We start from the raw sequence: 114,285 nt of genomic DNA on the forward strand, positions 1-114,285 counted from the left end.
CAAACTCTTCCGTTTTTATGCCAACTTTCCCCACTTCTTTGTTCTTCCTCCCTTTCTCAGGATTTGCACAGTAACTGGCACGCTAGATGTAAGAGCAGCAAGCTTTTTTTTAATTTATTTAATTTTTTTTTTTGTTTGGTTGTGGTTTTTTTTAGTGGGCCCAGTATTTGCAATGGTTGGATGTTTTTAAAAAATATATCTATATGTATATACAAACCCTTGTGCTGTAGTCCTCCTGTACTATTTTGTTGTGCATTTAATGTGGCTTTATCGCTGCATTGATTTTGTGCAATCACAGGAAATCAGTGGTGGATCCAGAGAGGGCTGGAGGTTGGGATAGAAAGGAAATGTTGTCTGCCACTGGCTAGCTTTACACTATGCAGTCAGAATTCATTTTCTACTACAGTACTTGCTAAAGTAGCTGGTAGTTTAAAAAACAAAACAAAAAGAAAACACTTCTGCTGTTTCTTTTCAGGGTTACATCAGGATGTTACTAGTTATTCCTGATATTTTGGCACTTTGAGAGCTTTTTCATACAACAGAGAAAATGTGTATCCCTTAGAGGCAAAGGATAACAATAATTCATCTGTCACTGAGCACACTCATTTTAATTCATTGAATACGAGTTATAGGCAGCCCAATGCCATTGGTATTAATGCCTAATAGCATTATGAAAGCCCAGCCATTGTGTCTGGAGGAGAAATTATAGATCCTGCTGTGAATGATTGCTAGACATTCTAGATTGTATGGGATAGCTGAGCTCCCATAACTGCTAGCAATCCTACAAATACCTATCTAAAAAGTCATTCCAAGAGAGCACCAAAGTTTAGATTGGGTGACCCCGGGAGAATATATTTTTTTCCATTCCATTTTACAGTACAGATACTTACTCCAAGATTCAGGAACATGTAGTTGATTGTTAGGGAAATGGAGTGAGGTCCAGAGTACACACTATAACCTGGTTCCTTGCTATTTCTACATTTGATGCAGGAATTTATCAATGAGTTGTTAACTTGTTATTACTGAATATGAGCCAGAGTCAGTTTTTACTCAAGTCAGTTGTAAAAACTTCTGTTGACTTCAATGGAAGTAGGCTTTGACCTCTTAGTAGTGGTGGTGTTCTATAAAACTTGATTTCTTTTCCCATCTCCACATTGGCATTAGCAGAAAACCCTGCAGTGAGTCAAGATGAATTGCCCCTTTCCAATCTTCTCTTTGTGCTATCCCATCTAAGCTCCTTGTCTTGATTCCCCTTTCACTAATACCACCTTCCTGTACAAAATCCTGGAACCCCCACTGGTAAAAACACTGATGGTTCTTCAGCAAATGTGTTTCTTACTTGTTTTTGTGATGTACTTAATGTTGTATCTTTCTATATGTATATTTGTTTTGATTGTCATGTTTCTTTTACAAAAAAAGGTTCAAAATCAAAGTTGCACAAATGTTCATTATCCCATTTGATGGTTTTCCATTTTTCATTTAACTATCTCTGTCTATGCTGTCTCACCATGATCATGATAACCTTGAAAGTGCAATTTTTCTCTCCTCCCAAAGCCCTTACTTTAGTTGACAGATAATGGAATGCATTTGTTTAATCTACACTTGCATTATCTTGCTATTGTTGGGCACTCTTCTAGTACAGGATTTTTTTTGTGTTAACAAGACTTCAAAAAGAAACTTGAATATGTCCTTGGGTCAGAATGATTTTTCCTAAATTAGCTGGTGAGGCAACTTCTGTAAAAATTACCGGTACTTGCCATTTGAAACACATACCCTCCTATATGACTGGCATGGTTTGCATAAAATCATTATTGTTGTTTGTGATGTATGGTTAAACTTACTGTGCAGCAAGGAAAAGAGAGTTTGGGTCAGGCTACTGGAGTTCTGCTTTAGCCAAATACTGTATCCCTGAGATAATAATATCAACAGATTTTAAAGTGATTAGTAACAGTAATACTCTTGATACCTTTTATTTGAAAAATTTAAACTGCTTTACAAATAATTAAGCCTCACAAACCCCTGTAAGATAAGTAACCATAATTATACCCATTTTATAGATGGATAAATAAAACAATGAGATTAAGTGATTTCCCCAAGATGACATAGCAAGTCATTTAACCGAGTTGGGAAAAGAACCCAGAAATTCTGACTTCCACTTTCTTCCTTTCATCATCAGACTGTGCAGCTATCCTGTTAAGAGTTTCAATAGAAGATTGATTAGCAGTCTCCTTAAAAAACATAGAATTACTACAATTATCTGAGATTGATTTTATTTTAATTGGAGTTAATATTCATATTCTTCATTTAATACAATCTCTACAATCTACTAAATACTCGTATGCTTGAAAAAAATTACTAAGATTTAGAAGAACTTCTTTACTAATTGAAAATAGATTTTTAGACCCATTTTTCATTTCATTAAATCTTTTGTGAATCTTGCCCTTTGTTAGAGGAATACTATAATTGCATTTGACTGATCTCACTTGAGAGACAGTTTTGGAATAGTGCCATGGAATTTTAAAATACAGAGGATAACAATACTTCATTTCTGATGCTGACAGTATTTGCCATGTGCTCAGGGGCGGCTCTATGTTTTTTGTCGCCCCAAGCACGGCTGTCAGGCGGCTTTCAGTGGCATGCCTGCGGGCGGTCCGCTGGTCATGCAGATTCAGCGGCATGCCTGCAGGAGGTCCGCCAGTGCCGCGCCTTCAGCGTCCCCCCCCGCCGAATTGCCAACGAAGCTGCGGGACCGGCGGACCTCCTGCTGGCATGCCGCCGAACGCAGCCAGACTGCTGCCCTCACAGTGACCCCCCCGCGGCTTGCAGCCCCAGGCATGCGCTTGCTGCGCTGGTGCCTGGAGCCGCCCCTGCATGTGCTACAATGTCATCTTTGGTTCAAGGCCAGTTGATTTTTATCTTCAGAAGACTCATAAATTTCCACAGCAGCATTTATACAGAAAGGACACTTAAACAGTAGTTGAGGGCTTCACAGACAAAACTCTACTTGAACTCAGAGTGCTAGCATTCTGTTATAGACTTGTAATTGAAGCTGACAATATATGGATGTTTTCTCAGCAGTATTGAATAATCCATTCATTTTTAAACTATAAAATGGAATGAGGTTTAGAGATATGCATAAAACTATTGTTAAAATTGTTAACTTTTAGAATGGTGTTCTTTAAGAACATAAGAATGGCTATACTGAGTCAGACCAATTGTCCACCTAGCCCAGTATCCTGTCTTCCGACAGTAGCCAATGCCAGGTGCCCCAGAGGGAATGAATAGAAAAGGTAATCATCAAGTGATCCATCCCCTGTCGCCCATTCCCAGTTTCTGGAAAACAAAGGCTAGGGACTCTTCAGAGCATGGTTTTGCATCCCTGCCCATCCTGGCTAATAGTCATTGATGGACCTATCCTCCAGGAACTTATCTAGTGCTTTTTAAAATCCTGTTAGAGTCTTGACCTTCACAGCATCCTCACGCAAAGAGTTCCATGGGTTGAAAGCATTGTGTAAAGAAATACATCCTTTTGTTTGTTTTAAACCTGCTGCTTATTAATTTCATTTGATGACCCCTAGTTCTTGTGTTATGAGAAGGAGTAAATAACATTTACTTTACTCCTGATTTGCTTTCGCCACACCAGTCATGGTTTTATAGACCTCTAACACATTTCCCATTTAGTTGCCTCTTTTCCAAGCTGAAAAGTCCCAGCCTTATTAATCTCTCCTTATATGGAAGCTGTTCCATACCCCTAATGTTTTTGTTGCCCTTTCCTGAATCTTTTACAATTCCAGTATCTCATTTTTGAGATGGGGTGACCACATCTGCACACAGTATTCAAGATGTGGGCATATCATGGATTTATAGAGAGGCAATATGATATTTTCTGTGTTATTATCTATCCCTTTCCTAATGATTCACAACACTGTTAGCTTTTTTGACTGCCACTGCACCATGAGTGAATATTTTCAGGGAAGTATCCACAATGACTCCAAGATCTCTTTCTTGAGTGGTAACAGCTAATTTAGACCCCGTCATTTTTTATGTATAGCTGGGATTATGTTTTCCCATGTGCATTACTTTGTAGTTATCAAAACTGAATTTCATTTGCCATTTTGTTGCCCAGTTACCTAGTTTTGTGAAGTCCCTTTGTAACTCTTTGCAGTCTGCTTTGTTCTTAGCTACCTTGAGTAGTTTGGTATCATATGGAAATTTTGTCACCTCACTGTTTATCCCTTTTTCCAGATCATTTATTAATATGTTGAACAGTACTGGTCCCAGTACAGACCCCTGAGGGGACACCCTAGTCACCTTTTTCATTCTGAAAACTGACCATTTATTTCTACCCTTTGTTTCCTATCTTTTAACCAGTTACTGATCCATGAGAGAACCTTCCCTCTTATCCCACGACAGCTTACTTTGCTTAAGAGACTTTGGTGAGGGACCTTGTCAAAGGCTTTCTGAAAATCTAAGTACACTATATCCACTTCATCACCCTTGTCTACATGCTTGTTGACCCTCTCAAAGTATTCTAGTAGATTGGTGAGGCATGACTTCCTGTAAGAAGAGCGGACTCACCCCTGCGGCGCCTCCTACTGGTCGTCCAGGGAATTAGCTCACCAGCCTCTGGAGCGCCCTCTGCAGGCCGGTGTTCCGCCTTGTCCTCTTCTGGCACCCGTGTCCCTCCCAGGACCCGGTGCCCCTATTACTGGGATGCTGCCCCCTGGCAGTACCCCACAGATCTTGGTCTCCCCTCCCTGGGGAACCCCCACCCACTATCCCCACCTTGCCTCAGCACTAGGCCACTGCCAGTCACCAACTAGCCCCCGCTCCCTGGGGCAGACTGCTGTATAGACCACTCATCACTGGCAAAGGGGGTTTGGACCTGCTGCCTTGGCCTAGCCCTGGGCTGCCCTCTGCAACCCCCAGTACTCCTTAGCCTTCTCCTAGGCCGCAGCCTGGGGCTTTCCAGGCTGGAGCTTTCCTCAGCCTTTCCCCAGCCCTGCTCCATCCAGGTACTCTGTGTCTAGCTCCCTGCAGCCAGGCCCTTCTCTCTCTGAAGGCAGAGAGAGACTCTACTGAGTTCCTGGCTCCCAGCCTCTTATATAGGGCCAGCTGAGGCCTGATTGGGGCCTGGGCCCAGCTGCTGCCACTTCCCCCAGTCAGCCCAGTAGCTGCTTGCTCCCTGGGCTATCTCAGGCCCTTCCAGGCAGGAGCAGGTGTCCACCCTGCTACACTTCCCTTTACAAAAAGCATGTTGACTTTTCCCCAACAAATCATGTTTATCTATGTGTCTGATAATTCTGTTCTTTACTATAGTTTCAAACAATTTGCCTGGTATTGAAGTCAGGCTTACCGACCTGTAATTGCCGGGATCACTCTGGAGCCTTTTTAAATAATTGACATCACATTAGCTATCCTCCAGTCATTTGGTACAGAAGCTGATTTAAATGATAAGTTACATAACACAGTTAGTAGTTCTGCAATTTCACATTTGAGTTCCTTCAGAACTATTGGGTGAATTCCATCTGGTCCTGGTGACTTATTACTGTTTAATTTATCATTTTTTCCCCAAAACCACCTCTAATGACACCTCAATCTGGGACAGTTCCTCAGATTTTTCACCTAAAAAGAATGGCTCAGGTTTGGGAATCTCCCTCACATCCTCATCCATGAAGACCGATGCAAAGAATTCATTTAGTTTCTCCGCAATGGCCTAATCTTCCTTGAGTGCTCCTTTAGCATCGTGATCGTCCAGTGGCCCCACTAGTTGTTTAGCAGGCTTCCTGCTTCTGATGTACTTAAAAAAAATTGCTGTTACTTTTTGAGTTTTTGTCTAGCTGTTCTTCAAATTCTTTTTTGACCTTCCTAATTATAGTTTTACACTTCACTTGCGAGAGTTTATGCTCCATTCTGTTTTCCTCAATAAGATTTAACTTCCACTTTTTAAAAGATGCCTTTAAATACAAGTTGCAAAGTATCTAATATTATAATCTGCTGACATCTCTTAAATGGATATTGTAAGTTTGAAAATCAATTTTCAATCAATTCAAATCAAAATCAAACCAATTCAAAAACAAAATTTCTTATTGTGAATGACACCTAAATTATAAAAAGGACATTATTTTTTCTTTTCATGTTGTTAGGTGCTTTTTTAATTTCTCCTCAGTTGAACAATTGTAGTTAGTTTCTAGCCAATTTTATTGTTATATTCTTATATACAAGTACAGTGCTGGAATCTTTGGGGGAAAAACACTGCAGTGAAATGTTGATTAATAAAGTGTGGATTCAGTTAGATTCTTTTAATGTAATGGAATTATTTCTGTTTGTCTTAGCTCTTAAAAAGCTTATTTTTATAAAATCTAAATACAGGGGGAAATGTGACCTGACAGTTATCCCTTTAAAGATTAGCCTTTCACCAATTTGCATGCCTGGCACACATTCCATTTGATAACACAGATAGAATAAAACACAGAAGAGTTGTTAAAAACCAATAGTAGTACAAAATAGTTAAATAGGCCCCAGTCCTGCAAAAACATGTATTCTCTTAACTTTAAGCATGTTTTTAATTCAATTGAGCCGGATTCTCATTTACAGTAAGGTCCATTCACACCGCTTTAGCAGTTAACATTAAGCATGTGCTTAAATCTTTGCAGGACATTACCTCGTGTTAGTGGCAGTCACATACATCTTGAAATTAAATTCATATCAACAATATTTATAAGCTGCTGAAGCTGATATGTGAATGTTCTGAATTAGTGTATTTCCAGCTAGCGTTACTGCATCCTTTTGCTTGGGAGAGTTGCCTGCTTCAACCTCTGCTGTAGCAATCCTTTCCATCTTCACATCTCCCTAGCAGAGTTTCCACCTGTGAGGGCCCTGCACTTGGGTTTACACTAGTACAAGCAAAACTAGCTTGCTTGGGCTAGCAGAGGTAGTTGTGCATGGCTCAGTGAGGGGGAAAAGGTTACTTTATCTGGCTTGAGGTCTTGAATGATCCGTTTCCTATGAGATTTATTGTAACTGAGCGGCAATAAAGAGACAATGACAGACATATGGCACTGGTAACTCAGCGGAACAATTTCTGGATCTTTTAGTGGAAATAAATTAATTGGTGTTACTATGGCAGATCTTTGCTGTTTGACAGTTGTGCATTCGTCAAAATTGGGCCCTTGTGCCTTTTAGAATGGTAAATATTTTTTAATATATAATGGCCCACAAATCTGTTTAAATATTAATAGCAGTGGGGATTTCAAAATGGAGGCTAGGAAAGAATTAATGAATCGAGATTCAAACACTTTCAAGGAGATACATATGCTTGTTACATTCAATCTTATTTTTATTTTACTGCAGACGTTGCTTCTGTTTGTATACATCATAGAATCAGACTCGCAACTGCACACACTGTAGGCATAAAGCCATTCATGTGTGTAACCATACCATTTATGTGCAACATGGGCAATGGCAGCATTTTAACCAAATAGTTACATGTTTAAGCAAATGTACTATAGTATATACATCACATCAATTGAAGCTAACCTAAGCAGTGACTCACTTCCCTAAGTCATGCTATATGCAATACGTATATTTGTAAGTACACTATATGTATAAATGTTTGTGTGTGGAGGCATGAATTTGTGTATGTTACACCAAAAGTGGCTTGCTTCGATTTTAAGCAAAGAAATGGATCTGAATTCCAGATGTGTAACTTGTAGTCTCCAAAGAGACACCTCTCTATAGTCATTAAATAGTGTTTGTATCCTGAAAAAATGCTAATGGACCAGCATTTGTTTGTGAGTCAGATTATGGTCTATTTTTTTAATGCTAAGGATTTGTCATTATAAAAGAGATTCAGATATTTTATTGGTCAGAAGAATTTGATCTCTGTAATCAGTACAGGCATACTGCTTAAAACTGCTTGTGATTAACATTGAAACATATAAATAGTTTGTTTTTAAAAAGGAATCTATGGATCTGATCCACCACTGCCTTTGTTCCTTATGATAGGGGGCATACAACACTACCTTTCTGACTTGGTATAATTTTGTGTATGATTTGTACTCATTTTACACAGATGTAAATACATTTTTCCATGAGGTACTGTGAATGATCAGATCCAATATACTAGGAGGGAGGATAAAACTGAAATAACAAAACCTCAAAAGACAGTCTTTCATTATCTCAATGAAAACCCACTTATAGTAACTCAGCGGTTATGAAACCATCTCTATAGAGACATTGAATGAAAGAACCAAATGCTTTGCAGTGTGCAAATTGCAATTTCTTTTCAGCAAACTGATTCTTATAGTGAAGTTGATGTGTCAGGAAATGATTTCATTATAAAGGAATATTGCTATCATTTAATTCAAGGCTTTCCTGTCCCTCCCCACCTTCCCTGAATGTCTCCAAAAGCTGAGAAGGGGAAAAGAAAGAAAAGCAAAAGTGGAGAGGTATTGAGAGGGAGGTGAATGGTAGGAGAGGAAATAAAAATAAATATTTTCAGCCACTTTAAAGGACATTATCAAATGATTACATTTTTAAAGGCCTCCTCAACCATTCCTCTTACTTTGGACTTTCCCTCTCACCATGGTCAAAGTGATGCTGAAGTTTTTAATAGCACCAAACTTGTATCTAGTGTTATTTTTATGTATATTGTTAATATATATATATTTAATATTCAGTACACACACAACCACTTAAAAGTCAGGCATAGGACACTCAATATTGCCAGGTTATAAGCACTATGGTCTCGACCCAGCAAAGTTCATAGGCCTTGATTCAACCAAGCATATGCTTTTAAGTGCTTTGCTGAAATAGGGACTTAAGTATGTGCTCTATTTAAGCACATGAGTATTCCATTAAAATTAATGGCTGGAGTGCTTAGCACTTTGTGTTATCAAGTTCAATATGAATATTAATTGGTTCTGAGAAACTTTCTGAGTGAGAATGAAAGTGAGAAATGAAAGTGAGAAAACAGGGCAGATCAAGTGCTGTTCAAAGCTCCTGCCAAGCTTTGTACAGTAGTTTGTTTTAAAAAGCCACCATTTTTTCTTGTGACTATACTACTTTAACACTCTCACCTCACCTAGGCCCTAATTCAAGAAAGCATGCTGAAGTGTTCTTGTGCTTAAATATTTAAATATTTTCCTCAATTGAGGTCCTAATTTTGCTGCATCTACTGAATTTATTTTTCCTGTCACTTTTTATGCTCCCCCACACACACCTTTTCCAAGTGAAAGTGGTCAGCTAGCCACGTGGCAGAATTAAATTTCCTTTAGAAGAAAAGAAAATATTCACCTGGCAAACATTTTTTTTAAAATAGGGAGTGGGAGGGGCCTAAATAAAATACATGTGAAATATTTGCTCTATGAAAAAAAAGTTATATTGAAACAATCTTTAACTGTAAGAGTAACACAGATCAATTTTACTGGAATATTGAAATCTAAATGATTAATGCAGTTTTTTTTAACATTCCCATAATAGTCTTGATTTGTGTTCTTTGTTCATGCCAAACTGCCACTGAAGTCGGTGAAAGATTTGGATACTCAAGGAATGTGTAGTTAGGCTTTTTGTAGGCTTGATCCTGCAAACACTTATGTAGGATTAATTTTCCTTACATGTGTTATCCCCTTGAAGTCATTGAAGTCTCATTTACATGCATATGTTTTTGCAGGCTCAGGTTCCATAAGGGTAATTGAGATTCTGCAAGGTTCTTAGCATTCTGGCCCCTATCCAGCAAAGCACTTAAGCACATACTTAATATTAAAACATGAGGAATCCAATTGAGTTATAAAAATAAAATGCTCGATATTGCAGGATGCTGAACATTCTAAGTCCAGCAAAGTGTTTAAACATCTTGCAGAACTGAACCCATATATAGTACTGTTGATTTATATACTACTTGTGTGCACAGGATCCTCTTTTAGTCTTTTGTGTTTCGTTATTTAATTAGTTATAAGGATTTTCAATCTTGTACAGTTGAAAAGCTATATATCTGGTATAAATGTCCGACCCAGAGACAAATTGTGTTAAACATCATCTAGTACTTGATTCATTGTCAGGGAGAGGACTATGCAATTTTTTTTTCTTTTTGCCATTTCAGTGAGAATGCAGCAAGAACTAGGGGGAGGAAAAAAACATTTTAATTCTCCCTATGTTTGCCACATTTTTATGTATACCTGGTGATACTTGGTTTGATCACCAAATATTGTGTCTTGCTGGCCAACAGGGAAAAGAGTGAAATGATTTTATATACTTCTTTTAATGTTCACATTAGTTTTCAAAATGGTTTTGCTTCCTAACCCTACCATTATACTGAAGCCTCTCACTTTGAAAGTCACAGACTGCGGACTGGTAAGTCCATTGGCTATTTGTAATTGTAATCATTCATAATTTTTATGTACAGTAAACATCCAACCATATTCCTGTTTATACATTATATATATGCATATATATTGTCTCTCTAATTCAAGCACTTCCAGTCTGTGAGAAGTTTTATATTTTTGTTTAACTCTCATTATTTCTTTTATTCACCAACTGAAAAGGATAGTGTTCTTAATATCACATTGGATTTGGAAGTTCAGGTACCAGTCCAAAATGCCTCCTATTTTTAAGAAAACTTTCAGAATTAATATACTGTACTTTTTCAATTTACTTGCATTTTTGTCTTTTAGTTTCATGCCATCATCAAGTAACAAATGATTGCACATTAAAATCCTCTGTATTTAAACAAAAAAATTGTTTCCATTTTTGCCAAGACACCATTTGTCCCCAAACTATTTGTATAAATAACTATTTGTATAAAGCCCTAATAATGAAATCATTTGCCTTTAATACCCCAGTGTAGTTTTGCTTGCTATTATGTCTTCCCTCTGTGCCAATTTATCGAGCTTCCAGTTCAACTTTGTTAATCCCTGATCTTTCCTAGACCCACTAATGCTTCCCCTTTTCTCATTTAGACTTCCAGATTGACTCTCTGTACTGATAGGATTGTAGAGGTGCATTAATTGAATGGAGACCACGTTAGTGTACCATGATTTTCTTAAGCAATTCTGGAGATCTTTTAAAGCTCGAAACACCTGGATAACTGCTATCTACAGAAAAACTAGGCCATAGGGCCTAGTTCTGCAAAAGTCCTTAAGGACACGCTGAAGTCCAGCCCCATTCAGAAAAAACACTTAAGCGCATACTTAATGCTTTGGTTAACCAGAACTAAGGGAATTAGGTGCCTCGTATCCACTGGCTTTCAATGAGAATTGGTTGCCTAACTCTTTTAGACTCCTTTGAAAATCCCAGGTTAAGTGTTTTCTGAGAACATAAATGTCTATAAAGTTGTTGGCTTATTTTGCTTTAAAAATATATATATATTTGTATAGGTCTCTTTTCTGCAATACTTGATTAATTTTTCGGGCTTTTCAATATTTATCAGACATTGTAACAAAGTAAATCCAGTATTAACCTTTGTACATGATGCAGACTTCATGCCAACAAAAACAAAAGAAGAGTGTAAATGATGGATTTTTTCTAAAATGTTGCCAAGCCCATGCTGCCACATTGTATAGAGAGAAATTTGTGTTCTGAAATGTAAATGTTCTTTTCTTATGGAAGAGAAATAGCACCTATCTGCCAGCCTCATGCCATGCTTCAGATAGAATAGTGGCTATAAATTGCATTTTGTATGTTTGTTTGTTAATGGTGACTTCAGATTAAATATGGAGATTTGGTAAGAGGGAGTGGGGAGCTAGTTGACAGTCTGTGATAATTTGTCCCTCCATCTGGCTTTCCACAGGAGAAAAGGTAATGCAGGATGACGAATTCACCTGTGACCTCTTCCGCTTCCTCCAGTTGCTTTGTGAAGGACACAGTTCAGGTTTGTGGGCAGGCTGCCAGTCAGCTGAGCCAAGGTGATGGTAACCAGGGATAAAAGCTCATCAGTGCTGAAGGCTTGGCAAGTTTTAAGGAAATATTATGAAAGGTTCCTGAGTAGCTGAACTATACATGAAAGAAAAATATTTATGTGGAGTTAAAATGTCAAGTTTCCTTGTTCATTTAAACATTGGGAGAAAAAAATGGCTCACAAAATGATAACTCCTGGAGCAAGAACTGTGTGAAAGGTAAATTAAATAGAAAATGAAGTGTACTCTAGTTTTAGCTCCTGATCACTAAATGAGAGGAAAATCTCAAAGGAGGGCTTTGCAGTGAACATATTATACTTTGGCATGCACAGTATTTTTAGAGTTCTGGTTGTCACTGGAATGTCATTCCAGGAGCATATGGGAGATCTTCATTGAAGGAGGAACAATAATTTTTCATATATAAAAGCAAGAAATACTAGCCATTTCTTTTAAAGTATTTTTAATATTAGTTCACTTACTCATATACTCAGATTCCAGTTTATAGCTGTCAAATATTCATATCATTGTCAACAGTAATGGCATAAGATTTAATTCGGATCTCATTTAGACTAGTGTAAATTGGGAATAATTCCAGTGACATTAATGTAGCGACATCAGTGTAAAATTGATATAAGTGAGATCAAAGTCAGACTTATAATATGTTCACAGGAGAAATCAGATATTAGAACTTGTAAACTGTTACATGATCTCCTCAATAAGATGGTACCATTCAGGAAGAGGTAAACGGTTCATTGAATTAAAATATGGATTTAAACAGGAAAGTTACTTAAAAGATGTTTCAGGTCTTTAAAGTAGGTTTTGACCAATGGATTATACCAGAATTTATTTTAATAAATAATTCTGAAAATATTTGAGATTTAAATACATTTTAACTTGAACTCATGCTCTCATTTTTAGATTTTCAGAATTATTTGAGAACTCAAACTGGTAACAACACAACTGTCAATATTATCATCTCCACTGTGGATTACTTACTGAGAGTTCAGGTAAACCCATTTTACATACTAATTTCAAATAAATACAAGTAGCTGCCTTTTACTATTTCCATCTATACCTCATGTGCCTTAACACAGAGATGCTTTAGTTTGCTTTGATTATGAGTAAACTAAGCCTACATTACATTTACCAGTACATTACACATTCATCACAATACTGCTGCACTTGAATATCCCTCATACTCCATTTTTGGAGACACTGAAAGAGGGATCTGGAGCTGCTTCTTGGAGATAGTCTGATATCAATTCCAGCTTTGGGGCCTGGGTTTTCCGTTTGCTAAATCATTTCCTTGGGGAGCAGAAGATGGCAGAAAAAGACGTTATCACTGGGCATTTCGTGGGTTCCCAGCTAGGCCCTCTATCTTTCTATGGTGCACCGGATACACTGGTGAGAGCTGTGATGTCTGACATCACTCCCCACTGACATTCTGGCTTTCAGGAAGCTCAATCCAAGGTGCAAGATCTCCTTTCTGACAGCAAGAGATTATTAGCAAGGTTGGAAAAGCCGAAACAACAGAACTTCGATGGAAAGACCAGACTTACAGCCGAGCTAGAGAAGGAGGTTCATGGTCTGTTTCCAGAAGCAATTCCCTTCATCTGACTTCATTTATGCCTCCTTCGCCAGAAGTCGCAGCCACAGCAGCAACAGAAGAGACAGGCTAAAAGGAGACACTTAAACATTTTCCATATTGTTAAATGGGAGGCAGTTCTTGGCTAGATAGTATGGGGTCCTACTATGAAAAAACTGAGTACTACTACTTAATCCAAGAACAGGTTTTTCTGCTGCTCATATGTTCTCAGCACCTGCTCAGCCCTAACCTGTGGTTTTGCCCAATCACAGTATGCATTTTCTGTATTCTCTGTGGTGACCATTTGACCCATTTCCTTGCATCAAGATGTGGAATTACCACAGGTTACTGGATATCGGAGATTATCCATTTCAAGTACATAATCCTATTCTATTCCATATAGGTTTTATACTGTGTTCAGCGCCTTCCAGCAGTGTTTAGTGACATGAGTACACATCTGTCAACATATTGTTTGTTCTCTCATCTTGTATAGTGGGGAGCGTTTTTTTTATGTGTATATTCAGGCGCTTAGCAACGAGCGCATGTGTGTGTGTGAACACACACATTGCTATGCATATATATTAGAGAAGGCAAGATCAAAGAACTGCACCTTGCACTTGGAGCTAAATGTGGTGAGGTTTGTGATCATCTTTAGTTCCTGGGGGAGTTCATTCCACACACACAGACCAAGAAAGTTCTGTCTCCTTCAAATAAGCTTTACCTTTATTGTAGAGAGTTTCATTGTGCCAGAGGAGCATAGTTGTCAACCATGGTCTTCATCCTGGAGCTTTAAGGAATCTTTTAAATACTCTGGGCCCAGGCCATAGAGTGCCTTGAAGATAGGGACCAAGACCTTGAACTTGACTTGATGTTCTATCAGGAGCCAGTGTAGAGAGTGGAAGACAGATTTTATGTGTTCATCATAGTCCGTGTTGCTGAGGAGATGTGCTGCGATGTTCTGTACTATTAGGAGGCCTCAGTCTGATCTGGGGTTCCTATCCAAACCTCTGAACAATTGGAGCTAATTAGCTTTAGTTTAAAGAGATAATATCAAAATCCCATTTCTCTGGGAAAGCATCACATTGTCATAATCCATCCAAGGGTAATGCAGAACATCTAATTCTTTTTCTGAACCAAGTGCATGAAGCACATAGAAGATGTATTGCAGTAAACATATTCATCATTTTACCTATATGTCTCATCTGTCTGAAAATCCACATTACTGCACACCTCACTGTATCTTTTTTTTTAATTTAACCAATTAAATTTCCTTTTAGCATTTTTTGTTGTTGTTGTTTCTAAAAATTCCAGTATGTGGAAAATCAATCCGTTTCTAGTTGTTGTTGCTGTTGTCAGTATTACTGTGTGACCTTGAAAGTTCTTTAGAGGCTCGGTGGTAATAACAACAATAAACCCTTTTATGTTTTGTCGCTCATTTTGATGAAGTTTCAACTGGCATTCTTTAAAGAAGATGGAAAAAAGAATTCTGTGCACAAAGAATATTCAGTTCCTTGATTTAGCTAGCTGACAGGCAGAGAGTATAAAGACAGTATAAAGACACATAGTTCACATGAACAGCACACAGCACTATGTTAATGATTTATTCAGTTTAAGGACCCTTGTGTTTGTGTGAAGCTTGAAATAAACAAAAAGGCCAGGTAATCTAGACAAAAGTTAGATTTTGAAGGGATTTTTGGTTTTGTTTTGTTTTTCCCTGTGAGTTTCACTGGCAATGAGAGAGAAAATGCATTATGTTGATGATACCGAAAATCTCTGAGATTATTTTAAATCCATATGAATGAATGGAAAAAAATTTTTTGCTCACAACTAAGTTTGTTTTTTAAGTCTACTTTATGAAAATGCTGATGAACCAAGGAGTGGCGGTTTGAATATCTGACTTGTATATGTTGTTTCTTACATCTGTTTTATAGGAATCAATTAGTGATTTCTACTGGTATTATTCTGGGAAGGATGTTATTGATGAGCAAGGACAACGTAATTTCTCCAAAGCAATTCAAGTTGCAAAACAGGTCTTCAATACTCTCACAGAGTATATTCAGGTAACTGCTCACATTGTCATTTGCATGAAATTAGTAAGAAATAATGTTTTGAAATATGTGTAGTAGCCATTTGTTATTTTTTTGCAACCTAAGAATCTAGCAGATTCCCAGGTATCACTGAATTGTCTCCTCTTTTGCTAACCAAGACTGCTTGTGTCCCAGTATGTAGCCAGTTGTGTCCTTTTCTTTCCAACAGGAACCTTGCCATTATAATTTGTTTTTGCACCTCAAAATTGTATTACTGCAATGCATCCTAATGCATTCTTCACATTTACTTTATCTGAAAAGTAAAACTAACGTAGAATGTGGCTGTGTGCTTAGTAAGTGGAATATCATGTGGCATATTCAATTGGTGCTCTGGCGTCTTGTCAGTTTCTGGCTGGAGCGTAAGGTGCTAGGGCTGATTATAAAGCTCTAAATATACTGCTTGAAAAAACTCTCTCCCCATGACATATTGCCACGTTTCAGATCTGCAGAGACTTGCTTGACCTGGACCCTCTTTGCAATAAACAAGAAGAAACTGCTGGCAGGATGTAATGAGCACCATAGAAAAGTTCTAGAAGAAATTAATAATTCTGTACAGAGTTCAGGGCTTGGAAGGGGTGCAACAAATAAAATATGGAGCCACACATTGAAAGATAAGAAAAAAAACTGAATAGCTGTGTCATTCCATGAGAACCATTCATTCTGTGCACTGACTGAGGCAAGGGGACTCATAGACTTTAAGGCCAGAAGGGACCATCATGCTCATCTAGTCTGACCTTCTGCCTATTGCAGGCAACAGAACCTCACCCACCCACTCCTGTAAAAGACCCATAAACTCTGTGAGTTCCTGAATTCCTCAAATCTTGATTTAGAGACTTCAAGTTACAGAGACTCCACCATTTACGCTAGTTTAAACCTGCAAGTGACCCAGGCCCCATGCTGCAGAGGAAGAAAAAAAATCCCATGGTCTCTGCCAGGCTGACCTGTGGGAAAATTCCTTCCTGACCAAGGAAGTGGCGGTATGGTGATCAGTTAGACCCTGAGCATGTGGGCAAGATCTGCAGCCAGACATCTGGAAAATAATTTTCTGTAGTATCTCAGAACCCTTCCCATCTAGTGTTCCATCACCCACCGTTGGAGATCTTTGCTACTAGCAGTTGCAGATCGGCTTCATGCCATTGTAGGCAGTCTCATCATATCATCCACTCCATAAACTTATCAAGCTCAGTCTTGAAGTCAGTTAGGTTTTTTTGTCACCACTACTCCCTGGAAACTTGGTCCTATGGAAAAACTTGAATTCTGGCATTTCCTAACTTTTGAGTACTCGACTTTGAAATCTTCATTGTTTAATGTAGTTTTTCTTTTCTATGTAACTAGCTAGAATTTTTAAAGAATCAAATTCTCCTGTGTTTTAATTTTAAAGTACCTTTTATTGTTCTCTTAAAAAAGGAAGTGTGATAAATGTTAGGGGAAAGTGTTAAGCAGCCTTAACATGGTTCACTACCATTCATCCTATACTATATTGGATCCTCTATCCACGTACAGAACTTCTTTCCCCATAAGTAGACACTCTACTTGCAGATTGAGGTCCCATATAATTCATTTATTTCTTAGTGAATGTCACATACCAGTATGCTACAATATACTAGCCTTTTCCCATGTAAAATAATCAAGTGAAAAATGCTGCTTATGATAATATGAAGTGATTAAAAATCATGTGGGGCCTTTTTTCTGATTACACAATATTTTCATTATGGAAGTTGCGGTTCAACTGTCAGGAGATTATTCAAAACTCCACTATATGAAATAATGGCAATTATCAACAAAGGGTCCTGTGGCACCTTTAAGACTAATTGAGGCAGTATAGGCTGTGAACTAGTGGGAGAGAAACTTGGCCAAATGATTACAGAATGGCCTGCTACACCCAAACTGTTAGTCTTAAAGGTGCCACAGGACCCTCTGTTGCTTTTTACAGATTCAGACTAACACGGCTACCCCTCTGATAAATGGCAATTATGTTAATCAGCCAAAGGATAATTTTGATAAGCCAAAAAGTAGCTTTATCTGATAACTATTTTTGAGAAATTATCCCAAAAAAATAATGTTTAAAAAATAGGGCCAGATTCTGGAGTAACTCCACTGAAAGTAAATGGACTTACAGAGATATGAAACCTATACGAGTGAGGATTCAGACCTCTAATCATTGTAATTTCTCTTGGGAAGGATTTATTTAAAGACGGAGCATACAGACTGTACTTTTTTATTCACATTCAAATCCTCATTATGGAAATCTGTATTATTTTAGAGCTCATAGGAGTGAATTGTGAAAGTACTGGCTTGAATAAGTATTAGTAGAAGCTGGTGGTATGCAAATGTATGCACACAGCTCTAACAGATTTGGCCTGCTACACCCAAACTATTCTGTTCACAGTGTTAATAATTATCTTATTCATTGTCCTTTGAAATATCATCTGATGTTTGTAAAAATATGATACCATTGTAATACCAGACAGTGTTTTACAACAGGTGGAACTTGCTGAACAAAAAACAAGGGGCCTGATTCATCTCTTCTTAAAACAATTTTACCTCAACCTCATCATTGTTACTCCTGGTTTACACTTGCTTAAGTAGAGGAGAATTAGACTAAACATGTGTGCCCCTCATGAGATTCCAATTTAAAGGTGCAAACTGGTACTGTTCCATGAACATTGAGATCCATTTTTTGCGGCTCCCTCTTTATACAGAGCTTTGAAAATGTGGCCTTAGTTGCCTTAAAGCAAAGGAAGTGGTAGGGATATTCTATAGTAATTGTTAATGTGTTATCAAATGAAATTGTCATTCCATTTATGTTTCAGCTTTCCTTAACAGTTCCTAAAATTCTTGTGTAGCAGCTCTCAACTGGTCATATTTTAGGTACCGTGATTCTAATTTTATCCTAATGTTTAATGTAATTCTCTTGCATATAAACCCTGTTCTCCTTTTCTTGTCATCTGCATGGTAGGGTCCATGTACAGGGAACCAGCAGAGTCTGGCACACAGCAGGCTATGGGACGCAGTGGTTGGTTTTCTTCATGTGTTTGCCCACATGCAGATGAAACTATCTCAGGTATCATGCACTTTTTTTTCTTATTTTTTAGTTACTAATTTTTTACAATACATTAGCTGAATTGTTGCCCGAACAAATTATTTTCATATTAAGAGAGGGTGACCAGAACAACAATGCAAGGGAATACAGAAGAATTGAGGCAGTACAGGCTGTGAACTAGTGGGGGAGAAACTTGGCCAAATGATTACAGAATGACACTGCAACTCCTATGATCCAACCCTTTCTTTTGACACCAACTTCCTCTGTAACTTTGGGCACATCAAACATTCTGTGCCTCAATTTCTGCATCTGTAAAGCAGAGTCATATTTACCTTCTTACCTGTCTCAGGTGGGTGTGGTGGAGTATTTGAAAAATAATTTGATGTACTCAGATTACAGGTGCCAGACAAGTGGGAAATGCTTTTTTGATGTTATCATTATTTTTAATCTCTGTTGTTACTTTTATAATATTTAAAGTTATAGTTATAGAGTTATAGAGCTCTAAAGACGGAGATTTTTATAATTATTTTAGATTCTGATATGATTCAAGAATCCAGTCTTTGAATGTGCCACAGAGATGAAAGTTGGGATGTAGTGTGGAGTGAAGGTTGATATCTTGGTTCTGCTGAACTTCTTAGTGCTATAGACATTCTTTGTCTTCATGAACAGGCATTCTCACAGCAGGTAGCATTGTAGTGAATGCAGACTTTCTAAATGATGAAGGGGAGACGCATACAAAATAGAGGTGCACAAATAGCCTACACATATTGTCATGGTTACCAAAATATACTTATTTTAAGAATGAAAAAGTAGACTTGTTCAACAACATGTGGAAAGTCTGTGGCCAGGCCAGGAGTAAAATCCTCTTGGGTCCCAGTGTAGTGCTTTTAGTATGAGAAGACATGCTTTTCTCTTATTAAAAGTTTCTGCTTTATTCACTGTTCATCCTTTGCACTGAATGAGGCAGGAGTCCTATGGTAAAAAAAAAAAGGTGATCATGTTATGTCATAAAACCTTATGAGGGGACAGAATTAAATGTGTATGAGCAACCTTAATTCTGGCACTTCTTAACTTTTGGTTGCTTCATCTTGTATGATAGTTTTTTGTATGTAATTTCATAAATTATAAAAACATATACAAATCCACCACCACCAAATACTCCATCTTATGGAGCCATATTGACCCTCAGCATGAGTTATCAGCAGAGTTTGAATCTAGGACCTTTGGATCCACAGCACAGACCTCCACCACTTGAGTTAGAGGAGTGACAGATAGCAGTAATATCTTCTCATCCTGTATGTGGATCAGCTAGGAGAGAGGACTTGACACACACTTTGCCAACTGTTTGCTAGACAGTAGGGTAATGTTGGTGTTCAGGATTCCTGGATTCTGTTCCTGGCTTAGGAAGGAAATGGGGTCTAGTGGTTAGAGATAGTACACCTAAGTGCATAGATTTGGCACATTCATTATAAAAGGCAGAATGGCTATGGATGAGACTTGGGTTTGCGATGACAGGTTTGTATTCTCAGATCTATCTGAAGTGACCTTGCACAATGTTTTTCTTACTACATCTGTCAAATGAGAGACTATTTGCCTGCCTCCTAAGACAGCTATGAGGCTTTGCTCAATAATCGGGTGAGGGAAGTTCATAGGATTATTAATATTAGTTGCTAGATTAGACCTGATGGTTTCCTCCTAGTCTATGGGATAGTGCAATGTCTTTTTCCCATTTGGAGTTCAAGCTCTTGGGGCCTGGGAGCATGTTCAGTATCTCAGAATAGTTGACATATCGGGAGATCTTTGAGGCTTTGAATATGCCTAATGCAGATGGGATGCTCAGGTATTTTCATAGCAAACTTTTAATAAATTCATCTGAACAAGGTAAATACTGATTTTCAGAGTCTTTTCTGAATTGACTAAATCTGGGTGGATTTCAGTGGGGTTGGCAAATGACAGCTCTTTGGTGTACATCATAAAGGCTGGCACTAGAGCTCTTCCAAGAATGGTTGGAAATAGATTTGAAGCCACTGAACTTTTTATGGTGAAATTTTAAGAAAAATATGCCTGAGGCACAGAAGAAACATGGGGAAATTTCAGATTAAATAGTTAAAGATTGACAAAGTTCTACACAATTGAAGTTTAATAACTTTGGTTTACCTCGTATAAAACATTCCTAACTATGACTGATCTGTGACTTTTTGTCTTATTTGAGCTTTTTGTAATTCAATGCTATTGCTGTTATGACATTTTTCTTATGGCAGTGTGGGTGAGAACCTGATCATCACAATACTGTCCTCAGTTTAGCAGACATAAAGTATTATATAGGCATCATCTCTTCAACTCTGACACAGCTGCATACTATCAGAAAAGCTTTTCTTTTCTATGCTCTCTGTATGTGTGTATATATATCTCCTCAATATATGTTCCATTCTATATGCATCCGAAGAAGTGGGCTGTAGTCCACGAAAGCTTATGCTCTAATAAATTTGTTAGTCTCTAAGGTGCCACAAGTACTCCTGTTCTTTATTCTCCATAGTAGTTCAACTTGCACTATGGCTGTATTAAACTACTGTTTCTTCTAAACAAATAAGTGTGTGTGTGTGTGTGTGTTGCTACTGTCTGACAGTAAATAGTTGGATAAATGTGTTTTCATTTTATTTTCAGATCTGACATAAAGGGCCAAATACACTAATGGCCTCTCAGCTTCTCAGTCTGATTTTCCCTAGATGAAAATTAGGGGGGGAGGGAGGGATCGCTCAGTGGTTTGAGCATTGGCCTGCTAAACCCAGGGTTGTGAGTTCAATCCTTGAGGGGGCCACTTAGGGATCTGGGGCAAAATCAGTACTTGGGCCTGCTAGTGAAGACAGGGGGCTGGACTTGATGACCTTTCAAGGTCCCTTCCAGTTCTAGGAGATGGGATGTCTCCATTTATTTATTTATTTAAACCTACACGTGCAAACACAAACATTAATTCAAGTTGGCAGTTGTATGTGTAAAATACCTGTTTTACAAGTGCAAGTTCCTATTTGTGCAAAATATGTTCATGCAAGATCAGAGGCTCAGTTGAGGGTCATAGAAATATTGGCCCAAAATAGTCTTATTTACAATGTATTCATGTTTGCAGGATTCCAGTCAAATTGAATTACTGAAAGAGTTAATGGATCTTCAGAAGGATATGGTGGTCATGTTGCTCTCTATGCTGGAAGGTAATTTTAATTTATTTTAAAAGTTTATTTTGCAAGTATTATAACCGTGTCTTTTCCTCTGCACATTTTTTTCACAGCAAAACCAATGTCTCTTCCTTTTTTAGTATTTTAAAGTTAATTTGTTTATTATCAGAAGAGCTGTTGATCTTTAAAGGCTCATGGGAATTACTATAACTATAATTTGCATGGTGAGTGATAATGTAAGAATTAATTAAATCAATGTTAATTATGCACAGGCCAGCTCAGTTTGAATCATTACAAAGATTTACTTATTTCCATGTGTTTGGCTTCTATTTTGGTTCAAATGAGATGCTATTTGCTGGTGAAGCTAGAATCCAAGGTTCTTGCTACAGAAGGAAGCTTCACTATTTATCAGTTGTTTTATTTACTGTGTGTTAGCAACTTCAGTGTGCTGCATTTAACATCACACTTTTTTGTATTGACAATTACCTTAACCATGAAAGAATGAGCTTTGAATTCACCTGGGTAGGTCTACCATGGCTCTGGGGGATTGTCCTGTTTAACATTTGCAACAGCTACCGTTGCACCTCAGCTTCACCCAGTAGCAGGTGGCCATTGAAAAATATGGTTATTATTTATTGATTTGCAGTGGCCACTGGGACCTTCAGTCAAGGACCTGGACCACATTGTGCTAGGCATTGAATAAACAAAGATGGTCCCAAAGATACCTATTTTCTCCCTCAGAACCAGAAAGCCTAATCTCCACAGCATATCTAAGCTCCTCAGAGGAGTGGCTAGAAAAGTCTCAATGTCACTCCTAAATTCTATCTCCCATTCAGCACTCTATTAAATGTGAAAGAAATCTTAGATGTATACATACTGACATTTATCTCCTTCTTTCAAAAGCAGTGCTTATAATTACTTCTATTATTGCATCTTTATAGAATCATAGAAGTGTAGGACCTGAAGGGACCTTGAGTGGTCATCTAATCCAATCCCCTGCACTCAAGGCAGGGCTAAGTAATAACTAGACCATTCCTGAGAGGTGTTTGTCTAACCTGCTCTTAAAAACCTCCAGTGACGGAGATTCTACAACCTCCTTAGGCAATTTGTCCCAGTGCTTAACTTCCTTGACAGGAAGTTTTTCCTAATGTCCAACCTAAATCGGCCTTGCTTCAATTTAAACATATAGCCTCTGAGGACAGGAAAAGAAGCAAACAAGAAAAAAATCCCTCCCCCTTGTAACAACCTTTTAATCTGTCATTATGGCTCCCCTCAGTCGTCACTTCTTCAGACTAAACAAACCCAATTTTTTCAATCCTTCCTCATAGATCTTGATTTGGTATAGTATTTTTAAATGATAACCTGTATAATTATACACTGAAGACTTGCATGCAACCAGATCAGTTAGCAGTTTGTAAATCTTACCATGTGATGATTTCAGTAGTCATTATTAAATGCTTTTATTTGCCAAAATGTTCATTGTCACCAATGACTTGTTATTGCATGTCACCCCCTTTAGGTAATGTTGTGAATGGAACTATTGGCAAGCAGATGGTTGACATGCTAGTGGAGTCTTCCAACAACGTGGAAATGATTCTGAAGTTTTTTGATATGTTCTTAAAGTTGAAGGATTTAACTTCATCTGATGCATTCAAGGAATATGACCCTGATGGTAAGGGTATAATTTCAAAGAGGGACTTTCAGAAGGCCATGGAAAGCCATAAGCACTACACCCAGTCTGAAACTGAGTTTCTACTATCTTGTGCTGAGACAGATGAGAATGAGACTCTGGATTATGAGGAATTTGTGAAACGGTTCCATGAGCCTGCCAAAGACATTGGTTTCAATGTTGCTGTTCTTCTGACCAACCTTTCAGAGCACATGCGCCATGATACTCGGTTGCAGACTTTTCTTGAACTAGCAGAGAGCGTTCTGAATTATTTTCAGCCCTTCCTTGGACGCATAGAAATCATGGGTAGTGCAAAGCGCATTGAGCGAGTTTACTTTGAAATAAGTGAGTCAAGTCGGACTCAGTGGGAGAAACCTCAGGTTAAAGAGTCAAAGAGGCAGTTTATCTTTGATGTAGTAAACGAAGGAGGGGAGAAGGAAAAGATGGAACTTTTTGTTAATTTCTGTGAGGATACCATCTTTGAAATGCAGCTAGCTGCCCAGATCTCTGAGTCAGATTTGAATGAGAGGTCCACAAATAAAGAAGAGAATGAAAAAGATAAGCCTGAGGAACAGGACTCTAGCAGGGGCTTCTTCTCCCTTGTGACTGTCAAGGCAGCCTTGGTAGCCCTTAAATATAATATAATGACTCTTACAAAAGTGCTCAGCATGAAGAGTCTAAAGAAGCAGATGAAGAAAATGAAAAAAATGACCATGAAGGACATGTTCATGGCTTTATTTTCTTCCTACTGGAGCATCTTGATGGGCTTACTGCATTTCACCTGTAGTGTTTTCCGGGGCTTCTTTCGCATCATGTACAGTTTGCTACTCGGAGGAAGCCTGGTAGAAGGGGCTAAGAAGATCAAGGTAGCTGAACTTTTAGCCAATATGCCAGATCCCACTCAGGATGAGGTACGTGGTGAAGGGGAAGAGGGAGAAAGGAAACCCACAGAAGCTGCATTGCCAGCAGAAGATCTGACTGATCTGACAGCTTTATCAGATGATGGTGACCTACTCTCAGACATATTTGGCTTGGACTTGAAAAGAGAAGGAGGCCAGTATAAGCTGATTCCTCATAATCCAAATGCTGGTCTGAGTGATTTGTTGAGCACATCTTCCTTACTCCCATTACCTGAGATGCAGGAAAAAATTCAGGTAACAAACTATATTTTTATCCACCATGTTTCAGTCTGTTCTGTGTGGGCCAGAAATAAAACTTACAACTATGTTTGTATGATTTTAGTTTTTTTCTTAAGTGTGGCATGTTTTTGAAAGAATAACAGTGAATTACCAAAGTTTAATCTTTCTGGGATCATGAGGTTGAAGCTGCTCAGACTAGTCCTTGTTATTCGGTTTGCTTTTAAATTCAAAATTCAGTTTGTCTTTTGTAAATGCAAAGGGAAATGTCATTTTCCCTCAGTGTAGCGTTGGTTAATAAAAAATGCCTTGATGTTCAGCACTATGACTGTTGCCTTTTAGCCATGTTTTGAAGGCTGCATACCGTATAATACTGCTTAGACTTTTAGATGGGATTGCTTGTGTTGGTAAGTGGCAGATCTCAACAGCCCTGGGGCTCACTTCTGATTTGTCTTATGCAGGGTGGCTCCAAGGTTTTTGCTGCCCCAAGCAGCGTGTGGGGGGGGGAAAAAAAGCCGCGATCGGCGGCAGCTCCACCTCGCCGCTTTCTAATTCGGCGGCAGATCCTTCCCTCTGAGAGGGACAGGGACCCTCCGCCGAATTGCCGCCGAAGAGCCCGACGTGTAGCCCCTTCCCTTTGGCCACCCCAAGCACCTGCTTGCTCAGCTGGTGCCTGGAGCCGGCCCTGGTCTTATGTTTCTAAAGTTCATGCGTCAGGGTTTCATCCAGGTATCTTCAGGGGACAAGGTATTCTGGGAGGGGTTTTTTTTTAATCTCCTTCCTCTGAAGCATCAGGAATGGACACAGCTGGAGATGGGACTTTGGACATGGAGGGCACCGAGCATTCTCTTTATCAACGTGCAAGACTGGATGACTGGTTGGTTCTTGCTCATGTGCTCAGGGTCTCACTGATCAGTATACATGGAGTTGGGAAGGATTTGTTCCCCAGGTCATATTGGCAGTGTAGCGGGGTGGACACCTGCTCCTGCCCTGAAGGGCTTGAAATCAGCCCTGAAAGAGGGCTGCAGTGGTAAAAGCATCCCTGGAGAGGGCTGCAGCTCTAAAAGCTGGGCTGATTGGGGAAGCGGCCGCAGCTGGGCCACACCTCAATCAGGCCATAGCTGGCCTGTATAAAAAGGCAGGGAGCCAAGAGCTCAACGGTCTCTCTCCGCATTCAGTGAGAGACAGGCCTGGCTGCAGGGAGCTTAACCAAGTGCCTAGAGTGGATCAGGGCTGGGGAAAGGCCAAGAGAGCTGAGGAGCTCCAGCCTAGGAAAGCCCCAGGCTGCAGGTATAGGGTAAGGCAAAAGGGGCAGTTGGGTTGCAGGAGGCAGCCCATGGGTAGGCAGAGGCAGCAGGTCCGAACCCCTTTGCCTGTGATGAGTGGCTTATACTGCAGTCTGCCCCAGTGAATGGGGGCTAGATGGAGAGTAGGCAGTAGCCAAGACTGAGGCAAGTGGGGATAATGGGTGGGGGTTCCCCTGGGAGGGGGAGACCCAGAACTGTGGGGGTACTGCCAGGGGACAGCACCCAGTTAAAGGGGCACCGGGGTCTGGGAGGGACATGGGGGCCAAGCGGCAGTGGGACACCGGCCTGCAGAGGGTGCTCTGCAGGCTAGAGAGCTAATTCCCGAGATGACCAGCAGGAGGTGCCGCAGGGGTGAGTCCCGTGCAGTGACCTTGGGTTCTTTTCATCTTCTTCTGCAACCTGTGGATGTGGGTCACTTGCCAGGATTATCTGGGTATCACTTAATCATTTTCCTGCCATTGCAGGACTTGGATCACTGGTACATTTCAGCCCTTCCTATTCTCTGCCTTTTTCACCTAACAATTTAGTCTCATGTAGGTTGTAATACTTTGGTCTCACTTTAATTGTTGGCTTCAGTGTGTGGGTGATAGATGGTGTTGGTGGCCTGTGATATAGAGGAAGTCAGACTAGATGATCTAATGGTTCCTTCTGGCCTTAAACTCTATGACATTTTTTTATCTGACTCATTCAAGGAGCAGAAAGTGAATGACGATGAAAAGGAGGAGAAAGAAGAAACTAAATCGGAACTTGAAAAAGCAGAGTAGGTATAACCCAAGACCTTGCCCCTAAGAACTATAGTTTGTTTTTCTGAGAAATCAGTTTTGTTTACAGGTAGTCCCTTGCTCCTTCATTTCTGTGTCATAGAGACATCTCACATGTCTGAATATAGGTTCCCCATCACACATCATCCTCGCTGGCGAAGGAGCCCCTCACAGTCCCAGTGCAGTGAAACCAGCATAAAATTGATGCCATTATGGTGGTTTTATGCCTTCCTTTATTCCAGTCTATCCTTCCCAGTCCCGTTTCCAGCTGTGATCCCTGTATTTACATGACACCTGGGATAACAGTCAGCCTTCTCTATAGTGCTGCTCTATGATAAGTCTTCTGATGACTAGAATTTACACACTGTCTCACGCTATCTCCCTCCCTTCCCCAGGAGAGCTAAGAGTTGAGACATACTTTCACTGTATGTCCAGCCCGGGGCTGGGCTGCTTGAACAGACAGATTCCCAATATCACTTGGAACTGAGTTCCCCTGTGTCCAAGGCCCCATGTACTCCACATAAAACTGAACCTAATGTCTACTTCAACAACCCCAGCTTCTATAGCATGCTGGTGCAGAAAATGGAAAATTCCACAGGAGCATTTATCAGAGGGGTAGCTGTGTTAGTCTGTATCCACAAAAACAACGAGGAGTCTGGTGGTACCTTTTACCCACAAAAGCTTATGCCCAAATAAATCTGTTAGTCATTAAGGTGCCACCGAACTCCTAGTTACAGGAGCATTTGAATTTAAAACTAGAAGTCTAAATATGTAAGTAGCCCCTGCATGCATTTGTTTGTGATACTGAATGCAATTTATTTTATGCTGTCCCAAAGATTTCACTTTTCAATCTGCCACACACGTTATCGCGGACACACCAAGGGGAACCTGGAGGTTTTGGCAGCTGGGCAGAAAATAGTTAGGGCCTTTGGCATTTGAACAGGTTTGAGAGGCAGAGTGGGATTGTGGGACAAGAGCTTTAGCTGGAAGATTGTATTAAAATGACCGGCAGTACAAAAGCTAACATGTCTGATATTTAATAGTTATCTTTAAGGTTCAGAGTTAAAACCCCTTTAAGGGAAGAGGGAGTTTATCCCTCCTAGAACTATTGTTCCAGGCTGTCTGCTGACTAAAGATATGTCTACACTACCCGCCGGATCAGCGGGCAGTGATCGATCCAGCAGGGGTCGATTTATCACATCTAGTCTAGATGCGATAAATCGACCCCTGAGCATTCTCCCGTTGACTCCTGTACTCCACCGCCATGAGAGGCACAGGTGGAGTCGATGGGGAAGCGGCAGCAGTTGATTCACTGCAGTGAAGACACCACGGTGAGTAGGTCTAAGTACGTCGACTTCAGCTATGTTATTCATGTAGCTGAAGTTGCATAACTTAGATAAATCCCCCCCACTTAGGGTAGACCAGGCCTTAGGAAGAAAATGCTTTGATTTACATTCAGCTCTAGAGCTGTGCCGGAACCAGAATTTCTGTCCCATGAAAAATGTCACATTTCCAAATATTTTTTTTTTTACTTGGAATGAAAAGTTGAAAATTAAAATTTTCTATTGGATGTAAATTATGGCGCCAGGCAGCCCAACTGCCAGATGGGCACCCCAGGGAGCTGACTAGCCGGGTAGCGCTGGAAGCCGAGCAACTAAGGGAGCCATCACCAGGCAGGCTGCCCAGTATTCTGGGAGGCTGGGAACCCAAGCAGTCTGCATGCCTACCCTCCAGTCAGCTTGTAGGCAGGCTGAGAGGAATCCAGACGGGCTGGCCAATCTGCTTGCCTGCCTGGTTTCCATCAAAAGTTTTGACAGTCTAAATGTTCCCACAGCACATATTGATTCCATCAAATCAGAAGTTTCCAATGGAAAAAAAGGTTCCATCAGAAAATGTTTGACCAGCGTTATTTAGTCCATTTGTCTAAAGTGTCTAGAAGCATTTAACATAGACACAGACAAACACCACATAGGTTCCAGAGAACAATTTTATAGTAAGGTGTATGGTCTTTGGCAAAGTCTTCAGCTACAGGTTCACTGAATGCACTGTGTGTAGCTGCTAGGTATGTAAACCAGGGTGATTTTGATTTTACAAACCTCGTCAGTCCAATATTGTTTTGGCTTTAGCAAAATTCTGTGTGGGCATTGCTCACTGCAGGATGACAGTTCAGTGCTCTTAGATTTTTATGCAGCACAAATTTTAATGTCAGTTTTTTCAATGTGCAACTCAGCCTTTCTCTTTGTTTTTGATTTGTTTTTGGTTTTCTAAATTAATGCAACATTGTTTTAGGTCCCATATTAGTAATAGAATTATGGTCCGAGTTAAAAATCAAATAAATGTAATGGAATGCAAAATACAGTGTTTGGTTTTAACTGGTAAAATAGAGTGAAATTACATCCCATAGTTCAGGATTCCTTGTTTTCCTTTGTATAGCTGATACGTCACAAACACCTGAAAGTGCAACAATCAATTCTTGTAAGTGCTTGTGGTATCCACAACTGTTGGAGGGGAAATTCAGAATCCTGAACTCAAGACTTGGTTCCTAAATAGAGGAGGAAATGCTTTTTCAGTTATTCTGTTTCAAAACATAAATGTATTTTAAGTTTTAAGTCAACTATTTTCTGTTATGGCCAAATCCTGCTGCTTTCTCTGCATCCTGGAGCCCTCATCACAGCAGATGTGGTGTAGTCATGAGGCTGAAGGGGAGCTATCCGAAGTGCATTACAGAGCTTAGTTCTGTTGGTATTAACTACACAAATATGGAGTGGGGCTTGGGAATAGGAAGGGTGGAGCAGGTGGATCCATAATTACCTGGATTCACCAGTCAAATATCCTCATTTAAGAGAGGCTACTGCAATGCAGTGGCTGCAGTATCACCCACAGAACATTGTTGCCATTTCTTTGTGGCCTGAGAGGGAGGATTCCTCTTCATTTCACGTCTCTTCCCTGCACGAATCATGGCTATTGTGGCTTCATGAGGGGACAGGATTTTCCCCTTAATGTGGTGGGACTGTAAACAGGGGTCAGCAATGTGTCCATGGTAAAAATTTTGAGATCCATGGTAATTTTTCAAAACATTGAATGACTGAATGACACAATACCCCCAACCCCCAATGTCAGTCACTAAATATGGTAATTTTGTCAAGTGTCCGTCGCGCAATGTGGTGGTGTCGACCCCTGACTGTAAACATCCGGGTGGGAAAAAAGTTTACAATAGATCTTTAGGTTATCTTCAGTGACTCAGCACACATTATGGGTTCATTTGTTTTCTCAGGGGAGAAGATGGAGAAAAGGAAGAAAAAGCCAAAGAAGACAAAGGGAAACAGAAGCTGAGACAGCTTCATGCACACAGATATGGAGAACCAGAAGTCCAGGAATCAGCCTTTTGGAAGAAAATCATAGCATACCAGCAGAAACTTCTTGTAAGATGTTATCTACACTGTTATCTACATTGGACTCAGTACTTGAATGTTAGCCAGGAACTTGTTACAAAGGCCTACAGAAAGTGTCTGTGCATCTGAGAAAGCTGTAGCAACCTTCACTCATTCTCTGCCCTTAACCCACCCCCCAAAAAGGCATAAAAACAACATGACAGTGAAAATACCAATGTGCTAGGCAAAATAATCATTTAAAAAAACAAACAAACATGCTGCTTTTTATTTTGCACAAGTTGGTACTTGTACATGCAGTTACCCAATTTGTGAATGCAAATGTGGGGGTTTGTGGCTGGAATGGATGCATATGTATTTTGTATTTTTAAAGGGTGGAAGAATTATATGCATTCTTGAAAATAATTTGCCACGAATGTTCATAGCTGCATTGCGGCTGTGAAATCCTATTAGTAAGCAGCACGAACCTGCTGTGGGGGTAATTAACTATTGGAGCAGTTTACCAAGGATCGTGATGGCCTCTCCATCACTGGCAATTTCTAAATCAAGATGGATTTTTTTTTTTTTAAGATATGCTGACATTCAAAAGGAATTATTTTGGGGAAGTTCTGTGGCCGATGTTATCCAACAGGTCAGACTAGATGATCACACTGGTCTCTTCTGGCCTTGGAATCTATGAAGGGGAAAATTTAGAGTGGAGAGATCTCAGAACTGAGAGCAAAATTTGGTGAGTTCAGAAGCTCTCTCACCGGTAAATTACATTTGTCTCTCAGGCTGAGGCACCATTCAGAGGCTTTGCTCAATATCTGAAAGGCACAAGGCTGAAGAATGGAATCTTGGTCTCAGACCTGTGGTAGTGGCTACAGAGCCTCTCCATGACAACGACCACAAGTCAGGGCTCCTCTGCTCTCTCCCATGGATCCAAGCAACTCTCTAACCCATTGGCTCTGCACCAGCCTGCATGACAACTCCACCACACATATTCCTGTAAAAAGAGCTACCGCTAAGGCCATAGTGTTCAAGAGTCTGCAGGGTCACCTTTCACTGCTTCTCTGCTTTCTAGCCCCTAGAGCAGTGATAAATAATTTCCCTTGTATATGAGACCTTTCAGAGCAGCACAAATGGCATGTGACAAACCAATTTAAAGAATTTTTGAAAACCCAATATTAGTATAAAATTTCATATCTAGATATAAATCTGCATAAAACAGATGTCCTATATTTTGCATGAAATATTTACCTTTTTAAAAACTGTCTTGAAAGCCCATATCTATGGAAAATAAGACTAATTAAAGGAACATGTTTCTCAAATAATTCAATTTCCCTCCCCCCAGTTTAGATACATATTTATGCCAGCTTGTAAATTGTAATACATTCACAAAAGGGGGTGGAGAGTTACGGTTATGCATACAGCCTTATTTTCAACATTCTCTGACTTTTTGAGTGATTTTTTTTGAGTGATTCACTTTGCAACTTTAGTATTCTTTTATTGTAGTTTGTGTGTGTGTGTGTGTGTGTTTGTGTGCGTGTGTGTGTGTATATATGTAGAGAGAGATAAAAGCAGCAGCTGTGAATGTTTTAAAAATTAGCCATGGGAAATATCCAAAAGATTTAGTTAGGATACAAGTTTAGCTGCACATCTGAAACTTACCTGGACTGTTCAAACCACGTCCGGCTACAGACCTTAGGGGAACAGTATTTTCGTGGGATTTCCCATACTTCCACTTTCAATCCTGTTGTAGTTGGAACTTGAAAGTACAGTGGCCTAACAACATGAAAACTAATTTCAAGACCGAGTTATCCAAGCTTTTCACTCTTCACAAGGTCTAAGATTTGGTTCCAAATTCAGCTTCGTTTTATGATTCTCCCACTCTAACTGAAAACCTTGGTAAACATGGAAGCAATTTTTGGAGGAGATTGTGGGAAGAGGTGTTCTTGTGAGGGTTTTTAACAGTAAAACTCTACAAGCTTTCTAGATTTGGATACTTTGAATATTTTTTATAACATAAGATTCTTAGAAGTAATTTTTATGAGTTCATCAAAGTTGACTAAATCAATATATAAAATTATTTATAGATAAACTGTATTTTTTATTTTTATTTTCAGAACTATTTTGCTCGCAATTTTTATAACATGAGGATGTTGGCTTTGTTTGTTGCTTTTGCCATCAATTTCATCCTGCTCTTCTATAAGGTAAATTTGTTGTATTATTACTAATCAACCCTTGTATTGCATAATTGCATGAATTTGAAAAACATGGGAGACTCCGTAGCCAAATTAACACACACTAACTTCCAATTAAAACTAGCCAAAGACTGCATAGCCTAGTGTTTTAAGGATCTGCTTAATATTTAAAATGTATTGAGTGCTTATCTTGTAAAGTTATACCTCTATTAAAATGTCTATTAGTTATTTTTTCCATCAGTACAATTCTAAAAAAAAATAGAGAATCTTATGTAAAACATGCCACACATACCAAAAGCCTATATGCCTGACCTCTCTACACACAGTCATGGCAGGAAAGAGTTAACCATTTAAATAGTCAAATTCAATAAGGCACAATGCTAATTAGAGCCTGCTGGGCCTGCACACTGGGGGGTCTTCACCTTCCTCATTGCAGAAGACCATCTCAGAGCACAGCCCCTCTCCTCCCCCACACTAGACCCTGCCCCAGTTGGTCTGCATAGTTCAGAGACTGCACAAACAGAGGGAGTGTAATTTGTGGCGGGAGCACATAAATCAGTCCTGCAGAAGATAGTTAATGCTGCTCCAAGCTATATTCGCTTTTCCACTGATGACTCTCTCCTGTCCCTGGAAGCTTCCGTACCTAGACGAATCCCTGGCAGAGCTGTGCTATCAAGGAATCAGAGCAGGGTTGGTCAGAGCTGCAGTGTGTGTTACAAGGCCTCCACCACAGGATGACTATGAGCCGCCAATGTGATGTGGCTGTGAAAAAAGCTAATGTGGTCTTGGGATGCATCAGGCGAGGTATTTCCAGGAGAGATAAGGAGGTGTTAGTACTGTTATACAAGACACTGGTGAGACCTCATCTGGAATACTGTGTGTAATTCTGGTCTCCCATGTTTAAGAAGGATGAATTCAAGCTGGAACAGGTACAGAGAAGGGCTACTAGGATGATCCGAGGAATGGAAAACCTGTCTTATGAAAGGAGACTCAAAGAGCTTGGCCAAAAGAAGGCTGAGGGGAGATAAGATTGCTCTCTATAAATATATCAGAGGGAAAAATATCAGGGAGGGAGAAGAATTATTTAAGCTGAGTACCAGCATGGACACAAGAACAAATGGATATAAACTGGCCATCAGGAAGTTTAGACTTGAAATTAGACGAAGGTTTCTAACCATCAGAGGAGTGAAGTTGTGGAACAGCCTTCCAAGGGAAGCAGCGGGGGCAAAAGCCATATCTGGCTTCAAGACTAAGCTTGCTAAGTTTATGGAGGGGATGGTCTGATGGGATAGCCTAATTTTGGCAATTAATTGATCTTTGACTATTAGCGATAAACATGCCCAATGGCCTGTGATGGGATGTTAGATGGGATGGGATCTGAGCTACTGCAGAGAATTCTTTCCTAGATGTCTGGCTGGTGAGTCTTGCCCACATGCTCAGGGTTTAGCTGATCGCCATATTTGGAGTCGGGAAGGAATTTTCCTCCAGGGCAGATTGGTAGAGGCCCTGGGGATTTTTCGCCTTCCTCTGCAGCATGGGGCAGGGATCACTTGCTGGAGGATTCTTTGCACCTTGAAGTCTTTAAACCATGATTTGAGGACTTCAGCAGCTCAGACATCGGTTAGGGGTTTATTACAGGAGTGGGTGGGTGAGATTCTGTGGCCTGCGTTGTGCAGGAGGTCAGACTAGACAATTATAATGATCCTTTCTGACCTTAAAATCTATGACTCTATGGTCATGACCTTCCATGGATCCCCAGTGATCTGTCAAGTTCATGGTAGCTTTTCTATAGTGAGGGAATGGCAAAACCAGTCATCCCAGTGGAATAAAGTAGAGGGATCTCTGTGAGGTATTTCTAGTGGCGATTTCTTCACAAAAAAAGGTTCCCTTCCCCCCATTTACATTTTTGTTTGTCTCTGTGATTTATAGTACATAGCGTGTAGAAATGCAAAACTCCTGTCAAATTAAATAGTTTTCCCACTGAGTGTGAGTGATTTGAACAGGTCTCCACCTCTGCTGTGATAGAAGAAAAGGAAGTTCTTGTGGTAAATGCTGAGGAAGACTCCAAGTTAAACAGCCTGGAAAGCGGCTCCCATCGGATCATCGCTGTGCACTATGTCCTTGAAGAAAGCAGTGGCTATATGGAACCCACACTGCGGATTTTGGCCATCCTACACACAGTCATCTCCTTTTTCTGCATCATTGGATATTACTGTTTGAAAGTAAGAGGTCGAGGAATGTAGCACTGTTTGTTTTTGTAGACCCCTTTGCTCCTTTCCATTGAGTGATGTGCAGTGGAGCAAAATCACAGAAATTTTTCACAAACAGGGTGAGGACCCCCATGAAGAGCCACTATGTTGCTGGCTTCCCCTGTATATAAGTTATGCATGTGATGAACCTCACAAGAATTCAGAAAGGTGAGGCCTGTCATGTGAGGGAGGTGGAATCCCTCCATATGGCATGTTCTCATAGACTCAACACATGGCCATTTGCCATGTACATTAATGCAGCCCTGTTTTGGCTGAGGTGCCACCTGTGGCTTTCAAATACAAGTAGAGGGGGATACATGTGATCAGAGGAGGATAGATTACAATGGCAGCATTGCATGTCAGCTGGCTGTGCTGCACAAGAAGTGTATATTGCCAAGGGTGTATGGTAGTTGGACTAGAGTTTCTGACTGATCTCCCATGGGTGATATTCTGACAAGGCCTTCCTCTTGTCCCTTTTATACCTCCGTTAGTCTTGTTTTATCAGAAGTGGAATGCAACATATCAGCAGCTTGCTCAAAGGAGGCACATGAATAGCATTTCTCTTTGCACAGGTTTTTATGCAGTAGGAAATTATTTGGCTTCTAGTTATTTTTTCATCCTATCTTTAATTGGTTACCGTTTCTTTGCCACAGAGACAGGATCTGCTTTCCAAGTGAAGGCAAATGGTTACCAAGTGGCTGATTTCCTTATGCACTTTAAATACTTGCACAACACCAATAAATAGTGAAACACATTTTCCATGATTGGGTGTCAGGTGACATATGCAGTACCATCTCCAGGTCCTGGCTTTTGAGATACGGCTTTCTTTTTTCTGTGTGAGTTTTATGGAATGTCTCTCAAAAAATAACTTTTTATATTTATCCTCTTGGTAGACATGAATTAAACTATTGAAGTAACTGTTTGCCATAATGATTTCCCACAGTTTCTGATGCCCTGAGGAAGGCATTGTCCTTAAAAGGGACAGTTCTAGTCTCGACCTGTGGCCACTGTAGACACACGTTGCTTTAAAAAAAATCCATTTCAACTGTATTGCTTTTTATTTGTGTGCAAGATTTGTGTATGTAAATTACTGTTAAAATGGGAATGAGTAAAATCCACTAAAAACTTTTTATGAAGCTGTCTTCAAAAATATTTGAATTACAGTTTTTATATCAAGTGTAATATCCACCCTATTATCAAGTAATATAGTTTTAATTGTTATTGTTCCAATATAATGCTGTCCAGCTGTAGGCTGTGGTTCAGGTGCAGAGTCACTGATGTGGAGTGGATAAATAAAAGGTGAATCTGGGGAAATTCAGAAATAATGCTGGGAGCCTAACAGAATCACTTTTCAAAATAAAAGTCCAATAAAACAGCCCTCTGTATGTAATTAATGCTTTAGTGCAACCAAAATGTACTTTTCTGTCAGTAGCAGTTTTCTAAGGAAAGTCCATTCAAATGGAACTTGAAGATCTGCCAGCCGCATCCAGCCCCAATGGGAGGCACTTCTCTTGAATGTCAGTCACCCAGCTCATTATAGAGAGTTCTGTCCTAGGGAAGGCCTCCAGAGCCTTGCAGTCCAGATCCTCAGGGGCAGGCAAAGTGCACTGAGCACAACTCAAGGAGGCGGTGTGCAAAAGTACTTTAACGATGTCTTTTGCATTATTCTCATACCAGTGCAGCTGTTTCCCCTGCTGTGTCTTAAGAGCAGCCTCAGGACTACTTTAATTCATGCCAGTCTTTAACAGCCCCAGGTGCCTTAATGCAACCCTAGGGTTACCATATTTCAACACTGAAAAAAGAGGACAAATAACGGGAGCCCTGGCCTTGCCCCAACTCTGCCCCTTCCCCGCCCCAACCCCGCCCCCATTCCAACCCCTTCCCCAAAGTTCCTGCCCCAACTCTGCCCCCTCCTCTGAGCACCCCGCATTCCCCCTCCTCCCTCCCGCTCTGATCTTGGTTGGGGGTTGCTAAGTGCTTCCCTGCTCCCCACTCGCCCTGCAGCCTCTGCACCCCCCCTTGCCCTACAGCCTCTGTGACCACTGCTCCCCACTCACCCTGCAGCCTCTGCACCTGCCCTTGCCCTACAGTCTCTGTGACCCCTGCTCCCCACTCGCCCTGCAGCCTCTGCACGCCCCTTGCCCTGCAGCCTGTGACCCCTGCTCCCCACTCGCCCTGCAGTCTCTGCACGCCCCTTGCCCTGCAGCCTGTGACCCCTGCTCCCCACTCGCCCTGCAGCCTCTGCGCCCCCCGCCTGCCCTGCTCCCCTGCTCACCCGGCAGCCTCTGCCTGGCGGAGGCTTCGGACGCTCAGCGGCAACCGGGGCAGCGCGGGTTCCTGCAGCCCCGGCATACACCACACTCCCCGCCCCGCGCCGCAGCCTCCTTCCTGCCGCCACTGGAAACAGCTCCTGTGGCCCTGGGGCCGCAGGAAGGGTCACCCAGTGGCCGGGGGGTCCCCGCCTGCGAGGGAAGCCCGAGCCGCTGGCTGGGCCTGGCCTCCCCGTGTTCCTGCGGGCTCGGCTGGGGCGCGCAGTCCGCCCGGCCTGCGGGGGCAGCAGCGGCCCCTCCGCCACCTTCTGTGGCTGCGCCCTCCCCCTCCCCCTGCCCAAGCTCGCTACAATGTAGCCGGGGCGGCAGGGCTGGGCTGCACTGCGGACCCGGCGGGTCGTGCTGGGGCCGGGCGGCCCCTGGCTTATGCCTCTCTATTTCCCCGGACATGTCCAGCTTTTTGAAAATTCCCCCCGGACGGGGATTTGAGGACCAAAAAGCCGGACATGTCCGGGGAAATGCAGACGTATGGTAACCCTATGCAACCCCAGATGAGCCTGACATAGGAGCATGCCCAATGTGCTGCTCACTTTTTAGCCATGCCCCTTTTCACCCTGCTATGCTGACAGCAGGAAAGGTGTGTGGTCTACAAACCCTTATATTGGCTCTGTGTCACCGTAGGATCCTCCTGGCATTTGTCTGAGCCTTCTTGGGTTAATGGCCACAGTACTGAAACAGTGCAGTGCAAAGTCATTGTATGGCACTGAAGGATCTGGGCCTCATTCATCTATACATACCCAGGTTCCTGGCATTAGTCAAATACTTGACTGTTTGAAAGACTACTGTAGCTTATGTGTAGTATGCAATTTTTCCTTCTGATTGCTGGTTTAGCTTCATTCAATCTGTGCATTCAATTTTTATAAGCAGTTAGCTGTTCTTAAAAGATAGCAGCTCCCAGAGCTGTCACTGATTTTGAACTAATTTTTAATATGTTTATTTTTCTATTGCAGGTTCCACTGGTTATTTTTAAGCGTGAAAAGGAAGTTGCAAGGAAATTGGAATTTGATGGGCTGTACATTACAGAACAGCCTTCAGAAGATGATATTAAAGGGCAGTGGGACAGACTCGTCATCAACACACAGTGAGTGTTTTTACTTTAGCTTTTATAGCTGTGTACAGAATTTTCTGGAATACACACATTGTATATAGCTAGCTCTCAAGTTTCTCAGAAGTGGACGATGGCGATGGGGATTAGGCTTCCAGCAAAATAATCCAATAGACTGTAAGCATCTGTAGGAATTATTGTATATCATGATTGTTAGTCTGTGTTCTGAGGGCCTGAATCTGAAATGACTTGCCCTGCAAAAAAACCAAGGCACAATGAAGTTCACGTTGGTAAGTATGATATTTACTAACAAATGCGACTGCCACAGATACTGGGTGAACTGCACTTTGGAACCTTTTAGACCGCCTTGAGTGTGCCCCTCAGGTGACAGGCCCAGGTTCCTGCACCTCATTCTGGGCAGAACCACATGGTCCATCCACTCTGGATCTGGGTCTCTGGACGTCAATCCTAACTGTGTTGACACCCAACTCAATTTGGCACCTGTAGCCCTTTCGCTCTGGGGACCTGTGATCAGTCAAGTTGACTAAAGCAACTCAGAAACAATGCCTTCCAAACAAAGTATTATTTATTCATTCCCCCAAAGGCACAAAAGCATGCAGAGCAAAGTGTAGAAACAGTAAATGGCATGGGTATTACACAACAGTCTTTCCTTGCCAGATTTTTGTAAACTCCCTTCATCCCAGCTAATCCCCCACTCTTACTGGGAGAAAACAGACTGTCCTGCTCACAGCAGGCTTTCTCTGTCTTCCTGTGTTCCCTTGCCAGCCTGTCAGCTCTCGCTCACACTTCCAGGGCCGGCTTTAGCCACTCATTAACCTCCCAACCTTGTCTAGGCCACAGTGGCTTAGTGGGTTTTTTTGGACCTCTCTCTTCTTAACCTTGGCAAACGAGCTGTGTCATCAGGGGCTGAGGAGTCACCTCTTCACAGCTATAAAACTGGCTATTCTGAGTGCTCTATCATAGTTTTATCTTTCCCATCTGGTTGCTTTAACAACCTCTTTTTAGCTAATTCTATAACAAGTAACTCATCATAAACACAGACACAGAGGTATGTACCATAGTCATGAAACATAAAAGTTATTTCCCAGTTTATCACAGTTGCGCTAACACTGTACCATGACACACAACTGTAGAAAAATATTGGGCAAAAACATGCACACAAAATAAAGCTTCTTCGGGTTGGGAAAAAAACCCTTCAATTTGACACACACAATGAAGTTAGCTAACACCTGCCTTCAGACTGCAATGTACTGTGGTGCAGAGTAAAAAGAGTGAGAAATAGAAACAGATGTTGCTTTCTCAGAATACTTGATTTTCTCATTATGTTTTTTAAAAAGAGAATTAACTGGTTATAACAGGAACTTTATTTGCATTGTTCAACTGAATAAGAATAACACTTGAAGACATATACAGTATCTGGAAAACTCAGATATCTAATAATAAAATTGTTCAGATGTTATTAAAAAGCTATAGAGCTTCCTCTGGTGTGGCCTGCCTCTCTCCAGAACTGGAGAGTAGTTTCTGGCTCTTGGTAGGTTACAGACAGAGTGTTCAATAGTCTGGAGGTCAAGAATGAAAGGAAAGAAAATAAAACAAAGGAAGTGGTAGGAAGATACCAGAAAAGGGTAACATATATAAAAGCGGGGAAGAGTGAAGAGAAGAGGTGAGCAAAGGGAAAAATACATTTTAAAAGGGTCCAGAAAGAGGACGACGTGGGGGGAAAGAGAAGATAACAGGAGAAAGGAATTGAGGGATATGAAAATAGAAAGGTGAATGGTGGTAAACAGAAGGTTAGATACAGTGATGTATCTATTTGTAGTGTGCCAATCATCATGAAACATAGCCATCAATGGAAGAATTAAAATTCCCTTTATCATCCAAGTAGGACTCTCTTCTGTGTTCCTTTGTGGGTTTGTTGTGTTAATTGTTTTCAGAGAGAAAGAGAGAGCTTACATGTTAGTTTATTGCTACCTCTATTAAGGGGAAGGTCTTAGCAAAGAAAGGGCAGTTCTTGAGGTGGTTGGGCCCCTGGTTTCTTTAAGGGCTTTGAAAATGAGTGCCAAATACTTAAAATGCAATGGGACCCATGTGCAGCACACAGGGACTTGAAGTACAGTAATATATTCCTGTGTGTCTATCTCACTCAGAGAACAGGCATTTGAAAATAATACTTAGCCCTGCCTTGAGTGCAGGGGACTGGACTAGATCACCTCTCAAGGTCCCTTCCAGTTCTATGATTCTATGATTCTGCTATGTAGAACTCATTACAGTAATCCAGCAGGGAAGTAACACAGACATAGATCAATAACTGACAGTCTTCAGTCTTCTTGCTTGTGAGAGGTAGAAAAGTGTTTCTGTTCATGTCTGGATGAGGAAGACAATGGTAGTGAGTAGATGAAATTATTTCAAAGATCTAGCAGAGGCTCATGGCTGTGACAGCCCCTTCAGTTGAGAACACTAGTCCAAGTACTGTGGCGGAGATGCTCAGATGTTAAGGCACACTTAACCTAATTTTACACCATCGTATCCAAATTGATAAAGAGGCTGGGAACTTGTTTTTATACCACCAGGTAAGAAGAAAACTCAGCACACTCCTGGTTAACCTGATCACAGAGATCACCCCTTTGCTAATTCAAGGTTACAGTGCTGCAATACCTGTTTCCTAGAGCTGTTGGAAGCTGCATTGACATGGCAATTAGTCCAAAATACAGCTGTCTGTCTCCTAAGCATAAGAGTATCAGAGGGGTAGCCGTGTTAGTCTGAATCTGTAAAAAGCAATAAGAGTAACTGAGAACATGTCATGCTAGTGCTCTTCCTAATATGCTGGTTTCCCCATTGAGTATCAGGGCCAGTTCAAGTTCTTATTAATAAATTGTGAGGCCAGAAGTGATCATTGTGATCATCTAGTTTGACCTCCTGCATAACTCAGGCCAAGGACTTCCCTGAATTTATTTCTGTTTAATCTTGATTTAAAATTTGCAGTGGTGGAGGATCCACCACAACCCTCATGGTTTGTCCCAAAGGTTAATTAACCTTGTTTTTAAAAATCTGTGCTTTATTTTGAGTCTGAATTTGCCTAGCTTCGGTATCCAGCTATAAGATCTTTTTATATGTTTGTCTGCTAGATTGAAGAGTCTTCTATTATCAAATTTCTATTCCCCATGTAGGTGCTTATAAGATATGTCTACAGTCCAATGAAAGATCTGTGGCATGGCTGTGTCTGGCCTGGGTCAGCTGACTTGAGCTCACGGGGCTCAGACTCTGGGGCTATAAAATTGCAATGTAGACATTTGAACTTGAGCTGGAGCCTGGGCTCTGAGACCCTTCTCCCCTTGTGGGGTTTCAGCGCCTGGGCTCCAGCCTGAGCCCGAATGTCTACACTGAAGTTGTATAGCCTTACAGCCTGACCCTGTGAGCCCGAGTCAGCTGACCTGGGCTCTGAAACTCTGTGCGATCGATTTCCTTCTTTTTTTTATCACAAAGTAGACATACCCATAGACTGTGATGGAGTCACCTCAGAACCATCTCCTTGATAAACTAAATAGATTGATTTCTTATGGTCTTTCACTATAAGGCAATGTGTTCCAGACCTTTAATAATGTATGTGGCTTTTCACTGAACCCCCCTAATTTTTCAGCTATCTTCTTGAACTTTGAACACCAAAATTGGACGGTGTTCCAGTCGCAGTCACATCAGTGCCAAATGCAGAAGTAATCTATTCCTAATTAATATCCCCCATTTACACACCCAAGAGTTATATTAGCCCTTTTGGCCATATCATCACTCTAGGAGCTCAGGTTAAGCTGATTATCCACCATAAGCCTGAAGTCTTTTTCACAGTCGCTGCTTCCCAGGATAGAGTCCCCATCCTGTAAGTATAGCTTGCAGGCTTTGTTCCTAGAGGTATGACTTTACCTTTGACCATATTGAAATGCATATTGTTTATTTACACTCAGCTTACTTGACAATCCAGATTCTCTGTGTTAGGGACCTGTCTTCTTCATTATTTATGACTCCCCCAATTCTTGTGTCATTTTCAGACTTTATCAGTGATAATTTTATGTTTTCTTCCAGGTCACTGATAAAAATGTTAAATAGCACAGGGTCAAGAACCAGACCCATGTTGGACTGGCATTGATTCTATAACCCTCCTTCAATTCTTTACTAATCGAGTCTCATATCAGCCGTTCTATTATCTTGCCTGGAATTGATGTTAGATTGACAGGCCTATAATTACCTGCTTACCCTTTTTAAATATTGGCACAACATTAGCTTTCCTACAATCCTTTGGAACTTCCTCGGTGTACAAAGACTAATTGAAAATAACCATTAGCAGTGCAGAGAGCTCTTCCGCCAGTTCTTCTAAAGCTATTGGATGCAAGCTATCTGGTTCTGTTGCCTTAAATCATCTAACATTAGTAGTTGCTGTTTAATATCCTCCTGTGTTACCAATGGAATGGAAAGTATGTCATCATCTTCTTATGGTCTGAATACATAATCTGGCTTTTTCCCCAAACACAAATCAGAAATATGTATTCAATACTTCTGACTTTTTAAATAATTCAATCATTTCCATAGAGCAATGGATCAATATCATTGTTAGGCTCATTTTTGTTCTTAATATACTTAAACTTCTTATTTTTCTTGCTCTGAACATAAGAACAGCCATACTGTCAGACCAAAGGTCCATCTAGCCCAGTATCATCAAGCCCAGTGTCTTCCAACAGTGGCCAATGCCAGGTGCCCCAGAGGAAATGAACAGAACAGGTAAACATCAAGTGATCCATCCCCCATGACCTATTCCCAGCATCTGATGGTCAATTGATTTCTCTTTGTGTCTTTTTCCTTCCCTTATCAATTTTCTACAATTGCTAGCTTCTAATTTATATTCATTGCTATCAATTTACCCTTTTTCCCATTTGTTATATATTGTTTTATTTTCTTGTAGTTGCTTTTCTTAGTTCTCATCTTTAAAGTCTCTTGTGGAGCAGAGATCAACTGCCTAATGGATCACCTCTCCCTCTCCCATTCAACAAACATTGTGATCAACAGGTACACTGATATCCAAAACAAGGCTAATATGATCTAGAGACAAGTCATTTTCAGAGAAAAAGTCTAACTGTGGAACTTCCTACATAAGGTTGACCTTTCCTCCTCCAGAGCATTGCAGTCTCATCACTTAACCTAACTCTATCATGAACCAAAGTACTCTCCACTCCCAATAGAGTTCCACCCAAAAGAAAAGACATCACATGGCATACACATCAGCAGGTTAGGTGAGCATGCAGTCCTGCACAGTGAATGCTAAAGCTTAAATTCTTGTATTTGTCACCTAGATACTACAGTGGTTGACCCTCTAAATGCATGTATACATAGATAGACATAGAACTGAATTGAATATTAATCAAAGATTGCCCACTTTGACAAGGTGATGTGCTGAGGCCCTAGATTGAGGGGACAGTTATGATTTCTGCTAGATTTACAGAGTGCATTCCTCTTCTGACTTGTATCCCGAATTAGAAGTGATCCATGACATTTGTGGTTACAAAAATTTCTGTTCCAGATGAGGCAGATGCATTTAGTATAGCTGTGTTTCATTTACATATGAAGGATGTCTTTCACTCCTGTTCCCACAGAGCATCACTACCAGAAATCTTGTGACCATACTTACTTCCTCCATTACAAATTCATTCCTTCCTCTCAGTGCTGCCATCATCCTAGCTAAACAACTCTACTTCTCCAAATTAATTGAATTACATGTCCACAATCCCAGCCACCTTTTTGCTACCTGTGTCTCCTCAGACCCTCCCCTCCTCCACTGCTCTCTCTGCACCGGTTTCTTTCAAGATATCTTAGTGGATGTCTAGCCATGGACAACACCACCTGTCACCTTGCCTGTCACCCCAGCCCATAACCCGGGCTTAATCTTTGATTTGGACCTCTCTGTAGGTCCTCACATCCAGGATGTCTACATCTTGTTGATTCTTTCTGCATAACATATGTAAGATATGGCTTTTCTTATCCATTTACAGAACTGAAACTCTTGTCCAAGCTATCATCTCACATCTCAATAATTGCAACAGCCTTTTCTCTGGACTTGGCAAATGTAATCTTTCCCGTTTATATCCATTCAGAATGATTTAGCAAGGATCATTCTCTTGTGCTATTGCATTGGCCATGTCACCCTTCTCTTTGAATCCCTCTACTGGCTCTCCCCCTTCTCTATCACATCAAAGAGAAGCTCCTGGTCCTCACTTTTAAGACTCTTTACCATCAATCCCTTACATTCCTGTTATCTGTCATTCAATACTGAAATGTCAGTTCCCACTCTAATCATGCCTCTAATTCCCACTTGTTAAATTTTGAAACAAGCACCTTTGTCCTTTCTCCCATGCTGCCCCTCATGCTTAGGAGAAGCTCCTCCTGCCCCCATAAACATGTGCAAAGCTGTCTTTTTGTTCAGTGTTTGTACAGTGTCTGGGGTGCTATGGTAGTACAAATAATAGATAAAAATAATAATGATGATAAGTGAGCCCATAGCATATCACAGTGTTCTCTAATGGCTTAATGTGGATGTTGATGGAGAAAGATCAAGCCTTATAAACTCTGCACATTAGACAGGGCGAATACCACCATCATTTTTATGGCAACATTTTAATTTCCAGCTAGGTACGCTCTGTATTTGATTTAGTTAACCCTGCAGATATAGGAATTCTACATCACTTTCCAACAATGTTTCTGGAGCCCATACATAGGAGAACTTCACTGCCTTCAACAGGAATTGTCTGTCTATGGATTGCAAGACCAGACCATTGTATGTGCATTTTCTCATTCTTGTTATTTTTTTTTATACTACTCGGTACAACAATAATCCTCAAAGTATCTTTTCTCATCTATATTTTTCAGATCATTTCCTAACAACTATTGGGATAAGTTTGTTAAAAGAAAGGTAATGCTTTATATTGTTTTTCAATAGGCTTGATTATTTTTCAGGTTTTTTTAAGTTTATTGGAATTTTGTGCTGATTTTTGGTGTAATAGAAGATGGTACATTTCTCTAAAATATATATATGCTGTAGATTACTGTGTCTACCATTCTACACTATTTTAAATTCCTCACCTACTTTGTGCATGTAGTTACACATTTTTTGCATAGAAGTTGGGCAATTAATTTTGAAAATTTGTTCCACATAATTTAGAGATCATGATGGTCCCTTATGACCTTAAAGTCTATAAGTTTATAAGTCTATTTGCCTTTTTAAATAAAAATCAGAAATGTAAGATGCATGTGAAATTTTGTATGTGTGTATATTACATACACGCAACCGTATGTTTTTTGTGTGTGTGTACGTACATATCTACCTATTTATAGAAGATTATCCATCAACAGATAGATAACATTAAGGAGTTGTGATAGCTGCTTAAATATGAACATTGATGCTAGTTTCTTATAAATATTACTGTCAACTGCTTCTCCAGTTTCCACGAATAAAACCTGATCTTCGTGACAATTTTATAGATCTCAATATCATCCACAGGAAAAAAATATTTCTAAGGAGTTTGATAAAGATCAAAAAAGGAGTTTTAAAGTTGTTGGGTCAGTTTTTTGTCTGTCACACAGGCTTCATACCAGTGTGACTCCACTGATTTCAGAGAAATAATGTTTTTTATTGAAAATTTATCAGAAATTGACTTTTAAAATATTTCTCACTTTTTTGGCTTGTAATAATTATTACTTTGGCTAAAAAATTATGTTTTATTAGGCTTGCTGAGGAAGATGCCATTTGTATATTTGAAGGGGTTGTTGGGAGATAGATAGATAGATAGCGAAAGTCTGCACTAAAGTTGTCTAGGAAGGCTAATCAGGGGCTCATAAATGAAAATTTATTAAAAAGTAGCCAATGGAAAGCTGAGGGGAAAAAGAAAGGATTATGTTTTCAATCAGACTGTAGAATGCCTGGTTTAGTATGCTGGGGTAGAGAAATACTCTGAACAGACGTGAGTGTCTTAGAAGCAAAATGCAGTGTTTTAAGGAAGGGTTCTTTGTTTTACACACTTTTTCTGCTCCCCAGGGTACTGCCTAAGTCACAATAATGCAGAGATGTTTTTATGCATATACCAAAAAAAAAAAGGCCTCAAAATGTACAAAAAATATCCACCAAAGTCTAAACCACAAATTATTAGGCGACTATACAATACTATTTCTTATTCAGTTATGTGCCTGTAATCTGTAATGTTTTCCTTTGGGTATATTTTTGCAAAGGTTAAAAATAAGTAAATCTTGTGGGATAAGAGTGAGTAATGAAGTATTCGGAAGTGATAGGGGACTGGTTACATCCTGTAATTGTTTATGTCCAGCTATTTTAATGTTTGCAGATATTTTGTGAAAGGGGCAGAATATATGGAAGCATAGATATAATATTTTTGGGTGTTAGCTGGAATTCACTGAAACTCACTTTCAACTGTTAGTCCTGTTAACGAGGTTTTTTTTAACCAGATATATTAAGCATATTTCGAGTAACTTATTTTAAGATGGAAACAATTATATCTTATTTAATCAGATGTAAAAGAATAATCAGAGTAATGAAAACATGACCATTCTCCCACCTGACTGATTGTGTTAAACATTCCTCTGATCTTTAGGTTATGGATAAATACGGGGAGTTCTATGGCCGGGACCGAATCAGTGAGTTACTAGGAATGGACAAGGCTGCTCTGGATTTTAGCGATGCCCGAGAAAAAAAGAAACCGAAGAAAGATAGCTCCTTATCTGCGGTGTAAGTACTTCCCTCTGGTTTTGTGTATAAATTAAAACCAAGCATTTGACATTTGTTATCTAGCTTTGAATGTTGTGGCCGTGCTTCGGAGGCGCTGATTCCATGGGTGCTATAGGGCTGGAGCACCCAGGGGAAAAAATAGCAGGTGCTCAGCATCCACCAGCTACAGCTGTTTAGCGGCACCCCCAATCAGCTGTTTGGCAGCTCGGGGAGAACGGCAGGTTAGCGGGGGCCTCAAGGGGTGGGGGCGGAGCGAGAGTCAGATCTGGGGGGCGGAGTGAGGGCAGGGCCCTTGGGGGCGAGGCCTCAGGCGGAGCAGGGGTGGAGCAGCCCCGTGAGGCAACAGAAGTCTGCGCCTTGCTGTGCTTATTCTGTACATGATAAATGTTCTTGATTTTATGATGTAGTGAATGTCCTGGACAAACAGAAGTTAGAGAGCTACAGTAGACAGAGAAGTCATAGAACAGCAAATTATGTTATGGCTGTGGATTTATTTTGTTATATTAATGTTTGAATGCATAATATGGCCATTGTTTTAATAAGGCCTAATGATAGCAGTGCTGGAAATTTTATTATCTTCATTTGATGGTTCATGCAATACTAATCAGCCAGAAAAAAATGGACAGTGTGGTACATCATACATTCCAATTTTAAAAACAAGTGAAAAGAAATGACATGTTGTTAATAGACAATGCCATGAATGCTGTATAATCTAGAAAATTAGATGTGTGGTCTTGGAAACTTTGCTTAATTGGCTTTATGCAGTGTAGTTGTAGCTGCGTCAGTCCCAGGATATTAAAGAGACAAGGTGGGTAAGGTAATATCTTTTATTGGACCAACTTCTGTTGATGAGAGAGACAAGTTTTTGAGCCACACAGAGCTCTTCTTCAGGTCTGGGAAAGGAACTCCCAGCATATCAGAAAAATGCAAGGTGGAACAGATTGTTTAGCAGAAGTAGTTAGCGCATATTGTAAGGGACCATTCAAGGTAGAGAGGCCTGTTAACACCTCTGCCATCATAGGACAAAGAGGGGATTAGTGAGGTTACAGATTGTTGTCCTGGTCTGTGGGGATCTTGCTTCTGATGGTGAACTTGGAGAGGGTGGGGGGTTGTTTGAAGGCCAGAAATGGGGGGAGGGGTTAGGAAAAATTTCTTTCAGGATGGGGTTGCCATCAAATATAGGTTGTAGTTGTTTGATGATACCACTAGTAACATGCTCACTTTACCATTTGTCTATCAAAGTCACCTTCTTAGTAGCCATCACATTGGCGAGACGGGTGGGGTGAGCTGGTGGCCCTTATGGCTGACCCACAGCTGTATTCCATCAGGATAGTTTCATTGTGACTATAACCTAAGTTCATCCCCAGAGTAGTCTCTGACTTCCACATAAATCAGACTGTACACTTACCTGCATTTTTTCCTGAACCTCATATTATCAATAAGGACCAAAGATTCCATTCTCTGGATGTATGTTGAGGTTTGCTGTTCTGCCTTCAGAGAACAAAACCCTTTAGGAAACACCTAGACTGTTCATGGCCCTAGCAGAGCAAAGGCTATCAATGTGGATTTGAGGCTGTATCTTGCTGTATCTTGTTACCACTTATATAATCAGAGAAATATAAGATTGGAAGGGACCTCGATAAGTCATCTAGTCCAGTCCCTTTCCAGTGAGGCAGGACTAATATTATCTACACCATCCCTGGCAGGTGTTTGTCTAACCCAGTGGTGCCGGAAGGTGGGGGCAGAGGTGGAACAGGCCCTGGCCCCCTTCCCCTCCTCTTTTACCTGTGGCCTTGCCCCCCAGGCAGGCTATAAGGTAAGTGCCCCGGGTGGTGGAGAAATGGCCTGGGAGCTGCTCTCGGGCCCCCCAGCCAAGGCAGGTGAAGGGTCTGGGGCTCTCCACAGTGGCCCAGGTAGCTGTTACCCCGGCCAGGCTCCAGCTTCTGGCCTGGCCAGAGGGTGGGGCCTCAGAGCAGCAGCCAGGCCAAGGTAAGAGCAGCCCAGGGGGCCTGGAACAGTGTGGGGAGTCCCAGACCCTCCACCTGCCCTGAGTGGTGCATCCCGGGGCGGGGGGGAACATGGGCCGGGGGCTGCTCTTGGGCTCCCTGCCCAGGTCGTGTGGAGGGTCCGGGGCTCCCCACAGTAGCCCGGGCCCCCTCGGTGGCTCTTACCTTACCCGGCTTCTGGACTGATCAGCGGGTAGAGCCATGGGGTATAGGTGGGGCCAAAGAAGCGGTGGGGCCTCATGGGCCCTCCACTTTTATGAAGGATCCGGCACCCCAATCTAACGTGTTTTTATAAATCTGCAATTGGTGCTTCCCTGTAGGTGCTTTGAACAGTTTTTATAGATGCACATTAAGATGTTTCAGGCAGAAAAGTTCAGAGTTCTAATTCCAGTTAACATTACAGCATCAGTAGACTTCCTGAGGAGGAAAACAAATGTAGTATTTGGAAAAGAAAAACCTTTTGCTTGTAGTAGCTGAATGAAGTGGACCTTTAAAGAAACTGTGACTATATTGGTGCTTTTGAAGATGGTGGACTAATAGCACAGGCGGTTGCCAAACATAGTGCAGGCAGGTTCTGTACAACTGCTAGGGCACTACTCTGCCAGTTCATCAGTACTATGACCTGTGACATCCCCACAATTGCAGACTTGGCTCTCTTGATGCCATAGTGTTTTTGTGTTCCATAGTGTTTAGGCAAATGTTCCCTTGAAACTAAGGTGAAAGCGCCAGACTTAACTGTTTTCTTAATGGAGTTGTAGATTTGTGCATTTGTTCAGTTATATATTGTGTCTTGGAAATCCTGCAACTATTTTGAAGCAGTTAATTGTTCACGTGGTATTTGCATACTAGCCACCAATCTAAGCATTCTGAAAATTTTTAAAATTACCATCACAACCAGTCCTAGTTTCTACTTTTCTGCATTTGAGGGGATTTTAGAACTATTTTTTCCATCATTTCATAATGCCATTTCACTCTCTAACTAAGGAAATTATTAGCTAATGTGGTGACAATGATTCTTAGAAAAACAAAGTATCAGGGGGTAGTCGTGTTAGTCTGTATCTACAAAAACAACAAGGAGTCTGGTGGCACCTTAAAGACTAACAGATTTATTTGGGCATAAGCTTTCGTGAGTTAAAACCTCACTTCTTCGGATGCATAGCATCCGAAGGTTTTAACTCACGAAAGCTTAAGCCCAAATAAATCTGTTAGTCTTTAAGGTGCCACCAGACTCCTTGTTGTTTTTGTTAGAAAAACAAAGTTGTGGAGAAGAATTAGCTCTTAATCTGTTTTATAAAATGTAAGGTGTTTTAATTGTTACCACATCAAAAGTGTAGAAGTACAGGAATGAAAAGACTGTGAGCAACCAAATGTGTTCTCAAATATACATACAACCATCAAGCACAAATAGGTCACCCCTAATACAAGCCAAAAAGAGTAACCACCTTAATCCAGAACCCAAAAAGCTCTAATGACTTTCCAAGTCGGTAGCGGACATAAAGATCTTACTTGGTCTCCACTTTGTCTGTCTCCCATACACCTCAAGAAAGTGACTGAGTTCTCTTCTCCTCATGAAAAGTCTCTAGTATCTGTTAATCCAATGATACATCCAAGGCAGGAAGAGCAGAGGGACACAAGACTTGAAGCAATTGAAGTTTTTACTGCCATTACTTTCCTTATCCTCTAAAACTGGGTCGTCTTAAAATACCAGATCCTCCAGGATTAAAGAGAATGCCTCTTGACCTGCCAAGGCCCAAATGTGGGGTGCAGTTTGTAAAAAAGACCCAAAATGAGGGAAACCAAATTATTCACTCAGTAAACTAAAATGCTGTAGGATTCATTCATGTAATGTAAATAATGCTTTTGTAACCTCTATTTCTTGATTCTTTACTTCTGATGTAAAAAAAATGTCAACGTGAAAAGTGAGAGGACACCAAATTTTTCTGAAATGAAGGTAACTTTGGGACTAAAATAAGGGGCATTTTGAGAGGTGTACTCACTAAGTTATCAGAAGCATCCAGTTCTGAATGGTGCTTCTAGGGTCTGCATAATCCCCTCCTTTAGGACTGGTTCAGTGCTTCCAACCTTTAGGATTCACACAGTAGGTATCCTATGTTCTAACTGGGCAACAGCCCCTTTTAGTTAAGTGTTCCTTATCTGAAGAGCCTCAAGTTTTACCTTGGCCTCAGGAGTGAGGTGCATGCCCTCTGTGGGTGCATGCCCATGCAGAAAAGTAAGGGGGGGGATGTAAGGAGCTGCTTACTCCCTTGTTCAGGCTACCCACCCAGGGCCGGCTCCAGGATTTTGGCCACCCCAAGCAGCTAAAACAAACAAACAAACAAACAAAAAAGCCGCGATCGCGATCTGCGGCGGCAATTCGGCGGGAGGTCCTTCACTCCCAGGCGGAGTGAGGGACCGTCTGCCGAATTGCCGCCGAATACCTGGACGTGCCGCCCCTCTCCAGAGCGGCCGCCCCAAGCACCTGCTTGAGAAGCTGGTGCCTGGAGCCGGCCCTGTACCCACCTTGCCATTAGACTGCTACTTCCACTCCTGCAGAGTTTGACAGGGAGTGGGCGGGGCTATGTACAGCTGAACTGATGCAGAGTGGAATGGAGTGAAAAGTGGAATGGGACAGCTTACTCCACCCCATGCCACCTCCTGCCCCAAGCAAGAGAAAAGCAGGGAATGATTAGGCATTTGAATGTCAGTCTGGTTTGTGCCCTGCTTCTGCTCAACTACATGCTGCTCCTTAATTGAGCTGGATTGTAAGGTTAAAATCCAACCCAAAGTGTCTGGAATTGAAAACAGTTTATCATAGCGAGCTCCTGGTACGCCCTTATTTTGACATCTGTATCATCAGAGCTTGTTTGCCTCAAAGAATAATCCATGTCCTTCACATACTTGGTTTCTATTCAGGAAATTAGATATCAGGATAAACAACATAAGTGTTAACTTTTCTGGGAGCAATTATAGACTCTAAAGTGAATTCTGCTTTCCTTCAGCAAGATAACTTGAGAGCTTAAGAAAAGCCATTGTTAAGTCAATAGGTCAACTAGTAGGAATAGTCAGATCTTAAATAACAGTATGTGTTCTGATGGCCTTCCTGTATCATTGTCACCCCTTTTGTGAAGCTAATAATGCAGCTCCTACAGGTATACCTACCTCTCAGTGAAGAGAGTTATTCGTAAATACATTGTCCTCAGATGGTGGTGGTACCTTTTGGTTCTACTGTTCCTATTTCTTCATCCAGTTTAGGGTTGGAGTGTCACCTTGCAGTTTATGGTCTGGAAACTACAAGAGACCAGGCTGTATATCAGTTGAACAGCTTTGAACCATAATATTGGCTCTTAGATTTTATATTTCAACTGTGAAAGGAAAACAGATCACATCCCAACAGACAAACTGCAATATGTTATTTTGATCAGTCAAGATAGGGCCCAGCTCTTCTCCTCTGCAGGGGTCAAGTCTTGTAGTTTTGAAGGATATGTTCAAAACAATGGCACAGATTTAATGGAGTTGCTCAGAATTTCACCAGGGTAAATGGCAGCAGAATCTAGACTAATACCCTTCCATTGTTGCCTCACTGTAATAAGGCGCAGAGTACTCTCAGGCAGTCATCTGAATTGGAGGACTCAAGACCCAAAATAACTAGTCCACAGAGGAATCTATTTTTTCCCTCCAGGTAGAGTCGTCTAAAGCTGTCTGCTTCTAGGCCAGTGTCAGAAGTACTGTTCAAGGATGCTCTCGTACCCATAGGAGTGCAACAATTGCTTATTCTTTTTGAATGTTTGAGACAACGAATGTGCATTCAAGTATGACAGACACTTGAGATCTCATTAAGCAGTTTGGAGGTGGTCAGATACAAAGACACCATAATTTGCTTGTCCTGGGGAGAAAAAGTTACATTATACAAAACGTTTCTAGCCAAGAAGGCTATTGAACACAATGTGAACTTAGCCAATAGTATTCCAAGGGGAACTGATAACCATACAAGTTTTCCCTTTTGATTTGCATCTGCAATAGCATGCCCTGTGTAAATTTTATATTATAACATTCTATTAATTTTGTCAACTGTATCAAGTAATGTGCAAACTTGAAATAAATAGGGTAAAGAGATGATATGGAAAACAAATTGCTATGGGTATGAAGATAAGTAATAACACAGTCTTTAAAAAAATTAATAACATTTGTATTTTGCTTAAAAACATTAATTTTCACATGATTTCGAGTACTGTGAACTGGATATGTAGTATGCAAATGGGGAAACTGAATCACAGAGAGGTCAATGAACTTGCTTAAGACCACACACCAAATCAGTAGTAAAACTGGGGTTAGGACTCAAATACTCTTAGTCCCCATGTGTGGCCTACTAGGCCATGCTTCTCTCTGTGTTAAAACTATTTCTATTTCTGTCAGCAGAGATTGTTTATTAAAAACCCAATGGTGCCACTTCTCACAGTGAGCAGTCCTATGGAAATCAATGGGTGTTTGCGTGTGGCAAGATACTAAATGAGTGTTAATACAGTATATGATTTACTGTATCATCTAAACCATTTCTGTGGTAGAGTGAAATTTATATAGTGAAAAATATGTATTATAATAGTAGTGTGAGAATGAGTGCAAAGGACAAATTTTCCACTAATCCAGACAACCACCAACTTTACAATTCTTCTGTGTTAAGTAACTGGCATTTTTATAAGTAAAATCAACGTAATCACAATTAAAATACGTTGTAAGGTCCTTTGGACAGAGACTGTTGTCCTAATTCTGATCACACTTAACACAGGTTTCATATCCTTGTTACTTCATTGACTTCTGTGGAATAATTACTGATTTATACCAGTGCACGTAAGATAGAACTGTCTTCTGCCTTTTTATTGACCTGTAAATCTCCTTGTAGACTTATGGTTCTATATAAATAATAATACTTCTAATGGAAGTTCAACTGATTTGATGGCAAAATCTTCTCTGAATGGTAAACATTTAAACAAAGCAGAGAGATTTTTTTATTTTTGGTGAATTGTTCTGTCCATGAAATTGAGAATCTAACAAAACCTACTCTAACCTTGGGAGACCTGAGTTTAAGCCCCGAATAGATTACATTATGTTAGTGGCCTTAGGTAAACTCTCATAAGCAGCCATCAGAGAACCACTGCACAATTTGAGATGACAAGGGCACTACACCTGTCTACACTATACCTAACACTAATCATTGTTATTTGCTCTTTATTTGAAGGAGCATTTAATTCACTCACAATTGCATGGGGAAGGTGGATAATATTTTAATATAATTATCTAATTATAATTGTTCACAAAGTCCCCAATCAGAATAGGGTCTATTTCTGCTAAACACTTCACAGACAGCTCAAATAGTTTCCACTCCATATCTCAACATGTAACAGGGCTTAATGTCCAAGTAAGCAGCCATGGTGACGACTCGTGATAGTTCCTTGTCTCTCCTATTTACAAAAAATGGTTTATTTGTATTATGAAAAATGTAGCTTTAAGTTTTGGGGTCTTTTGGGGTGAAGAAGTATCAGGGTTGAGAGGAAGAGATTGTTGGAGTAAGAAGTAAGAATCAATCTGAGGGGGAAGAAAGAGAAAGCATAGTGGTCACGGGTAAGTGATGCTGGGCCACTGAAGGGGTTGAATGGTAGAAGGACAGCATGAGAGGGGATGGATCACTTGATGATTACCTCTGCTGTTTATTCCCTCTGAAGCACCTGGCAGTATGGCCATTCTTATGAAAGCAGCCAGCAACTGGTAGCAATACAGCAAATGAGTAAATACTGCAGAGTGTGTATACAATAATTTTTACTGGTAATAGAATGCTAATTGTAATTGAAAATTCCTTGGAAATAATTTTACTAAAATACTAACAGGTGTAGATTTCTGAAAGAATATTTCATTTTTATCTATGAATATCCCTAATTTTAAATCTCTCGTGTGTGTGTGTCTGTTTTAACACAATCATTACTATTTAGATTGCAATAGAACCCAAGGTGTGCTGGGAGCTCTCCAAACACAGAAGACCTAGTCCCTGTTTTATGGAGTGTTAAGACTAAACTTTGAGTAAAATAGACCAAGACAGACAATGAGTTGGGGGAATGGGATGCAACATACAAGTATAGACTAGATTCTGACTTAGCCTTTAATGGGTGTGTAGTGGTAAAGAAGGAGGTAAAGAATTTTCTTTGCTCTTCTCATGATTGGACAGAATGACAACCCTGGCACTCAAATCAATGAAGGAACTGTTGCCTAATTCCTTCCCTCATAGCTTCAGTTGCCTTAAGAGGCCAGAGAGTGGAGAGTAATGGGAAGCTGAGCTGACCAGTGGAACTGGCTGGCCTGATAGAGAAGCTACATGCTGTAGCCCTTAAAATGGTGTGTAACAGTTTGCGTGATGCCCCTGTGTACTGGGGAACTCTGAGAGGCATTGTGCCTCTCTGAGATAGTTTCTGTTAGGCTTCTCTGGCAGGCATGGAGCTCCACACTGCCCCCAATGCAGGGCTATGCCAGAATGGCACAATCTAATCCATAGAGAGTTGACGTTCATTTTGTTGCTGCTGCTGTTGTTAAACATACTAAATTTGCTCTCCTCCATGATTAAACCCTCTCATCTCCCTCCCTCACCAATTTCCCAGCTTCATTTCTCGTATCTTTATAACCCTTTCTTTCAATAGCCCTCATCCCTGGTTTCAGTAGGACAAAGACACATGAGATTTGTTTATCTAAACATTTTTCTGCTTCTGTTTCAGATAGGAACATCCCACAATAACAGCATGTTCTCTATATGAATTCTACTATTCCTTTCAACTTTAGGAGAAACAGGACAATTGTAGCTTATTATACCTACAGGATAATGCACTTATGGTAGAATGGATGCTGTGTGATTTCTCACTCAGCTTTTATATACATCTACTTTTTTTGCAGGCTAAATTCCATTGACGTAAAGTATCAGATGTGGAAATTAGGAGTTGTTTTCACTGATAATGTAAGTTCATTTTACTACATCTTTAGTAAAATAAAACAGAGCTCTAAGCATGAGGAACTGGTTGAAATGTATGAGGTCTGATTACTTCTGTGTGCTACTGATAACAATTTACTAATCTGATACGGGAGGTAATATTGCTTTTTAATCCTGACCTGTGACCTTGGACAGGAAGCCAAACTCCCTTCTCAGTTAAACAGGTAAAAATCTGCAGAAACTTCCTTGACTTGAATAGATAGATTTCAGTTGGGTCTTTCTCTGATTTGTTTTTGTGTACCTCTGTTGTGCACAGAAACTTGCAAAAATTTGTGTGTGATATTTTGTGAAAATAAGAAAAGAGTGAATCTGAATTATTTTAGTGTGGGTATCAACTTTAATCACAATTTCTCATGCCAGGCTTAGATCCATTTCCATTTTATATGTGTAGCCACTGAGAATTACTAGAACAAGTACAGATAGCAATAGTTGATTTCAGTGGAGTTACTCTGGATTTACACTAGTATATCTGGAAGTAGGATTTGGCACAGAATATGATTTATTAACTCTACTCCTCTTCATTTCCATGTTAAAATAATACCCAACCTTTCAGTATACCAGACCTTCAAATTATATCCTGTCACAGGGTGAGTTTGACCTTTGAGGGTTAGGGATCAGCCTCCCCCATCCCAGGCCTAGTGACCTCCCCAGATGAAGGGAATGAATGCAAAGGATGGGGAACTGGTGACTCAGAAATAGGCCTGCTGGGTCTGGGTTTGGGTTGGGAGCTTACTGGGAAAGGGCAGGTGACAGTTTCTCCTGCGGTCCCAGGCTTAGGAACCTGCAGGGAACAAGAGACCACTGATGTAAGAGGGGTGCATAGGACTGTGAACCTGAAGGGAGAACTATAAGCAAGAGGAAGCGCTGATTAAGGACTGGAAAGACTTTTGAGTCTAGAGGGAGGGTTATATGGATGCTAAAGTCCATCATAAATTGAAAGAACTAAATGAGCCCAGAGAAGAGGGCTGGAAGGTTTGGAGTGTTATTTTATGGTAATAAACCACACTTAGAAGGGGAGCAGTACTGTGAAAAAAACAGATGTGGTGGTTTGTTTGATGTGAAATTGAAGATAAAACAAAGTAGTGGCATGACCAGTGCTGGATTGAAGGTAAGCCCGCCTACGCGTCCATTTTCTTGTATATTTCTCATACTTTTTCTTACCTCTTTTGCCAACTATGAAAAATATTTCTTCCCTCAGATTCCATCTATTTCTCTTGCTGAATGCTAAAGTGAAATTATAATCCTGACCATTTCAGAGCAAAATGCTATGATCTCATACATAGTTGGGTTGTGGAATTACAAGCTCTTATTCCCTCATAAATATCTGCAACAACAGCATTCAGAATAAAAATTAAAACCCTGACAAAACTATACTTATTTTATAAATATCCACGTGTTTTCAAGCCTGTTCTAAGGTTAGTCCTTCTTTAAACATCCAAACATTAAAGCTTTGTGGGAAGTGATTTTCCTGTCCCATAACAATTCTCAGGTTACTGAAAAAATTTCCTGTCCCAAATTGGGATGAAAAGTAAAAAATCTCAAAATTTTTGCAAACTGAAAATCCATAAATAAATAAATGGTTCAGGTCAATCAAAACTTTTTGTTTTGATAATTTCAAAATATTTCATTTCTGTTTCAACCATTTTAAATTTTTCTATATTTTCTTTACTATATTTTGCTTACATTTCTGAACGAAAAGTAATTTGGAATCAGAAGAACAATTTTTTTTTTTGATTGCAGAAGGTTGAAACTAAATGTTAGGAGAATTTTGAAATTCACTTCTTCCAAAAAATTTCAAGTTGAAAAATTTGGCAAAACTTACTCTTTCCTGTGAATAGGTTTGAGTTTTGACAAATTGCCATTTTCGACAAAAAACATTTTGTCGGCAAACTCCTAACCAGCTCTAGCAAGCGTCGCTGTAGTAAACCACCATACCTGAATACCCAACAGAAAGGCAAGTTTGAGCTCTAATATAGTTCTCTCTTTTACTTTGTGACTAAGGTAAGACTGGTTATTACTCAAAGGCTGTAGATTTCATTTCCTGTTTTCCTAATGCAATTCTCTCTCTTTTTTTCCTAATAGTCTTTTCTTTACCTAGCCTGGTATATGACTATGTCAATCCTTGGCCATTACAACAACTTTTTCTTTGCTGCTCATCTCCTTGACATTGCAATGGGATTCAAGACACTACGAACTATTCTGTCGTCAGTAACCCACAATGGCAAACAGGTATCAAGCTTCAACTCCCTTTCCCTTTTTTGCTAAAGGAAGGTTCATCCCATGCCTGAATTCAAACTGACTGGAGGAAACTTTTCTCAAAGATGGAAAGGAGAAATGTTCTTTAATTGCAAAGTTTAGTCTTGTATTGATGAGGAAGCTGGGCTGGAGGATAATCATGATATCCAAAGTTATATTTCAGACATATATTGAAGAAAATAACCAAGTTTTACTGTCAATTTAGTTCTGTTATAGCAGCACTCCTATGCTTCAAGGTTGAAAGTCTAACCAGTGCAAAAGGCCCACACAAGCATTTAGTTCAGGGCAAATACAGGCCGTCCTCTGGGTGCAGACACCATCCTAGCAGAACTGCATCAGCTGAGTTGCTACACAAGGAGGGATAGGATAGGATTTGGAAGCTTGCTCTGCAGTGTCACCCTGTGTACCACCACGCTAGGGGTGAAGCAGAGAGAGGGCCAGAGGATCTGCTGCTACATGGATCCTTCCATTATGCCTCCCTGTGCAGAGGGTGTGTTAGAACTCCAATGGCTACTACAGTCTGAGCTGTATTAATAGCCATAGAATGGTAATGTATTTACTCAGTAGCCTTCTTTTCCTCCCCAGCCATGGATATATCCAGCTCCAAGCTAAATTAAACAGGTTCGGGGGCTGGGCTGAAATTTTGTACCTTAATGCAGAGTTTAAGCATGGCTTATTCTTTACATATGGTCCTTTGAGCTTGGGTTAATTTCACCTACAATGCACATTAGGATTAAAGATTCTGATAAATTAGTCACTGTTTTTTGTTGTTGACAAAAAACAACACTGTTCAAGTTGACTACATGTGATTTGGACCACAGCAATGTAAACCACAAAAAAACAGCATTCCATGATTTTGCTGTTAGTAACTCATCAGCTGGCAGACTGCAGTTTGCATCACAAAAATTTCAATTTAAACTACATCTGTCTGGCTCCAATTTTATTGTTGAGTGATTTGTAGAAATGGACTACTATGCTTTATTTTAAGCAAATTCATGCAATCGGAATGTAAGTCTTTAGCAAGCTCTTCATCTGTGTGAATGAGTGTGATGTGAGTAGCTATTAGATGCAAGGTGAATCCTGCCCTCAGCTATGTTGTCCATATCACCAATTTTACAGGCACTGCTTATAGTCTAAATTATGCAGTGAGGCACACCCCCCCCCACACCCCCATATTTAAGGGCAGGAGAGAGTCCTGCTTATTTGCACACATTGACAAGCTATTAATCAGGTTTCTTACCTAAAAAAGGGATTTTCAAACTCTACTCTATGGAGCTCACCAAGTCTGTCTGCAGAACTAAATATTTGAGAGTGAAGCAATAGGGTTCTTGGGATGTTGGGATGGGAGGTTCGTCAACAGAATTAGAAGGTTGGAGAACACTGACGTGGAAAAGCTGCAGGGCCTAAAAAATTGTTTTTTTTTAAAGGTTGGAAACAATGATAATTTATATGCTAGAAAAGCAAACCGTGCTCTGGTTTCAACTTGACAATTACAAACCAGTGCTAAGTTTTTTCATTCACTATGACTCATATTTACCAAGGAAAGAACAATATCTATTTGTTTGCCCATTACAATGACAACTAACGATACAGAAAAAGTATGATCTTTTACTTGCCTGTCCAAAAAAAAAAAAAATAGTTGTCCTTGACCAATGGGCAGGTAGAATTTTGCAAGGCTGATGCATGCATGTTTGGAGAGACTTTCAAAGCTGAGTTATGTGCACTTTAGGTTGGTCAAATTTTAGCCTTCCAGACGCAAGTCCTTTTAAATGTCCAGATATGATTCAGCAGATCTGTAGCTTTTACATGAAGCCTCTACAAATTAAGTACATGGAATGTAAAGTGATATAGTACTTCATAAGTTAGGTAGTTATGAAAATTATTTGTTAAAATATTCATTTTTTTCGAATATTTGCTGCAGGAAATTGTAATTCACTTCTAACTACTTTTCATCTGGCTCAAGGCAATATTTTAATGCGGTAGCAATTGAGGACTTGGGGGGATTTATTGCCACTTATGAGAGGAGATATTATACTAATATTAATGTGCTGTTTTTTCTAGGATCCCCCAGGTATAACTGAAACTGTCTCACTATAAAATTATCATTAAGCTAGATAGCAAACTTTTTAAATGTCACTTTTCTACATGAACTCCAAGATGCACCAAATTTTGCAAGTTGGGTCTGTACAATTTGCTTCTGAAGTGTAGTTTTGCATCAAAGTTGAAGTGCATGGAGATGAAGTAACACTTTCAAATAGTGGCATTGATTTACAGATTGATCAAAGCATACGCTTAAATCGAATTGGTCAGTAAATCTAAAGCTGGTTTTAACTTCTAGACTCCAGAAAATTTTGTCTTCCATGCATTAAAAATTTGCTCATTTAAAATTTCAAAAACAAAAGCAAAGATCTCATATTTTCTACTCTTCCACATATTTATTAAAAGCCAAGGAAATTAGGCGGGGGGGAGCTCAATGGTTTGAGCATTGGCCTGCTAAACCCGGGGTTGTGAGGGGGGCCACTTAGGGATCTGGGGCAAAAATCAGTACTTGGTCCTGCTAGTGAAGGCAGGGGGCTGGACTCGACCTTTCGAGGTCCCTTCCAGTTCTATGAGATAGGTATGTATATATATAGATAGATAGATAGAAGATTCTAGAGGCTTTTTCTTATTTTGCAGCATACTTGCTTTGTGACCTTGGGCAAGTCACTTAAGCTTTCTCTATCTCAGCTTCCCATTCTATGTAATGGGAATAATAATTAAAATCCATGGTAGATAGGTTTAAAGCTTACATCATCGTTGTTCATAAAGTACTTTGAGATCCTTGAATAGAAGCTCAAAGTGAGTACCTGACAAACTCAAAACCTGCTGTATGTACACAGAATTGACTTACAACCATTTTAATTTCCCAGACATTGGGTATTTAATTTAATAATTGTATTGGAATGTACTTGTGACCTGCACTGATATTATAACTAGGAAACAGGAATGTATTTTTTAAGCTTACAGAATAGAAATATCTTCTTTTCTGTTTGTTTGTAAACACATATCGATATGGATATGAATTTACATTTTTGCTAATTTATATATTTTTTTCTTTTGTGTCAAAGTTCTAGGAACATTTTAACATTCATGAGCCAATTTAAATGCTCTAACATTGCATAAAATACACCAATATTTTACTCAAATAAAACAAAAATTGCTTTTAAAATGCCAGATTCAGGAGGGGGAAGAGATGGGGGTGAATAAAGTGAGTTTAATCTTCGCCAATAAATGTAGTTTGTTATTTCTTTCTTTTCCCCATCATATAAGAAAATTGCACTGCATGTTTCCATGATGTTAATACATACATCATATAATTCTCTCTTCTAGCTTGTGTTAACAGTGGGATTACTGGCAGTGGTAGTCTACTTGTACACAGTAGTGGCATTCAATTTTTTCCGTAAATTCTACAACAAGAGTGAAGATGGAGATATGCCAGATATGAAATGTGATGATATGCTAACAGTAAGTCTGTTTGCTTTTTGCTCATCTTTACTTAAGTTATTATTGTATTTCCTGTTCCCCCTCTCCTATTCATGCAACTGTTCCTGAATAATACCTATAGCCAGAAGGATGGCTGCTCACAACAGGCAGATTATCAGTGAAGCGTGAAGGAATAAAAAATGTAATACAAACCTGCAGGAGTTAGAGAACGTGGCCACAAATGAGATGAAATAATGTGACATTAGTCTGTGCTATGATTTATCTGAGACTAAAAAAGTCAAACAAAGTCAGAAAGTTGTTTCACTGCATGAGGCTTTCGCAAAAGTTGCGTGAAAGTACTTCTGAATGCTGCAGTTTTACAGGCCATACAGAGAGTTGTGTGGTTATTGTAAACTGTTACCAATATTTTCAAAAATAGGAGCCTAAAGTTAGGGTTCTAAAATCTGCCTGTTTTTCAAAAGTGCTGAATATCCAATGTTTCCCACTAACCTCAATTGATTGATTAGATGTCTTCCGTTGACATCTCTGTCACTGGAAACTTTTTGGTGCTTGGTAGCCTGACAATTATTTATCCAATTGTTTTAAATTGCCATTTGAAAGAGTCTGCTAGTGTCACATTTTGCTGATTCAGAAGACGTTACCTAGATCATTACAAAATCTCAGGAGCATAGTGACTTTCTGATGTATTTTTTACATATTATTTACCTCATTTCCTAACCACCAATACCACATATTTTAAAAATCCTAACTATCAGACAAATTGTAAAAGAAAATAACATTACTAAAAACCCTTATAAAAATGCTATGGTGTTTTCCACAGGAGTTCACTTTCCTTTTTGGCCTTGGCTTTGTAAGTCTCAAATTGCTATGCTGTGAACTATTTGTGAACAAAATATTTATAAGATCATTCCTGTTACCGTATACCGCATTATGGCTCTTGCATTTATTATGCCTTTTCTTAGCAACTAGCTATTGGTGTTGGTGCATACGACAGGTATTTTATTAAGATGAAGTAGCCTTATACTCTCCACAGAATACTTCTTAAAAATCAATTTCTGTGGAAATATTGCAGAGTTACACCAGTGCAAACCAGAGCAGAATTTGACTAGCTGTACAGCAATGACATACAGGGCCAGATTCTTCTATGTTATGCCAGTGTAATCCCACTGATTTCCATGGAGCTACTACTGATTTACAAGAGTGCAAGATCAGAATTTGGTCGACAGTACCTGTCAGCTTTCTCTGTGCTTTAAAGTCCATTTGATGTGAAATACATTAGGAATACTCATTAGGAAATGGAAGGGCTTTCTTTTTGGCTTTAGCATGTTTGTAAATTAGTCAGTAGAGAACATCCACTTGCAAGTATAATCACCATAACTGACAGTACAATATCTCCTTGGCACTTTTGTAGCTTGACATAATTAATTCTTTTTTGAATTTCCAACTGATTTCAGAGCAAAATGAAGCGATTGCATTTCAGAATCCTCTGATCCAGTCAAGAGTGGAGGTTGTAGGGATGGGAGGAAGGCAAGGCAAGATGCAATGAATGGACACGTTCTGTATAAAGATAAATCAAAGGAATAAAGATAAACTACTAATGGGATAGATTGTGGCCTGTACTACAGGGCCACACTGGGATTCAAGGGCGAGTAAGAAACTGCTTGGCCTTCCCAGAACTTGGGTCTAGATATATAGCAGTAAACAGGCACTGTGGACTTGATGCTCCCATGACCATGTAAGTGTGTGGGGAAAGGTGGGAAATGGCTGGAACTTTGACTCCACCTCTCCTAATGCACCGGTCAATGCAACTAAACTGGAAGTGCTATGGGATTGTCATCTGCAAGTGGAAAGTGCCAAAGGAGAAAGCAGGGATGACGGAAGGAAACATGACTTTCTCAGGCCTGATGTCTTTACTGCACTGGTCTTTTTTCAGCACCGTATGCACCACTTATACAGGGAAGTCTGCAAAAACACAATCTGGTTCCTCAAGTAGCAGTCCATCACAAAAATAAAAAAACATTCCACCCCTATCCTGCCAAAAAAAAAAACAACAACATAATTCTGGACCTAATTTAGTTTATAAGGAGGCAGGGTTTGTTGCTCTTCTACAATAGTATGTCCAAGTTACAAATGTGGCTTCAGATTGGGAAAGCCCTAATGTTCAACAGTGTTCCATTTGTCTGAAATACTGTGCAGCTGTGCAGTTTGCAGAAAGGCTCCTAGTTAATTGGATCAAATTAAGAATGTTTTTTAAGATGTGTGTTGAGGTTACATTTCTAATTATAGTAACATGGAGATTTGATGTGATCCTATTCTGATCATAGTACAAGAGGAGGGGAAAGTGTAAAATAATCCAAAAAATGAAAAATTCAAAGAGTGAAAAAACTCTGATTTGGAACAATTTGTCTAAGATAGCATGACACATGTAAGCCTATAATTCAGCTTCAGAAGAGAGTAATGACTCAATAAACGCCCCCAAACCAAAAAGCTATCAAAACCCTACCCTGCACATACAATTTCCTCCCTGCAGGGAGGATGAGAAAGAAATGGAACCACATGTGACAGATGTTACTGACATTGTTTAATGCACGACTGGAAGGCGCTCAGATACTAAAGTGACAAAGGTGGTATATGAACCTGAACAGAATAGATTTCTTTCTGCCCATCCCTTGCAGACTACTCCCTTATCAAAGTCTGAAGAAAATATCAAAAGTCATCTAGTAGGGAATTTATATCTCTTTATGAATTAATAGAAATCCCCACATTAATACACATTAATAGAAAGACAACAAAGCTTTCTGGTTCTGAAGAGGTGTGAAAAAAATTACAGTAATTGCAGCTTCTTCCACTGCCCTTAATCAGAAAGGGTCAGATTCTGCTACCCTTATAGAATCATAGAATGTCAGGGTTGGAAGGGACCTCAGGAGGTCATCTAGTCCAACCCCCTGCTCAAAACAGGACCAATCCCCAGACAGATTTTTGCCCCAAATGGCCCCTGTAAGGATTGAACTCACAACCCTGGATTTACAGGCCAACACTCAAATCACTGAGCTATCCTTCCCCCATGTATGTTGAGTAGGAACTTAGTCTGCATATAACCTCCCGATCTAACTGTGACTACTCCTGAAGTAAAATAATACTCAGTCAGAGCAATGGTCACAGAATCAGGCATGAAATCACTCTGCTGGAACTTTTGCACACAGGTAGCTATGTTCTTTACCTGCCCATGTGCATTTGGGGCTGCACAGTGCACAATTCCATATACTTTTTCTACCTCCTCTCATTGTTGCCCCTTCCTCCGGACCAAAATGAGTTAATATCAGTGTGTTCCATCCTGACTTGCTTTTCAAAGATGCAGTATTTTAATCCAGATTTCTCATTCTTAAAATTTCATTTTGTTCTCTTAAAGTGTGATTTGTACTCTAAAAATTCTTATGTAAATAGCACTTTTGGGGTTCCGTATTTATTACGTATCACTGATTTGATATCCCATTTACTCAGTTTACAAGTAAAAATTACCACTCCCTCTAGAACTCAACCTGGACTCCGAAAAGACAAGCTTTCTCTTTCTAACACAGCCTTATCAGCAGCAATAACGATCCTGCAGGTGACACAGTGCCTTCAGTACTACCTGTACAGGCCTCTAGAAGGTCTTGTGCAAGTATAACTGAGAACATCATTTGCACTGTAGAATCATCATGACTTGTGAAGTTGTGGAAAGGAAAAGAGCCCAGCTTGATCCTAAGATCCCAGAGTGTGTCTGTAGGGTTGGGAGTCAGAAAAAAAGATTTTAACTCTTAAACTGAGCAGATTTGGTATGAGATCATTGTGATGCAATAAACAAGGAGCCCCACATTGCTATTACTAGTCACTCTTCAGAATGGAAGTGCACTTTAATTATCTCATGCATCTCTAACATGTCCTCTGAAGAAGGATTCTCAAGAGCTGTTTTTCCTTTGAGGTACTGAAGATGGGGAAAGAATAAAGAAATATAATTTCTTGCCTTTTAAATAAAATTGTAATAATAGTAATAATTATCACTTTACATTTCAGAGAACTTTGCAAATAGTAACACCCTTTTGATATAGGTATTATCATCTCCACTTTATATCTGCAGACACAGAGTCAGATTCTTCAGTATCAAAGGTGGACACAGCAATTCGGTTGCAGAGCCAGAATTAGAATATAGCAGTGCCTGCACTGTCACCTCATGCTTACTTCACCAGGCCATGCTAAGCAACAATAAGAGCATATAACTTACAAGCAGTTAGCAGTAAGATAAAATTGTTGTAATGCCCTTTCCTTTTTGTTTTATGCTGCAATTGGAAACATGAAATTTTGAGAGCATATAACTTACAAGCAGTTAGCAGTAAGATAAAATCGTTGTAATACCCTTTCCTTTTTGTTTTATGCTGCAATTGGAAACATGAAATTTTGCCACTTGAATCTCAGCAGCATTTCCAATCTTGCTGTAAAATTACACCCCCCTCAAAAAAAGGGGGGGGCGGGGGGGAAGAGATCCAGCATGGTCTAGTAGATAAGGCACTGGATTGAGAATCAGGAAACCTCATTTCTATTCCTAGCTCTGCCATTGACTTGCTGTGCCACCTTGGGTAATTTCATTTCACCCCCTGTGCCTCTGTTTCCTCTCCTCTAAATAAGTAAGAATGTCAAATTTGCCTTTTCTCTGCCTTGCTTATTTAGACTGAAAGCTTTTCAATTCGGGAACAGTCTCTCTGTTTCTGCAGTACCTCCCAGTGGGATGCCATTCTGAGTTGGGGCTTTTAGGTATTACTGTCATACAAATATGTAATAATAAGTAGCCAAAGTCTTGGAGAATGGGTTTTTTAAATGGTTATGTGTTCTTTCCTTTTCTCGCTTTTCCAGTGCTACATGTTTCATATGTATGTCGGTGTGCGGGCGGGCGGAGGCATTGGTGATGAAATTGAGGATCCAGCAGGAGATGAATATGAGATCTACCGGATCATCTTTGACATTACTTTCTTCTTCTTTGTAATTGTCATTCTGCTAGCCATCATACAAGGTATGTGTTCATACTCTATGGCCACAGGGAAGCGATATTTGAAACCACTGGAATATTAGTGCCACAGTCATCCCTCCACATACATGATGTTAATGGGAACTAGAAAACCAAAATTTCACCAAAGAGGGGTGATAATAGCTAGGTAGGATGTTTCCCCCAATTCCACATAACCCTAGGAGTGAGGACAGAGCAAGGAGAGGGGGATTCAGAGGGAAAACAGTTTGATGCGTGTGACAACCTGGGGTACAACCTGGAATTGTGGGACCGCTGTGCCCACTTAAATCTCCAGCCTGGCCTGTCTCTCATGATGCTTTGCTAGTGACAAGCAGCAAACCCCTCCAGGTGCTGTAATCACTCAGTCAACAACATGCAGGGACATACCCAGCTAAATTGCATGAATACTCTTTAAGCCACTCATGAACCATATACAGGGAAACACCAGAAAATACCCCACACTTCCCAGCCTTGCATCCTAGAAACATAACGTCTTACACTGCTCAAGATCTTCTCTTGAACAATGTAAGCTCATTGCTTAGTTTGCCGTTTCATGAAAGGATAGTGGACATGCACCAGCCTTTGTAATCTGAGCAGATTCACCAAACACTTTAGACAAATTCACTGATAATGAAGAAAAAATATTAAAATAAGTTTAAGTACAGAAAGATAGATTTTAAGTGATTATCAGTGTTAGGCATAGAGGCCAGAGTTGATTACATAAGAAATAAAAGTAAAATAATCTAAATTCTAAACTTTATCGGACTAAGCAAGATTTGAATCAAGCAGTTTTTCTCACCCCATTAGACGCTATAAGCAGTTCACAGTTCTTAATTCACAGGCTGAATTCCCTGCTCAGCCTGGAGCCAATCTCCCCAGTTCAAAGTCTTTTCATTCAAATGTTCTTGTTACCTTCAGAGTAGGTGGGGGAGGAGAGAGGCCCGGGGCTGATGTCATGGTCTCCAATTTATAACCCCCAATCAATCTAAATGGAAAGATACTGTCTCAAACATGGAGTCAGGGATCATGTGTTCTAGATACCCTGCTGAGACACTGGGCCTGCATTGTCTACGTGCTTCAGGAGGGGTCCACTGGGGGAGTGGATTCTTTTTAACGGGCCATTAATACATGGCTGGCTAGTCCTAATGTAAATCTGTCTTGGAGATGTTAATTTTTCCTTTGTTGCCACTTGAAGCCAGCTGTGGGCATCTCCCAGACTCACAATATATTTCAATAACATATAGCAAACTTCATAATTTCACATACAATGGTAATACATACAATTCAATAGGATAGTAATGTTCAATGGGTCATTACTTCTCAAATGATACTTCACAAGGCATATTTTGGACAAAACATATCATAATCATATAACGGTGAATATGTGGGTACAGGATGTCATTTTGAGGTACAGTCACAATGGGGCATGCTTCTCTTTAAGTCTGTGGCAAGTTACAATGCTTTAATCACAATACATTATTGCTACTAAGAGCAATACCAGCTCCTCCATCATGGTTTTTCTATTCAGAGAATAGGGCTACACATACAAGATGGGTGTACCACATATCATTGCAACAGATATGAAGTAGGACATGCAGGTAGGCAGGATCCTGTAGTGCAAAAGACTAGTGACTCTTGAGATTCTCTCCAGTACAGCTTGACCTCCAATCCATTTTCGCCATTATCCTTTCTGGATCCGTTCCATGAGTTGTCCCGCTTTCAAGGCACTCATACTAGCACAATGAGTGCAGTATAGAAGCTTAATACAACAGAAGAGAAGATATGGAGCAGCAGCAAGGCAATAGATTTGTTCTTCAAAAGGTACAGAAAAGGAGGGCAGAAGGGAGTGTTTGGCCCATAGTAAACAAGCCTTTCAATCTTTCTCCAATGAAGAGAGAGGCTCTCCCATAAAAGGAATACAAAATCAAGGCTTTTAGTATCCAATACTTGGCTTTTGTCAAATTTTCAGTAAGAATCCTATCACTTACATTCTTTGAGTAGATGCAACTGTGTATTCCACTTAGGCATGGGTGCACCCAATGCACCAGAGCTGGAGAAGTTTGCCCAGCAGTATCTGTATGGGCAGTGCTAGCCCTAGCCCCTCCCCTGGCCATATAAGGGCGGTGCTGCCCTGACCCTTTCAGTAAGTTTCTTCTTATTACCCATGGCTAGAGTCGGAGCTCTTTGCAGTATCTTCACCTCAGACTTTTGTTCTCCATTTCTGAGAACTTTTTCTTTGGTTAAGTTTCATGATAGTATAAGTTTTAGTTAGAGTAGTTAGCTGCCCTGTGATGTGCCTTCAGCCGGGTTCAAGCATTGTCCATCGTGGGAGGGGGCCATCCCCAACAGTGATCCCCACGCAAGCTATTTATTGTGTCTCAGTGAAGAAGACATTAGAGAGTTATGATCCATCTGCAAGTCATTCACAAAAAGGACTCTCGTGGCGAGAGACTTGCAGCTGAATTGGCACCTGGTAGAGCAGATCGTGAAGACTGCTTCATCACTGAGGCCTTCATCCATTCATCTGATAAGTGGTCACTTTTGGATCTGACAAGTGATGCCACTCCATGTTCGGGCTGTGGCATTTCCCTCAAGAGAAAGAGGGGTCATTCACTCTCCTCTGGTACAGTGAGAAAGAAGTCTGATAAAATGAACTTGGATCATTCTAGGGCTTGGGGAGACTCCTCCTCATTTCCTAAGAAGAGTGCTGATCTGTACCATACTCCCTCCGGCACGTAGAATGGAGCAAGTCTATTCAACTTCTCCCTGGTATCAGACTGAAATCAGTGAGAGCCTGTACTATCAACTCCGGTTTTGGCCGTGGGGCATCTGTTGAGTCCAGTATCCATGATGTTGATACTAGCAGTGGCTATTTCCATCCCGGCAGCATACTGGGTGGCATCAGACCTCCTTTGCTCTCAGTCCCAGACTCTCCACTGATTCATGAGCGCTCTGGTGCCATCACTTCTACTGCCTTATCCTCTGTTGTGCTCTTGGCACCTCCTGGCTGTGTCACAGAGCTGCCCAGGCCTCGGATTGTTTAATGGAGGCCAACACGTGCCTGGCACTGAAGACCCCCTAGCCACTGGTGCGTATTTCAGCACCATCGTTGTCTTGGCGGCAGATGCCTTCATTGAGCTTCGTACTACTTTAGCCTCAGTACTGGCAACTCTCCAAGTACCAAATGGGAGTGTGTCTCATTCGATACCATCAGTGCCAGTCCTCAGTTCCTCTTCATTCCCAATGCTGCCCCCATATTGGGACTCGAATACCACAGACATCTGGGTCCTAAGCACCATCAGATTGGATTATGCCATATAGTTCCTCTCCATCCCTCCTCCCCACCCCAATCCATCTTTCTTCAGGGACACCTCTCAGAAGACACTGCTCCTCAAGCAGGTCCAGTCTCTACTGGTGCTTGGAGCTGTAGAGCAGATCCCCCTGCAGCATCGGGGACAGGGATTCTACTCCTGGTGTTTCCTGATCCCCAAGCCCAAAGGAGGGTTGAGACCTATCCTTGACCTCTATGATCTCAACAAATACATCAGATATGTGAGATTTTGTATGGTTACTCTAGCAAACATCTTCCCTGCCTTAAATCATAATGCCTGGTTTGCTGCCCTAGACCTTTAGAATGCTTATTTCCATGTAGCAATTCTTCTGAGCCACAGGAGGTTTCTCCAGTTTGTCATGGCAAACTGGCACTGTCAGTTCATCACACTCCGTTTGGGTCTGTCCTCCGCTCCCTGGATTTTTACTAAATCCATGATTGTAGTGACAGCATATCTCAGGAAGAGGGCATTCATAACTTCCCATATCTGAACTATTAGTTCCTGAGAGCAGGTCCATAGAAGAAATCCTCTCTCATGTTCGCTTCATGCTACATTTTCTTGATCGTCTATGTTTCATCTTAAACAATGGGTAGTCAACATTGGTTCCAACTCAAAGAATTGAGTTCATTGGGACCCTGGTAGACTCTACAAGTTCAAGAGCATTTCTGCTGACTGACTGATGCCACACTATTTGCCACCTATGTCTGAAACTGCAGTCTCAACCCTCAACCTCAGCCCATGTATGCCTAAGGTTATTAGGTCATCTGGCTGCATACACACAGGTAGTCCAATTTGCCAGAATGCACTTTCATTCTCTTCAAATGTGGCTGAAGTTGGTCTATCATCTGAATCATCATCACTTGGACAGACTAGTCTGACTTAATCCAGGATTGGCAGATGCCTTATGATAAAGGGTGGTTCAGGGCAATGTGTGCCAGGGCATTCCCTTCGCTTGGTCCCCGCTGACCAAGACTTTTCTCACCAATGCATCCAATCCTGATCATCCTGCAGGTCATTCTCAAGATGAAATTGGATCATGCCAAGCTCTTTATCATTGCTGTACTGTGGCTGAGATAGTATTGTTCCTCTGTTCTCCGCACATCATCAGTTTAGCCTCCCATATCCCTTCCTCCCCACCTCCGGACTCTGCCACACAGTCAGGTTTTGCACCCAATGCTCACCTCCCTCCATCTCACAGAGTGGATGCTACATGGTTAACGAGGAGGAAGAACTATATTCAGAGGCAGTCAGGCAAGTCTTGCTAACTAGTAAGAAGCCCTCCACCAGAGTGACCTATTTAGCCAATTGGAAGCGGTTCTTGATATGATCATTAGCCCATGGAGTTCAACTGAAGCTGGATTGTATCCAGGAAACGTTGGAGTACCTGCTACATCTTCAGTCTTCTAGGTCTTGCATTGAGTTAATTGAGAGTCCACCTGGCAGCGATTTCAGCGTTTTATCCACAAATCCGTGGGACATCAATGTTTTCAAACCCCATGGCAGTGAGATTTTTTAAAGGAATCACTTGTCTCTATCCGCCGTTTAAAGCGTGATTCCTTTGTTCGGCCTTAATACTGTCTGAGTGACCCTTCTGAGACCTCCTTTCAAGCCTTTGGCAACTTCTTCTTTCTCCCTTCTGTGTCAGAAAACTGCCTTGCTTGTAGCGATAACGTCTGCAAGGAGGTTGTGTGAATTGCAGGCTTGATGGTAGAGCACCCTTACATGCAGTTTTCTAGAGACAAAGTAACCCTGATGCTGCATCCTAAGTTTTTATCCAAGGTGGTTTCCCAGTTTCAGTTGAATTGAGCTATATATTTACCAGCGTTCTTCCCTAAGCCACATTCAACCCCAGAGGAACAACATCTCAACACTGGATGTCAGGCGATGTTTAGCTTTTTATCTGGATAAGACCAAACATTTCTGTTCCTCATCTCTTTTGTTTCATATGCAGACTGAATGAAGGGTCAAGCAGTCTCTTCACAGATGATCTCCAGGTGGGTACATTCCTGTATCCTGACAGCATACAAAGTAACCCAGACTAGGCCTCCTTATGTCTCCTCATTCCACAAGAGCCCAGGCAATATCAATGACCTTTCTATATTGGACATTTGCAGAGCTGCCACCTGGTCTTCTGTACGTACTTTTAAAAGCCACTGTGCCATTACTGCTGCATCCAAATCAGATGCAAACTTTGGGAAGGCAATCCTGCAGTCCTTGTTTAAAGAGACTCAGAGCCCCACCTCCTACAAGTACTGTTTGTAAATTACCTAACTGGAATTACACAGCTGCATCTGCTTGAAGAAGAAAAGGCTACCTACTTTTAATTGTTATTTTTCAAGATGTGGCACAGACATGTATTCCACGATCCACCTTCTGTCCCCTCTGCATTGGAGTCTGTACTTCTGACGTTTGGTGTGAAGGAACTGAGAGGGTCAGGCCACCTCATATGGCCAGATGAAGGGCTTAGGGGACAAGTCATGAGCGCCGCCCCTATGGGTACTGCTAAGCAAAGTTCTCTGGCTCTGGTGCACTGGGTGTGCACACACCTAAGTAGAGTACATGTCTGCATCACATCTCGAAGAAAAGTTATGGGTAGTTAACTGTTCTTTCACCATTGTCTCTTGTGAAGGCTAAACTTACTTTTTTAAAAAGCAATAGCAGATGGAAAGAGATGAACATGTGTGCCTGTTAGAATGAACATACTGAGAGCATTAATTGAAGGATTTGCCATGCAACCAAAATAGTTGGGTTCTGAGAGGTGGGATGTTGCAATTAAGGCTACATAATATAGTGCCATCTGTCACTGTGTCAGGTTGCTTTGCTCATACATGTTGGACAATTGCTTCTTTGCCTGAGGACATTCTCCAGTGGGAAATTCCACATGTTTCCATCTTGTCAGCTCTTTTGTTCATCGTTTACATGAGGCCTTTGGAAAGGTTAGTGAGGAGGCATAGGTTGCAATGTCTTCAGTGTGCTGATGACATGTAGCTTTATAACTCCATTTAAACTGTCCCAGCTGGAGATGTCATTGCCTTATTCATTATTTGAGAGAGAATGCGGTGTAGATTGAGACCCAGTCTGTAAACCTGTATCCTGTGATCTGCACTGGCTGACTGTTGGTTACTGGATTTTAAGATGGTTGGTTTTGACCTATAAGCCCGAAGTGGCCTGGGACCTACCTACCTCATAGACTTCCTTTCTCCCAGTGGCAAACTATCCCTAGGTAGTCAGTGGAGATGCCTGAGCATAAGCTCAATCGTTACCAGAGAGGAGGTGGCTGACAGGGCCCTGGATCTTTGGAACTTGCTTTCCCTCAAGTCCATAACAACCTGAATTTGTCAGCCTTCAGAGCACTCTGCAAGACCCACTTTTCTTTTTTTGCTGTAAGGAGATGGGGAGTTGGTTGTGATGCTTTGGTACTCTGGAGACTGTGGGAAGTCATTTATTTTTTATTGTATTTATGCTGATCCTGGGGTATTAATTGTTCTAGGAGAATTAAAGGGCTTTGGTTTGTTTACAATGTGTCTATGTAATCAAGGTGTGATTGCAGCTTGTGTAGGCATACCCATGCTCATTTTAACCTAGCTGCTTCAGGCTAAAAGTAGCAGAGAAGGTGTGGTGGTGCAAAATTGTCAAGGATGCCCACAGCATTGAAGAGGATGCTCTTTTATTACAGTTATAGTTTGTAAAAATTCAAATCAATATATACATCCTTTTGGAGTAACACATGTCAAGAGTTTGATGGTTTCATTGCTTTTATAAATAATGATCTTTGATTGCCTTGTACCAGCTAACATGTAGTTAGATGATGAATTTTGCTCTGAGAGGATACCTCCCAGCTTCTTATAGGTGTGCTTAGATAAGAGTTCTCAGCTATGTGGCAAATTGTTTACAATTCTGATGTGTTGTCTCAAAGATTCAAGCAAACTTTTGTTTTTAAAAAGGCATTTGTAAAAAACAGAATTCCAGGTTTTGATAGCCTCAAGCAGTGTATCTCATGCTGTTTGCTTTTCCAGTTTGGTTTCCCTGGTTGTGAGTAACTGAATATAAGTTGACAGGTCTTAACTGTAAAACTTGAGCCTAATTCTCATCTCACTTTCACAATTTGTACAGCAGTAAACTCCATTAACTTCAGTGGCATTGGTCTTATTTATACCAGTGCAAGTGAGGGAAGAATCAGGCCCTTTGTATTTATAATATAGGTCTCTGACCCTAGAATGTTTTTTCCTTTTCTGTTTCTCTAAGAAATGGCCCATTACTTCTTCGGAGCTCTGTTAATGGAATTCCATTACTAAGTGACAAGCATAGTGAGCGCAGGAGCTGCAGGATGCACATAGCCCCTGGCCATCTCCATGGTATTCATATAATAAAGCTATGAACTCTGCTAAGTATATAGTAGTATCCTTTTATTGGGTTGGGGTTTTTTTTTTAAATAAAGATTCCATTACCCTACAAATGTGTGTCTACCTTTTACCTACTATATAAAAGAAAAGGCTAGGGCTGTACATATAAAACAGAAATCCACTTGTCCCAAAACACCCAATTAAAAAGTATGTTACAAAATCTCTGCCAGTCTAGTTGGAGGGACTTGTTTTCTTTTTGTGTAGTCAGCTTTGTTTCACATATTTAGACACAAGAGTGATTTTCAAAATATATGAAGGTTTCTACTACTTCTGGAGACCACTTCTCATTTGATCTTACTCCGTCAGAGCGCAACCTTGGTTTCCATGGGTATGCACATTTTGCCATATTGTACTCTTGAATGTTAAGTATCATTTTTATTTAAACACCAGGTTTAATTATTGATGCTTTTGGAGAATTAAGAGACCAACAAGAACAAGTTAAAGAAGACATGGAGGTAAGAAATGATAAGCTCCTAGTTGCTTCACCCTAGCATATTTAAGTAAAGTGCTGGTTGCCAGAATGTCCATTCATTATCCAAATGCGATGATTCATCAGAGAGTAATTTTAAACTGACCGGAAAGTATGCAGTTAGCAGTACAACAAAGGGTTCAGTATCAAACAGCATACTGGGCAAGATTCTGTCCTCAGTTACCCCTCAGTGAAACCATATTGAAGTCACACAAATAAAACTGCAACAGAGAGTCCTGTGGCACCTTTAAGACTAACAGATGTATTGGAGCATAAGCTTTCGTTGGTGAATGCCCACTTCGTTGGATGCGACAAAGTGAGCATTCACCCACGAAAGCTTATGCTCCAATACATCTGTTAGTCTTAAAGGTGCCACAGGACTCTCTGTTGCTTTTTACGGATCCAGACTAACACGGCTACCCCTCTGATACTTGACAAATAAAACTGAGAGTCTGGTCTACCGAGATGACTTTCCATGACTGACTTTTTTTTAACTGAATGACTTTTTAAATATCTTCTTAGAGCAAATATATTACTATATCACATAAAAGCCTACAGAAACAATTCTGTAGCATTCTGTAGAACAGTCTTAATACAATTCCTTTTAATCAAAGTGCTCTGCTAACAGCCAGGTTACAGAATAGCATTCACTGTTGCCCACTTTTGCCTGTGAAAGGGGTACAGTGGAGAGAGAGATCTTTGACTGCACTTCAGCACTACCAGTTAGAATCACACAGGACACAGTTAATCAAAACTGATATTCTGCTCTTGACACATTTTAGACCTATTTGTCCACTACCTGCAATCTCAGTTGGTTCTTTGGTACATCTGGCTCCTTATAGGTGATAAACTAACAAAACTAAGCCAAAACACCTACCAATTTATTTTTATGTGTCTTTTTATGTTAATGCTAAGGATTTTATTTTATTTTAACTTTGTCAGCTGTGGCTGAATAGAACAAAACTGACCTCAGTGGTTGGTGAAGGCTTTTTTAGTTTAGCTTGGAGGTTCCCAATATTCAGCATTAATGAAACCAGGTTACAGATCATAGAATCATAGGACTGGAAGAGGTCATCTTGTCCAGTCCCCTGTTATGGTTAATCTCACTTGTGTATTTTCTTTGGATATCCTAAGTGAAAGTAGTCTGTTCCTGCAGAGTTCCCATTTTCTTGTTTAAATCTGACTGTCAGAATTCAGAAGAGTATCAGGTACCTGCTGTGTTCTGTAATCTCAACTGAGAGCGTATTCAGTTTCAAATGGGTAAACATAACTACCTTTGAGGTAAAGATTGCTATGGACTACAGTGACTCTTATATTCATTTAAGTAGCCTGGCGAGAACAAAAAGGAAAAATTGCTTTTCAGCCCTGATTAATTCATGCCCTCTTTTCTCCTGATCTATTCCTATTCAGTTATTGATGCCAAAGATTTTTTTACCAAACAGCAAGAAGTGATTGTGACAGCAATTAAATTTCTGTTCATGTGCTTGGCTGAGGCTTAGGCTGAGTCCTTAAAGCAAAAACCTTTATTAAGCACATAGTATATTTCATGTTTCAGAATTTCTAAATAAATTGTTGTGTGCTTATTGGTTTTTTTTTTCCAAAGAAGCTAGCACTGTTATAGAGCATTTCAACAATGTATATATTTTCTGGATTTTTTTAGACCAAATGCTTTATCTGTGGGATAGGCAATGACTACTTTGACACAGTGCCCCATGGCTTTGAAACACATACCCTGCAGGAGCACAACTTGGCCAATTATCTGTAAGTACAGAACCACACAAACATCAATAACTCATGACTTCCATCAGCCCTTGCAAGTAACTAATCAGTCCCACAAAATAAGGGAGAAGGACCACTGTATAGATTTTATATGCTGTATGAGTGAACAAGAGAGGTATAGAGAAAGATTCCTTTCCATTTTTCTCATTGTGATACGTAATGCCAGGTTAAAGGTTGCCTGTGTAACCTTAATTCAGCCCCACTATGCATATGTATTATGATGCAGACTTTAATTACATGATTGCATAGTATTTATTCCATGGGCCGTCTCATTCAGTGCACAGAATGAGCCCTGCTCTGGGAATGAATTAGTGCTGTGTAGTGAAAGAAACTGTTATTTGCAGCAGAAATTGGAAGGTGTATAGCAAATGAAGTAGGGAACAGATAGCATAAAAAGGACAGCCGCACAGTTAAGGCAGTTGAATGCTGCCCTGGAGAATTGGATCCTATCACTGTCTATGCTACAGAGTTCCTGTGTGGTGCTAATCAAGCCATTTAAACCATTTTTTTCACAAGTGGCTACTAATTGTGTATTCTTGATTATCTGGGTGCCCAACTTGAGACGGAAGTGCTTGGTTCTCACAGCTGCAACTAAAGTCAATGGAAGCTGCATTTGAATATATAAAGTGCTATCTAATGCTAAGTATTCTGAAAAATCTGGTCCTAGGTACCTCAAATTGGGCACTCAAAATTAATGGTCATGCTTTACGTTTATATTTTATAGAGAGAGATGTCATGTCTAGAATGGATTTAATATAAAAATGAGCTAGATTATGAAATCATCAGCATGTGTGTAAATATGCCAAAGCATCAAGCCTAGAGTATTAATAAAACCACAGGGTTATATTCTGCTGTCAAAGTTTTTTCATCTGTATTGACTAGTTTGAACCACAAGATATAATAAAACACCCTCTTTAATAAACTGTTTAATAAACTGATTCTGAAAGCCTTAATCATCTTGAATAATGTGTATTCATGGAAACAGTCTCCTTGACTATTCACCAATGTAAGTGTGTACAATAAAGCCCTAATTCACTAGTCTGAGACAAGAAAATTTCAGTTATAATTTTCCTATTAGAAGGGTTGGGAAAGCTTCATCTAAGCATCATAACTGCTGCATGGTTATAGTAAACAAAACTCGAATCTCTTACTCTTTTGAGGGTCATCCATTATTAATTGTAGTCAGCTAGTAAAAATGAATGATGGGTGAACCTCAGAAGTGTTGAGATTGTGTGTGGTTTAATATATATCTAAAATTCTAAATGTCATGCATATATTGTATATCCATTAACAGAATTATTCTTATTCTATAAAACATAATGGCAAACATCCATCTGTCTGTATTTCTCCTTGGTTTTCTGATATTTCCATGTGCTTGTTTCTGATGAAAATGTCTTTGTCTGTAGATTTTTTCTGATGTATCTCATTAACAAAGATGAAACAGAGCATACAGGACAGGTAAGTGAGCACTGTTTATACCAGTATTATTTAAAAACTGTTAGTGATAAAAGTCAGGAATGTTCAGTATGGCACAACTAGATAAGAATTCTAACCAATCGTATGAAGCTCTCCCTGTGGAACAAGTGACCTCATTCAAAACATTCCTTAAAACTCACTTATTTTGGCCAGAGTTTCATTGTTAACCTCCTCTTCAGCACCTTTGCATCTGTTCTGGTACCTGATTTTGTACTCTTAAAACTTGTCTCCCCAAAATAAGCATGAAAGGAAAATTGCAACTAACAAAATACGTACATCCCATTAAAATAACAAGTCACTTGACTTTTTCCTATTGGCTATCTCCCTCGCTTCCTTTGTTACTGTTATTACTTACGTGGTTACTTGTAATTTATATTGTATTCTTTTCAAAGCCAGGACAGTGCCATCTATCTCTGTAAAATACCATTTTCTCCCATTGTACTGTATAAGCAATATTGAAAGCTGGTGATTTCCATAAGAGGCAGGCTTATTAGACATAAGGACAATTATAGTGAGACTTGCACCTCTTAACGAGGATATCAAACTGGATTCTAACTTTCAGATTGGAATAAGCATTCACAAATTTGGCAAGGGGAAGAGAATTTGTTCATGTACAATGAGTAACAGTGTGTCCATTAATGACATACAGCCCAGATACACATGAAATTCAGGCAGGTGACATTCATTTAAGAGGAGAACAGATAAAACTAAAGCTTCTTAAATTTCACAACATTTTATCCAAATGAAATTCTAACCACTTGCTCAGCTCAGCCTATTAGTTCCTATGCTCACTTTTTCTCTCCCCTCCCTGGAGAGCAAGGAGGCAGGACTATGGATCCATTCCCTTCCCTCCCTTTCACTAGCATGCAGAATAGAGCTGGCTCACCCAGGGAACAATCCAGCACAAGGAGCAGCCTAAAGACACTGTACACTGCTGTACACCACCCCCAAATCACTCTTGCAAAGATAAGAACTGCAGACTCTCATTTATTTTTTGTTAATTTCAGTGGGCTCTGCAGGGGCTTTAGATGGCACAGCCATGGATGGTGAGCAGATACGCCATACCAGAGGGATATAGCCAGAGGCCAGAGAGAATGCCCTCTGAGGCGAGTGTACTCAGAGCCTCCTCCTACTTCTCTTTTTGGGAAGTATATCATAGATTCTCCCACAGTACCCACAGCTGCATTGCTGAAAGTTGGAGCCCTGCCTATGCCCTCTTTGGGTTGTCTTTCTATCTAGCTACTGTGACAAAGTTCCTCCTCTATCTTGGTGGGTCCTGAGCTTATTGGCGGATTTTCTTGCCTCAGAGATTCACCATGTGGTTTGGGGAACAGCCCAAAGGCCTTCCCCTCTGGAAGAACCCACAGTCCAGGTCAGTTGGGAGGTTTGAGGGGAACCCGGGCCCGCCATCTACTCCAGCCCAGTGCCCTGTGGACTGCAGCTGTCTATAATGCCTCCTGTAACAGCTGCATGACAGCTACAACTCCCTGGGCTACTTCCCCATGGCCTCCTCCAAACACCTTCCTTATTCTCACCACAGGACCTTCCTCCTGGTGTCTGATAACGCTTGTGCTCCTCAGTCCTCCAGCAGCACACCCTCTCACTCTCAGCTCCTTGCACCTCTTGCTCCCAGCTCCTCACACTCACACCACAAACTGACATGAGCGCCTTTTTTAAAACCCAGGTGCCCTGATTAGCCTGTCTTAATTGATTCTAGCAACTTCTTAATTGGCTCCAGGTGTCCTAATTAGCCTGCCTACCTTAACTGGTTCTAGCAGGTTCCTGATTACTCTAGTGCAGCCCCTGCTCTGGTCACTCAGGGAACAGAAAACTACTCATCCAGTGACCAGTATATTTGCCCTCTACCAGACTCCTGTACCCCACTGGTCTGGGTCTGTCACACTACATACTTATAAGGCTCACCTCACTGTAGCAATCATTCATGTATTATTCCTCACAACACCCCTGTTACGTGAAACACTGTTGGCACTAATGCTTCCTTGCATTCAAAACCCACAAACGTGATATGGGTTGCATCTTGCACAGGTGCACTTGATGAGAAGAGACTTTCCTTGCCCTCATTCCTTTTACACCTTCACAAGGGCAACCAGAACTAAACCATATTTTTGGCAAGGGTGCTTGTTAGTCTTCACAGGCCATATCTTCCAGTGGCTTCCTTTTTTGAATGAGCATCTATGTGCATGAATTGTATAAACTGGAATGTAAAGATCTGCTTTCTTTACAAACATTCACATTTTGAGTCCAGATGTAGGTGGCTACATGCTTTTTTGGGTGCAGATAAAAGGTAAACCCTTTGGGAAATGATGCCCCAAAGATTTATTTTACCAAGATTTTTTTTTCTTGCCTTCACTGTTCTTTGAAATGTTCTTCCAAACCTTTTGACACTTCCTCAAGCCTTTTAGCTACAATTGTCAACAGAAAAAAAGTGTGCCAAACGTGCTCAGACAGCTGGAATTCCCACTGAGAGCTGTGTAAGAGTGATCGGTAAAGTGATGGGTAGTTGCAGGTCCTACACACACACAGATTGCTTACAGTACACCACGGGGATACAGCACATTTTTGCTGTTTGTTTAAACTGTTCTCTCTGAAATCTGACAAATATACTAAACTACTGTAATCATGTTCTGTCTATATACGGCCTGTCAGTCTTGACTGGGTGCACATTTTATAAACTTGTTTTACTGTTTCTGAATATCTATTTTGTCCTTTGACAATGACATGTTAAACTAGACTAAAATGTTTACCTCTGTTTTGTAAATTGATAATATTTGTTATGGAAAAATACTGCTGCATTTATGTTTGCTCCATTGTTTGACCTTACTTATTGTGTGTGTTGACCCACTGCATACACTGAGTCCAGACAGTGACGACCAATAATCACTCCAGTCTGGTTAGTTATTCAATGCTTTCATTTAGATGTGGGGAATGAGAGAGCCCTCTGAGCTATCTAATCAACTGAATCACTGGTATTTGCTACAATAAAATGCTGTCTCGTTTTGTTTTTACTGTATTATTCAAAAGCTGAAGAGTCACCCTTAAAATGTGCAATACACCAGATTCAATGAATGTAGGGATATATTTGGTATAAGCGCTATACATCAGGACAAGACTAGTAAACTATCTGTTAAAACAGGTGGGGATAAAACCTATAGTTAGGGGAAACTTCCCATTTATGGATTCTACCAGAAATTGATATCATTAAAGCCATTGTATTATTTTATATATTGCACACGGGCATGTTTGAAATGCTGATGTAGAAATTCAGCGGAGGTTCCTTTAAGGATCATTAAAACACTAATCTTTAGCTACAGTTTGGTATTGTGGGCAACTGTACTTGAGCTTCAAGTTGCTCCTGGACATAAAAGAGCAAAACTAATTGTTTTGGCCAGGTCTACATTGGGGGGGGGGGAGGAATTGACCTAAGATACGTAACATCAGCTACAAGAATAGCGTAGCTGAAGTCGACGTATCTTAGGTCAACTTACCTCGCGTCCTCACAGTGCAGGGTCGACTGCCGCTGCTCCCCCGTCGACTCCGCTTCCGCCTCTCGCCGCAATGGAGTACAGAAGTCAACGGCAGAGCGATCAGGGATTGATTTATGCCGTCTACACTAAACGCAATAAATTGATCCCCAATAGATCGATCACTATCCGCCAATCCGGTGGGTAGTGTAGAAGTACCCTTTGTCTCCATTTTTTATTTCATCAGAAAGAAGGTCAAAATTCCTGAGCTCTTCAAGAGTCTCTTTAAACTACTCCCTAGCCTAACATGTGTGTGTTTCTATAATACTTTCATCCAGGAGATAGAAACCCAAAAGCCTAGACTAAAATAAACTAAGTTGTTAGTGTATTCCATCACATATAGGTTCATACACAGCAGATCAATTTTGAATTGAATCAGAAAATTTAGAACAGAATGTAGTCTTTTTTGAAAGACGAGGGATGACTAATGTACTCTCACTGAATCAGATTAATTATTTAAATCTCCTGTGTCTTGCAGGAATCCTATGTATGGAAAATGTATCAAGAACGGTGCTGGGAGTTTTTCCCTGCTGGTGACTGCTTCCGAAAACAGTATGAAGACCAGCTCAACTAAATACGAATCGCCACTGAAAATATATCTATCCATCTCCCAACTCTTTAGGGAAGAACTGATTTCTCGACTCTCCAAAGCTGTGTGCTTTTTGGAGCACCAAAGCTATGTTTCTGATTACCTGACTGTGCTGGGTTTTTTCCCTGTTTATTTGCTTTGAGAACAATGGAGTAAAGAACAATGAAAACTTAAAACAGCAACTCATGGGGGGGAAAAAAACCACACACCCACACATAAATCCCCATACATAACATGCACACACACGAAGAGGCAATTATTTTATGAGACTGCCAGATGAATCCCTTGATTCTGAGAACACACGTGGGGTAATGTGGTAGTGACATTCATTCAATCTATTTATTTCATCATCCTGGAAGAAACTATATAGTTCACAGAGCACTGTAAAGGATTGTTTTGGACACTAAGTTGTGGGGAAATAGTGCCTTACTATATGTGGGTTGAGCTATGCAGAAGATGAGTGCATGATGACATATTATCTTTTCTTTGTGCCGTCCCTTTCTTCCCAGTTAATATTTATTTTGTGTTTTGGTGAGGTTGCGGGGGGAGGGGTTTGACTGTGCACATCTTTTTAATAAGACTGTGGCGTGTCTCAGGACAAGAGTAGGTTATTCTCGTCAAGCTAAGTTCACATTTACCTTCCTCTTTTGCTCTTGCTCTTATTTTGGTAATGCTCTGATGCAACACTGCAACTTTATGAAATCTTTGTATGAAAACAGATTGAAAAACACTTTAAAAAGAAATATTTCATTGCATGTTTATTATGCAAGTTTAAAACCAAGAAACAAAAAACAACAACCTTCAAAAGCAAGTTGATCAACATGAGAAAAACAATCACAATAATCATACTCATAGTAATAAAGTGTTGTGGGCTTTATTGTACATTTGGAATCAGTGTCATCAGCCAACAATGTATATGTTATGAACTTAACGGTAGTTTTGGTTTAATTTCTTTTTCTCTTTCTTTCATTTTTGCCACCTGTGATCAATAGTGGAGTTAAAGATTTTCTTGTTAGACCATTTTTTAAAATCAAAGCTGAAGCAATATCCATTCAGGGATTCCATCAGGTCCATCATGAAGCACCAATGATGTGTACATCACTCCATTTTGAGTCCTTTTCAATTGTAATGGCAGTCTTTACAAATAAAAAGAGAAATTCAGAATGGAAGCAAGGTGGTTTTGCTAACATTTGAGCCTTTTCTTACTGAGTTTGCTAGTTATACCTGATTTAACAATCAGGATCACTCTCTGCTGTCTTTTTGTTGAAATTATTATCCTCCTGTGCTCTGTGGTGATCCCACTTTGCATCTTTTTCACTCATAGTCCACAACTTCATCCGGTCATAAAGGCAAATCAGTAGCTTCACTAGCACTCAGTTGTAGCTAAGAGAAGTGGGAAGTAATTGTTATGAATATGGTGTTTAAAAGCCACAAAAATCATATTTAAATCCCTCCCAGCCTCTAGGGCTGTTCAGATGTAGGCTGTCAGTTCAGCTGAACAGAAATACAGGGGCCATTCTGAAATTTGGGTCCAGAGCAGGGTTGAGATTTCAAATACCCTAACATTCCAGGGCTCTTTGAACCCAGAATTTTGGTTTATAATTATGATTATAAAAATAGGAAACAGCTGCCAGGAATTGATTTGTTTTCTTATTCACTACCCCCCTGAGATGTTAGCAGAAGAGGTTTTCCCTCTCACAAAAGCACATACAGTGGTTTGTTATAGATTTTGCTCCTGAGCACCAGGCTGATGATATTGACTTAGTTTTAAAGCTCAATGAAGTACTTGTTTCAATAACTAAATTCAGAAGGAAGAATATGGACTTTGCAGATAGATATATGAATAGAAGAGGGATGTCTCCTTAATCTTGACCTTCCACATCAGACCTTCCACATCATTGTCTACTGTTTGAGCCCAAGACTCTGTAGCACCCAATATGTGTGAAACCACGTTAATGAACAATGGGCCCATCTTTGGTGGTGGAACAGATGCTTACCATTTCATTATATACATCTGCAGCTACTGAATAAATCTGCCCACCCGCCATTCATAGGGACATATGCCTCCTCCCAGCTGATAATGGGTTCACTGATGTGAGCAAGATTTGTCTGGCATTGTTGGAAGTGGGTAGAGGTATGCTTCATGGAGTGGCTGTGGACCATGGGTGTGAATGTCTTCTGCCCTGCATCCCCTGCTCCCTCCACTGAGATACTAGCCCACAGTTCACTATAGTGACCTGGATGTGGTATTCAAAACATAAGATTCAGAAGAAAACTCCAAAAAGTTGAGAATAAAAACACATGTCATGAGAGTATTATGTTTTTCTTATTAAACTGTGTATTTTCAGTAACTCATTCTGATTCTAATGGTGACATTCAGTTTTTTCAAGTATGATCCTTCAAGCAAATCTGTCAAATACTGAAAAGGAAGGAAAGCTATTCAAATACTGCATTTTGGATTCATGCAAAAAGGAAGGGAAATCTTTAAATGTTATAGCTTTTAACTATCACTGATCAAACTGATTTCCTAAGATTTTTGTTGGCAAGCTTCTGAAATGGGATGTTGTAAAATGGAATGCAGCATAAATAATAGCTTATTCACATGACTGCTGCCAAATTCTGCAGAGAATTAATTCTTTTGCAACTGTCTGGAAAGAATTAAACTTTAAAATGAAGTCAGAAGTGTGCCATGGGAGAAAGCTACTTCCAGGCTGAAGTACAAGGCTATGTGACAATGCACCAGTTCAAAAAGCATTATTGTATTATGTCTACGAATTCAATTACAGTACTTACCTAATGTACCATTAGATATTTTAAGGTCCAATTACATTTACAAGTGCATACATTAATATTTGCATTTTTAAATATTTCAGCCATTACCTTGTAGTTAAGGTATGAACAAGTTATACAAAATATTTCAAGACACGCTCTTTATGAGATGTTGGAGGGGATTTGCTGCTGTTTTTTGATGCATGCTGGGTACAAGGAAGCTACCAACATTGTATATGTGGTCATGTATTCTGGTTAGTTTTAGCAAATAAGTCAAAGAATGAATGATGATGGAGAAGTAAAAAATACACATGAAATAGGAAGTAAATGAGGGTAGAGGTTGAAATAGCCATTTGTCTATACAGACCAGTCTTTTGCGGTTAGGGTGACCAGATGTCCCGATTTTATAGGGACAGTCCCGATATTTGGGGCTTTTTCTTACATGGGTGCCTATTACCCCCCACCCCCGTCCCGATTTTTCACACTTGCTGTCTGGTCACCCTATTTGCGGTCAGGATTCAGGAACCTCTTTTGCGGTCAGGATTCAGGAACCTTAGGAGGCCCCTGTCTACGTTGTACTTGTCATCAGTGTAGCTCCTTTCACAAGCACTAATAGTCTCCTTTTATCAATCACGAACATCCATCTGTCATTTTATTAGTGATTTTGACATGAGAGAATCACAGAAAGAACAAGGCCACTTAGTCCTTTAAGGCTGATGCTCTCACCCTCTGTATTTTACAAGATTGCCCCTATATCTTTGCCTCTCATGTCTTGTCTAAGCCATTTTTGAAGAGCTGCAGGTATGGTGCATTGCGAACCCCCACCATCAAGTTACTCTTACTAATGTAACATTTTCTTTGCCTTTCATAATTTTTTAATTTGCAGCTCCAGGCCAATGGTACAAACTGCTATGGTCCTCTGAGACTGTGGCTAATTCCCTTCATTTACACTATTACCTTGAAATATTTCTTGGCTGTGATAATTTTCCAGTCCTTTGTTTTCTAGCCTATAATATATCTAAAATAAGAATTTCCTTCTTTCTTAACTAACCAAATGTAGTATCAGTTTAATATCTGGTACAACCTCAATTAAGAAATAGTAGCTGGCATTTCAGAAAGCAGGGGTAGATTTGTTTGCTGACTGTTCTATGTCTAACTTTAATTTTCATACATGTAGCTCCTTCAGTCTCTCCTCATAGTCTCCTAGTATCTTATCCTTTTTTGGTTTTTGATTCCCTCTGTATTTTCCTTAGTCTTCCTAAAAAGTTGGGGGCAAGGCTGCATACAATATTTCACATGGAGCCACACCAGGCTAATAGAGTATTACTAGTACTTCTTACGTTACATGTAATCATTTACAAATACATCCAAGAATAATACTGGGTTTTCACAATAGCTTTGCACTAAAAGCTCATATTTAGTTTTCTGTCTCCTCCCTATGTCTTTCTTGAATTAGCATCTTTCTATGTAGTCCATGTGATATTTTAATGGTATCTGTGAGGGTTACCAAATAGCACCTGTGGAAAAAAACGGGACAGGGGATGGGGGGGTAATAGGTGCATATATAAGAAAAAGTTCCAAAAAACAGGACTGTCCCTTTAAAAACGGAACATCTGGTCCTCCTATCTATGCAATTTATCTATTCTTTCTGGTTGTCTTTATGGGGGTTTTTTGTGTGGAATCTTGTTTCAGGCAAAAAAAAAAAAACCAAACCCATGACTGGCATAAGTGGACAAAGGAACATTCTCTATCAATGCTGAAGTTCTCCGGCAGCCAAATTTCATGTATCTGTTGTGCAAATGGAGGCCAGGAGTCTGCACAGTGTGGAGCTTAGCTTCCTGCACACCAGTGCAACCATGGGTGGATCTACAACAACATGGTCTTGGGACTATATTATCAGGTATTGGATGGGAAGATCTGGGCCAAAATACACTTGACATATCAGCCTTTAAATTTCCTGACAGTAAAAAAAGAAACAAAACCAAATTGGACCTAACTAATCCCTGGTGTAAATCCTTCTCTTTTAACTGTCTGCTGACGTGACACCTTCTTCAAGTACTGTCCCTATGGGTGCGCTACTACAGGTGTGCATACACCTCAAGAGGCGCATGTTCACCTGAAGTGGAGCACACTTAAGGATACATCTCTAAGAACTGCAATTACTGCACAAGGTGAGTAACCTCTTCTTTTCTACCTTCCAAAGCAAATTTGTATAAGGTAAATTACTGCATATAATACAGTAGAACCTCAGAGTTACAAACACCAGAGTTACAAACTGACCAATCAACCGCACGCCTCATTTGGAACCGGAACTACACAATAAGGCAGCAGCAGAGACAGGAAAAAAAGAAAGCAAATACAGTACTGTATTGTGTTAAACATAAACTACTGAAAAAAGGGAAAGGAGCATTTTAGTTCTGCATAGTAAAGTTTCAAAGTTGTATTAAGTCAATGTTCAGTTGTAAACTTTTGAAAGAACAACCATAAAGTTTCGTTCAGCGTTATGAACAACCTCCATTCCCGAGGTGTTCCTAACTGCGTGCATCTCTGTTTGGAATACGTTAAATGAGAGGTGGATTTAAGAACAATTTAAAAGAAGGTAAATCAATAGGGCTGGATCATATCATATGAAGTTAAATTGAATGAAAAGTTCTGAATAAAATACTTTTTTTTTCACATTGCTAGCAGAATGAGATAGCAACAGTATGACTCGAATGAATTGGTTGTTTGAAAAATTAGAACCACCAGGGGCAGAGTAGAAACATGGAAAATTTTGAGCTAGCAGGATAAACAGAAGATGTTAATATGAAAAATAATCATTGTGGGATAGACATTTCCTTGGTGTGTTGAGAATCACAGGTACAGACTAAAACCCTGCAATAAGCTCTGCCACTGATCCAATTGCTGTTTTTTTCTCAAAATGTTTCATTGTGAAGACCACAAGATGGGCTCCTCCATGACAAATTCAGATTTAACATTCTGCTCTTGGCCCTCAGTTTTGCAATGATCTCCATATGAATGAACCCGGCCAGGGAAGACTGGAAGTGGGGACCATGAACACAGGGCAGGAGACTGGAACCATAAGCTGGGGCAGAGAGGAAGCTGTTCCCTTCTCCACCCTGGGAACCCCAGCTCTGGATGCTGTACAAGCAGGAAAAAAAAAGTGCATGCCCCAAAGAGCTTATAATCTAAGTATGAAACAAGAGACAGCAGAAATGAAATAGACAGACAGGGATGTACAAGTGAACCATGAAACAGTATTGACCAGCATGATAGACAGCTTCAGCACACCAAGAGCCTAACCATTGTTAAGATATGTGTAAGCATCGTGGCAAAGCATAGCAAACCATTGATCTTAGAAAGGCTGGTGGCTTTGCATGAGCCTTTGAAGGTGAGGTAGGATCCTTTTAATTAGCTCTTTTCCCAGCCTTGTTTCTATTTCCTGTAAAAGGAAATCACCATGGCTTCTTGGAACAGCTTATAGCTGGGATAGGGCAAAGAGGAAGCTGATTGGAGAAGAGCCAGCTGCTGGCTAAAGGGGACTCATAAACCCACAGCTTGGAGCTGACAGGAGCTGAGACTACGTAACTGACTCAACATCCTCAGCTCACACCGCATGCCAGCATCAGATCAGAGCTGCATAGGTGTGAGTGACTGCACAGGGTAAAGGGTCCTTATGTATCTAGCCAACATGGTGGGAGGGGTGGGGAGAGGGAGAAGTATTTTGCTGTGCCAGGGCAACAGAGTCTGTGTAGTCCCTGTTAGAAATTCTTATCTGGGTGTTCTCCTAACTTTTCTTGGGTTAGATAAAAGTTTTGTACTATTGTTAAGTGTGGTGCTTATTCCAGGAGCTAACTCTCACCTCCACCCCCAGGAAGTAAGGTTGTTGTCTTTGCAGAGGTATGTGGCAGGGACCTGGAACCCCTTCTCCAACTCTGGGAGACCCCACCTGAAAAGAGCCTAGCACTATGGGGTTCTGGTCCATGACTAGGGGGCTCTTAGACCCTATGATAATAGACAAATAAATAATAATTTTACAGGGCTGCTGAGAAGGTACAGGCCTCTTTGAATCTGCCTTACCCATGTCCTTGTGTCCTTAGCTGGGTGAAGTAACTAAGGAAAAGTGAAACAGGCTCCATTTAGTGAAAAGAGAATACCTTTCATTCCCTTGGCTGTGGCTTGCATTGGCATGCATAGCAGCCTGGCTCGTTGATAGCTCAGATGGCAGAGTAGAGAACTGCACTGGGTATTAGGTGTGGTCCTACTCGGAAAAGTGAAAAGGTGTAAAAATAACATCTTTTTACTCAACAGTTCTATGCCTGTTTGTATACAGAGTCTAAGCTCCTGCCATGATAAAAATTATGTATTTTTGGTAGGGCAGTCAACACAGAGAGAGTAAGCCAGACTGTCCCACCTTCTACATTAATAACAGAATTGTTTACTGAGTTTGTCAACTTCATCTGTGCAATCCATTGTAGGCCTTGGGTTTACACAGATGGCACAGGAAGGATAATGTGAAGACTGGGAGTGGGCACAGGTGCAACTGAGGTCCTAATTCAGCTGCATATCCTTTATTTATAGTATCGGTAATTATTTGAAATGGAAAGAGCCCCAATTGAGATTAAGAACTAAGTTTGTTCGAAGGACATAAGGTGGAGGAAAGGACTATTTAATTGTAATCTGCATTTGATTTGGAAATCACTGAAATACCATAAGCATGGACTGGACACACATCTTTCTGTCATCTGCATTGTAATTTTTCCTTAAATTTGTAAGTTATTCCTTAAACTACAAAGGCAAGAGCAGTTTGACATTGATCTCGCCACGCATAGTAGCTACGACACGAGATTGCTTGTGGCATTCACAGAGGTGCTGACCACAGTGGAACACCGCTTCTGGGCTCGGGAAACAAACACGGAGTGGTGGGATGACATCGCCATGCACGTCCATGCACAATGACAAGCAGTGGCTTCCGAACTTTTGGATGAGGAAAACCACATTCATGGGACTGACCCAGCCCTGCGGTGCAAGAACACGAGAATGAGAGCTGCCCTGTCATTGTAGAAGTGTGTGGCGATTACACTGTAGAAGCTGGCTACTCCAGATTGCTACCATTTGGTCGCTAACCAGTTCGGAGTGGGAAAGTCGACTACTGGATTCATGTTGACGGAAGTGTGCAGGGCCATTAATCACATCCTGATCTGAAAGACCGTGACTCTGGGCAACGTGCATGACATTGTGGATGGCTTTGCACAAATGGGCTTCCCTAACTGCGGAGGGGCGATAGATGGCGCACATATTCCAATTCTGGCACCAGATCACCTAGTCATTGAGTACATTAATCGGAATGCCCATTGTGATCCTGGCAGACCCTGTCTACCCCTTACTGCCGTGGCTTGTAAAGCCGTACATGGGGCACCTTGACAGCAGCAAGGAGCGGTTCAACAACAGGCTGAGCAAGTGCAGAATGACTGTTGAGTGTGCTTTTGGCCGTTTTAAGGCCCGCTGGTGCTGCCTGTATGGGAGGCTGGACCTAGCCGATGACAATATTCCTATGCTTATAGCCGTGTGCTGTACGCTCCATATTTGTGAAGGGAAGGGTGAAAGCTTCACTCAGGACTGGACCACTGAGGCTCAGAGCCTGGAGGCTGAATTTGAACAGCCAGAGACCAGGGCTACTAGAGGGGTGTAGCGCAGGGCCATAAGGATCAGGGATGCCTTGAGGCAGCAATTTGAAGCTGAAAGCCACTAATATTTATTGCTATACTCGGGAGTGCAGTGCTTGTAATGCTAGGAGGTGATTGGTGCAGATGATGCTCTATGAAGGTTTAAGAAAATTGCCCGTTGCTTTGCAGGGCTCTGTTTGCTTTCAATTAATGGAATAAAGATTGCTTTCAAACCAAAACAATTCTTTTATTAAAAAACAACAACCGGAGGAGAGACAAACAAAAAAAGATATCAGCACTGAGGGGGATGGGGGAAGGGAGGGACCCAGGAGAAGGTGGGGTCCCAGGATGACTAAAGATTTGTGTATGTCCAGGTATCATATCCAACCTTCTCCTTTGGAATACAGTGCAGCGGGTACTGTACTTTAGCAGGGCTAAACTGTAGAAGGACAGGTGTTGTGCAGTGGGTACTGGGAGTCCGTAGTGCTGGACTGTGATGATGGAGGAGTTGAATGCAGCGGGTACAGACTGGAGCCAGGAGGTTGATAAGAGTGTGTCGGCGGTGTCTGGGGGGTGCATGGGAAAGAGTTTTGCGACAGCGGCTGCAGGGGAGGTTGGGCACGGTTTGCAGTGCTAGTAGCGCCTTGTGCTCCTTAAGAGCCGCTCTGTGGCTTCGTTCTGGCATGACATGTTCTTCTTTTGGTCCCTCTTCTCACTGTCCTGCCACTCCTTCAATTCTTGCTTTTTGGCCACAGAGTGCATCATGACATCACGCAGAAAGTCCTCTTCAGTTCCTCATGGCCGCTTTCTAATTTTGTGCAGCTGTTCAGCTGGCGATAACAAAGAGGGAGGCTGGGCTCTCTAGGTCATATCTGTGTAGCCAAAATGCAACATTTTACAGAAGCAGTATTGTTTGCAACACACAGACCACTGATTCAGTGTTTTAAAACACAGTCACTATTCACATACCTATCATTAACTGGCTGACCCCAGGCAAGCACACATGAGCCACAAGACCCCCAAAATGGTGAGTAACCACAGGGGCAGGGGAAATCAGTGTTCTGGGACCCACTGTACACTGGGCATGTGGCTCTTGGGGAGAGCCAGCACTGTAAGGGGGGGCCTTATAATCATTACTGTCCCCATATTTTCCACAGGCTGTTTTCATTATGGAAGATATCTCGCTGCTAAGGGTGAGCAGGGAATCAAGGAAGGGTCTTTTCCAAGTCTGCGGCATCTGCCCTGGCCCCTATGCAGCTCGCCTGTGTGCAGCAATGGTCCCTCCACCCCACCCCATTATGGCAGAGTGGTGCAGGAAAGTTACCCTTAATGGGGCAAGAAACAAAGCAGCTCTACCAAAGAACGTGCGGCAGTGGATTGCCCAGTATCTCCATGAGAGTTTCCTGGAGATCTCTGAGGCAGATTCCCGTGAAGTGAGGGAGACTTCTCTTTGTTAAGCTAAATAGATTGAGCTCAGTGAGTCTATCACTATAAGGCAGACTTGGCATGCAGTGGGAGACAAGCCTGCTTTCTGCAGCCCTCCTGCCCCCAAAAACTTGCTTCAGTGATTCCCAAAATGAAAGCCACTTACCAGGGTCTCCTCTCCTATTTGCATTTCACCAAGTTCCAACAGCTGTGACTGGCTAGCCACCTCTGGGGTCGAAAAGAGCTCCTGGCTGCATGCATTTCTGACCTCCGAGTCATCCTCTGCCTCTGGATCCTCCTTCCCCTCCACATCCTCATCCAAGATTTCTTCCTCTTGGCTTGGTCCACTCTCGACTGGCACATGAGCCACCGAAGTATCCACAGTGGTCTTCGCAGCAGAGGTGGGGTTGCCACCGAGTATCGCATCCAGCTCTTTGTAGAATCAGCAGCTCATGGGTGCAGCACCTTGTGGTAGGCATTCTGCAGCTCCTTCAGTTTGATCCTGCACTGCAGTGTGTCCAGGTCATGGCCCCTTTCTGTCATGCATCGTGAAATCTGACCGTAGGTATCCTGATTCCTACGGCTGGAGCATGTCCATCTGGAAATATATGCCGAGACCACTGCATGAGTCACCAAGCAAACAGGAAGGGGACTTTCAAAATTCCCAAGGAATTTAAGGGGTAGGGTTCATGGTTGGTCACCTGAGGGCAGGGCAGTAGAGTGCGAACTGATGACTAGAGAGGTGAGAACAGGCATTGTGGAACACCTCCTGGAGGCCAATCGCAGTGCTGTAATTGACCAGGGTGTCTACACTGGCACTGCGGCACTGTAGCCCTGGCACAGAAAGCTGTATGCCTCTCGTTGGGGTAGTTTTTGTACAGTGCTGCAATTGCACAGTTTTTGCACACTAAGTGGCATGGCAGTTGTGTTCACCTCGGGAGTTACAGCTCAGAAAGCTGCTTTACTGCACAGAAATTTGCCAGTGTAGGCAAAGCTTTAGTGTCTTATTCAGCTGGAAAATATGCATACTGATTTTTCTCCTGTTTCCAGGGATTAAATATAAATGTACCACTTCATGAAAATAACTGATGGTTTTTTACAGTTTCTCACTAGGTGATTGCTTCATCAAGCTTTGACTTACTATGAAAGTACTTTTCATTTATAACATTGATCCAGTCTACCCAGGCATTAAATCCACATATTCAAATTTGAATCAGAAAATCCCTAATGCCGTCAAGCTTGACCACAGCACTTAACAAATATTGATACTGTTGTGCTGTTGTGTACCCTTATGAAAAAATTTTCAGCAGTTTTTCCTGTATAGCATTCTTAAACAACAACAATGGAAAACAAAGATTAAAGTATCTTTAATGGAAATACAGACATTTAAAAGGAAAGTGACTTGATTGGTGAAAGCTGTTTAGAGATGTCTTGCACATATTACAGATAAGTAGGTATTGTGTTCTAAGGTAGCTAATTTCAATTTTGAGTGTTTATAAAATCTCATTACTGTAAAACACATAGTGGAGTTAGGTAACATCCATTAATATCAAACTCACTGGTGTGTTCTGGTAATAAAATGAATATCTGATAGAATGTTCTCAAAAGGTCACCACTATTTTGTTTCTTGCATAGTTTATTTAAGGAAGAGAAGAATTATGGTAAAAAGCTTGAAATTATTATAAATCTTGCATAAAATACCATCTTGGAAAATATGTGCCATGGATATGGTTAAGATGGATAGGTGCATGACCTATTCTAGTATCACTGAGGAGATCATTTGCAGTAATTATGAAGAAGGTGGTATCGCTTGTTATGAACCAGATTAATGAACATACTTATTTTTTACACTTGTAGTCTGTGTAGTACCATACAAAATTGAAATGGCATAGTTGAGTACTGCTGTCTTTTACGGGGACATCTAATGTGGCTGCTATTCTGTGTTGTGGTAGTGGGCATCAGTCAGATAGAATGCTGCCAGCTATGAAGGAATGTTTTCTTTACCCTCTTCAATGCAAGAGAAAGGATGACAATAGACTATTTGTATTTGCTTTTTGTCTATTACCTGGCAACAGACTACAAATTACTAAAATACTTGCGAACACTTCCTGAGCAAAAAAAAGAAGACTAAATTCATCACGATTCTTTTTCTGCCAATTATTTGTTCAATGTTGACAATAAGCCATATTCTTCATCAGTATAAATCCATTGACTCCATTTCACCAATTCTGTTAAATCAATGAAGGGAGAAAATTTACTAATGACTAGGAAAAATACTGAAGTTGCGATGGGAAACTTAGCAAGCATCACTTCCTTCATTGCAACTGATAAGATTTCCAGCACTAACACTTACCGACAGGAAAGAGTTAGTTTCTAGGCATCTCTAGCACATGTTACAGTGAGTGGCCTAATATATATGATATGCCTACTGAGAATAGTTTTTAAGTAGTTCAGTGTGTTATCTTAAAATGTTAATGGCCCACAACAGTTACTATTAAAGTATGCCTTAATTCCAAGTTATTTTTGTTATAGAGTATGTAGAAAGATTGCTGACCTTGACGCAATTTATTCACCCTCCCTAAACTGAGGTCACATGACATACAACATGCTTAACTTTTTTGCTGTGGAGCCCACAAAACTTTAAAATATAAGGATTTACAATATCCTTCATAGAGCTCCCAACAATCACTCTGCTATTTAGGATAACTGATCTAGTGGAATGAGCATGCAATGGGAAGTCCAGAGACCAAAGTTCATAGATTCCAAGAGTCCAAGCCAGAATGGGCCATTGTGTGATCATCTAGTCTGATTTCCTGTATAACACAGACCATAGAACTTCCTCAAAATAATTTCCAGAGTGTACCTCTGATAAAAATACCTAATCTTGATTTAAAGATTGCCAGTTATGGAGAATCTACCATGACCCTTGATAAACTGTTCTAATGATTAATTACACTCACTAGTAACAAATGTATGTCTTATTTTCTGCCCAAATTTGAGTAGCTTCCACTTCCAACCATCGGATCATGTTATACCTTTCTCTGCTAAATTGAAGAGTCATTATCAATTTTTTTCCCCATGTAGGCAATTATAGACCCTAGACTTGTCCTTCTCTTTGTTAAGCCAAATAGATTGAGCTCAGTGAGTCTATCACTATAAGGCAATGGTATTCAACCTGTGGTCCGCAGACACCTGGTGGTCCACGAAAGGTGACTATGAAAATAAAGTTTCAGATCCCAGAAAAGGCATTCCATTTTTCTGATCAATCAAAAGTGTGAATACCACCACCTATAGGTTAAAACATGGCAGTGTTGTTGTTACCATAGAAGCTCACAGTTTAGGGCCCTTTCTCATATTGCATCAAATGCCATGCTGAGCACATGCAGCATTTGTAGTTGAATTCTGTTCCGTCAGTTTTCAGTCTGACTTCTACAGTGGGGATCCACGGACCACAGGTTGAATTTCCTAAGGGGTCCACACCTCCATTAGAAATGTTTTAGGGGTCTGCAAATGAAAAAAGGTTGAAAACCACTGCTATAAGGCATGTTTTCTAATCCTTTAATCATTCCTGTGGCTCGTCCCTGAACCCTGCCAATTTATCAACATCCTTTTTGAAAGTTCTGTTCCTCACTACCACTGACATTCTGTGAACTTTGACAAGTCAGAAGCAGTCTGCTTCAGTTATCACATGTGTAAAATAAGGATAATATTAACTCAGCTCCCTACAGCTCTTTGACAACTATGGTGGAAGATGCCAGACAAGTCTGAAATATTATGACAATAAAGCGATGAGCAAGTCCTCTTACATTTTTACCTCCCTTTCTGTATCAATCTTAGAAAGAGACTCTCCTGCATTCTTTACTGCATTTTTTATTCGCAAGGCACATAGCCTGATTTATGCTTTCCACTGACCCACACTTCTGCCTTGCTGCAGAAGTAGATTTATGTGATACATGCTGCAATACTTTGAAACAACTATGCAAAAAAGCCAAAATAAAACACCAAAAATTCCTTATTAGTTAAAACAAAATATTTCAATGATGTAATTTTTTTAACAGACCACTTTGTATACAGACTCCTGTTCTTCTGGTTCAGTTTTTGCTTTTAGAAATAATAATAGAGACCCTCTGATTTCTCCTAGAGAGTCGCAAGCTATTATGACTAATATCCAAATAGATGGAAATCATGCTTTTTGTGTGTCTCTGCATTTTGACCTTTCTATCTCATCCTTTGCATCTAAATGATGTGCAAGTCTGGGCTAATTAGAGAATTCCCAGTGCTGTGTGATCATACAGAACCAGTAAGTAGGGAAATTGTGATCCCTAACTCATGATGTAATTAGTTTTATATGTATGAGTCAATATTCTGTGAAGAGATGGATTGTGATTAGCCTTTGCACAGAAATGCAGGGGACATCTAAGACACCTTCTAACCCTGGGCAACCTGGAATTGGAGTATGACTACACCAAGCTTTTTACTTTGAGATAATTGATTACCAATTAGCTTGGGGTAATTAACATGCTTGTAAATTTGATCCACACATTTGATCCAGATGGTATATGGTTTTTTTATTATTTTTTTTAACTGCAGGGCTGAAACTGCCTAAAATAGTCTAGTGAAGACAAGGCCTTACAAGGCCAATCTCAATAATAGTCTTTGTAAGTCACAGCTCAATATTTGCTTCTCAGGGAGAAATGCTTGAGAGGAATACCTTCTCTTGTTACCCCATACCAAAGGGTCAGGTCCACAGCCATTGACAAACCATGAAACTGTGGGAAGACACCTACTGTACCTAGCCATTTTGCAGTTATGCAGTAACTAGAACCTACCACATGTATACAAACACCTGTCAAAGACAGATCACACATCTGAAGGAAATACTGTTTCTTTGAGTAGTGTTCATATGGGTGCTCCAGTTGAGGTACACAGGCACCTTTAACTGGATATTTTTGATAGCAGTACTTGTTCAGCCTGCACACACACACTCTAGACTTCCTCGTGCACTGCACCAAGAATATACAGAACTGCGCAGGTTAACCGCCCTCAGTTCCTTCTCAACTGCCCTATGGCATTACATGGAGCATCCAGCATGCGCATGTCAACCTTAGACTGTAGCTTAGCCTTTAGGATTCTTTAGTTTTAGTTTAGTTCAGTCCAGAATGACATGCAGGTCCAGGATGCCTTCATCCTCTGTCCCAGCTTAGCTGTGAAGGGGACCTGGAAGAAATCTTTACATCACAGGAAATAATGGCCAGACTTATGAAGACAAAAAACACATCCCCAAGAAAAGATGCCATTCACTATGACTTCCTGAAAAAACAAGATCCAGGTTGCCTGGTACTAACTTCCATTTTCATCAAGTGCAAACAGTTCTGTCATACTGCCAGCTCCTGGAAGAAGTCTCTGATGGGTTGGAGACCCATCTCTCTCCGCTCCACCATGTACAAACTGTATGCCAGCTGCATTGCGGCTAGGATTATAGACTGGTCAATGAAGGGAGGGGTCATCAGCTCCATCCAGAAGGACATCATGTCTTGCAAAGACTGTTAGAAACACAACTTTGTCCTTCAAACTGCCATCGACATGGCCAGGAGGACATGGAGGCAATGTACCATAGCATGGCTCTATCTGGCTAATGCTTTTGGATCCATGCCCCACCAGCACATTTTTGTCATGCTCTAAGTGTATGGAGCCAGTTCTGTTTTGTATTGTTAAGAGGAACCCCTAGATATTGAACCCAGCTTCTGTTACTGCCGACACCATCTGGTAAAAGGGATACAATTATTTTTTTAAAGCTTGATTTGCTTCAAGGTTTATTTGTTTTGGCCAGTTGGGTTTTTTTGGGTGGAAGGCAATGTCAACAATGTGTCTGTCTTATGTTGGATACACCTTTTTGAGAAAGAAGGTTTTGTAGGGTTTCCTAAAGACAGTCAGGCTCTGAATTCACTTGATCTCCTTGGGAAACTTGTTCCATAGACACAGTATGCTCTTTGTCCTTTACAAAAGCATCCCACTGGAAGATTCTCTGCACCTTGAAGTCTTTAAACCATGATTTGAGGACTTCAATGGCTCAGACACAGGTTTGATACAGGGGTGGGTGGGTGAGATTCTGTGGCCTGCATTTTGCAGGAGGTCAGACTAGATGATCATAATGGTCCCTTCTGACCTTAAAGTCTATGATTCATGCTTAAATAGAAAGTCCTGGAAAATTGATCTTGCCCTGCAGGCTGCAGTCCTGAATACCAATGAGTTCCTGTAAAAAAAGCACTCCTGTACTGCAGGAATTTTTTAAGACTACAGGACTATAAACCAATTTCAAGCGTGCCTAAGTGACTTAGGAATCTAAGGCCAATTGAAGGTCAACAGGACTTAGGCTCCTGAGTCACTTTAAGTGCTTTTGAAAATGTTACCAAAAGACATTCCTTGGGTCCTTAGAAAAACATCAACAGTATAGGAATCACCTATGACTTTCATGGCTGAAATGTTAAGGCAGGATTCAGCAACCTATGGCACGTGCGCCAAAGGCGGCATGTGAGCTGATTTTCAGTGGCACTCTGCTGCCGGCCTGGGGTTCCATCCGCCGGCCCCGCTCAGCCCGCTGCCAGCCTGAAGTTCCGGCCACCGGCCCCCTGCAGCGCACTGCGTTTGATGTTGTATGTGCCATCTGTCACGATTTTTTTTTCCGCTGTGAGTTGAGAGGTACATTTGACAAAATGCCAGCTCCTAAGAAAGCAAAGTTAGATGTCTGTTCATTTCAGCCTTCTTGGACAGACACATTTGGATTATTCAGAAGAAGGACCGTGCTGTTTGTGCTTTCTGTTGTGAAAGTGTTGTTTGTCACACATCAGGTGTTCAACGACCCTTTGAAATTAAGCACAAGAAAACCTTTCTTGACGAAGCAGACGAGACTGAATCGATCAAAAAGGTAGTAGCAGGATGTGAGAAGCAAAGCAGTGTTTTTAAATGCTTAAGTGTAAGTAAAAAACAAGCTACAGAAGGAAGTTACAAGATTGCACAGTGCACTCCAAAAAATGGAAAGCCATTTATAGATGGGGAATATATAAAAGAAGTTTTTCTCAGCAGTTTGGAGGTTTTGTTCAATGATTTGCCAAATAAAGATACGATCGTATCTAGAATAAAAGAACTTCCTGTCTCTGCCAGAATAGTTGAGAGACGCATAAGCGAAATGGCAGAAAACATTAACGAAAAGCAGACTGCATTAAAAGACACAACAGTGTTTAGCGTTGCAGTTGATGAGAGTGTGGATATAAACGATGTTCCATATTTGGCAGTTGTTGCAAGCTATTGTGCTTCCGATGAAATCCAAGAGGAACTTCGTTGCCTAAAACCCCTGCATGGCACAACAAAGGGAGAAGATATAGTGGAAAGTTTTGTAAACCATTTTGAAGAATGAGGAGTTGACATCAGAAAAATATTTTGTGTGACAACAGATGGTGCTCCTGCAATGGTCGGAAAACAGAAGGGATTTGTAAAGTTACTTGAAGATCAAATTGGCTGCCTAACAGTCAAATTTCACTGTATCAAGAAAACCTGCATGCTAAAATGTCTAATTTAGAGCTTAATAATGTGATGAATACAGTGGTGTGAATTTCCTTGTTGCTCAATCTGCTTTGACTCTCAGACAGTTTCAAGCACTGCTAGAAGAGATGGACAATGCTTATAACAACATTCCACTTTACAGCAACATTCGGTGGCTAAGTCGTGGCAAGGTTTTCGTGCACTTTGTAAACTGTTTTGATGCAATCAAGGCTTTCTTGTCGGAAAAAGAATAAAACTACCCCAGAACTGGATGATGACAAATGGCTGTGTAAGCTCATGTTTCTAACTGACATCATTGCTCACCTAAATGAACTCAACCTCTGTCTCCAGGGTGCAGGGCAAATGGTTCTGGGTCTTTATGAAGCCTGGAAAGCATTTGTTGTAAAACTAGCAGTTTTTTCTCTGGATATTCGAACTTCGACTTTCTGCTACTTCCAACACATAAAAGAGCTATCGACACATTGCACTGTCAGTCTCAATGAGATTGGAATGTACATGCAAGAACTGGAATCAGAATTTTCTGACAGATTTCAAGATTTCCAGTGATTTGGCCCAATTCTTTCTTTTCTAATTAAACCTGAAAAGTTCAATGAAAGCGACTTGGATTTGTCTGTATTTCAGTGGATGGGTGTTGAAGATTTTGAAATGCAACTCATTCAGTTAAAAAACTCAGAATTGTGGGCATCAAAGTTTGGAGATCTGCGGAGTGCACTTGAAGCTACCGAGAGAGATCATGGGGCCTCTATTCTGACCTGCTGGACGTCCCTGCCAGTGAAATTTAACTATTTGAAGAAAATTGCGTTTGCAATGCTTTCAGCATTTGGATCCACATACCTGTGTGAACAGGCATTTTCACACATGAAATCTGTCCTCTGTCCCTCTCGGAGCCGGTTAACAACTGATCACTCAGAAGCCTGTGTGCAGCTTAAAGTATCCAAATAAGTACCAGACATTGGAAAACTCAGAAGGAAAAGCAAGGGCAAGGATCACACTAAACTGATAAGATCTGCATTTTAATTTAATTGTAAATGAAGCTTCTTCAACATTTTAAAAATCTTATTTACTTTACATACATCAGTAGTTTAGTTATATAATATAGACTTATAGAGAGAGACCTTCTAAAAATGTTAAAATGTATTACTGGCACGTGAAACCTTAAATTACAGTGAATAAATGAAGACTTAGCACACCACTTCTGAAAGGTTGCCGACCCCTGTGTTAAGAAATGAAATCTCCACCAAAGCTATGCAGGAAAAAAGACTTGCTTATTCCCATCAGGTAATTTCTCATTGTAACCTTTTCATATGAGAGAGACAAAGCAAATGAAGTGATACCTTATATTGGACCAACTTCTATTGGTGTAAGGATAAATTTTCAAGCTTCACGGAGCTCTTCTTCAAGTCCGAAGAAGGAAATCAGATAGAAACACAAGGTGGGACAGATTGTTATGCATAAGGGGTTCACACGCCTTGCAGGATACCACTTAAAATGAAGTGGGCAATTTACATGACTTTTCACATGAGACCGCCACAGCTGAAGTTTATACTGCGGTTCCTTGCTGTCTCAAAAGGGATTCTAGCTACACCTTTGCCAGCACCCTTTGAAAGGTGAAGAAACAGAATGCTATTATGTGACACATTTGCTAAACAATCTATAATTCTTTTATCATCTTCTGTCATCTGTCACAACCTTTAACTTTCTGGTTTCCCAGGAAATATCCCATGACCCATCACTTCAAAATCTCATCATAGCCCTTTCTATAGTTATATCTGAAATGGACAACCAGCTGAAATGGTAAATAAATAATCTAAGTAATGGAAATTGTGAGCATCTCAAGTCACGGTACATTACAGAGAATCTCATCAGTTAATGATATTGCATAATACAATTAAAAACCACTAGCATGAATAAAATTCCTAAGGAAGGACAGGCTTTATGTAGTACAGGGGATAATCTTCAAAACTGTAATAAATTGGTATTCTCTGAAATCATAAGATTACAGAACCAAATTCTGATTTTCCACTGGTTTGATATCCATTTATTGCTCTGGAGTTACTCCTTATTTACACTGGCATGAGATCAGAATCAAGACCATATATTTCCATAAAGTTAAATTGGACTTTAACTGACTTGTGCTCATATAAATGTATGCAAGATGTATACATGACCTAATGGCTAGTGCATTAAAGTATGGCTTAGGAGACCTGGGTTCTATTCCCAGCACTGTTACTGGGTGAGTCACCTGTATGACTTCACCTCTCTGTGTCTCAGGCTAGGTCTACACTACAGCGGAGGGGTCGACCTAAGATACGCAACTTCAGCTACGTGAATAGCGTAGCTGAAGTTGTGTATTTTAGGTCGACTTACCTGGCTGTGAGGACGGCGGCAAGTCGACCGCTGCCGCCTCTTGCCGCGGTGGATTTCCGGAGTCGACGGCAGAGCGATCAGGGATCGATTTTATCACGTCTTCACTAGACGCGATAAGTCGATCCCCAGTAGATCGATTGCTACCCGCCAATCCGGCGGGTAGTGAAGATGTGCCCTCAGTTTCTCCATTTGTAAAATGGGCTGTATCAATTGTGGAGGGCTCTGTATTGTGTGTGTGGGGGGAATTCTGTGGAGCAGGGCATCTGCACTGTATGTATGAGGGGCCTGTTTTAGGGGGGGAGGGATAGCTCAGTGGTTTGAGCATTAGCCTGCTAAACCTAGGGTTATGAGTTCAATCCTTGAGGGTGCCACTTAAGGATTTAGGGCAAAATCAGTACTTGGTCCTGATAGTGAAGGCAGGGGGCTGGACTCAATGACCTTTTGGGGTCCCTTCCAGTTCTAGGAGCTAGGATATCTCCATATATTATTTATATTATATTATTATAAATGATAGGAATATAGATAAATAGGAATCAATTAGCTGAATTCTCCCCTCTGTTACAATGGTGCTCTTCTCAGTGGGAGTTGCACGGGTATAAACAAGGGTAGAATTTTGAATACCATTTTAATTATTTTTTCCAAAACACTACACCTACACATTTGCAGAAAGAATAAATTCCATACAAATGTCCAGAGAAGGAGAATTCATTAAACTCATTCCGGGGATCAGCACTCAACCTGAGATTTTCTTCCCGCACCCTGTGCCCATGAGAGGTGGAAAGATTTGGGAGGTAGAGTTCAAAGTGGTCTTCAATTTAGACTTATGGTTTTCCTTTACGCTATATCTGAGCTGTCAGTGAGTCAGCTATTGTTTGTTTTGCAGATCACTTTCTCCAGCAATGGAAGAGGAGTTTATCTAATGGTCAGTGAGTGCTGCTAAGTGCACACATTACTCTTTTTCTTCTTAGTCTTCTTTTCTTAAACTTTGCACAAAGGCTCACACAAAGTTTTATTTTTAAATCACAATCCATATAAAGAAAAAATGTGAGAAAATCATTAGCTATGTGCAGAAAGTTTGCAAAAAGCAAATGAGACAGAGCTCATCAAAATATTCATTTTGAAATACTCATATGAGTTCCAGTGGATTCCATAATATTTGTAAAGCACCAAGAGATATGTGGATGGCAGATAAAATTATTTTTGCATTTATTATATTTTTATATGTTCAAAATATTAACTTCTTAACCCCTCCCCATCAACCTGTATTTTCCCCCAGTAAACCAAATTTGTAAGGAGATTCAAAGATATTTTACTAAGTATCAGCCTTTCACCTTTGGGATTGGTTGGCTCTTCACCTAAGCAATACCTGAGTTGAAAGGAGCTGAAAATCTTTCCACTGAGTCAAAAGGCAGACCCCCATTTCAAAGGATTCCCATGCTATTAAAGGCATATTGAGACACTGACAGCAGACTCCTTTACAGCATGGAGGACTTCATAAGTGCTGTATAGGTTCTGCTAGAGCAGTCCTGGGACTTTCATGAGGCTGCTGTGAATACGTTTGGGATGTGACAAAGCTGCTCAAGTGCTATATCACCATTCTCTAGAGTGCTGTAGTGTGACGTGGTGCTTTATGCAAAATACTGCTGAAATGGAACCTCTCAGACTTCTTGTTGACTGGGGGACTGAAACTGCTGCTCAGGCCCAATGTGTTAATCAGCATGCAACACACTGCCTTGAGGCTGCCCCTCCAAGACTCAGTATCTGCAAACAAGATATAAGCCCTAGTATTACTGACAGCTTTCACAGATTCTCTTGAAGATCAAGGGATATAGCAGATACTTTTGTTTTCAAGGTTCCATGTCTCAAATCCCATAAGGGGTGTGAATGTCTCATACTCTAAAAATGTGATCACTAGATCTGATATAACACTACTCTCATGACACTGATGGGCAGCGAGCTTGCTCAAAATACTAACTTCTGTGCTGCTGACAAAATTCTATGAATCTCTCCATGGTGCTGTATCCGCCCTGGACGTGTGTGTGATTCTTAGACATGCAGTTCCCTTGGATCTGCAGTGGCACAACTGGAACTAAAGTGTATTTAGAACTACTCAGATTGTGTTGCCAGAAGCTGATTATGTGCTTTTTCCCTGGGACCATTGTTTCAGCCTAGGACTTGATCAGGAGAAATTGCAGTGAAGAAAAATAGAATGTTAGTTGAAGTCCACCTTTTGAATGGCCATTACACAAAGTTAAACTATTTCCCCTTGCTTTCCCCACCCCCCTACAGTTCCTCACATCTTCTTGTCAAATTGCTCGAAATGGGCCATTTTCATGACCACTACAAACAGTTCTTTTTCTCTCCTGCTGATAATAGCTCACCTTAACTGATCGCTCTCCTTATAGTGTGTATGGTAACACCCATTGTTTCATGTTCTCTGTATATATATATATATATATATATATATATCTTCCTACTGTATTTTCCACTGCATGCATCCCACGAAGTGGGCTGTAGCCTATGAAAACTTATGCTCACATAAATTTGTTAGTCTCTAAGGTGCCACAAGTACTCCTGTTCTAGATGGAGGCAATATTTCATGTTTCATTATGAAGCACTTTTGAATTTAATATAATTTTGCAAATACGTAAGTTTCTGTATTAGAGGGTCATTTAAAGTATGCAATATGAATTAACCTGGCAAGGAACAGTCATTCTGTAGGGGATACAGTATTTAAAGATATGGAATGCTCTGTATTTTTCATCTGTTTAGCCATTTCTGTATTTTCCCATAGGAATTTCTGCTATTGACTATGCTTAGCTCAGACTCGTTTAAAATCTGTCCGAATAGGTGAGTAATGGATCCTGGCTTTTTAGTGCTATCTATTCATAAAGTACAACTCTTGTCACAGTGACACACTCTTTCCTTTACAGTACTTTGACTTGCCTCTTTCATGTGTTTTTTTTTAAACAAGTTCAGCATTGCTCTTTAGTAAAAGATCTTGGCTCTCCCTTCTAAGATGATTTCTATAAGCACATGTAGTCCACCCAGCCCTTTTTTTTAAAAAAAGCCCGTGTGTTGGTACTGCTTAGAAGCTGATGGAAAGGTATCCTGCTTTGGTATTAATTCCCTGATTGTCATGTTGTTCTTGTTCTGCAATCATGAACTTCAAGTGTTCACATTATAAGAAAAGTGTCTCTAAAAAAGGAAGGTAAGACTTCACTTGGTCACAAAAATAAATAGATAGTCAGTAAAACATAACAATACTCAAATCATAATCTGTGAAGGAAAGAAAATCAATAATTATGATAACATCTTTTTGGGAAAAGGAAAATTACTTTAGCAAATGCATATTTAATGACTTAGATAAGATAATTAGACATCTTCTACGGAACTGAAGGCAGTCACAACTGAGAGATCAAAGCTCATTTATAAAGTAATTAAGGCTCTAAAATGTAATTGCTGCCTTAAGGAAAACATTTTAAAATAAAGGCTTTGTATCAAACTTTTAGAATTCTCTTTCTCTAAGAAGCATAGGATATATGCATCACTCTAATCTGATCCTGCAAAATGGGACTGGAAATCTGATAAGAACAGATTTTCTTGCAAGATTTCTGGTACCAGCTGTTTTTGTTAGAGCAAGATATACCATGAACTCCATTCTTGTCGGGAAATTTCAGTGCCACTTCTGATTTTGACTGAAATAAGGAAGTGCAAAAACTGAACTGTACCTCATCTGATCTGTGCAGAGAGGAGTATTCAACTTTTTCTGTACCACTGTCCTCCCCACTACCCTGGATCCAACAGAGGCCCGTCACAGGCTCTGCACAATGAAAGAGAGAAAAATGGGCTGTACCAGTGGGTTAGACAGAGAAAAGACGACTTTGCCCCCTCCCTGGCCTAATGCATACCAAGGCCAGATTAATTTATCTGCAGAGTTTCCCCATTTGGATCTCTAGGGGCTGCAGTAGCCAGGGTGAATCCATGCTAGAGCAACTCAAATGGAGCCTCACTGCCAGGTACATGCAGGGCTGGTAAAACAGACAAACCAGTGCAGAGGTGGAGACCTTCTATGGCTCTGCCAAGTTTTAAGGCAGGGCCATGGCTTTTACCACGTGGGAAGAGATGTGGGGAACATTCCCTCTCTCCCCTGACAGGGAAATGTTGGGTTTCTCCATTAAGAAATCCTTGCAGAGACTTCCTACTAACTGCTCCCTCTCTTGAGTTAACATGGGAAGGAATGTGTGAGCCAGAGATTCCAATCTATGAAGAGTGTTTTCCCAGCTTTGAGGATGATTGGGGCCATATAAATATGAATATCTAAATAGCTTTTATAGTTATGAGTGGACATCAAGTAGCCTTTTAGCCTCATCAGCTGATTTTAGTTTGATAACTACTCCAGAAAGACAACCATAAAAAACTACTTCTTAGTAAAAAGAACAAACACCATGAAGTCACCAGGTATCTAATATTCCCATTTAAAGAAAAAAACATTGTGGATATGGTTCAGTTCTTCATTTGAGCCATATCTATGTTACTATCAGTGCAGAGATTATTATATGGAGATCACCTTTAAAAAGAGAGTGAGTTAGACATCAGTGCGCTCTACATACATGCTTAATGAGATGTCTGAAACAGAAATATGCTACTTATTTAAAAAGATATGAGTGGAAAGACTGGTGGTATAGGCACTGTCCTAGGACTCAGGAGATCTGGATTCTCTTCCTTGATTTTACACATCCTTTACACATAACAGTGCTTAGCAATTTAAAAAAATCAGTGAAGGATGAGAAGTAAAGAATACTGTATCCTATTGCCACTGCAGGGGGAATTTTGGTAAATGGCAGCATAGAATAGAGAATTGGATAAAACCCCCACAACACTGACTTGGAGCCTTGAGCTGGCTCATTTCTGAATTGCTTGACTTGGAATACAAGAATCCCTTTGGCTGATATCCTGGCCTGCATCGGATGGAGTAATGCAACCTGACACCCTGCTACTAATGTATTTTTCAACTCTCCTTTTAACCCTTCACTCATTTTTTTTTTATTCTATAAAGTATTGCGGGAGAGGTGATAGAGTTGAAAAAGTGAGACAGAAGGTGTGGAAGGATAATAAAACATAAGGATGATGGGAGAAGAGTTGAAGATGGAAACAAATCAGAGATGGACGAAAATAGAGAAGGGATAGAAATAGGCAAAACACACCATTCTTTAAAATTTTTATACATAATCACACAGGCCCCAATTCAGCAAAGCTCTTAAGCACGTGCTTAAGTTCATTACTACTCAACAAGAACTTAAACACTTTAAGTTAAGCATATGCTTAAATGCTTTGTTGAAGCAGGGTCATGATGAAGATTGTAGTTGTTTTTTTAATAATATACCTCTTGAACAACCACTTCATTTTCTGTGGGGTAAGTGTTCTTCCCTAGCTAACTTCAGTGCTGACATCTCATGAGACCTTCTGTATGCTCATCATTATATTTTCAGTCTTTAGGGACACAAGATTTATGAAATGACAAGTCATGTGTGATGTGACAGCTGTATTTACACCTGAAGTAACAGTTTTGAACCAATTTGTTTGTGAATCCCATAAGAGTTATCATTCTACAATAACATCGGTTTCACACGAGCCTCTAATATGAACCCTATCTAGAGCTTTATGGAAGATTACATCTCAACATGTGTGAAAAACTGGCTATATGCGATTGTTATCAGTATCTATGCAGTTTAGGTTACTATACAACATTTACCATTTTTCTCTTGATTATTTTTTTGATTAAAATGCCCTTCTACTGCACACAAGCTCCGTCTACTGCCAAGAGATTTTATTGGTTACCGCTTCCTGGCTTTCAACGTGTTAAAAGAAGCTTGACCATATTGTTAAATGACTCTGTTAGCTCTCTAAGTCATATTAGGATCCAGATCAAAATTGCCTTTCCTTATTTTAAGAGCCCTCAGTGGACTTCCACCAATTTCCTTTGCAGATTCTCTTTTCCCTTTCCTGTTCCATCCCCTTTTCTAAAACACCAGCCTCCTTTCTGTCATGTCATATAATTTTGCTACTTTTGCTGAGAGAGCCTTCTCCTCTGCAATTTCTGCCATCTAAAAGAGCCTTTCTTTGCTTTTTTGCAACATTGACTGCCAACCTCTTTTAAAATCCCATCTGAAAACAACTACATATCCTTTGTTTATACTTCTTATTGCCTTTCTCTCGCTGCTATGAATTATTTGTATCATGTATTTAACTCTGTATTTTGGGATATCATTTGTATAGATACTATAAAAATAAATTGTTTTCAATTGTATCGTTCTTCATTGCCAAAAGTCAACATCTTTTAATTAAGATGTGAAGACATTAAAGTCTCCTAACAGCAAAAACATCAAAGAAAAAATATGTGCTACTGATAGCCAGTATAATGCATATTGGACAAAGAAGAAGTGAATAATTAAAAACAAATAGCCCACCTCCCTCCCCAGTACAATATTAATTCCAGCAAGCACTGCAGTCTGAATGTTATCATGTACTTTCAGCTGCAATAAACATGCAGCTTCAGTAGACTATGGTGTAGCCTTGCCATCCTATTAATGTTAGTTGTGTGCAGAGTGACTTTTCCAACATTTTCCACTTAAACCTTCAAATGTAAGCCAATTAAACCTATTTACATTTATAGGAGTCCTTGCCACGCTTCAGAAAAAAGCACAAGGAGAGAAAAGAACAAACAAGAGTCGCAATTTACCTATTTGTACTTAGACAGCTCCTTTCACGGTTCATTTAACTCCCAAATATTGAAGGTTATGCAGTATAATTCTAATGGAAGTTGATTCACTGTTCATTGAAAATGTTCTGGGAAAGTCTCCAAAAGGGTTGAAGTAGAATAGATTTGGTCTCCTTTCTGTATGGAATTGAGATACTAATTCTAGTGAGGAAAGTTCTAATAAAATAAGTTCAAACTGGAAGCACTGCCTGTTGTCAATTTCATATGCACTTTCCTATCATCACATCTGCTATCTGAAATCCCCATTTCACAATACTAGGTGGCTTTGACAGAATGCATGAGTGCAAGCTTGTCTCCAGTGAATGAGAATTTAGCTTCCTCATACTGTGGAACAGGTACTCAAAGAAATGGCAGTAAAAGTGGATGCTAGGACTAGAATTTCACCCAGCTACCCCTGTATTGAGCCCAATACCTTGTTTGACTAAAGCACATTTTCTGGTCTTGATTTGAAGACATCAAGACATGGAGAATCCACTGCTTCCCTTGGTAGTTTGTTCCAGTGGTTAATCACCCTCACTTGTAAAAATCTGTGCCTTATTTCCAATTTGAATGTGTCTGGTTTTACCTTCTAGTCATTGTTTCTTGTTATATCTTTCTTTGCTAGATTAAAGAGCCTTTTAGTACCTGGTAGTTTCTCCCTCCGAAGGTACTTATACGCTGTAATCAAGCCACCTCTGAATCATCTTTTTGATAAGATAAACAGATTTTGCTCATTCAGTCTCTCACCATAAGGTATTTTCTCCAGCTCTCAAATAATTTGTGAGACTCTTCTCTGCTCCCACTCCAATTTTTCAACATCCATTTAAAATAATATAATGAAAGTTAAATAAAAAATAAAAAATCAAAAGTGGACACAGTATTCCATTATTGCTTATAATGCCATATACCGGGGTAAAAATCACCTCCTTACTCCTACTTTCTACTCCTCTGTTCATACATCCAACGTTCCTGTTAACTTTGCTACAACATTGAACTGGGAGCTCATGTTGCGTTGTTTGTCCATTAGGACACCTAAATCCTTTTCAGAATCACTGCTTTCCGGGATACAGTCCCCACATGCTGTGGTGTGTCCTGCATTCTTTGTACCTTGATATATGACCTTGCATTTTGTTTGAATGAGCCCAGGTTACCAAGAGATCCAGATTGTTCTGTCTGTGACTGCCCTGTCATCCTCATTATTTATCACTCCACCAATCTTTGGGTTATCCACAGATTTTATCAGCAGTGATTTTGTATTTACTTTACAGATCATTGATACAAAGATTGAAGAGCATCTGGCGTAATACCAATCCTCGCAGAAACCGCTAGAAACACCCCCTTTCATTCATGATTCCCCGTTGACAACTACTTTTTGAGATCTATCAGTTACCCAGTTACTAATCCATTTAACACGATTTATTGACACTGTCTAGTGCTATTTTTTTTTAAATAAGAATGTGGTGTGGTAGCAATTCAAATGCCTTCAAAAGTCTATTACATCTGTGCAGCTACCTTTACCAATTAAGCTTGTAAGTGCCTCAAAAAAACAAATCCGGTTTGCTTGCAATGACCTATTTTCTATAAAATCGTGTTGATCAGCACCAATTATAGTCCTATCCTCCAATTTCTTTATTAATTGAGTCCCATATTAGCTTTTCCATTATTTTGCCTTGGATTGAGGTCAGTTGCTCCAGCTTAGCCCGCTTGCCCTTTTTGAATACTGACATAATGTAAGAACTTTTCTGGTTTGAAATGAAAGCCATTTTCATGACTTGCTCAACCTATATTTTGATCTTCTAGGAAATTAACATTTTGTTTATTAGGTTTACACATAATGCCTTCTTTGGACTTCAGTAAGTCCACACTAGGTTTAACCTTGGACTATGTCATATTGATGGTTTGCAATGTGGTGTATCTAGAGCAGCACATTATGACTCCAGGGAACTTATTCTTGACACTACAATTGACTTGTGTGACATTAGATTAGGGTTACCATATTCAAACATTTAAAAAATAGGACACTCCACGGGGCCCCTGGCCCCACCCCTTCCCCACCCTGGCCCCGCCCCAACTCCGCCCCTTCCCCAAAGTCCCTGTCCCAACTCTGCCCCCTCCTCTGAGCACCCCGCATTCCCCCTCCTCCCTCCCACTCTGATCTTGGTTGGGGGTTGCTAAGTGCTTCCCTGCTCCCCACTCGCCCTGCAGCCCCTGCACCCCCTCGCCCCTGCAGCCTCTGCACCCCCCGCCTGCCCTGCCCCTGCAGCCTCTATGCCCCTGCCTGCCCTGCTCCCCACTCGCCCTGCAGCCCCTGCACCCCCCCGCCCCTGCAGCCTCTGCACCCCCCGCCTGCCCTGCCCCTGCAGCCTCTATGCCCCTGCCTGCCCTGCTCCCCACTCGCCCTGCAGCCCCTGCACCCCCTTGCCCCTGCAGCCTCTGCACCCCCCGCCTGCCCTGCCCCTGCAGCCTCTATGCCCCTGCCTGCCCTGCTCCCCACTCGCCCTGCAGCCCCTGCACCCCCTCGCCCCTGCAGCCTCTGCACCCCCCGCCTGCCCTGCCCCTGCATCCTCTATGCCCCTGCCTGCCCTGCTCCTCCTCACCCTGCAGCCTCTGCACCCCCCCCGCCTGCCCTGCTCCCCCCCTCACCCGGCAGAGGGAGAGCTGCGGGCTCCACGTGGACCCAAACACTGTGCCGCGCTGCTCTGCGAGGGAGGAGGGAGTGGGGGAGGGACTCTGGCTGCTAGAGGCCCCAGTGGCTGCGAGCAGCTTTCAATCAGGCCCAGCTGTCCAATCAGCCGCGCCGCACTCTGCATGAGGGGAAGGGGGAAATCCCGGACATTTCTACTTTATTAGAAATCCCCCCTGGACGGCCATTTAAAGCTGAAAAAGCCGGACATGTCTGGGGAAACCCGGACGGATGGTAACCCTACATTAGATAAGTCTCTTGAATTGCTCTTTGTGCCTGTTTTCTCTGTATATAAAACAGCTAGAGTAACACTTATGTGCCTTCCTGGGGGACTGGCCCTGCAGACTGACAGACTACTAAAGAATGGAAAAGTACAATACACAGGAAACAAATCCTAACAGTTACAGCATTTTGTACACCAAATCCCCAGTTGTAGAAAATCTGCAAGAAAGGGTATATCAGCAGCAGGGACAAGTGACCACTGCTTTGATGGGAGCCCAGAGTTGGACAATATAAACTAGAAAAATGTTTGGGGCTGACTTGAGAGGGTGCACACAAATGTTGGCTGGAGGATGCACTGAGTTTCCTGGGGAGACCAGAAAATGCTTTGTAACTGCTTTGGTAGAAACTGGGGAGAGGAAAGTAGCACAAATGCCATGTGTTTTGTCACACCACAAGAGGTGCAGTTGTTCCCACTAGTGCAGGAGTGAATGTATCCCAAGAAGTGCCTGTATAATGGGGCGATAGCAAGATACTGGGAGACAGCAGGTGTCTGTGAGGTGGGAAAACACTTCTCTGTTCTGCACTGAGAGGAAAGTGAATTCACTGGCCTTGATAACACTGGGGAGAAATCTATTGATGCAAGACAGTTACTAACTCTGCTCACCTGCCCTTTGAGCATGCTAGTGAGGGTTCATGGGATATGCTGTCTGGCCCTGACCTTATTCATTCTGTAACCGAGTCCCCTGCGGTTCTTCCCCCAGATGGTGAGAGATCCTGACTGCACCCAGTTATTTGCATTGGGTGGCTCCAGCACAGGCCTCAGTTCCTTACCTACTGGCAAAGGGGCCCTGCCCTTTGTGGGCCAAATTAAGTCTCTCTGGATGGAGTGATCAAAAGGAAAGTCACATATCTCAATGCATTCAACTTCTTCCCAGGACCCATCAAAAGTGTGTGTGGGGGGGAGGAAGTTCACAGTGCTGCCAATAATACAGTGCCCACATAGTGTGTTTTGAGATATCTCCCTGCTAGGCTGCTGAGTCAGGCTTAGTCTGTCTGGCTCGCCCTGGGAGCTTGCTGCACTCTCTGTAGGGTCCAGCTGAAGGTCTCCGGGCTCAGAGTTCCCGCCATAGCTTCAGGAGTCACTTTTGCAGTTTGCTGCTTAGGTCCATCACTGCCACACACCCCTTCATGCTGACCGCAGTTTCCTCCCTATTATACATGATTGATAGAGCCAGCTCCACCCCCAGGACCTCTCTGGCACCTTCCTCATCCATGTGGAGTCCACACACCCCATTGCACACCCAGCTTAAGTGCTCATAGGTGCTGTGAGACTTCATTTCACTCACTCAGGCTGGGAGAAGAAGAGCCCCCTAGTGGCCAGAGTATAGCTTAATAGTTTCTCCTCCCTTGTCTCACTCAGCTAACTTGTCACTCATAACTGCCATAGAATCTTTGGGCATCAGCATTCCATCTGACAGCTCCCCACAACAATCTGCACCCACTGCCATGGAATCTTTAAGCATCAGCATTCCATCCAAAAGCCCCTTTTTCCCTTTCAGAACTCCCCAGACTCCCGTTAAGCAAAAGGGAGAATTTCATCCTCCCCCTTGCTACCTTTTTTTCTCTTTAATCTTATTCCTCTATTCCTCTTTTTTCCTTTACTCTCCCTCCTTCCTACCCACACTTATTGGCTGTGAATGAAGGATGATAGAGGTTCAATATAAGGGTAAGGCAATAGCACTGACCTAATGAAATGTATTTAACCCCTCCCATTGCCCCTGCACATCAGCTTAGGAAGTTACACTTTCAAAGGGACATACTTGAATAAAGGAGACTGCTTGTGTACTCATTTAGCAATTTCTAGGGGGCTCCCACCAAAGAAAATGGCTTGATGCCTCATCTCTGTGTTTGGAGGACTTTTTTGTAATGACTTCTAGATGTTCTGATCCCTAGCAACTTCATTAATATGGAACAAGAACTTAATTTAGCGCTTCTCAATTTGCTTCAAAGGGACTGATTGTTCAATTTAAAAACTATATTATGAATGGCCACAATTCCTCTACTCCTTTGATGACACATTATCTATAAAGGAGCTGATTCTTTCATTTATCTGTTATTATCCCTCTTTTGAATTCCTCTAGAGTGCTATTTGACATTTAGAATGTACTTTTTCACTTGTTTAATTTCTTCTTCAGTTTTGCATATCCATCTTGCATTTCCATTCAAATTCTTACCTTTTTATTAGTGCTCTGGTTTTGGTTTGCTTGTTCGTTTGATTGTGGTTTTGGTTGTTGATTGATAGCACAAGAAGAGTTCTCTGTTGCTGTGTGGTAGCCAGTTCAGGAGAGACATTACCATGTGTTGGGTAGAGCACAGCGCTGGGAGCCATGTATCCTGAGTTCTGCTCCTGACGCTACACTGATTTGTGTTAGGTAAGCCATATAACATCTTTGTTGCTAAATTTTCCCCATTAGTAAATCAAGGATAAAAATACTAATCTTATAGAAAGCCTGGAAATATAAATTTGTTAATGTTTGCACAGTGCTTGAAAACTGTCACCATATTTAATACAAAAAGGCTCAGGATTCATCAAGGGTCATTAGTGACCCAACAGGCAGCTGCAGCTAAGTACAGCTGAATATTAGGATAAAGATTACTTCACTTCCATAGAAAAAAATTGGATACTTCTTACACCTTACCCACCAAATGCATCTGAAATGACGACCTCAAGGTTAGTGCATTGATATTTTGGGATGAGATATTTAAATTGATAGGATCATGAGAAGCACAA

The 114,285-nt window shown here is 40.7% G+C and overlaps 1 protein-coding gene across 4 annotated transcripts; it reads left to right on the forward strand.

Annotated features, from left to right (window-relative positions):
* Nucleotides 1-9,935: 9,935 nt before the first annotated feature.
* LOC135977646 (ryanodine receptor 2-like) lies at nucleotides 9,936-84,397 on the forward strand. 4 transcript variants are annotated; one of them, XM_065578851.1, is made up of 21 exons: nucleotides 9,944-11,869; nucleotides 12,813-12,901; nucleotides 15,411-15,539; nucleotides 18,526-18,630; nucleotides 21,734-21,815; nucleotides 23,299-24,602; nucleotides 26,584-26,651; nucleotides 29,927-30,074; nucleotides 32,147-32,233; nucleotides 34,228-34,446; nucleotides 37,754-37,884; nucleotides 44,776-44,818; nucleotides 46,512-46,645; nucleotides 55,582-55,642; nucleotides 57,758-57,904; nucleotides 61,301-61,435; nucleotides 66,302-66,458; nucleotides 74,578-74,642; nucleotides 76,317-76,417; nucleotides 77,842-77,893; nucleotides 81,932-84,397. In XM_065578851.1, the coding sequence occupies exons 1-21, from the start codon at nucleotides 11,800-11,802 to the stop codon at nucleotides 82,025-82,027; spliced, it is 3,423 nt and encodes a 1,140-aa protein (XP_065434923.1). In that variant the 5' UTR covers nucleotides 9,944-11,799; the 3' UTR covers nucleotides 82,028-84,397. The 4 variants fall into 4 exon arrangements, 3 of the variants coding, with proteins under 3 accessions (XP_065434924.1, XP_065434923.1, XP_065434925.1); XM_065578853.1 differs by having other exon boundaries at nucleotides 9,945-11,947; XR_010595087.1 differs by lacking the exon at nucleotides 74,578-74,642 and having other exon boundaries at nucleotides 9,937-11,869.
* Nucleotides 84,398-114,285: the final 29,888 nt, after the last annotated feature.

Source organism: Chrysemys picta, unplaced genomic scaffold (genome assembly GCF_011386835.1).
Source record: "Chrysemys picta bellii isolate R12L10 unplaced genomic scaffold, ASM1138683v2 scaf5, whole genome shotgun sequence".
Classification (NCBI taxonomy): Eukaryota; Metazoa; Chordata; order Testudines; family Emydidae; genus Chrysemys; species Chrysemys picta.

Coding starts and splice junctions, on each gene's coding strand:
- LOC135977646 (XM_065578851.1), top strand. CDS start 11,800: ATGCAGGATGACGAATTCACCTGTGACCTCTTCCGCTTCCTCCAGTTG. Junction 34,447..37,753: donor TTGGATATTACTGTTTGAAA/GTAAGAGGTCGA, acceptor TTTCTATTGCAG/GTTCCACTGGTTATTTTTAA. Junction 77,894..81,931: donor AAACAGAGCATACAGGACAG/GTAAGTGAGCAC, acceptor TGTGTCTTGCAG/GAATCCTATGTATGGAAAAT.